We start from the raw sequence: 144,179 nt of genomic DNA, 5'->3' as shown, positions 1-144,179 counted from the left end.
CACCTACCTCCTTCCTTCCCGCCTTCCTCCCTGACGGGAATCAACGGCAGTGATTGATTTTCGTTACGCCCTTTCCAATAACCTGAAGCAGGTCATGCCACCGTATACATTTCACAACCTCAGGCAGCCTTCCCCAGCCTGGAGCCCTGCAGATGCAATGGGCTGCAAGTCCCATCATCTCTCCAACATGGCTGGGAACGACGAGTTGCAGTCCAACACATCTGCAGAGCAGCAACTACAGAGAACAAGGCCAGGCAAGGTTTATCTAAGTTAAGCTGCTCCTGTTGGATAGTTAAAGAGGAACCGTTGGTTCCCAGCTCAGCTATTGCCTCTGCAGGGCCGTCCATCAAGGGTAGGTGTGGTCGGGGCCCGCACCTCAGCAGAGGCCCACAGACAAGAGCCCCACGGAATTGCTCCCCCTCCTCCTATTTATTTATTTATTTATTTATTGCACTTATATACCGCTCCCATAGCCAGGGCTCTCTGGGCGGTTTACAGAAATTCTAAAATTAAGATAAAAATGAGTATACAAAATTTAAAACTCTAAAACACAGAACATACACACATAAAGCATTAAAAACTGTTTTTTTAAAAAAACTAAACATGTGGGTGATTAAGATGTGCCGCCATATGCCTGGGCAAAGAGGAAAGTCTTAACCTGGCGCCGGAAAGATAGCAGTGTTGGTGCCAGGCGAGCCTCGTCAGGGAGATCGTTCCATAGTCTGGGGGCCACCACCGAAAAGGCCCTGTCCCTCGTTGCCACACTCCGAGCCTCTCTTGGAGTAGGCACCCGGAGGAGGACCTTAGATGTTGAACGTAGTGACCGGGTATATTCACGTCGGGAGAGGCGTTCCGTCAGGTATTGTGGTCCCAAGCCATCTAAGGCTTTATAGGTCAAAACCAGCACCTTGAATTGGGCTCGGAAACATACAGGCAGCCAGTGCAAGTGGACCAGAGCAGGTGTTATATGGTCGAACCTTCTGGTTTCCGAAATCAATCTGTCCGCTTCATTTTGCACAAGCTGCAGCTTCCGAACTGTCTTCAAAGTTAGAGTACATTGCAGTAATCTAACTTGGAGGTTACCAGAGCATGGACAACTGAAGCCAGGTTATCCCTGCTCCTCACCACTGTAACCTGCCTGTTCACCCACCTCTCATGCTAGCTCAGAAAATGGCGGTGGTATAAAGGAGGAGCGGCAGAAACCCCGTCCTGCTTTCTCCCTGGCTCTCTGCCGGTCAAGCAAGCAAGTGGCAGCAATGAGGAGAAAGAGGAGGAGGAGAAATAGCAGTTGGTGACAATGGCAGTGAGAAGACAGACTTGCTGAGGCATGGAGGCCCACTGGGGGAATATTCTTGGCAAAGGGCATGGCCTCCTGCTTCAAAGGTTCTGCGCTAAGGGAGGTGATGACCTACCTGTCTAGGGTACCAGCTTGGTCACAAACAGCAAGTAAGAGCCGGCATTTCCTCTGTTTATTTCAGAGAACCTGCAATTCTACATTCTTTGTATTCTGTCCATTTCAATTAACCAACTGGTGTGTTCTGATCCAAAGACAGCCTAACATCCTATTCCGTTTCACCGCACAGCCTCTTAGATGACCATGCTGTAGCCATTGACCTGAGAGTGAGCCCCACTGAACTCAACGGGGATTTGGCTTCTGAGCATCCGTGTACAGGACAGGGCCACTGGCCAAGCTATAGCAATCGTGAGTGATGGCTCACGAGGGGAGTTAGTGGACAGAGATTGGAAGCGTGCAGAGTGATCAATTCCCAGCCAGGAGGCATTCTCAGTAGCGACTCCAGAAGTGCAGATTTCTTTCCCCAAAAGAAAAAAGAAAAAACCAACAATGTGAAATTCCACAATGTTCATATGCAATTCAAGCCAAAGATGAGCCAACGGTGTGCTGCTGCGGCCCAAAAGCCCCACACCATTCTAAACTATTATTAAATCAGAAGTATTCCTAGAGATTTTGGAAATGATAGTCAGTGCTAAGAACACTGACTATCTGTAAACCGCCCAGAGAGCCCTGGCTATGGGAGCGGTATATAAGTTTAATAAATAAATAAATGAATAAACAAACGATATCCTATACCAAAGTAACCTGAATTTTGCCACCCATATAAAATGATGCAGATGAGATATCCACGTTATTTATTTAGGCTGCAATCCTATACCCGTTTGCATGAGTGTAAGCCCCATTGGACTCAATACTTTCATGTAATCATATTTCAAGGATCATAACGCTTTTGTACTAGACAAAGGAAGGAGAGATGACCAGGGCAGGGTTGACCAGGACAGGATCCTCCAGCACCCTCCACCCCTGCGGCCACAAATTACAGAAACCCTGAAGTCTCCCCAGAAACTGTCAACATACTTTCATGTCAAATGTTCTAGAAGCTTGGGGGGGTTAGGGAAAAAAAGGGGGGCAAGAATCCCAGAATGCATTACATTCTGTGTTTTTAATTTATGCCCTTGTACACAATTGTGTCTCACATACACCCACCCACTCATACACACATGCATCTCTTTACTGAGACCCAAGGAGCCTTCTGTGACTTCTTAAAGGCCTGAAAAAAATGGTTTCCCTCCCTAATGTCTCTAGGCTTCCCATTTCTACTCTAGATTGACCAGGGAACACAGCTTGGAGGCCTGCATTGTCTAAGAACTAAAATTAGAAACTACTGTATGTCTGCATAGATTCCCCAAATCCTCTTCTTGCTCAACTCCTGAAAGATTTCTGAACTGATTCCAAAGAGTGAGGGTGGCTTGGCGTGGGTTCGGAGTGAGTCAAGAAGCAGTGGCCAAGCTCAAATTTCCTGTGCGCGCGTGACACTTGGGGGCAGATGACTAACAGCACCGTTCTGCCACTCGCTGGGGGAGGAATCCCTCTCTCGTGTGTGCCCTTCCTCAAGTTTCAGAAGAAACTCCTTGGGAACCAAATGGGACTTGAACTGAGTCACAAGAGTGGCTAGCTTCAGCGGTGAAAGAGTGACTTCTTTGGAGCTCTTCTAGATGTGAGTCATTTGGTCCCAGAACTTCATCCTCTGCACCTATTTTGCAATGAAACAGATGCAAAGGCTGGGCTGGTGCAGAACCTGCTTTGTAATGGCCCCTGGAACCACTCACCCATTAAAACCCATTGGTGCAGCAGAGTAGCTAGGGAATTTTATATCCTGGACCTATCTGTCTTATCAAGACTCTTTCTAGAAAGCCACGTGGATCACTTTAATTGTGAAGCACATAATTAACATTTCTCATCTGTTTTCCCACCACACCCCTGCCTCCCTACTCCATGCTTTACAACTGTTTCTACATTCTGGATATGTTAAGACTCCAACTGTTTGCCATCCCTGATTTCAAAAAGAATCCCCCATGGAACATAAGAAGAGCCCTGCTAGATCAGATTAAGGGTCCATCTAGTCGAGCACTCTGTTCACACAGTGTCCCTGCAGCTGTCAACTGGGAACCCAGGAGCAGGACACCGGTGCAACAGCACCATCCCACCCATGTTCCCCAGCAAGTGGTGTACTCTGCCCATGTGCAGTTTCACATTCTAAAGTCACTTCAACCATGGCACCATCATGATTACAGGAACAGAACGGAGTTAGTTTCTGCTGCCCTGACACTAGTAAACCCATTTAAGGTGCAACCTCGTGCATATTTAGAAGGCAGTCTTACACATGCTGGCTGGGGAATGCCAACAGTTGTAGGGTGTTTTTTTTCTGTCTAAGCACGCATAGGACTAAGTACCCCTTGGTTGGAAACGTGAATCCTTGTAGAAAGGGCTAACACGTTTTGAAAGAAACACAAAGAATTAAATAAGCATCGATAACCATATACAAGTCTGGCTGGCTGGCCCCGGACTATAAAATTTTTTAAAAAAATTAAGAGAAAGGTTGCTGCAGCAACTGGTATCAGTCCCAGTGGGTCCCAGCGTTGACATCAGGCCTGTTCACTGCCCTGATCATCACTCGCTGTTCTCTGGGCGATCATTTCCCCCCTCCTGGTTGTGGGGCCTGGGATCTCGGCCCCAATGTTCAGGCCTAGCCACACAACTGCATTTGTGCCAAATGCTGTAGCTCTCCCAAAAGCGTCAAAGCCACGAGTGGCAACGAATACTTTAAAAACAGAGGTTTATAGTTTGACTTTAGCAAAGAGCCAAAGGCCCGGCAAGCCTCGCTCCACCCCGATTCATTCCCACATGACAGGAGCCATCATGACACACAAATCAGACCGAAGGTTGTTTAACCCCCTCCTTTCCAGTATCAACAGCAATCACTGCTATGGCGGTTCCATCGCTATGCTCGTCTTGCGTACGTTTGATCTTCACCGACTCTGACTTTTACATTTGCACCATTTACCACTTCCCTGTGACACTGTCAGTTTTTTTGGCCACCAGGCAAAGACGTACTTATTTTCCCAGGCACTTTTTGTATTGTATTGTTTTTAGATAATGTTTTTATTGCGTTTCTTTCCATTTATATCATTGTGCTGATTATGGTTTATAGTGATTTGGGGGTGTTTCTCCCCCCCCCCGTTATATTAATTAGGCATTTCTGTATTTGTGCATGTAAGTCACTTCAAGACCGTTTTTTTCAGTGAAGGGCAACACATACATTTTAATAATAATAACAACAACAACTATCAATGAATCTGACAAAGCAGGCTTTGTGCCACAATAAATCTATTAGCTTTCAAGCAACAGAAGTGTTGCAGCTGACTTCTCTATTTATTATGCTGCTGCTGCTACTAATGGTGTTGCTTCTGCTCTTTAAAACAGAGAGACTCAAGACATCAAAGGTACAATCCAATGCTCATTTAGACAGAAAAAAAGCCCTACTACTCCTAGAATTCCCCACCCAACAATGCTGGTTTCAAACTAGCAGTCCTATTTCAAAGGGGCCATTTATGGAAACTTTTTTTCTCATGCTCCAGTCCTCTTGATGTAAACAGAGGTTACTTCAGGGCTCTAGCATCATACTACAGTACAACCGTAGCATTAAGATACTCAGACCTTTGATTCCTGTCAACTACTTTTCAGTGCAAGCGACTGAGTCACATTTGACTTTTTAATCACCTGGCTGTTTCCTCACTCTCTCTCTGACAGGAGCATTTCCTAGTTTCACTGTTTGTTAATACGCTCACCAAGCTCTTTGGAAGAGATTCAGGGAATCACCACTAAATTCACAATAAGTCAGGCACGCCTTAAGGTTTTCAGAGAATCTCCCACGTTCAGAACAGGATAGAATGGGTTTCTTTACTTTAAATCTGGCCGGCGAGATCACATTACGCCAGTCCTTTTACAACTTCACTGGCTGCCAGTCCAGGTCTGGGCCCGATTCAAAGTGCTGGTATTGACATTTAAAGCCCTAAACGGTTTGGGGCCAGGTTATTTGAAGGAACGCCTCCTCCCATATGTACCTGCCCAGACCTTAAGATCATCTACAGGGGCCCTTCTCCTGAGCCCCTGCCAAAGGAAGTGAGGCAGGTGGCTACTAGGAGGAGGGCTTTCTCCGCTGTGGCACCCCGGTTGTGGAATGAGCTCCCCAGAGAGGTCTGCCTGGCGCCTACACTGTACTGCTTTCGTCGCCAGCTGCAGACCTTTTTATTCTCTCAGTATTTTAACACTTAATTGTAACTTAAATTTAAACTTTACTGTTCTAACTCTGTATTTTAATCTTATATCCATTTTGTTGCGTGGTTTTATCCTGGTTGTGCTTTTTATACTGTATTTTGTAATTGTGCTTTTAACCTGTTGGTTGTTTTATTGTGGTTTTAATTTTTGTGAACCGCCCAGAGAGCTTCGGCTATTGGGCGGTATAAAAATGTAATAAATATATAAGTATAAATAAATAAATCAAACGCTGGTTTGAGTCAGTCACTACCTTTCAGCCTGCCCTATCTTGCAGGGCTGTTGTGAGGACAGAATGGGAAGGAACGTGGCTGTCAGTTGGAGCTCTTCGAAGGAAAAGTAAGAATGAGTCTCGCGGCCCCTTAAAGACCAACACGTTTATTACGGCTTAAGGTTTCATGGAGCCAGACCGCTTCATCAAATACGAACATCAGAAGAGCCCTGCTGGATCAGACCAAGGGTCCATCTAGTCCAGCAGTCTGTTTACACAATGGCAAACCAGCGGCCCACGGGGAACCCATAAACATGACCCAAGTAAAACAGCACCCTCCCGTCCAAATGCATGAAGGGGTCTCCTCAGTGGGCAGAAAACGGTGATATACAAATGTAATGATACATACCACATAATCCCCCCATTTTTAAAAAATGCTGAGCACCCTCTTCTAAAATTTACAAATGCAGATAATCACAAAAGACAAAAGCTCAGATTCTCTCATCACACACGCACCCCCCCTTTTTTTTAACAAGGCGAGAGGAATTCTTGACGTTAAACCAGTTTATGTCGATTTCAAGCGTCAACTGGGAGAGCGAGAGCGCGTGATAAGAGTTCTGAAAGAAGTTTGAACTGAAGTTGTGCAGCAGCTTGACAAAGTATGCAAACTTTTACAACTAATCGTAAAATCTAAGCCCCGGGGGAAAAAGCACGGCGGAGACCCGGTGCAATGAGCTCCCATGTGCCTTTCTTTCTTTCTCTCTCCCCCCGCCCCCCCAAAAAAGTGTGTGCAGGGCGGTGATCGTCAAACAAGAGCAGAACCATGAATGTACCTCCTCGTGGCTTTCCGGCTTCCTCTCCCAGTCTGTTCTCCGTGGCTCCTGGAATCCGTCGCTATAAAGGGTCCTCGGGATATATATTTTTCGGTGTGTGTGTGTGTGTGTCTTCTTTAGCAGCACTTTGTGCAATTCCAAACTTTCTCCCTTCTCTTGATCCGGAAGGTTAGCTGGGGAGGCAGCAGACTCTCGGCTGAGGCTGCAACAAGCCTACAGAACGTCGAAGTAAGTCCCACTGAACTCAGTGGGGCTTACTTCTGAGTAGGCAAGGCATACGATCGCGGTCTAATAACCCCCACCCTGCCTGTTTCCGTCGCATCGAGCGCCGCCGTCCACAGCCCGGCTGGGGGGATGATCTGGAGGAGATAAAGTCGAGTCAAGTATCTCCGGAACGCTCAAACTCCCCAACATTCCATTCCCTCCTCCTCTGTCGGGAAGCGAGCCAATCAGCGCGCCGCCGCGGGAGCCGGACCGTCCGGTTCTGGAACGCTCGTGCCTCAGCATTCCATGCTAACCACGCCTCCTCCGTTCGTTTCCCTCCCCTCCCCCCCCCCCCCGCAACCCCAAGAACACGGCGGCCAATCACAGGGCGCAGACGGAGCCTGGTGAGTTTTGCAGGGCGGGTGGAAAAAGAAAAGAAAAGAAGAAGAAAAAAACAATCCACAAAGCTGAATAAAAGCGATGCCATCAATGGCAGAGGAGGCGAAGTGGGGAGGAGCGGGGGAAACTTTAAAAATCTACGTAGGACGGAGATTTCCGTCCACCTGGGGGAAGATATTTGAGAAGTGGGGAAAACATAGAAAGGAGGAAAGCAACGTGAACGCAGTTGGGAGTGTGCAGTAGCAGCCCAAATGAGACTGAAGTTAGAAAGTTAGATACAATTTAACCTAACTCCTGTTCCTTTAGTCCTGCGTTGAGTAGACCCATTGAAATGGATGAGATTTAAGTTAGTCGCAACTAATCTAAATCATTTAGTCCTGTGTTGAGTAGACCCATTGAAATGGATGAGATTTAAGTTAGTCGCAACTAATCTAAATCATTTAGTCCTGTGTTGAGTAGACCCATTGAAATGGATGAGATTTAAGTTAGTCGCAACTAATCTAAATCATTTAGTCCTAAATTGGGTAGACCCATTGAAATGGATGAGCCTTGATGGCTATGTGCTACCTCCAGTATCAGAAGCAGTATGCTTATGTACACCAGCTGCTGGGGAACATGGGTGGGAGGGTGCAGCTGCACTCCAGTCCTGCTTGTGGTTTTCCCCTGGGCAGCTGCTTGGCCACTGGGTGAACTAGATGGACCCTTGTTCTCATCCAGCAGGGCACTTAGGTTAGTCACAGCTAACGTGAATCCATTCAGTGGGTCTACTCTGCATAGGCTGAACATTGGATGCTACTCTAAACCTACATCTTCAAAAGAGCCAGCACAGTGTTGTGGTTAGACTGTGATTGGGCAGTTCAAATGCCCATTCAGTTATGAAGCTTCCACTTCTGAACCTGAGCGTTGGTGGAGAGAAGCGTCTGCCGCGTGGCCTTCCCTACGCATCCTAAGCGAGTCCTCTTTCTTCAGGCATCGTGCCCCATCGAAGAAAGAAAGGCTTCTGTGTATGGAATGGGAGGGGGCGCCATCTTGTTCTTTGCCTCAGGCAGCAAAATGGCTTGGACTGGCCATGACCCAACTTACGAGACCTGTGTGACTGTGGAAGATGATGGCAAAATTGCAAGGACACGGGTTATCCTTGAACCAGGAAGATTCTGAGCATAGATGGAAGGTGGGGAAGTTCTAGTGTCCATTTCTGGGCCCGGTTCCAAAATGACATAAAGGTTTGGTCCCATCTCTGGTATAAGGAGAGCTTCACTCAGTATATCTTGTTGCCTTCACCTTCCCATTTCTTTCAATTCAAGTGAGCAGTGGCGTACTGGATCTAGGGTTTACAGGATTGAAGTGCTGAGATATTTTGATTAGCGGGATGATGACATCATCTGCCACCCACCACCACCACGTCAAACTTCCCTGTTCCTTCCATGCTTAGATGTAACACACGCACACAGGCTTGTAGACATCCTAAAAGCTCTGGGGGAACTGCAAAAAAATAGTAGGGGTGAGTTCATCTGGTTTGCGGCCCTTTTAATGACAAAATTGTAAAGTGTTTTTTAATTGTTAAAAAAAATATTAGGGGGCAGAGAAAATTTAGCCTATCCCTCACTACAGGCTTGCACGCAGACTCACACACAGAGATTAAAACAGCCACTTGCATTTGTGGACTCTATATAGCATGGCTATAATGATGGTCATGATGTGTGCCTGAATTTCAAAGTTTAGCACTGCACCACTTTTAGAGAGACCCAGTCTTGCTAGACTATTGCTTTGTCTTCAGTTTCTTCTCCCTCCTCGTTTTCCTATTCCTATCTTGCTGGAGAAAGAGCAAGTCCTTGAACCTCTTGACTTATCACACTAGATTGTATTCAATACCAGCGTGTTTTAGGCATTTATTGAAAACATATCTGTTTACTTTGGCTTTCTCCTAGCCATGAGCTAGCTTTGAACCAACCTCATCATACTAATTGTGTCTGGGTTTTTTTGCTTGCATTCTTTTTAAACTGCTTTGGGATTTGTTTCAAATGAGAAGTGGTATATAAATATTGCCAGTAATAATAATGATAGATTGGCCCAAAGCATCCTTGGCAAGCAGGGCTGCCTACAACTTCCGTCTGAGTTATCAGAGAGCTCCCGCCAGCCAAAGTAGAAAATCCCTTAGCTAAGGGACCAGTCTTATCAGGATTTGGAGGCTTAAGGCCATCCAATGCAGAGCAGGAGGAGCGGCAAGGTGATCTTTTTGTAAACCACCCAGAGAGCTTTGGCTATGGGGCGGTATGTAAATTTAATAAATAAATAAACCTTCACTTCCCCACTCTGCATTTTCGCTAGATGGCTTTTTTTTTGCCCATCTAGCTGGGATCCATCAGAGGGGGAGGGAAGGAGGCTGGGGATAGCTTATATCCTGGCCTCTCTTCCCTCACTGGAAACCCTCTTTTACTCCTTCTCTGAGCTTGAGTTCCTGACCTCAGAAAGGCAGCTGGCACGGTTCTTTCCACGGCAGCTGTGAGAGGGGGTGGGGTCGCTGTCTAGGGGCCATAGGATTGCTCCCTAAGTGGCCCAATAGTGTTATTCAGCAGTTTCATAGGTAAAGACCAGTGAGCAAACTTTTCCCAGCCAAATCCAGACTGTGTTTAATTTTAGTTCTATTCACGCTCCTTGTGGTACTCCCATTCTTCTAATCTGGAGTTCCAACTTCTTTTGCTACAACTCAGTAGCTCTTCTCTGGAAATTATTGGTCACAACAGATCATAGTATGAAAGACTAGTGCAAATGGAAGTATTTTGAGTTCCAAGATTAGCATTGTTTGCGGCTGAAGAAAGAACAGGTCTTCCACTAATGTAGCCACAGACAGGTGGTTCCTTTCATCTACATGGAAGTAAGCACCCTGCTAAATATGTGGTTCCGGTTAAAACCCTGCTGGTCTGAAAGTATGGAAGCTTCCTTTTAGAGAAGGACCTATATAAGCATCTGCTAGAAGGGGCTGCATGCAACAGATTTTGCTCCAGGATGAAATGACTTGTCTCTGTGCTGATTCCATCAGTACCTACTAATTTATAGGATCCTGTTCCATACTATCACTTAGATCACTGGGAGCGTAGAAACACACATACAAACCTCAAAATATCATAGTTCCATTGGTGAACCCTCTTCGACTAGCTCTAGTTCAGAGCTAAGTTGGGACAGAATCTTTCGGGAATGACTTCTCTTATCTTAGTATGTAATCAGGCTCAATAGAATGCACATGACCTCAAACTGCTAGCACAGGCAAATTATTCCTGATAGACTCCGCTTCTATACAGAACTCTGTCCAGTGTCAGCATATGATAGCAGATTTCGGCACTTTACCAACCTTTCCAGGTCAGACTGCTTTTTCTAACACGATGTAATTGTTATGAAAAATAATGGAATATATGATGGTATATAAAAATAATGGAATATACAAGCTAATCTTAACATGTTGTGCAAAGTAGAGGAAAATATACAAGCCCGATAAGTTCCTTGTTGAGTTCACCACAGGGTTCAGTAGTATTAATGGTTAAAGTGTAGATTTAACAACTAATTAGAAGTAACATATGCAGCGGCTTTCTGTAAACAAATTTGTGTTTTGTGTTTAACAGTTTTGTATCATTGAGATTTGGGGCCTTGCCCTCTTCTTCTTTTAATCTGCTTTTTATGAAGTCCATCACAGGGTTTAATGTAATAGAGGTTAAATTGCAGGTTCACAACTAGTTAGAAGTAATATATGTGGTGGCTTACTATATACAAATCTGTGTGTAACAAATCTGTATCATTAATGATACTTTGGGTGTTGTTCTTTTCTCCATTTTAATGGCATTTGCTTTTGAACTGTTCTAGTTCCTGACGAAGGATTCATTAATCCGAAACCTTGAGCTCTTTGGACATCAGTAAAAGGTTTTTTTTGCAAACCTCACCGGACCAGAGCTTGTCTCCCATCACACCTGTTACTTGGTGCTTTTCCCCCTCCCATTCATACCCTTTTGCTTCATTCACCATGGTTAAAGCCGTGGTTTAAGGTGTCTTCTGAACACAGCCTATGTTTTTGCTGCAGAAGCCAACCATGCATAGCTCTGATTAGCTGGTGACTGTAAAGTCAGAAACCTGGTTTTGAGAGGCATTTCTTGGCTTTTTTGTTGTTGAAAATAAATAAATAAGGCAATGAACAAACTTTCAATTCAGTAAACTTACAAGCAGTACTTAAAAGGTTATTTTAGAAGTTTGGCAGCCTCTCTCAAGAGTGGGGAACAAGCAGCAAGACAGATGGCTGAGTCAGTATTTGATTCACTAGCAAATACATTTGTCAAATTCATTGTGAAGGCAGGAAAAACCAGATTCAGTCTGTGGGATCAAGAAACAGCAAGTTTTGTATTAAAAGTACGTTTCTCTGACCTGCCCCCCTTTTTTTTTGAAAGACAACCCACGATAGCTCTTGTGTATATTTAATGATGACTGATGGACCTGCCTTTAGATTGAAATGTTTCTTTTTTACACTTTAGTGCTCTCTTTGTTACTAATAATATGGTAGCACTCTGTGTGTGTGTGTGTGTGTGTGTGTGTGTGTAAATATATATAATATATTTTAGAGGTAAAGCAACTGTATAATGGCTGCCAATCTATGTTTGATGACCTATAATCCCTGGTACATTCCTCATTGTTGCTTCTAGTTTGTGTAACAGGTTAACTTCTGAATGCTTTTAGCCTACAGTTTATCTGGTGGTTTTTTTTTTTTTTTTGTATAACCTATCTCTGTGTTTGTAGATGTTTTAAGGTCTTTTAATCTGTTCTTATATGGTGCTTGGTTTAAATTCTTGATTTATCGTATTGGTGTTATGTGAGTTTGGATTTTATTCAGATGAAAAAGCAAGCTATAAATACTCGGATAAATGAATGTGTTGGGTTACCTTTCTGCACAACTAATTTATTGCATAATAAATGTGTGTTAGGGGCTTGTTTTTCCTCTTGACTTCTTTCAAGATTGAAGGAAGCCTCATGACTTCCTTAAAGACTGTGAATCTGAAATAATGCATGCTTTTTTGTATGCCTGTGATGCTGGACAGTTATATTCTAACCAAGGTCTCCATATACATCTATAGCCCCACATAAGCAGAGATCTGGTTAGACAATCATATGCTTTAGATTTATGGAGCAATCCTATGCCCTCTAGACATTAGCTGAAGGGCCATTGGATACTGGGGAATCCCTCCTCTGAAGGGGGGTCAGCAATCCCCTTTGCAGCTGACACAGAAAGAATGTCCAAAGTCAGGCTGGTGTCCGAGGTCTGGAACTCCACTTCAGAGATGGGGAAAAGAGGGTAGTAGTATATGGCCCTACTTCCTGTCAAATTTATGCAAATGAGCCATGTGGCTTTGTTTTGGTCACGTGACCAAAACAAACACCACGTGACCGGAAGTGACGTCACTAGCTGTCAAAACAAGCAGCACGTGGCCGGAAGTGACGTCACCAACTGTCAATACAAACAGCACGTGACCGGAACTGACGACACTAGCTGTCAAAACAAAACAGCACATGACCGGAACTGACGTCATCAGCTGTCATAACAAAACACCATGTGCCCAGAAATGCTGGCACTACCTGTCAAAAGAAAGGCCACGTGGCCGGAAGTGACGTTTTTTCTGCGGCGACCGGAAATGATGCTTTTTGCAGGCGACCGGTGGAACATGTCCAGGCATGTCTCCCCACAGCCTCTCAGCGGTTGGCTAAGGAATATCACATGGCCTGCCCCGCAACCAATAGGAAGAGTTTTCAGAACCCCTAAAGGATTCACCAGGGTGTGCAGTGCTTTTCAGACTTTCAACCCGTCGGGAACAGTTGCTGATTTTAAGCAGGAGACAACATGGAAACCCCCAGCACCCCAATGAGGCCTATAGAGGTGTCTACCCCGATGGCACCAGAGAGGCCTAAACCCAGAAAGCGTTATCTCAGCACCAGCTCTGACGATGAACAGTTCCCACCAACAAAGACCCCACAGGAGGAAGATGAGGAGATCTCACAAATATGGCAAAGCTTGTTGGACTCTATCTCGATACCAAACTCTATAATGCAGGTAAAACTTTTTTTTTTTCTGGCATCCTATTTATGTGCAAAAACAACTTGTAAGAGTTACAGAAAATTACATTTTCCCCTTAAATTTCCAGGAGCCAGCAGCAGAGGCTGTAACAGCTGAAGAACCTGAGAAGTGCATCAATACTAGCATCCCGCCGTCACCTATTGAGCTTTGGAATATGGCTTCTGCAAGTAACATTCACATTCAGGTGTGTGTGTTTTCAGTGTTCTGTCTAAAAAGTTTTCCAAATAGATTTAATGTTAATAGTTTTAAAATATCTTTTAGGCTCCTGAAGCATTGGCAAACAATCAGCCGGCGCATCTCACCCTGAAAAATCTTCTTGGACTGTCGATTGATGAAACACAGCACATTTTACCAAGAAAGCGTCGAGGAGCTATGCGTGGAATTGTCAGAGCAACCATTTATGGCATCTTGAAACACTGCCTAAGCCAGTATCTGTATGAGAGCTGTATTGGATGTACAATACAGGCCCCTGGACAGAGCTCTCACGAATGTACAGTATGGACAGAAAATGACATTTCCACAAAACTACGCATTCTTTGTGCAAAACTCTGGTTTCAGCCTGTGTTGCATGTTGTTATCCTCATTGGTTATTCTCTAAATTGTCTTGCTTTGACCTCAGAGAATGTGGACCAGGTCTTAATTCTGACTACAGAGATTAGCAGAGCTATAAATCCTCGAATGTACCTTGAAAAAATTATGAAGACCACCGACCAATCCTTTCTTCAACATGTAGAACGCGTAATCAAAGATCGGCCCTATAAGTCATTTCTTACATCTGTAAATGCTGTTTTTAGAAATTCTGTCTAAATTCCTTCATTGTTAAATTGTTTTGCATCATTGAGAATTAAAAAATAAAGAAAACTTTATTTCTTTATGTAAGCAATAGTTTTATTTTATTTCACACCACAGGTACATAATCCCATCATGGAAGGAACTAAGCCAGGGTGGGGGGCCAGGGAAGGAAATGAACAAGGGCAAATCTAATCACTGCTGCATGGGGCAGAAGGAACTGAGCCATTGTGGAGTCAACATTGGCTTTCACCAGGGGCAAACCTAATCACTGTTGCATGGGGCAGAAGGAACTAAGCCAGTGTGGGGTCAACATTGGCTTTCACCAGAGGCAAATCTAATCACTGTTGCATGGGTCATAAGCAACTAAGCCATTGTGGAGTCATCATAGGTTTCCACCAGGGGCAAATCTAATCACTGTTGTAATGGGGTTGGAAGTCTCAGCCAATGACAGTCTTCAAAATTAGAAGGACAACGCCCGGAGCCAAAAAGTATATAAATAATCAGAGCAATGCAGAAGCCATCTTTGCAGCCCATAGGAATCTGAAGTTCTCCGGCATGTAAATGGTGAGTGATTTTTTCTTTTCCTTCAACTCTCTATTTCTAAAGAAATATTTTTTCGGCTTATTTATCTCTGCTAAATACACAGAATAGCAAATCCTAAATGCATGCTTATTTTAATTTTGATTGTGGTGTAGAAACTCCATCTTTTCAATTGAGGGAGCATGATAAAAAATAGCCCAAGCATATGGCCGTGTGTATGAGAAGGTAGTTACTTTTACTTAAATATAAGGCGTTTTACATTTTAACTATGAACCCTTTAAATTGGAGCTAGGGTAAAATGCTTGTGCCTTGGGTAAGTGGCCACTACTGTAACAATAATAAAAAGTCCCACACTTATGGCTTAAGGTATTTTAATTCATAGACACAGCTGAAATTTCTATACAGGAAAAAACAGCCATTTCAGAGCGTAACATTTAAGAAAAAAAGACAGACATTTTTCTCCCGTACGGTGGGACGGTTTCTCGGCCTTAGCCACATTGAATAATCCATTTTCCTGTGGTAAAGAGAGTAAAGCAGTTTCAGTTAGGATATACAGTACTAATATAGTTTGCCTTTTACCCCATTTCTTCAAAGGAGTCATACCCAGCCGCCATTTTCATTGATCCACTGTGCCTTGGTGTTGTGGATATATTCTGCCATGAACTCTACCATCTGTCTTGTGTTTTCATGAGTCATAAGAATCCCACATGCTTGTAGTTTCTTTAAAAGAGCAAACCCAAACAGAATAATCGATAATAAACATCCAAAATTAATTTTTCCATCAGAAAATTCTTCTTTCATCACAAGATTGAAAATTCTACAGCCGTCCTCCATAGAACGCAGTTCAAGTGTATCCATAAGCGTCAACAGCTCCTTGTTAGCAAAATCGTGATACATAGAGGTAAGTTTCTGTAAAATCAGAGTTGTTCTGTATTGTGATGTTTTAGGTGATGGTTGTCCAGAAGTACAGTTCAAATAGTTTACAAAGAGTTTGTAAACATAATCAAATGATACAGGATCCATTGGCCTTTGAAGCATAGTAAAAAAAAGTCCGACGCTCTTTTGTGTTGTATCTGGTCATATGTGGGCTAGCCCCAACATGTCCTTGAGGAATACCTGAGGAATACCTGTTGTGTATTCAAACTACTTGTGTTTTACAGAGGGTGTTTGTGAAATGTCGCAACAAAAGAAAATCGCTCAACCAGGGCGCCAGAGCCCCATACATGAACCTACCCATACTGAAAATCAAGGTAAAGACAAACATGATTGTTATTTCATTTTTATTTTGAGGGTAGTGTTATCTTGTCATGAAAATATTGTGCAAATGTTGAATGTTTATTTTTTTCAGAACAATCGGATGACCACGCAACCAATGAGAATCTCAAACCTCAAGATTCAAAGACTGAGACAACACATGAGGGGCCCCAAGCATCAAAGGACGACAGACCTGGAGGCCACGGTAAAGCCAAACGAAAACTCAAACACCTCACGGGGAACACTTTAAAGCCATTTAAAAAACGGAAAGTGGGCACTTCTGCTTCTGATAATTTAGATGACGTGTTTGAATGGTACAAGCAATGTACTGAGGAGACTATGTCAGCTTTGAGTGCCCGCTTACTGAGACCCCATACATCAACAAAATATTTGGAAGCAGCCCGGGCTAAAATTTCTAACATGCAAAAGTATTTAGAGGGCCTGAACAAGATGAGACAGCATGGAGCAGGACAGCTGAGGCATCGTTGTCGCACACGCAAAGGATACCCACAAGATCTAGCATTAAAATACAAGTACATATCAAAGCGCGTTAGGAATGCTAAACGCATGAAAGCTGTGGGGAAAAGAAGTCCATCAATGTTAAATTTTTTACAAAAAATCAAAGCTTCAAAGACAGCTCCAACCACCTCCCGCAATGCTGAATCTCCACAAGCAGCACATATGGCTGATTTAGAGTCTGTGGAGCCGTCTATTCTGAGTGCAAGTGATTCTGTACAGGCATCCCCTACAGACCCTGGACTAGGTACCCCAGAACCCCTTGAGGAAAGCCCTCTATCACCCAATGAATTGCCAAGAGTTTATCTGGAGAGGCTGAATAGGTGGGAATGGCATTCACCACGCCTGCCTGTTTCTCGATATGGGGAAACCTTCAGGTTTGCCAACCTGGAACAATTAAACCATCCACTCCTGATACAAGAGGCAATCCGAGAGGCTGTTCAGGGCCTTCTTGATGACCTTAATGTGCGGTTACAGGCTGGGGATCTTGTTCAATTACGTTTAGATGGTGGTGGACTAAATGACTCTCTCTACACTGTGCAGAGGGTCAGAGGGGGCCTGCTTGCTTCGGATCTCATGGACAACCTCGCAAACCTCATGCAGAGCAATGCCGAAATCCACATTCATGGGACTTTGCGCCTAAATGTATTAGTTATCCGTAACAGTGGAGGACGGGGACGTAGAGTTATAAGTACTCTGCTCCACAGCCAGTTAGTGCAGAAAAAAAGGCGGTTTTTAGTGGATCTAAGCAGCACCGATAGCAATTTGTGTTTTGGCGGGGGTCTCTTGGCAGTTATGGCCCCACAAAGACCCACCTTTGGGGAGTTAATAGACGGGGCAAGGCAGCTGTATAGAGAGCTGGGGTTTTCAGAAGACAACAAAATAATGTTGAGTGACGTGGCAGCCTTTGAAAGGCATTTCAAAGTAAATATTGCTGTGGTTCTGCATGGGGCTAAGGGCTGGGAGATATTTAGGACTGGGGATCCGGTACACACTCAAACATTTCATCTATTGCTACATGATGAACATTACTATGGGATTCTAAACATAAAAGCATTTTTCGGTAGTAAAAATTACTGCAGCATTTGTGGGAATGTGTACAGTCATAGTCACAACTGCAAATTTTTCTGCCGTTTATGTTTAGAGGCGCTGTGTGAGCCAGGGCAAGAGATGCGGTGTCCTTCTTGCAGGTTATTCTGTAGGTCCAGAGACTGCTTAGAGAGACACAGTGCTATGGCATCTCTAAAGAAGGTGGACTGTAAATCTAAAATTATGTGTGACACTTGCAATTCTTATGTCCCAAAGAAACACCAGTGCAAGTTGAAATGCTGCAAGCAGTGTGAAAAGCCAGTTTGTGATATAAAGAGTCACCGGTGCTTCATGCCCCCTGTCAACAAATGTGACATTTCTGATAAGTATATTTTTTTTGACTTTGAATGCACACAGGAAACGGGGATACACTCTCCCAACTACATTTTTGCAATGGCCCTCAATGAAACGGATGCATGGGAGTTTAAAGGGGAAGATTGTACTTCTGACTTTGTCAAAAGGTTTATTGATAAAAAGTACAGGAACTGGACTTTTGTGGCCCACAACGCTGGGGGGTATGATAGTTACTTCATAGTTAGGCAGCTCATTGCAGAAAAGATGGACGTGGATCTTGTCACACAAGGCGGCAAACTATTGTGTGTGACGGTGAGGAAGCTTGGAATCCGTTTTATAGACAGCCTGAACTTCTTGCCCATGAAACTGGCGAAATTACCACAGGCCATGGGCTTTGAAGGTTGCAAAGGGCATTTCCCACATTTTTTCAACACCGCTGAAAACTGGGATTATGTGGGGCCTATGCCCAGCATAGATCAGTATGGCGTTGACAGCATGATGCCTGGAGAGAGAGCAGAATTTCTCTCATGGTATAGGGAAAATCAAAGCAACACTTTTAACCTCCAAAAAGAGCTCATGTACTACTGCAAGCAAGATGTTAAAATTCTGAGAAAGGCCTGTATCCTGTACCGAGAAGAAATCATGCAGATGACCGCTGGGGATGGTTCATCTGCAACAGGTCTTGATCCTTTCCAGTACCTTACTCTAGCCAGTGTCTGCATGGCTATGTTTAGACACATGTTTTTAAAAGAAAACAGCATAGCTCTTCTCCCATACGACAACTACAATATGCAGATAAAGCGGTATTCCACACCTTCAATACAGTGGTTGATGTTTGTAGAGCACACGGAGGGTATCGAGATACAACATGCCCTGAAAGGTGGGGAGTTCAAAGAAGGTCCTTATTTCCTTGATGGGTATTCAGAAATTGGTGGGTGTAGAACAGCCTTTGAGTTTAATGACTGCTTTTTCCACGGCTGCTCTGTTTGCTACAATGAGAACGGTCGAAACCCAATGACTGACACAACTTATCGCGAGCTGAACTACCGTACACAAAACAAAGCTGACTATCTCAGAAGGCAGGGGTTCAATGTCAGAACCCTTTGGGAGCACGAGTGGAAGGAGATGTTGGAATCTGATGGGGAACTCAGAGCATTCCTAAGTAAGAAGTGTCTGCCTCAGCCTCTACAGCCTAGAGATTCTCTTTTTGGGGGAAGAACAAACGCCATCTGTCTCTATTATAAGCCAAAGGCTGATGAGCAAATTCATTACTATGACTTCACCAGTCTGTACCCATTTGTTAACAAAACCAAAGAATACCCAATTGGACACCCCAAAATAATCCATAAGGATTTTGGGCTGCTCTCTAGCTATTTTGGCCTTGCTAAAGTTAAAATGCTCCCCCCACGCCGCCTCCTTTTCCCTGTGTTGCCTGTTAGGATGGATGGCAAACTCATGTTCCCATTGTGCCACACGTGTGCCAAGATTAAACAGCAGGAGTGTTGTTCTCACAGAGATGAGGAAAGGGCTATTGAAGGAACGTGGTGTACTGTTGAATTGTTGAAAGCACTGGAGAAGGGTTACAAAGTGTTGAACATTTCAGAAATTTGGCATTTTGAGGAAAAATCTGATCAATTGTTTTCAGATTATATAAAAATGCATCTGCGCCAGAAGCAAGAGGCATCCGGGTACCCCTCTTGGTGTACAGATGAGGAGAAAAAAAGAAAATATGTCAATGATTTCTTTGAGAAAGAAGGTGTGCAATTACGTCCACATGAGATTGCTGTGAACCCTGCAAAGCGTCAAATTGCAAAGCTGTTCCTCAATTCTTTGTGGGGTAAATTTGGCCAACGCACAAACTTAATGAATACTACTATTGTAAGGGATCCTGCTGAGCTTTTGGAGTATGCATTTTCTCCACGCTATGAGGTTTCAAACTTTGAAATTATAGATGAGGACACAGTCAGTGTGTCCTGGAAACATGCAAAAGGTCTCCACACAGTATCGGGAAAGACTAATGTTGTGATAGCCTCTTTTACGACCGCTTATGCACGTTTAGAATTGTATAACTTGTTAGATATGTTGCAAGATAGATGTTTATACCATGACACAGATTCTGTGATATTTGTGAGCCGGAAGGGGGAACAGAATCCTCCACTGGGTGACTTCTTAGGGGACCTGACCAGCGAGATCCCACCAGAACAGTTCATCACAGAGTTTGTGTCGGGTGGTCCTAAAACATATGCTTTTCATTTATCCTCAGGCAAGTTTTGTGTCAAGGTAAAAGGCATTACTCTGAACTTCTCCAACTCAGAAAAGGTCAACTTTGACACATTGAAGGAGCTTGTCTTAGATTATCACACAGATCCGAAAAACATTGTGGTCCAGCAAGGGACCATTGTGAGGAATAAAAAACAGTGGCTAATTGAGTCATGTATCCTTAAAAAAACACTCAGAGTGGTGTATGATAAAAGGGTCCTCACTGGGGACTTTAAAACCCTGCCTTACGGATTTTAATGGATACCAGGTGGCAGCATCCCTTCTCGGCCATTCTGGCAGGGCCAAGCAACTGCGGTAAAAGCTATTTTATTAAAAATTTGCTAGACAATGCACACACCCTGCTCTCGGTGATGCCTGAAAATATAGTATGGTGTTATAGCTGTTGGCAACCATTGTACAAAGAACTGCTGTGTAAATATCCTTTTATTAAGTTTGTGGAAGGAATGCCTGAAAAGCTGGATGATGATGAACTTTTGCCTGTCAATAAACCAAATTTGTTAATTATGGATGATCTTATGGACTCTGCTTCTAACAGCCATGAAATTCAGAAAGCCTTTACGCAGTACGTGCACCACAGGAACTTGAGTATTTTTTTCATTACACAGAATATTTTCTGCAAAGGAAAAAGCAACCGCACCATTAGTCTAAATGCAAAATATATGGTGCTGTTCAAAAACCCGAGGGATAAATTACAGATTGCGACTCTAGCCCGTCAGATGTTCCCGGGAAATACCCGCTATTTCATGGAAGCTTTCTACGATGCCACATTTAAACCCTACGGCTATCTGTTGGTGGATTTAAACGCCGCCACCCCCGAATCTTACCGGTTGAGAACGGGGATTTTCCCACCAGAGTGGCCTGTGGTCTATACTATGAAAAAAGGTACACCTAGTTATAAAAGGAGTGGCCATTAGTGGTATGCCTTCTGTTACCGGCGATCCCTCAAACAGGAAACATGTCTAATCGCGTAAAGAGAAATCTGGCCCTCTTAAAAGTTCTAATTAAGGCCACACCACGCCAGAGGAAAGCTATTATAACCACCGCTTCAGACGATTTTATAGCGGCCCTCTCTGAAATTGCACTCAATACTTTAAAAGGCAACATACCACTGACTTCTCGCCAGGTACGTGTCTTAAGAAAAAGACGTCGCTTTATCAAAAGCCTGGGCAACAAAAGAGTCTCTTTAAAAAAGAAGAGACAATTGGTGAAGCAGTCTGGGGGGTTCATTGCACCGCTGTTAAGTTTTGCCATTCCTCTGATAACTGGCCTTTTAAGTAGCCAATAATGGAGTATACCGAGAAGATGTATTTGGTACCCAGCCGCCAGCTGGAACAATTAAAAGGGGGGCCCCCTAAAGAAGAAAACATCAGATCTGCTACAATCTATGCCTTAGATACTGAGATGCAGGGGGTCCTTCAAAGATCTGACTTAACAGAATATGAGAAGGCTAAACGCTACGATGCTCTGCTTCAAAAATATCTAACGCATGTAAGACAAAAAGAGGCAGAGAAAGAAAAACTAAGCCTGTTTCTGACACAACACCAGCAGACCTCTGAAGAAGAACCAGTGGCTGTAAATACTGACACGATGTTTCAAGAAGTCTTGGACAGCATCCCGGCCAGATCTAAGAACAACGCCAGATTGCTATTAAACAAAATGAAGCAAAACAAAAGTGTTTCTTCATGGGATGACAAAGGAACCTTTGTGTACAAAGGGGTTGCTGTAACCGGTTCCAATATGCTGGATTTGATCAGAGGGGTTACCCAAAATCATCCACTGCCACCCAGGCGCGTCCCTAAAGGTTGGGATGTTTTTCTGCAATCCATGGCTGAGCTAAATGTTCCAACGTCTGTAGTAGGCAATTCTGCCAACAGAGAAGTTTTAGAACACCTAAAAAGCTCCCCAGGAGCTGTACCCTCATCTATTCGGTCGCCGGCAACTCTTCACAAGGCTTCTAAAAAGAAAAGACAATCTAGTCCTCATACCTGGCTCAAGTTATAACACCGTAATGTTTTTGAAGATGTAAAAATAAATGTTTTAATATGTTAAAACCTATTTACTGTCTGTGTCTGTTTAGTGGCTAAGAATAATCACACAAGTAAAAATCTTTTAAACTCAATTTTTATTAGAAAACATAGCTATGAAAAGCAGAACAGGACATACAGCCTTGGGTGGTCTGAAATACGCTTGAACCACGGCCGCGTACATTTTTCTTGTTTTTAATAAATTGTAAAACCATTTGGTCATTCCCTTGTAAATCGTAAGAATACAGTTCTTGGATCTGTTTAAATGTTAGTCCCTTGCATCGTTGCTGTAAGAAGAAGACACAATGATGGCCACAAACAACTGAATCTGGAGCCTGTATTTGTCGGGGCTGAAATGCGATCTCGCGTGCATTTTTGGTTAAAAAATTCATGATGGTTTCAGGAAACAGCGGATGGTCTGGCGGGTGTCCGTAGGAATCAAAAAATTCTCCATTCTTGTCTTCTGTCAAGTAGATGGCTAGCCAATGCTCTCCTGGGAGTTTGTGAGGGTGGGTGTTAACCACCAAACACACAGGACGCTGCTGTAACCGTCGTCTGGGTAGCATGTCACTGGGAAACACCCCATAGAAAGCCGCGCTGGTGTAGTGGTTTGAAGATAGGACACGAGTTAACTGTACACTGTCCATGTTACATATAGTCAAACAGGACATTTCTTCTATGGTTTATCTCTATCACATTGTCAAAAACACCATACACGATCATGGTGATTGTGTCAGCCAGGGCTCTACCAAAGCGAAATTCGGCCCTCAGGTTTCCAGTTTTAATCAAAGAATAGTGGTCTCCGCCTTCTTGGTCGGGTGTCAGATCAAATGCAAAAAGGGTGTAACCTCTAGCATAGTCCTCGCGGTCAATTAAAAGAGCCCTATCTTTCATTTGTTTGCCAGCGGCCTGTACGAGACTCATGTATTCTCTAACACAGTGCCCCTCTTCGAAGGAGGGCTGGAACGGTTTCGTGGGGATCTGTTCTCCATCCAGGTAAAGGGCAGCAAAATTTGTATAAAAATGTTGAAAATTAAATGGGTTTTTATGATAATCGCCGCTGTAAGAATCATTATCCACCATGCCTATAATTACCTGTTTAGGTAATTGCCCCAAAAACAGGTTTTCCTGGTTGGCGACACGACTTCCCCTTGGAATGCTAAACACTTTCATGCTCACACGATCCACAGGATATTTGGCATTAGCTGTCAACAGGGCTTCTGCATGACCCAAACGAACACCAGGTGCAACTCTCACTTTTTTAACAAAAAGCGAGGCTGACAAAATTTGTAGTTTGTAAGGGGTGTTTGCAACGTCTGACATTAAGCAGAATGCATCTTTGCTGCGGGTAAGTTTAATTTTCACATCAACCCCATTTAACAACAGCTTTTCCTGAAAAAACAGGTCGGCGTGGAGGTGTCCCAACAGGTCTATTTTCCGGCTTTGAGCAGTCAGATTTGCTCTTCTAATAAACCCGGTATTGTTGCCATCCAGATCTGCAGATTCAAGTTCCCCCGGTATATCTTTGTAAAAGAGCCCAGCAGAGAATTGTGTTGCTAGGGTATCCTCGCTGTAGTTCAACACAGCTTCAAAATAACCTCTATACGGATATGAATTATTGCTTTGGCTTATTAAACGATCACCAAGTGTCACATCCAGCTGACTAAAGAGGGAGGCTATTGGATAATTCACCAGGCCTACCTCTGCAGCTGCAGCAAGGTTGGTTCCGTCAGGATTGACAATTTTGCAACACACATAGAGTAAGGTGTTATTTAAGTCCATGTAATCTTCACCATTTCCGGCAATGAAGAAATCCAGGGGTGCCGTGTCTGTAAGGGCTGACAAGGGTGGTACCTCAATAAACAAACTTCTCTCAATACTGGTCTGTGTGGGGCCAATGTTGAATAGATCAAGTTCAGATTTAGTGCATTCTTCAGAGCCGCAGTGGATAAAAGCCATGGCGATGTCTTAAAATATATCTCTTTTAGCTGAACTAGACCGCCGCCTCTTTGATGCAGTTTGTCGTTTCTGGCGTTTCTTTCCACGCTGCGCTTTCCTTTTAATGGGTTGGGGCGGACCAACCAGGCTCACCTGTGAGGCTTTTCTTTTTAGAGACCGCCTCCTTTTAATGTACATCAACCCTGTCCCATCTTGTGGAGGTGGGGTGTTCATTCTGTTCAAAACCTCTTGTGTAACATGGCCTACCACATCTTTAGCAATATTACGAGCAGCGGTTTTTGCGTGGGGTTTAATGATATCTAGGCCTCTTCTCAAAAGGGGGATTGCTTTTCGGAATAGGCTCCTGAAAATCCCGCCAAGTCCTGCGCCATACATAACCGGAGAACCATGGTATCCAGGCAGTGCATATCCAGCCTGTGCCTTATAATAATTCCTATAAACGGCTGGATCCCCATAGCTTTTCAAAATAGGCATTTTTAAAAGACAAAAGCTCTCCGGGGGCGAAAGTGCAGCTTCACCGTCACCTTACCAAAACGAAATGGTACGTTTTTGTTCTGATCGTTCTTTATTTCAATGGTGATAGTGTCAATGTGATCCCGGCATACAGGCAGGTAGTGTGGTTTGTCATAACCAAGGGTTACACATTCATTGTTCTTTCCACGCACGGGTACGCAACGCAATAACGGTACATAATAGTCTCCTACTATCTGGTGCTCCACAATGTCTGTGTACACGTATAAGGTGTTAAAACCCCGGGTAATGTCTGCATAAAAAGGGAATTCTTTGACAGCCACGTCAGGATTCAGTCCTAATATTTGGGCCAACTCTGCATCACATTGAAAGGTAAATTTTCCTGCAGGCTGTAGACTAACCTTTCTAGACACAGCGTCGTACTGTAGGGTCACTTTATGACCACCATGTATAAGTTTGTTCATCTTTTCAATCACCTCCGGGATGTCAGCATAATAACCATTGCACAGAACTAAACGATACATACGTTCCTTGTCAGAAATTTCAAATCGTCCAAAGGTAGTTAGAGTCTCCCAGCTGTGTGGATACTGTATTTCAACTAACCCCACTTCCCACGATCCTGGAAGATCCAGAGCTCTTGCTAATTGTATAGTGTATGCCGAACTCTTGTTGTTTGGAAAAGCTGAAGCACAGGCATTGCTGGGCAAGGTAACGTAAAACCCATGATCACCCATACTTCTTCTCTACACTTCTATACAGGTTCACGAAGATCAGAAGCGTTCACCCAACTGTTGAACTTGCTAGGCCAACCTAACCATTTAACTAGGTGACACTTACTTCTGCCCCTTCCTTTTGTTGCTAAGATTTCTTCAATCCTGTATGTCCTATCCGCCTTGGCATTCACTTTCTGTAATTCTTCAGGATAGAAGGTTCCCACCACCGCATCTCCTTCATAATCTTTTAACAGGTATACAGGTCTCTTTGCTTTTTCGATGACTTCATCCACTATAAATAACTCTGTGGTAAAATTCTGTTCATACCCCTTAGCAAAGACTCCCTTGCATTTAGAAATCCGGACGTGATCCCCTTTTTTTAACAAAGGGGTCTCTGCTTTTCTGTTAAAATTGTCTCCATAGACAGTTTTCCAAACTGCAAGTGAGTTAGCCTGATTAACATCCACAGGTCGCGCCCTGATGGTTCTGTGAAAGCTGTGGTTATAACTTTTTAGGAGGCGTGGCAACACATTGATGTAGTTGAAGGTATTATTCGCTGTAAAATACCTCCACATTTTTGTTTTGAAAGTTCTATTAAACCGCTCCACCACGGCCGCTTTGACATCATTATTGGTGACAAAGTGGTGAACACCATGTTCTTTTAACACCTTGCTTACTGAATGATTTAGAAACTCTTTCCCTCTGTCTGTTTGCAGTTTGCCTGGCTTTCTGTCATCTTGACTGAAAAGGTCATTAAAGGCCCTGGACACTTCTTTACCGGTCTTAGTTTTTAAAGCCACAGCCCAAGCATATTTAGACAAAATGTCAATCACTGTTAAAATGTACTTGTAGCCCCTGTTGTATTTAGAAAACTGTCGCATATCCACTAAGTCAGCCTGCCACTGTGCATCCACACCAGACACGATCGTTTTGTTTCTTTTAAAATGGACTCTGCCAGGCCTATGCAGCGTGTAAGCATCCTGGTCTGAAAGCCATGAGATAACCTGTTTTTTAGTCAGCTTTTCACACTGCTTTTTGGCCTCTTGAAATAGAGGAGCCACACCTCCAAAGCTCCCCACCTCTCCAGGTGTATAATATATACTCTTTAGAATTTCTTCATGCTCTGCCATGTTGCTTGTTCAGTAAGATATGGACACACACGTAAAAAGCACAATTTTTTATTGCCAACAGTAAATCTTATCACTCAGGAAAGGGGCAAACGCATGAAACACAGGAAATGTTTACATTCCGGGAACTCTCGATTTGCAGATTCTTAAAACTGTCAGTCAGCGTATCAACCTGTGAAAAAGCGAAAACCATTAATTAATTGGTACCTCTTCTGGGCAATTACCAACACACAAGACATTAAGAAATATCTTACCGGGAGGCTACTCCTGTTCAGCTTTTCCCGGTCCTCCTCTTTCAGTGATCGGTAAGGTGTCCAGGACAAGTTTGGGTAGGCCCTCTCCATTTTCTCAATAGGTCGATTAGACAGTTTCCTAAGTACACCCCCATCCACATCCTCGACGATGTTGGTGAACCCCTCAGGGCTCTCTGAAGTATCCATAGCCTCTGTTTCAGGACCTTGTTCGGTATAATCCATTTGGCCGTCATCCCATGATGCAGTTTCAAGAAAAGAAACCTCTCCTGAAGGGTGTCCAGCTAATGGTAAGCTCTCAGTTACCGGTATCATCTGGTCAGTATTCATATTTCTAGGCTGAAGATTCAAGGGTGCCAGTGGATAAGAAAATCCAGAAGGTCCAACGGATAAGGGTATAGTCATTGTTGCAGCAGAACTATTATTGATAATATTCTGAGACCATGGTGTAATGTTTCTGTCTGCTGGTGGATATGAGAAAGAACGAACAATTCCCTTCTGTCTGGGTTGAATTTTCAAGGGTGCCGGTGGGAAAGAAAACCCCCCAGGTCCTGGCGTGCTCTCAGTTGCGGCATAACTATTTTTTATAACATTCTGAGAATCTGGTGTAAGTTTCATGCCAACCTGAGGATAGGATGAAGATCGCATTATGCCCATCTTTCTGGGGTTAGGCCGCATCGGGGTGCTGGGGGTTTCCATGTTGTCTCCTGCTTAAAATCAGCAACTGTTCCCGACGGGTTGAAAGTCTGAAAAGCACTGCACACCCTGGTGAATCCTTTAGGGGTTCTGAAAACTCTTCCTATTGGTTGCGGGGCAGGCCATGTGATATTCCTTAGCCAACCGCTGAGAGGCTGTGGGGAGACATGCCTGGACATGTTCCACCGGTCGCCTGCAAAAAGCATCATTTCCGGTCGCCGCAGAAAAAAGTCACTTCCGGCCACGTGGCCTTTCTTTTGACAGGTAGTGCCGGCATTTCTGGGCACATGGTGTTTTGTTATGACAGCTGATGACGTCAGTTCCGGTCATGTGCTGTTTTGTTTTGACAGCTAGTGTCGTCAGTTCCGGTCACGTGCTGTTTGTATTGACAGCTGGTGATGTCACTTCCGGTCACGTGCTGCTTGTTTTGACAGCTAGTGACGTCACTTCCGGTCACGTGGTGTTTGTTTTGGTCACGTGACCAAAACAAAGCCACATGGCTCATTTGCATAAATTTGACAGGAAGTAGGGCCATATACTACTGAGGGTATTTCATGGGGAGGGGAGAAGAGTAGAGAGGCTAGGATACGAGCTATCTTGAGGCTTTGCCAGCCTTCAACTTCCCTCCCTCTCTGAAGCAGCATTGCTAGATGGGCCAAAAAGCCCATTTACTAGAAAGCGCAGGGTGAGAGAACAGCAAGGCGAAGATCATGCATGGATTGTTAACCACTCTGAACGACCCAATAACAAACCATGGGTTCTCAAGGTGGCTTAATCAAGAAAAATAAGTCATCCTGCATGGTTGATAACCCTGCAGAAAATGCACTGTGTTCAGACAACACGATAATCCATAGTTTAACAACAAGCCATGGTTCAACAACAAGCCACACTCGGAGTGTGGTTTAGCATGTTGTGCGAACATGTAGCACAATCAAGAGCTGTTAGCCTTGATGTCTATGTGCCACCTCCAGGATCAGAGGCAGCGTGCTCTGCTAGTCGCTAGGAACAACCAGTAGAAGAGTCCAATTGTCCTCATGTCCTGCTTGGGGGCTTCCCTGTGGTTGGCCACTTTGAGAAGCAGGATGATTGATTAAATAGCCCTTTGGTCTGATCCAGCAGACCAAAGGGCTTCTATTCTTAATCCAGTGCATGTTTAATCAGAAGTAATGAGGGCGAACAAATTGAAGCTTAATCCAGATAAGACAGAGGTACTCCTGGTCAGTCGTAAGGCAGATCACGGAATAGGAATTCAGCTTGTGCTGGATGGGGTTACACTCCCCCTGAAGACACAGGTCCGTAGCTTGGGTGTACTTCTGGATTCAGCCCTGAGCCTGGATGCCCAGGTTTTGGCAGTGGCCAGGAGTGCATTTGCACAGTTAAAGCTAGTGTGCCAGCTGCGCCCGTTCCTAGAGATGTCGGACCTGTCCACGGTGACACATGCCTTAGTTACATCCCGATTGGATTACTGTAACGTGCTCTACGTGGGGCTGCCTTTGAAGAGTGTTTGGAAACTCCAGCTGGTTCAAAGAGCTGCAGCCAGATTGTTGACTGGGGCTGGTTACAGGGAGCACACAACTCCCCTGTTAAAACAGCTCCACTGGCTTCCGGTCTGTTTCCAGGCACAATTCAAAGTGCTGGTTATGACCTATAAAGCCCTATATGGCTCAGGTCCAGCTTATTTGAAAGACCGTATTCTCCCTTATGAGCCTGCCTGTGCTTTGAGATCTTCTGGAGAAGCCCTTCTTTCAGTACCACCATCTTCACAGGAGTGCTTAGTGGGAACATGGGAGAGGGCCTTCTCGGTGGCTGCTCCAGTGCTTTGGAACTCTCTTCCCGGGGAAGCTAGGCTGGCTCCCTCCTTGATGGGCTTTCGTAAGCAGGCTAAAACTTTTTTGTTCCAGCAGACCTTTGGAGAATAATCTGGCCCTCCATCTATGTTAATGTCTTATTAGTTTGTTGCGTATTTTAAACGTTTATGGTTTTGTGTCGTCCCCCCATGTATGTTTTAAACTTCGTAAGGCCGCCTTGAAGCCCAGCATTGGGCAAAAGGCGGAATACAAATAATAATAATAATAATAATAATAATAATAATAATAATAATGTCCCACCGTTTTCAATGGGGCTTACTCCCTAGTAAGTGTGTTTAGGAATACAATTTAAATTAAGTTAAATCAGCCTTCCCCCAAACTGAAGCCCTCTAGATGTGTTGACTATAACGCTGATCCTCTGGGGATGCTCGGTTTTGTAGTCCAACACATTTGGAGTGCACCACATCGGTGAAAGCTGTGTTAAGTCATGCTAGATGCAAATAGATTTAGGTTGCACGAACAGCTACTTGGACGAAGAAGCAATGGCAATTGTCTCTTCTAAACTATAAATGTCAGGTTTGCCTCTCATGCTAATTAGGACACACAAGTCCCTTGTAAGGCAGAGAGCAGGAGAAAAATGTCGCAGTAGTCCTTATATTAGCAAAATTGGAGACACATTCTTCTCTCTGGCTTACAAGAGACCTATGTGTTCTAATTAGGTTGCCTGCCAGAACAACCCCATATATTTCTACTTCGAACTAAGCTCCATTGAGTTCAATGGAACTTAATCCCAGCCCCAGGTAACTGTGTGGATTGCAGCCTTAGGCGGGTTACTAGGTCGGTATGCACAATCACTGCAGTCCACCATGGCTTAGGCCAGCCACAGGGGGTTGCGGTTGTGCTACAGCCATTTTGAATATTCAACTGGTGGTGGTCGCAATGGGTTGTTCTGTCATCTGTTGCAGGAGGAACAACTCTCGAATAACCTACGGCCTGTAGGGTTATTGGAAGGTTGTTTCTTTTTTCCAACTATCTATCTGGGTTTGGATGATATGGAAAACCATGGGAATTCCCTGGCTAGGGGTGGAATATTCAAAATGGCTGCTGTCATGTGCTGCAACCCACCGTGGCTTAAATAAGCCATAGTGGGCTCCGGTGATCATATGAATCCCATCACTGTTATCTCTGTCTTGGCCTGTCCCAGCCATTTGCAATATGAGGAAAATAACATTGTCCTGCCTTACAGGATTCTTGTAAGGATTACTGAGACAGGATAAGCCAGAACAGCACAATGTGTGACCTACCAAATGGAATTCCACCTGCCTGCCAGCTATCTGCTGTGGCCTGCCAGTCGTGTGGCAACTCCCTTGCTTTTCCACCGCTAGACAACACGAACAGGAGGTTTACGGACCCCCTCGGCTGGATGTCAGGCATGGCTGGTGGGCTGCATCTGATGGGTCACACATTTGCTCTGAAATGAGGGCTGTATGGGTGCTGATTGTTATTAGTACGGCAATTATTGGAAAGCTGTAATGTAAGCAAATGGCTGCACCATGTTCCATCTTGCAGTTCAGAAAAGCTGTCAAACAGTGGCTGCATTTTATCTAAAAACTGCAGGCTGCTTCTAATTTTTCATAACACGTTGTGATGGGTTGCACCTAGAGAAGGAATGGGAGGTGAGTAAAGCAGCTAACTTAACCCCTTCTGTGGTCCTCACCTCTGCAGCTAAGAGGAAGTCTATTTCCTGACTGCCTCCACTAAAAAGAGCCCTGTACAGCACAATCCTTTACATGTCATCTGAGAAGTAAGTCCTATTGAATTCATTGAGTCTCACTCCCAGGTTAGTGTGTATAGGACTGCAGTTTTAATCTCTGCAATTTACCTACTGACCCAGCCAATTTACTGGACTGTGTTAGTGTGAGAAGGCAATTAGGTGTGAGATGAAAATCAAGGCATCCGATTAAGGTTAAACCAATAACCAATTTAGAATTTACTTCATGAAAGTTTGTGCGAAGCTGTGTTTTAACAGTTATAGTGTTGATATTTCTAGGGAAAAATAATTTTAACAATTAAACTTAACAGCAATTGGGATATGGAAAAATGTATCCATTTAAGCCTAGTCTAGACTGCTTCCGTATTTTAGCCAATATCTAGCAATAAAGCAATTTCAGTTCATCCCAATCCATTAACAGGGCAATGTCTAAGTTTCAGTTCCATATATTTTGTCCCTGGTATCTGAGACTTCTGCAGAAATCGTCTGATTTCTAGATATTTGTCTTTCTAGAATTCCCCAGCAACTCCTTAACATTCCCTCTGCTCTTGCCTGCTTTGTGTATATACTACATAACCTCCAGGTGGCACTGTGGTACAGCAGAATAGAGCAAATACACTAGTGAAAAAGAGCATTTTCTTTTGCTTTCAAAAAAAATACCGTATTTTCATCACTCTAAAAAAGCTTGTTGGAAGTGCTCTTTAAAAACAGAAGTGAAAGTGGAGGGCCATGACATCATCTAAACAACCCATAAACAAGTGTGAATACGGAATAAGTGCACAATAATGCCTCATGTAGAAAAGGTCTTTGATTCAGCCCCACTAGGATGTGAGAAATAGATAAAAACAATCTTGATTAAAACATATAAACAAACCACACCTTGGCATGCAAATACTCCCCTATCTGCCCTCTGAGATCAGGAGAGGGGGGAGTTTAAGTCGATACTTGCCATTATGCCTGCGATTCTGATCTTGGTCGCTATTGGCAGCAGGGGAACAGCGATCAGCTGAGTGGTGGGGGAAAGTGGGTGGAGCTATTTGGATAGTGGGTTGCCCTTATGTAATTGAAAATGACCAGTTCCATTTGGCTTCTTTCTCCTGACAACGAAAGGGCATATGAGTGTGGAGTAATATAGAATTATTTGGCTGGCAGGCAGACTCTAAAAGGTTCTGTGTAACTAGAAAGCTAGCCTACATCACCAGCAATCAAAGACTACGATATCGTGTTACCTATTTTATGCACCTCATTAGTATTGAGGCCTTTCATGATTCATCTTTAAAATTTAAACACTTGACATTGTCACAGTGTCAAAAATCAGGTTTCAAATTTGCAAGCTTGGAAGGAATATTCAACACCGTTTCATTTTCAACAATGTTCTTTTTGATCAGTTGACTTTCCCATGCCCAGAAAACGCAATTTATTGTGCATTTTCTCACTTTGTCTCTCCAGAGGAGAAAAATCTGTGCCTATTCCTCTTTTGAATTCTCATTCTTCGCTAGCTCCTTTCTTATTTAAACAGCAATCTTACATTCAGTGTGTGTTCTTTTATTATACAAGGGAAATCGTGATGAATGATTAGGTATTTCAAACACTAAAACTTAGGTAGATTAGCTACTTCAAATATTAGAACTGAAAAAATATTGCAGAGGACAAGTGTATGATAATAATCAGTTAATTTAAAAAGTTGTAAATGTGTTCACCATGATAGACAGAGTCTTCACAGAGGTACATAAAAGAACTATGTTGAATAAAACTTAACACAGTTTTAGGCCTACGATTAAGAGGCTGCCAGGATATGGCACAGGAAGCTACCTTGTCAGGTCAGAAGATTAGCATACCTAGTCCTGGGTTTCCAACACCTGATACCTGATTCTCTTACATGGGGATGGAAGGCAATGGAGCCTGGACCTTCTACGTGCAGAACATATGCGCTGCCACTGAGTTATGGGACTTCCCTAAAAGTTGTGAACTGGTGACCTGACCCATGGAAAAGACAGGAACACCAGCTAAGGAAGTTTCCTTACCTCATAGGTCAGCACTGATAAGTTGATATCTGCAACCTAACCACCTCTGGAAACTGCCTGTGAAGGTTTGAGGCCTGCAGAGGCAAGGTAATAAAGTCAGGTTTAGAGGCCTTGACTTTTTCTGTTGGGAGGGGGTTATCCCTGAGAGGAGTAATTTCATTTCTCCAGTTAAGGTTTATCTCCTCAAAGTGAGAACTTTAGATAGACCAAAGCCAGACCGGGACCAGAGAAAGACAGAGCATATGGAAAGAGCAGAAAGAAGCAGCTTAGGGTAAAAGAACTTACATTTTTGCCACTCTTATTTCCTTTTAATGCCTTTGTATCACTCATCTTTATTGACTAAATACCTTTAGTTGTAATTTTCTTGTTTTAGTTTACTAGCAAACTTTTGTGTTAAACCACAAGTATCTAGAGTGTTACTAACCCTACGTGAACCCTGCTCAGAAGACATCTAAACTATGGCTTTAACCATGGTGGATAAGGCTTTTTGCCTTATTCACCATGGTTAATGCTGTGGTTTAAGGTGTCTTCTGAACAGGGCGGCTTATAGCCTAAACCCCACATTACTGGGAAGGGGGAGGTAAAAAGAACGAAGGTGGGACTCTTAAGGAGGCAAGCGATCCTTAAGGAGTTGCTCAGAGGATCCAGCACATAGAAGGAACCCTGACACTCCCTATTGGCTGAGATCTTTTTCTGTGGCTCTGCTCTTTATATCCTGTTCACTACTACTTTCTTCCTGTTTGTACATTCTAGGTTGCAATTTAATTTTTGAGTCATCATTTGGCTTGTTAGTTCTGCATGGCTTTGCATTGGATTTCTCAGTTGCCTTGAAGGCCATCATGGTGAGAAGGTGGCATGGAATCTTGTAAACAAACAATTTACCTTCTACAAGCCATATGCTTGTAACCAGGAGACCTGCTCTTGCTGGTGACTAACTGCCCTTTGCCTCCCAACTGAAACCTACATCTGTAGTTCCTTGGGAGGTTTGATGCTCTGCGTTGTCTCTATGGGTCCATGGTTGAACATACTATCAAACAATAACTACTACAACAATAACCAGGGCTCATTTCCACAGCTGAAATCTGGAAAATCAGAGGAGTGGCAAAATGATTTTTCAGATGGGTCTTTCCTAACTTGACCTGTAGTTTGCACTAAAACCTTGTGCATGCAATCCATGTGTGTTCCCACTGAGCTATGGTCCGTCCTCAAAGTGGCATGGCGCCCCTCCAGTTTGGCCATGGAGTGATGGATGCCCCCATCTCGGTAGCTTAGAGTCTCTCTTGTAGTATTCTTGGCCTGCACTGTGGCCTGCCATGTAGGATTTGCTCTGTTAAGTGGAAATAACTGTTCCTGTAAACGCAGCCCGACATCTATTCAAATAAGTTAGGAAATATAGTAAAAAAATTGCCCAGGACAGAACTGCAGTAACTGATGCAAAGAGTATTTCTGTGCCTGTCGTGAAGAAGGGATCTCCTAAATTCTCTTCGCTGGAGAACCAAACCCAATCACTGAACAATGAATCTCTCTTTCCTGTATTTATTCCTCTTGGTGCACAGCAGTGGGCAGATTATAGGAAATGGTTTTCCATTTAACCCCAAGTGGTAAAGAAATGGCTCTGTAGCCCTCCTTGTAAATTTGCATTTACCATCTATTAATGGATAGGTTTAGACTAGCTCCACGCTACTGCAGTTTTATGGAAACACAGGGAAGGAGGGGGAATTGCTGGGGAATTTGTTTTTAATTAAGCAATAAGGCTCAATGGGCTACTCCTGTCATGCAATAAAACCACTCCTAGCGAAGGGTAGGAAGGCATTTGGTTCAGATGAGCTGCTTCAAATCACCCCCAGATTGCGATTAGATGATGACTCCCTGGAGTTAAGATTAGATGGCTCTCCCTAGACTTGTCTTATTGCTTATTACTGAAAGGATTCAGTGCACAGAAGCTAAGTAGCTTTTGGTATTTGAGGGAAATGAAGTTGGCAGCTGAAGCTGTAGAATGACGTGGCTCTCTGTTACAGTTCTTTCGTCACTCGTATTCTTCGCTCTGGCTCAATTTACGCATCGAACAATCCTTATGGGTAGGTGGGTGGGCTTCATGTAACTTTGTGGGTGGAGCCAGGGCCAGAACCTACTATTAGGCAAGGTGAGATGGCCTTAGTCAGGTGGGAATGTTGGGGAAATTGGCAAATTGTCTATTATTTCTGATTACTAATTGTCAAAAGCTAATGTGGTATAGTGCTTCTCCACATTAGCAATTTAATGCATGCTCGTGATTGGCTGCTCACTGAAGTTTGCGGGTCCTTTACACAACTTTGTCAACCTCCGGGACGTCTCCCACCCTATCCCCCAGTAATCTCGCTTTAAAAAAGGTCAGAGATGATGCAGTATTTAAAGTTATTGCTGGTATATCACAGCATCTCTCGAGTGTGAAAAGTTGGCGTTGTGTTATAATTCCATTAAGTTGGTAATGTTTTATTTAACATTATGGAGTGGAACTTTTCAATTCCAAATCACGTGGTTGCTGTTTAAAGGAGCCTAGAAAGACTACAGAAGAAGAAAGGCTGTTAAAGATGTGGATTTTTTCTTTAATGTAGAGATGGTCCTAGTGTTTAGATGTTGGACTAGAACTAGGAAAACCTGGAATCAACTCTAAACGTGGCTATGAACTTGATTAAGTCACTATCAAGGGTGAACTTAATATCTCCCACTCAAACCTACCTTACAGGGTTATTGTGAGAATAAAATACATGTTAAGCCATGCATGACACCTTGAGCTTCCCAGAGGACTTCACTTAATATGAACTTTGTGAGGAAAATGTTGGTCATGTGTTTAACAACTATCCCATGGAATCCCTTTTGGGTACTCCAGTCTGAAGAAGAGAATATGTAATTAAGCAATCAGAACTCCTTCTGGGTTTTACTTAATATCAGATGTGACTTTGTGCTTCTGTCTATTTTTTAATGAATTTTAGTACATCCTTGACAATTAGTTTTAAACAACAAATATGCACGCATTGTCTAGCGAGACGTGAAATGGGCCTCCCAAAATTCTCCATGCTATTCGAAGGAAGTGACGTTGCGAGTACCATTTTACCAAATGTTCTCCTGAGAGAAGAGAAATTGTTCAACAGTTTCTTGGGGGTGGGTTTGTTGAGGCAGGAGCACATCTTTTTTCTCCCATAATTAACTTTTTCCCTTCAATGGCAGCAGCAACTATGTTGGAAACCTGGCCTCCAAAATCTTCTCCTGGGAATTTTTGCCTCAATTCTAGATGTTTTCATCCCTAACTGCCCCCTTTCCTTCATTCCCCTAGTAATTGCTACAATCATGGTGGCTGCATCTGGTGTTGACTAAATCCACCAGTTCAGTTAGGATTGCTAACCCTTGAAATACTCAGCTTGTGCTCCTTGACAGAGTCCAGCACAAAAGCTGTTTATTAATCTGAGATAAAAGAGGAGAAGCTGGGGGAGAGAAACAGCTGAGGTGGGAAGAAACTGGCCATACACCGTATTTTTGGGGAAATGGGTCCCACAGGGGGAAGGATCACTTTCTCACAAGAAAGCAGACACAAAAAGACCACAGTGGCACATCGTCTACACTATGAAGTACTTTGATTTTATTCCCATTGTAAAGTCATGGCATCCCTCCAAGTTATCTGGCGTCCCTCAAAGAATTGTGGGAATTAGCAAGGGCATTGAATATTTTTCTTTTAAGATATATGTTAGCACTCTTCAAATACTTGAAAGGTTGTCACACAGAGGAGGGCCAGGATCTCTTCTCGATCATCTCAGAGTGCAGGACACGGAATAATGGGCTCAAGTTACAGGAAGTCAGATTCCGGCTGGACATCAGGAAAAACTTCCTGACTGTTAGAGCAGTACGACAATGGAACCAGTTACCTAGGGAGGTTGTGGGCTCTCCCACCCTAGAGGCCTTCAAGAGGCAGCTGGACCACCATCTGTCAGGGATGCTTTAGGGTGGATTCCTGCATTGAGCAGGGGGTTGGACTCGATGGCCTTATAGGACCCTTCCAACTCTACTATTCTATGATTCACTTCACAGAATGACAATTTCCAGAGTTCCCTGGGAAGAAGGAATAACTTTTGCGGTTGTGTTCTTTTAATCACTTCCTTACCTGGGAGTAAGTCTCACTGAATTCAGTAGGACATACTTCTGAGTAGAAAAGCATAGGGTTGTGCTGTCAATCAGTTTAACTCTGTGGTACAAATTGATCCATGGTGATAGATTCAGGTGACTTTTTTGTGTGATTAAAATTATTGGGAACATGTTTGGTCTCTGTGGCACAGACACCTCCTTTGAGTACTGTGATTTGAACAAGATTTTATTTTAAATAAAGCGTGCCACCTGTCAACTCTTTTTTGACAGGGCCTCATGCTCTTATAAAGCACAAACAAATCTGGCTAAACGTTTCTGTTTCCTTATTCCCCCCCCTCGATTCGTTGGCAAACCTAAACTAATTGATTTCTAGGCAGTTATGATACCCGGGACTTTTCCATGTAGAGACAGGATTATTGGGGTGACTTGTTAAATTATACGTAAAATTGCTCTGTAATATTATACTAGAATTACTGGATTATTATTTATAAGATTTCTGCAGGTTGCTTTGCGGGTAGGCTATGCCACCTTGTGGCAGGAATGCATCTAGGCACCGAGTGGGCCGCAAGGGGGGAGATTAAGAGGAGACGTGAAAATCAGGACAGCTTCACTACTCTAAAAATTAAACGGAAGCTGATTTTTAGGAAGAATAATAACCTGATGCCAATTTTAGGAATGAGTATTGCACATTATATGAGCGCTGTGAAGCCTCATCTCTATTCCTTGTATCTTATAGCCTTGCCAAAATGTGTTCTTATTCGACCCAGCTATACAAAAGGAGCAATTCTTGTTTCTTGGAACATATTCTGAGTTACACAGAACATATCATTGGATGGAATGAAAAAGAAAATGGAGATTTGCATGTTAGTATCACTACTAGGGATGTACGTAATTTGTTTCCGTCTGTGTTTTGCGGGTTGCCAGGCGTCTTTCGTTCCGTTGCTTGCTCACTGGCAGAATCAGATTTTTTTTTTTTGCGGATGTAGGAGATTTTAGTTTATTTATTTATTATGTTTCTATACTGTCCAACAGTGGAAGCTCCCTGGGTGGTTCAGAACAAATATGCATTAGTGCAAATTAGTGCATTAGCGCTAATGCACATTTGGTTTGTTTTAGGGTTGTATGAGGGTTGTTTAACCCTCAAATAACTCTTGCAACCTGGGTTTGGATGGCACAACAAGCCTGGTCAGGGGCTGCATATTCAAAATGTCAGATGGCACATGCCCCAGCTCCTCATGGGTAAATTAAACCATGATAATCTGTCATATTGTCCAAAGCAGGTCACTAAGAAACTTAATTTCAAAGAATATGCACAATTATTTACAGTAAAGACTAGGGGTGTGCACGGACCCCCCACTCCGCTTCACTTTAAGATCCGCCATTTTCGGATCGGCCCGCTCCGCCCTGCCCCCACTCCGCCTGTGCCCACTCCGCTCCGCTCGGAGCTCCGGATCCGGATTGGAGCTCCGGTCCCCCCCCCATAGGGGGGGGGTTACCGGGCCCTGCTGCCGTTGCCGCATGGGTGACAGCGACAGCGGCAGGGCCCGGTAAACCCCACTTACCTTTCCGGCGGAGCTCCGGATCGAGGCGAAGGATCCGCCTTCACCTCGATCCTCTTCGCCACGCTCCGCCGGCCCCCCAATCCTCTTCGCCTCCGCCTTAAGGGCAGGCGAAGCCCCCCGCTCCGCTACTGCTTCTCCGGTCCGATTAGAAGCAGAGCACATCCCTAGTAAAGACTCTTACACAAATTAATGTTTAAACTGAAACATCTCTTCAAAAAGACAGTTGCGGCTTAACACCACAGTTTACTAGTAAAGTAAAACAAGCAAATTACAACTGAAGATATTTAGTCAATAGAGCTGAGTGATACAAAGGCATTAAAAGGAAATAAGAGTTCCAAAAATGGAATCTCTTTTACCCTAAGCTGCTTCTTTCTGCTCCTCCCATAAGCTCTGGTCTTTCTCTGGCCCTGGTCCAACTTTGGTCTGTCTCCTGGCTGGCGCTCTCATTCTTTTATACCCACTCCCCTGAAAAAGGAAGTAAAGTTCCCACTTTGAGGAAAGGAAACTTAATTGCAGAAATGAAACTATTATTATTATTATTATTATTATTATTATTATTATTATTATTATTATTATTATTATTATTATTATTTTTATAGCACCATCAATGTACATGGTGCTGTACAGAGTAAAACAGTAAATAGCAAGACCCTGCCGCATAGGTTTACATTCTAATAAAATCATAATAAAACAATAAGGAGGGGAAGAGAATGCAAACAGGCACAGTATAAAGTCAGAACAAAACTCCTCCTCCTCAGGGATACCCTCTCCCAACAGAAAACGCCAGGCCTCTAGGACGGAGTTTATTTACCTTGCCTCTGTAGGCCTCAAACCTTCACACCAGCATATTTTATCTTAAAGCTCTTACTGCCAGTAACATAGCCTGTTAGGAAAGGCATTTCAACCTGTTAGAATAGGGGGGAAACGGCGCAAAACACAAGAAACCATCAACCAGCTGGCAGCTGGCGGGGGGGAAAAGGGTGGGTCAGGGAAAGGGGGTATGGCCTTTTAAAAAATAAATAAATATGTGGGTGTACAATGAACTCTTCCCCCTTTTTTGTTTCTCTCTCACACCTTGCTTGCTTTCTTCCAGAAAAAGGAAATGAAATTTTGCTGGTGTGCTTCTCACAGGCTTGGACTGCTGAAGGCTTCCCTTTGCCAACGGCGCTTCCTCCCTCATTATCATAGGGTTGCAATCAAACTCTAATTCCTGGAATAAAATACAGCGGAATCTGTTACTGAGACAATTAAGCCTTCCATCTCCATTATTTAGGATGGCTACTTACCTTTTACTCAATGGGTAACCGTAATGCAAGTGCTCCTATAAAAACCCCTCAAATGGCCGCTGTGGCAGCAAGTAGATTTTCCTTTGAGTAAAATAACCCTCGGTGAGTGAGACATAACGATCATTTACATTAATTAGGCAGCCACCTAATGGGGTGTTCAAGAGTGGCTACATCATTGGAATTCTTCCGTGAGCAGCTCTAGCCACTCAGATGAACCGTTCCAAATCCATAATTTTGAAATAATCCTTTAGACCGCAGACGTGACTAGCGGTGGAGGCAGCGAGCAAACGGAAGGGAAATTTGGTTTTCTACCTCTTTACATCAGGCCTTATCACGTAGACAGGAAGTATATGGTGATTCTGCCATATAACATCTGAATAATTCCTTTCCCCCAAGCCATAATACTATTTAATGAGCTCTGTGCCAGCCTACTTGTGGGTCAGGAGTATCAAGTAGCTGGCTTTGGGTGTCTGCAGAAATGACACGGTATACATGCATTTGTCGCAAAGGCGTCTGGTTTTGAGTTTGTGAATTGTTGGTCTGTTTCAACGCGCTCTTGCAGTGCAGTCCTCTAAATCGGGGGTTTCAGTGCATTTCTATTTCAGAGAAACCCTGAGGGGCTGCCTTTCAGTCATGGGCAGGGCTGCAAGCGAAAACGTCCAGGCAAAGTACCAGTCTAGTTTAGGTTGACTGGGAATGTTTAGCCTGCAGAAGAGAAGATTGAGGGGAGACATGAGAGCACTCTTCAAATACTTGTAAGGTGTCACACAGAGGAGGGCCAGGATCTCTTCTCGATCATCCCAGAGTGCAGGACACGGAATAATGGGCTCAAATTACCGGAAGCCAGATTCCGGCTGGACATCAGGAAAAGCTTCCTGACTGTTAGAGCAGTACGACAATGGAACCAGTTACCTAGGGAGGTTGTGGGCTCTCCCACACTAGAGGCATTCAAGAGGCAGCTGGTCAGCCATCTGCTAGGGATGCTTTAAGGTTGTTTCCTGCAGTAGGCCGGGTGTTGGACCCGATGGCCTTATAGGCCCCTTCCAACTTTACTATTCTATGATTCTGTTTCTTGCTGCCAGTAACTTTGTAAAAATGTAAACAGGCCTTTGGTTTAGTGTGGACATGTGTGAATCTCCGAAAAGGAGAACATGCATAACCTAAAGAGGACAAAACATGTGTCCTGTTTCAGTTCTTTACTATCATTTAAGAAGAGTGTCCCCCCCGCCCCCAGCGTAGATGGTGCAGGTCGAATTCACACGTTACTAAAGTTTAGCAATATACATAACTATTTTGTAAAGAATATATTTTAAGAACAGCTATCAGTGACTGTTAGTAATAAACTGAGTGAGTTGTATATGCATACAACAGATTGTGTGTCCTTCACAGTCCAATGAAACACAGGCCTCACTTTAATTTGTATAGCATCTTCACTAACGATGTCGATTTAAGACATCCATTAAAGGCCCATAATGTTAATTAACTGGACTGTGCCAATAAAGTTCTATTAGCCTCCCCCTATTAAATTAATATGATAGGCATTTAACAGATGTCCTAATTAGATGTTACATCATAGAATGAGGTAAATTAGAATCAAGCCATTGTTCAAGGGGAACTTTGTACTATAGGGAAAAAGAATGCACGTTGGGACGAAAAACAACCTAAACTTCACATGATGAGGAAAATTGACTCCTACCATTCTGGAAAGAGATCTTGGGATCTTAGTAGGCAGGCCACTGAATATAGACCATCTCAAGGTTTTAGGGCAGTAAATATAAGAAACTTAATATTAGCAAATTTCAGACTGGGATAGAAAATGAGTATGGCAAATTTTAATTCCATAAAGTCAATTTAAGGTGCATCCAAAGCTGGACCATGACATTTTGCTGCCCCAAGCAAAGGACAAGATGGCGCCCCTTCTCCCATTTGACTCATAGAACCTGACCAGATTGGCAGTTGGGACTTATAACAACACTGGAAACACAACACCATCACTACCACACCTGAGGGCAGCAGGCTAGTGTAAGGGACATTGGACAGGCTGTGAGATGCCCACAATGCTGTCCTCCAACCAATGACGGTGTAGTAATGTTTGAAGTGCAGGTGCTCATGATGTCAGCCCTGTAGCCACACCCACAAGGAGACACCAAACAGGTCACTGTGTTGATCCATATCCTCAAATCAGATCTAGCAGGGTTTTTTTGTACAGCTAATTGTGGCTTCATTGTTCATTCAAGACCAAGGCACCACAAAATTCTTCAGAATTCAACAGGGAAAAATAAATCGTTGCTGGGGAAATTCATTTTCCGCCCAACTACTGTGAGGTTTGCAGCTGAGCTCAGTGGGTACAGGGAATTCCAAAGGAGTTGGCAGATGACATCAGCGTCCTTGCTAATATGCTGTAGATTTTTTTTAAAAAAATCCTTTGCACTTGGTTGGTCATTTCCTCCAAAATAAAGAGTATTTAGCATGCAGTTAATCTGGCTTCAACTCTTCCCTTTCCCTTTTTAGAATGCAGTGCAGAACAAGTCATTTTTTTTTAAAAAAAAAAGTTATGGCAGAGAGGATTAAGGATGTCGGAGAAATTTGGAAATGAATCAAATAAGTTCAGATTTCTATGAATCCAACCCGTGAAATTATTATGATTAATTATTATTATTATTGCACCATAAATGTACATGGTGCTGTACATAGTAAGATAAAACAGCAACACCCTGCCACATAGGCTTACATTCTAATAAAATCATAATAGAACAATAAGAAAGGGAAGAGAACGCACCAAATAGGCACAGGGGACAATAAAACAGTGTGAAAGTAAGAACAAAGTCAAGTTCTAAAAGCTATAGGAAAAAAGAAAAGTTTTCAATTGAGCTTTAAAAACAGTAATTGAATTCCACAGTGGAGTGGTTTTTCTCAAGTCATGCAGATTCTACAGCCTTCTGGACCATTTTTTTAAAACTTTCTGGAATTTTACACAGATGTAGTGGTAGAAAAATACGCAAAAGAAAGACATGAAAAATACATGTTGCATCTGGAAAGTACATTACTCCTGTAGGTTAAAGCATGAAAATGCAAATTATGAGGGGACTTGCACATTTGTGCAAATGCAGGCAGGCCTTTGATCTGATCCAGCCGGGCTCTATCACCGTTATGTTGAACCTGGAGGCTACGGAGTACAAACAGTAATCAAGCATTTTGCTGATCAAAAATACGGTAAATTTTAGCACCTTGTCTGTCCTTCTATCCCTTTAGGATATACAGGGGCTCAAACCAATTTTAAGGTAGGGAAGCTCTGAAAAACAATGTTTTATGCATAGGCCATTCTTGTTGCAAAGAAATTATGTGCGCAGGCTTGTCCTTATGTATAATCCTATCCCACTGAATGCCCTGTTATTCTTGTTCATTTCAATGTCAATGTGCAGCCTGTACTTTTTTTTATAATTTTGGTACAGTTAATCTTTGAAGCACACATTTACTCTTGAGAATTGAGCATGGAACGAAGGCCACTCCCCCTCCTTTTGCGCACCACGAAGAGAAAACAATGGAAGAAACTTTGCATTACAAAGCTTGGGACCAATGTTGCTAATAAGAGTATCAAAAGAGTTATTTTCCATCTCAGTTTGAAGACAGGCATATGAGTTTACATGGTTCAACAGAGTGCCCTATAAAACACGTGGCAGGTGCTCTAGCCATAGAAGATGGGCTACATTTACATAATCTCTTTTTTTGGTGGTGGGGGGTAGTTGTTGATATATTCAGCAGTAAACACCGGCCCATTAAACTCTGAAAGAGAGCCCTTTTTCAGAAATTGGAGAGGGGGGGGGAATGCAAACAATACCGTTCCTTTCTAGTTTATCATTCAAAATCTCAGAACCATCACAATTATTCATGCAGTTTTGCACACTATCCTAGCACGAAAAACACCACCCCTCCAATTTTAATACAAAGAGATACAAAAAACTGAACACTGTTCTTTTGAATCTCACTCTTAAAAGCGAGAGGAGTGCCTATTCAATGTATAATTTTCAAAGTGTAGTTAAGGAATGCGCTAGAAGCAGGGAGGGATCCTATTCAGCAATATGTGGGAGTGTATGTCTGTGAAAATACAATGTGAAGTGCATTGAAGTTGGATCAGCAGGGAGAACTGAATAATGGGCTCAAGTTACAGGAAGCCAGATTCTGGCGGGACATCAGGAAAAACGTCCTGGGTATTAGAGCAGTACAACAATGGAACCAATGACCTACACTAGAGGCCTTCAAGAGGCAGCTGGACAGCTATCTGTCAGGTATGCTTTAAGGTGGATTCCTGCATTGAGCAGGAATGATCTCGATGGCCTTAAAGGCCCTTTCCAACTCTACTATTCTATGATTCCTCTTCCAGCCCCCTTTCCCCACAAAACTTTCTCAAATTATGATTTTTTTTTTACTTATCAGTGTTCTGTCCTACTTGAAGTAACCCAAACTAGGAGGGGGGAAAGGAAACATCTAAGAATGCATCATCGTTGCATGCATCGTTGCAAACTACAAGAGTAGTTTGGGATATCTTGTTTGTTTTTGTTGACTTCACTTTTGTGCCACAATAAAAATATTTTGCACCTTCCAGGTATTAAGCACGTTGTGCAAATCAAATGGTAAACATGCCAATTAACTCCATTTTAATTCCAAGTTGTAACACAAAATATGACAAGTCAAAGGAAGGGGAATACTTATGCAAGGCACTGTTGTGCTTCTGTACATTCATCAGGTGCCAAGTTTACATTTCCCACACACAATGCAGTCTCTACCGATGCCCACAAGTGCAGGATGGATTGTGGTACCATTTCCCCCCCAATGCTTGAAAAAAATCACCCCAAAACTAGTACAGGAGGGAGAAAGGTAGCAGCTCAGCCTGTTCCTTGCTGTGCTAATTTTCTTCTTGCAGGGAGGTTGTCTTTTGGGGTGACTTAATCTTGACTGGTCAGTTAAGGCCCATTAGCTTTAATGGATCTTAAGCCAATGGGCAATTAAGGCTTGCTCCTAACAGATGAAAACTGCTAAAACTGGTTTGTTGATATGGATCCCCACAACCACCCACATTTTTGGACTCTCTTTGGACATGTGGCTATGGAGACTTTCATGATGAGCACCTGCACTTCAAATTTCACCATTACACCACTGATTATGATTAGGCAAATAAGTGGAGGATGAGGCTATCAATGGCTACTAGTCATGATGGCACTCTGCTTTCCCTAGAATCAGAGGCAACATGCCTCAGAGTAGCACCTGAGTGGCCCCCGTGGAAAACAGGTATTGGACTAAATAGGCCTTCAGCAAGGCTGCTCTTCTGTAAGTCCTAGAACTGTTTTTTTTTCTTCAACTGGTGACCTATCGTTTTGTATTATTACATCTTTTGCTCATTCAGCTTCAGTGATATCACCAGGAGCTAAAGCAAAGGCCTCAGGCAAGTGCATTTCATAGAGCATCCGTTGTGTAATATCCACTCATCTACAGCAGTTACTGAACCCGTTCAGATGACACTGAGGGCTCTGTGGTTAACTTAACCATGCTTCTCTGTGGTTAGCACTAACCACAGGCTGTACACTCGCACATGACACCGTTAACCCTGTCTGGTTCCCGTTTTCCTTAACCACACACTAACCACAAAGCAGTTAGATGAGCACCTGAGTCCTCCAAATGCTCCGCCCCGTATCCCATCAGCTCTTGCGCTAAGAGAGCCGTCAGTTGCGCGATTTAGGCTGTTTAGGCCGCTCTATACCGCTAGCTCTATGATTTCGGCCCCTTAACCACAGCTTCATCGCATAAGACACCTTAAGCCAAAGTCAGTACTGCTAACCCTGCTGCAGAACAGGGTTAGTGAAGCCAACCACAATGTGCTTAGCGGAGGCACCTGGTTAACCCTGCTGCTTAACCAGAGTGGTTAACAATGTCGTCTGAACGCGGCCAGCATATGGCAAAACTGGAGAAAACAGCACTGCCTTTATCCCCTGAAAAAGGACTACAGCTTTGTTAGCAGTGGTGGGAAAGAATACCAATCAAAGCCACCAGTCAACAACACAGAGTTGTCCCTAACTTCCTCATTGACATTATTGGTCCAGTTTGCAGACCATTATTAAGCCAGATATTTTATAAAAAAGACTTCTGTCTTTCTGGGAATTCTGGCTTGTCTCTCCCACAACAAGCCAGTGTCACAAAGTCCTGCTTTCCTATTGTAAAGACTTTTGATTTGTTGCTATCTAGGGAAGTCTATGAAACAGTCACATGAATATGCAATCCGAATATATTTTACTACTGTGAAACTCTTAATCTTAATGGCCCAGAGATATTTTTGAAAAAACTATTAAGAGAAAGACTGACCGACAGTACTCTAGAAAGGAATAATTTTATATAACAAGTTTAACAAAACTGAGATAATTTACAAAGTACCAAAGCGGAAGTTTGAAGTAGACAGGAGCATGCATGTATGCTAGGAGGGACATATTTCAGATAGGTCTCATTTAACACAGCATGGGGGTTTCCTTCTGGTATGCACAACTCTGTTTTAAGTCTCAGTTTCTTATGTGTTGCTATGCGTATTTCCCATCTCTTGGAAAACACACATCACTTTCTGAGTTTCTAGAAGAGTTAAAGATCCATCGTTCCTCTTCCTTTGAACTTCTTGGCCGAACGCTCACTGGCACGGAATTGGATTCTGCTGCCATAGATATAAGAAACGAAGCCATCGACCTCCATGCTGAAGACATTGTTCAGCTTCGGAATAACTGAAAGAGAAGCCAAGAGGGAAAAACGTAGCAGCTGCTTATTAGAGTATATAATGGGTAGGATCCAGATTTAATCAGAGTAATCCTACTGAAATGAGTGGGACTCAAATGTTGGGTGACCATATGAAAAGGAGGACAGGGCTCCTGTATCTTTAACAGTTGTATTGAAAAGGGAATTTCAGCAGGTGTCATTTGTATATATGGGGAGCCTGGGGAAATCTCCTCTTCATCACACCAGTTAAAGCTGCAGGTGCCCTGCCCTCTTTTAAATCTGGTCACTCCAGTATAGATCCTGCAGCTTTAACTGTTGTGATGAAGAGGTAATTTCACCACGTTCTCCATACATACAAATGACAACTGAAATTTCGTTTTCTATGCAACTGTTAAAGATACAGGAGCCCTGTCCTCCTTTTCATATGGTCACCCTACTCAAATGAGTCTTGACTAACTTAATTCCCATGCGTCTCCTTGAAGTATGATTAAATTTGGATCCAACCCACAAAGTCTTGTGAGGAAATATTAGTTATATAGCACCTTCCTTATACATGATGAATGAGAGGATAGCTCTCTGCCTCAAGGAGATTACAATCAAGAAATAAAGCACTACAGAAAACAGGGAGGGAAATAGAGACAGCAGTAAAGAGGCGAAGAATAAGGATTATTTCTATTAGATGTAGTTAGACATAGTTTGCAGTAGGGACTTTATTTATTTTTATGTTATTTATTACATTTTTATACTGCCCAATTGGCAATGCTCTCTGGGCAGTTCACGATTAAAACCATAAAATACAACAGATCAAATCACAAAATAAAGCCTTAAACGTCTAAAAATACCACATGAAACCAAAATAAACCCAGCAGCAGTTACAGGCCAAGGAAAGCCTGTGTGAAAACATTTTCTAATTCCTGAACTGCGCGAGGGAGGGTTCTCCAGATGGTGGGTGCTATTACAGCGAAGGCCCACTTGTAATTATAACAATATGGGACTTCGTTCCAAGTTTTAACACAATTCTTCCAAGTAATATATTTAGGAGCATAGTCTTTTTTTCATTGGAAGGTGCTACGGTCACTGAAACAAAAGCCCACAAAGACTAGGGTTCAATTTCACACAGAGTTCAAAACCCATAAGCATTAGACAGTTGCCGGCCCAGATTGAGAAGACACCTTCAAATCAGCACACATAAGCCAATGTTGGCCACACTGGCCACTGTGACATCAAGAGGAAATAGGACAGGCAATCGCAGGAGTGCAAGGAATGTTCAACAACATTCTCAGTACTGTTGTACTGAGAGGCCATCAGGCAGTATTAAACTTTGGGTTGTATCCAGAGGTTCCCTTTGGGTACAACTCCTTGGTCTATTTTAGGTACTGTGATACCTTGGTCTTCATACTATGCATACCAATGAAAACATCATTTAAATGGCTATTTACTAGTTTCATTAAAAAAAAAAAAGACTCAGCAGCTCTTAACCGGCAGCTATCACTGAAAAAGGAGCCATGATTCATTGGGTAATTCGGCGTGACCCAAGAATGAAACAAGTGAGGGTAAGATGTGTCCCATACATACCTTTCAGCTTGTCTTCTTTTGTGATAATTTTGAAAACGTGTTTCATTTCCTGTAGGATGATGCCTGTGATACCAACGTAGGAGGGACATTTAGATTTTGTCACTATAAAAAACAAAAACCACATCACTGTTAGGGGAAGTTAGGGGATTCAGTTTTAGCCTGAAACATTGCAATGATCTACCCGGCTGGGTAGAACACAATTGCATACTTGCATAGTGGCATCCTGGTTGTGGAACGACATCCCCAGAGAGGTTCACCTGGAGCCCATGTTGTGGTCTTTTCTGTGCCAGCCGAAGGCTTTATTTTTCCAAAGTTTTTAAGGCAGTATCCACCAGTGTCATTCCGCCAGTGCAAATGACATTGGGCTAGCGTAAAACTAGGTTCCAAACGATGCGCAAGGCCAGGAGCCAACTAGAGCTACGGTTGCTCAAGCATAATGAGCAAGTGCTTGTTCAATGGAAAGATTCAGCAGAGATCGGCTAGCGCTATCTGAGTTTGTGGAATGACACTGTTGGATACCGCCCAGTCTTTCAGTTCTAAAAATCAGCAAATATGCATTTTTAGATCTTAGCACCACCTGAATCATCTGTGGCTGTCTGATTAAACCACAGTTTCCCAGTTTAGGTGTTATGAGATATAGTGATTTAATAGGGATAAATGCCAAGTTCTACTTCTAGGAAATAGAAACCAAATACACAGTTACATGATGGGGGATACTTGACTCAGCAATACTACAAACGAGAAAGATCTTGGAATTGTTGTAGATCACAAGCTGAGTATGAGCCAACAGTGCGATATGGCTGCAAGAAAGGCAAATGCTATTTTGGACTACATTAAGTACAGTTTCCAAATCGCGTGAGGTACTGGTTCCTCTCTCTTCGGCCCTGGTTAGGCCTCATCCAGAGTACTGTGTCCAGTTCTGGGCACCACACTTCAAGAAGGATGCAGACAAGCTGGAGCGTGTTCAGAGGAGGGCAACCAGGATGATCAGGGGTCTGGAAACAAAGCCCTATGAAGAGAGACTGAAAGAACTGGGCATGTTTAGCCTGGAGAAGAGAAGATTGAGGGGACACATGATAACACTCTCCAAATACTTAAAAGGTTGTCACACAGAGGAGGGCCAGGATCTCTTCTTGATCATCCCAGAGTGCAGGACATGGAATAACGGGCTGGACATCAGGAAAAACTCCCTGACTGTTAGAGCAGTACGACAATGGAACCAGTTACCTAGGGAGGTTGTGGGCTCTCCCACACTAGAGGCCTTCAAGAGGCAGCTGGACAACCATCTGTTAGGGATACTTTAGAGTGGATTCCTGCATTGAGCAGGGGGTTGGACTCGATGGCCTTATAGGCCCCTTCCAACTCTACTATTCTATGAGTCTATAAGAAAGAGTGATATAAGCTCTAAAGCCAGGTATATGAGGGAGGAGGGGAGGGAGGGAGGCAGGCACCGGGCTTATCAGCCCAAAACAGTTACATTTGAACTGTGACATAGATTGGCTGCATAGGTAATAGGTTAATTCTTTTCATACAAGAACTTAATGCATAGTAGACTAATTATTTTAATACCAGAACTTATGAAAACTACAGATGGGAAATGCCACACTAGAAGAGGCTTTCTCTCTTGTGTGTGATATGTACATGTATCATCTAAAAACAAAGCATACGTTTTTTGTTCGTTTGTCACATGCAAACGAAAAGAAAACGTTTTGCCAATCAATCACTTGGCTGACTGATCAGTGAAAATTCACACAATCAACCAAAATTAAATGAATCAGGCCACACCCTACTTTCAACCTTTGTGACAGGTCAAGTCTAGATAAAAAAAACGTTCATGCATAGGAATGGAGAAGGAATACCTGTAACAAGAGCTCCATGAAAATCAGCCTTTAGCAATTTGGCCTGAATCATCTGTGGCTGTCTGATAAAAACCCAGAAACACACACACATTAAAATTCTTCAACGGATTAAAAAAAATAAATCAAAATTAATATGTCAAGACGACACTGTGAAGAGAATTTAAACGTTTCTGAAGTCGGAGACAGCATTCTGACCTTGGAAGGGGGAATCGGGAGAGCCAACCCTAGATCCCCCCCCCCCCACAAAACAACCAGCACTGAGTGCTGGCTGCCTTTCCAAGGTTGTAAAGGCAACCTTGAAGGAGGAGGAAAGAGGGCATTCCAGTGGGTGGGGAGAGGAGGCCAGGGTATGAGATATCCTGAGCTTCCTCCAGCCTCCTTCCCTCTCCCTCTGACGGTCCTTCCCTCTCCCTCTGATGGTCCCTTGGTAGATGGTCTGAAAAGGCTCTCTAGTGAAAATCAAGGACAGAGGATGAGGAGAAAAAGATCACCTCCGCGGCTCCTCTCGCCTTGCTGGCTTCAGTCCGGTAGGGCATAGAAAACTCAGAAGCCTCCAAGTGGCGATGGCGCAATTGATAGGATTCTCACATCAAGCATCTGTACAGGATTCTACACGTTTATTATTTTAAAGCACAGACACTTCTATTGAACCATGCTTAAGGAGGGCTATCTAGAAGCTGTCAAAGAAGAGCTAATACTCACATTCTCTAAAAATTCTTGTACCAAACTGAGGTTGCAGATCAGGACATTCACATTCTCCCAACATCCCAGCCCTACCCTCTTTAAGCGTTGACCTCCAGGAGAAAGCAATGCTTTCATGGTTTTCTTTTATCCTTATTACTGATCATCATTTATAAAGCACCTAACATTTACTAAGTGCTGTACAGAGATTAAACGCAAGACAGGCTTATTTGATAACTTCTGCATTACCCCCAAAGAACAGGCTTTTTGAGGCAAAGGGAATACTGAGAAAAATCATGTGGGTCAGGTTTCCCATGGCTGTATATTAAAAATAAACCAATCCCTACAAATAAACCTACAATCTGAAGTAGTACAGCCTGGAAAGAGAATTCCCTTTGTGATTATATGTAGTACTTTTATATTGTTGTTTCTTCATAGTGTATCTATTCTGTATGCGAATGGCCTATGGCCTAAGCATTAATAAATTACTACTACTTTGGCTCTAACGGAAGGCTCTCCTCTCACGAGGAATATCCTGACTTTCTGAGGAATGGCCTCTCTCGCCACCGTATTTGCAAAAAGTGATCTGACAATTACTTAAGTTGAATGAACTTACGCCTCCGGCCTGAGTCCATTGCAGAGGTCTCTGATGTACTGTTTCCATAGTTCATGCAATGGTACAAATATCTCATACCTATAGAACAAGTCACAAGATTTTTATTCTCCAGGAGCAGCAATATTTCAAAGCATCTATTAAGCGTATTCTGCTTAGGATAAGAAACATTTTCCCTTCTGATTTAACTGTTTTACAAACAGAATGTTATCGCCAGAGAGATAAAAACACAATAATAAAATCCCAGAGTGATGCATCTCATTGTTTGTATAGGCAATGTTCAGGCTTACACTGAAAGCATTTCTCCAGCCCCCAGGCAAAAGTGAGAGATCCTGACAGAAGTTAAGGGCTTAGTTCGCATGATCAAAACAACCCACTGTGGCTTAAATAAGTCATGGTGGCTTGTTTTAATCCCTGGCATGTGCTGGGCACATTTCCTTAATTACCCGCATGGGTGTGGCTTGTCTTGTTGTCCAAACCCAGGTAAATCTCAAATAACCTAACAACAGGCCATGGGTTATTTGAGGGTTGTTTCTCCCTCAAGCAAGCCACACCACCTGGGTTCAGACAGCACGATAAACCACACCCAGGCAGGCAATTGGGAAATGGCATCTGGCACACACCAGGAATTAAAATCATGTGAACAAGTCCAATGACAAGGTTCACACAACACAACAACCCACACTCTAGGATGAATATGGGTTGAGTACAGGTTGCCACTAAACCATGGATTGTGAACTGCCGGTTGTCCACGTTAACAAACCATGGTTTGTTAGTGTAGCTGGGCTGTTATGCTGTGTGAACACAACCACTGGAAAATTCTAAGATTTTAGTGTGGCTGCTACTGTACAAGCAGCATGTCCCCCCAAAAGTAGCAGCAAAGATGGGACTTTCTGCTCTTTCTGGCTCAGGTCTTAAAATTGGATTTTCCATCAAGTTTAAGGCACCGTTCATTATTGCTATAGCTGGCTTTCAATTTTTACTGGACTTTCAGGCTGTGTGTCTCCTTAGCCTTTTTTATTAGCTGTCTAAATCTAAGGGGAGGAATCATGGCTCAGTGGTATAGCTCTTGTTCTCCCGGAGATTGAACTTCAATCCCGCTAATTAAAGGATTTTTGATAGCAGGGCTGGAGAGCCCTCGGCACGAGAGCCTTGATCAAAGCCAGAAGTCATAATAGATAGGACATCCTGGACAGTACATTCACACCGGTAATCTTGTGTAAATGGCCACTTGGCGGCCACCATTTGCGTAAAAGGACTTTACATAAAATAACGAGCCGCCATTTTCACGCAAGATGGCGGCTCGCTGAGGGTCAGTCAGTTGGGTGCTGCTCGCTGGGTGCCCTCAGACTGCCTGGTGGCTCATCCAGGGGCATGTAAGTAGCGGGGGGTGGGTGTCTGGTGAATGGTGTATGGGGCACGGGTGTCTATCCCTGCTTGAACGACTTCTGTGGAAGTATTACATTCCACAGAGAACCCCCTTTGCACAGAATATTGAAAGCTGAGTTCCCCTGAAAGTAAGTTACACTTTGAGTTATACCATGGGAGGGGCCTTAGCTCAGCGTGACAGAGCAAACGCTTTGCATGCAGAAGGTGCCAGGTTCGATTCCCGGCCTCTCCAGGTAGGGCGAGGAAAAGGATTCCGTCTGAAACCATGGAGAGCTGCTGCCAGTCAGTGTCGACAATACCGGGCTAGATGGACCCATGGTCTGACTCACTATAAGGCAGCTTCCTGTGTCCCTATGAAAAGGATGCAGACCTGTACAAACAACCTAGTCACATTCTAGTACGGGGCATTTTGAATCATTTTTCAAAGCTCTTCAATCCCCGTCCCCGGAAATACAAGAGCAACATACACGTTCCCCCTACAGCATCAGAATTTCCAGAAATTTTAAGACTGTAAACACAAAGACACACAATTGGCTTTAATCGTCCCTGGTTAAAATAAAAAGGAGGGCCAATTAAAATGTCACAAGCGCATTGAGTCGCTACTTCACGACATTTAAGTCGATACTGTCGGATGTTTTTCTCTGCTGGATCAAAACAACTACCTGTAATTGTCACTGGCTAGGATGCGTGGTAGCCAGTTCCAAGCTGCGGTCTGGGCAGAATACTTCTCTGTTCATTGCCTGACACTAAAGACTCATCCTTTCTAACTGCTTTGCTAGCCCTTCACCAGAGCTCTGCACTCCTTGAGACCACTTTTAAGTTATTTTAGACAAAGCAAACGTTATCATTCTTCGAAGCAGGGGCACCTTAGAATAGAAAGAGAACAAGATGCCCTCTAGCGGCCAAGGAGAATTCCAGAATAATTTTAAATGGGTAATCTAGTGTTCGGAATATTCTGAGAAACTATTTTATACAGAGTTGGGCAGGGGCAGGCAGACACCAGCTTTGTAGGATCTACACCTACATCACCATCATCTACTAGAATCCTGAGGTCCGTTAACTGGAGCCAGGTACGAAACAGTGGCCGGGGCTATGACTTCTTAAATACTGTGTGATAACCAGCCTTGTAAATAAACCCACAAAAGTGGTTAGCTTGCAAAACGTTTTTTTTCCTTAGACCGCTGTGAGCTAGCAGAAGAGGGGCGGCAGGCTCAGTCCCTCCCTCCTGGGGCAGGCCGCGATGTTTCTTTGCCGAGGAGGGATGCAACACTCCGTCCCTTTTCCACTACCCTGTGGAGAAGGGATGCCGATGACCTGGAATTGCATGCAATTTCTGGTCATCAACAACTAGGCAAGTTTTTTTTTTTAAAGACAAGGCCACTGTTAACTTCAGGAAGCCAAGGGGCTTGTTCGCACATATGTGTACACTGCCCAATTTCCCTATGCTTGAGGGCAGTTGCATGTGTGAACTGAATAACTGACCTGAGAAGCCCTGCATCGGCAGGAAAACTAGGCATTCTGAAAGTTGTTATTATTATTAACAATATTTATATACCGCTTCCCCTGCAAAACAAATCTTGAAATGGTTTGCAAAGGAGTAAAAACAAACCAAAACAAGAAGACACAAAACAATAACATTATTATAAGGCTGGTTCAAAGTTCTCAGAGGCATTAGAGCCATGATGGATCACCACTCACATCACTTCATATTGTAATTATCGCAATAAGGACACAAGCGTGTGAACCAGTGACAGGGTGGTCAACACAAAACTTTTAAAAATAAGCTCTCTCCTCTTTCGGCTCCATGAACCAGCCCAAAGCAAGAAACCTCTCACATGAGAACAGAAGTCTGAGGGGAGACGTGATAGCACTCTTCAAGTCCTTGGAAGGCTGTCACACAGAGGAGGGCCAGGATCTCTTCTCGATCATCACAGAGTGCAGGATAGGGAATAATGGGCTCAAGTTACAGGAAGCCAGTAACATCAGGACATCAGGAAAAACGTCCTGAGTTTTAGAGAAGTACGACAATGGAACCAATGACCTACTTTGGGCTATCAGAAAAAAACAGTGGAAAGTATTCCAGTTCAAAAATTTCTACAGAAAGCACATCAGAGATGTAAAGGCCAGGAATCCCTCCGCCGCCACAATATTTTTTCCAATCTCTCTCCTGGCCCTTCACAACCCAAACGGGACAAATCCTATTCAATTACCTTTGCTGTTCTGGTTGAATCTCAAAAAGCCGCATGTCTCTCCTCTGCTTGGCAGAGAACCCTTTCTTTTTCTTCTTTTTCTGCCGCTTCCTCTTCTTATGGAAGTGTTCAAGGACGACAGCTTTTCGAGTTAAGTGGTCTTGGATGATTTCATCGCTCTTCTGGGGCATGCTGCGCTTCAGAAATGCTTTTACAAAGGCCTCAGCCTCCTTTGATCCTTGGGGCTGCAAAAATGAGTTTCTAGAGTCACTAATACTAAATCGAGGGTTAGGCAAGAGTCACCAAAATGTCCTCGTTGCCTGTATTTTGGCTGACCTTGGAGACCTTAAAATGCCTGACCTTGGAGACATTGCCCATCATTTCTGACCTGTGTACTTTAGCTATGTACTTTTCCATATTATTCTATTTTTGTTCTGAACATCCATGATTCATTCAGCACTCACACACTCTCACACTAAAAGCCGAACTTCTATTTCCTGAGTGCCAATCCTTCCGTAGCTAAAACAGCACCAAACCACACACAAAAGGGGGATAGGAGTAGGCTTGAGGGAACCCCAAAGTTTGCAGCAGTGCTGAAAATGATTTTGGGTAGAAAAGCAACATACAAATCAAATCAATCTATCAATACGTCTCAATGTGATCAGGAGGGAAACAGCATGCCTTAGGTTTGATTCAGCAGGGTTCTTAGGTCAGGTCTTTTAGGCTCAATCCTATATGCACTTACCTGGGAGTAAACCTCACTGAATTCACAAGCGGACAGGTATAGGATCCTGCTGTTACTACTTTGTTTTAATATATAACCTCTTTCATTCTGTACCTTCTGCTGATAAGTACACACTGAAGAAATGCTTTCAATTCACCTGTATCTATTGCTTTCATATATACTGTTCCAGCAGACAGAAAGTACCTGGATGTTAAGGAGCGTTGCTGTTTGTTGTGGCAGCGGTTTATATAACACATCTGGAAGAGAGAGAGAGATGGGTTTCCATACAAAAGATTGGATGTTGTTTCAAAAAGAGTCCAAGCAAAAAGTTCACAGACTCCAAGTTCAAAAACAAGTGCAATAGGCAATGTTCAAGCTTACACTGAAAGCATTTCTCCAGCCCCCAGGCAAAAATGAGAGATCCTGACAGAAGTTAAGGGCTTAGTTCGCATGATCAAAACAACCCACTATGGCTTTTTTGTTCAAGCAGGCCTTTGGAGAATAATCCAGCCCTCCATCTATGTTAATGTCTTATAATTTTGTTGTGTATTTTTTGATTGTTTATGGTTTTGTTTCCCTCCCCCCCCCCCATGTATATTTTAAACTTTGTAAGGCCGCCTTGAGGCCCAGCATTGGGCAAAAGGCGGGATACAAATAAATATAATAATAATAATAATAATAATAATAATGTTACAAAAGCAGAGTGGACTAAAAATCTAAGCCATTTGCATACGAAATACAGTATACCGCCCCCAGCCTGCACTTTATGCCACATATTTTGATGCCAAATTATGACAACCCCCTCCAACTCGTGAATTTGTATTTGATTGCAGATCTTAAATTATCTGTTTTTCAGCATGGCCAGCTCCTAACAGAAATGTGTGTTTTTTGCACATGAGAACTATTTTTTTTAAAAAAAAAATCCCCCAAAAGAGCAAATCTCATTGCTTGAGCTGACAGCACCCTTTTACACAAATTGCTGTGATTATGGTCCCGGTCATGCGACACAAGACCACTGTCACTAATAAGAGGGAGTTGAACTTCAGGCCTGTGAGCCCTTAAGAGTTTCTCAGATGACGGCATTCCCTTTCCCCAACTGCACCAGTTGCTGGGGACCATGGGTGGGAGGGTGCTTTGCATCGTGTCCTGCTTGTGGGTCCCAGGTCGGCTATTGGGCATTATAGAAATGCAATAAATAAACTGGCCATTGTGTGAACAGAATGCTGGACTAGATGGACTCTTGCTCCAGCACGGCCCTTCTTGTGTTTGTATTGTTTGGTGGTTTTCCAGCTTTTGCACAGGAGAGCTCCTGTTTCGGGTTCCACCCTCTTGTGCCCTTTTCTAGGCTATTCCATTCCATTCTCCTTCCTCCCAGGTTTTCCACTCCCCCCATCCCTCAGATATTCAATGTTCTCTGGTCACTGAATATGTTCAGTCCTCATTGGGTTGTTTCTTTTGGAAGTTCCACAATCTTAAGTTTTGTTTCCCCCCCTAAACTTTATATATATATATATATACTTCTGCGAATTTGGACACCCACCAAAGGCTGCTGATACCTGTGTACAGATGGTCCCATTTGGGCTACATAAGCATGAGCACTCGGAGAATAAGTTCACCTTTAATATATATAGAATTAGGTAGATACAGTTGCAAAATCACAGATTCAGCCACCAAAACCCAACATATATATATATATATAAAGGTTAACCTTCTATTGTATTTAAACAACAACTCTAGTTTTGCAAACTTCCAAGGGCAAGAATAGATAACTGAAAGAAAACAAGGGGTGTTTTTGTGTGTGTGGAGTGGGGCCACTTTGCATCCATTTTCCTCACCCCCCTGGAAGAATCTATGGGTGGGGGTGGGGGGAGTCCACTATCCCTTCCCAAAATATTTTGCTTGTGTCTGAATTCAGATCATCTGATTTCTCTCCCCACTCCCACAAACTTAGTTTGCCTCGGGTCTGCCCTTTGAAGGGATCTACTTTTTTTAACGTTACATTTATAAGATCGACAGACACGAATTAGGAGTCTTTACCCACTCTGCGGTACCCGTAATCAGAGGTGCGTGCGTTGCGTGTGAAAGAGTAGTTAAAGCTAGCCCGCCCTCGGAGTCATTCCGGATTAATCGCGGGGCTTAATAAATTTGCAGTCAAGGAGCTAGTGTGTATTAAAGAGCAAAAACGCAAGTCCACCCCACTTCGCAAATAGGTAAATGGGGGCAGCCTTAATGACTGCGAGGCCAGAACCAGAGTCACTCCGGATTGATTAATCCGGATTGATTAATCCGGAGTAAAAACGGTAAGATCTATGTCCACACGAACAGGTAGGGAGTTAATGGTCCCGAGTAGATCCGAACCCGCTGTAAACACTTACGCTCCATCTTGCCGGCCAAACCCTCCTGCCTGCAGAAGCGGAAAAGATGAAAACACGGCTGGTCGCCGTGGAGCAGCTCACACTCTGCTCCTTCACACGCGGAATGAAACGCGCACGCGCCGCCGCCACTCGTTGATAGGCTCAGAGGGAGAACAGCAGAAGCCGGAAACCCACCAATAAAAACAAAGCGCAGACGTCCGACGCGAAGCATGACCGTAGAGTAAAACGACGCGCAGATGTGTGTTTGGCAGAGACGTCACCGTAGAGGTAAAACGTAATAAAGCTGCACCACATTGCAGGGCTGTCATTAAATTACTCTCAACCACAGCCTCCTTCCCTTTGCTGTACTACGGGGGAAACAATAATCGCTTGTGCATTTGCAGCACATTTGCAGTTTTTAACATTTAGAAATATTCATTTGCATCATACTGAGAAAAAGGCTTTAAAATCTCAAAAAGCCGGAAAGCACAGGTTGCATCCAGCAGCATCAAGAGTTTTCCCACACGAAATAATAACTGAGTGAGAACGAGGGTGAGCTTCTGCCTTTCTCCACCGCACTGTTTCCTATGGACAGCAGCCAATTTTATGACCTACGGCGAGGGGAGGGGGGACAGCGTCAAAAATAACCAGGAAATCTCACCTGTACGCAACAAAACTGTAACTCTTACCTTTTTTTAACGTCATGATAGGCACGCAAGTTAGCGCATGCGTATTCGGTGGAATGAAGGGCATAAGAACTGGCAAGGGAGCGGGAGCGTTTTCTTACAACCTGCGTAATCAATGAGTCTAGAGGGTATCATGTGAAGGAAAGCTACGCTGGCGCCCTCCAGTTTTATGGGACGGCTACTCCCATCATCCCCAGCCATATGATAGGCTCTGTGGTCCAACACAACTGGAGGGCGCCAGATGTGTTGGACTACTCCCATCATCCCCAACCATGTGATAGGACCTGTAGTCCAGCACATCCAGAGGGCGCCAGCTTGGAGAAGGCTTATCTATGGCAGTTTGCAAAGTATTCGTCTAGGAGCTTAAAATCTGAATTGTGACACCGGTAAGACAGAGGGATGAAAATGAAGGGAAGGCTTTGTTTGTATGCTGCAATATTGTGCCCAGAGTGGGTCACAACACCCAGCGATTCCTCCTTTCTTTCTTTGTAAGGAAATGAAGGAATTGTCAGCTGAGGACCCAGCAGAATGGGATCCTTCATCAGAGCTTTAAAAAAGACCCCCGTTGGGGGGGGGGGTGTCTATGTGCTCTTCATGTTTACTTTGAAGGAAGACCCACTGTGTCCAGTGGCGTGTACTCCCAAGCAAGTAGTAGTGTTGTGAAGGGCTGGGTCAAAATTTTATTTAAAAATAAATAAAGGGGCAATTGTGCCTAGGACACAGTGGAGGCTGGGGGGTTTGAGATCAGTAGGGTGATGAATCTGCTCCAGGTTTCAGTCAGAACTCTAAAATTCACAGAAATTCACACCTTGGATGGCTCCGTTACAGTTCTGATTGAAACCCAAAGCGGATTCACTTCCTTACTGACAGCTTCCACTGCTCCCAAACCTACCAGTTCCTTTGTATTGTGTGTGGATGGCAGCGTTTCAGCTACCCAAAGATTCTAACTTGGAAAACAGATTCCGCTATTAGTATATAGAAAGGGGCACAAGTTAAGTAGCTCTTGCTGGAGAAAGAGAAGTTACGTTTCTGTGATGGAGATCAGTGGAATCCCAAGTACGCCCTGCAGAAGATTTTCTGCCTCCTGGAAAAACACACACACACACACACAACATTGTCACAGCCAATTGGATCTCTCTCCTATTAAACCAACTTAACTCTCTGAATTGTCGCCATCATTAAGCAAAGCATAATTTTCATGAATGAAAAATCAAGATAAGTGGCATTGGTCTTTGGAGCTACATGAGCGCTCCTTCATTGGATTTATGTCGTAATTTGTGAAGCATTTAAGGCACTAACAGTCAAATAAGTGTTGGCGATACAGGGCTGTAAATCCAATGATCCAAGCTAAATCGGTGCCCTGGGAGGAGCCAGACTCTTCTAGCAGTTTCACATCTGAGGTAGGATTCATCATTGGATGAAAGATATCCAGGTTTCTTCTTTGTGTGTTTCCTTGAGGTAGGTTTTATAGAACAAGGAGCGAAACGTAGCTATGAGGTTGATGGACGGAATGGTATTGTCACAGTCAAGCATAAGCATCTTGTCTGTCTTTTGTCATTAGTTGTCTCCAAAATGGCTCATCTGATCCATGCAAGAAGGTATTGTTAGGAAGCCTAAGGAATCTAGACGAATCTGAAGTATTTTTATTTTATTTATTTATTACACTTATATACCGCCCCCATAGCCAGGGCTCTCTGGGCGATTTACAGAAATTCTAAAATTAAGATAAAAATGAGTATACAATATTTAAAATTCTAAAACACAGAACATATACACATAAAGCATTAAAAACTGTTAAAAAACTAAACATGTGAGTGATTAAGATGTGCTGCCATATGCCTGGGCAAAGAGGAAAGTCTTAACCTGGCGCCGGAAAGATAGCAGCGTTGGTGCCAGGCGAGCCTCATCAGGGAGATCGTTCCATAGTCTGGGGGCCACCACCGAAAAGGCCCTGTCCCTCGTTGCCACACTCTGAGCCTCTCTCGGAGTAGGCACCCAGAGGAGGACCTTAGATTTTGAACATAGTGACCGGGTATATTCACGTCGGGAGAGGCGTAGATATATTTAACAGAATTTGTTGGTGGCATTCAGATTCCAAATCTTCTCAGTCAACTAGAGACCCCAAGCTGCCCAGGAATTCTTAGCTAAGCCACAGGAGCGGTGGCTTCTCTGCAGTGCAGGCCGTCTGTGACATCAGAGTAGGTCAGCCAATCATATTGCGAGGGCGGGGAGTAAGATCAGAGGTGAAGGAACAGATTGGAATAGTGAAGGGGTGAGAGGGAGAGGAGGGTAAGGCAGCATAGAGAGGAGTTAGTCCTCAAAACAGTCCTGTGAGGTAGGTTAAGAACAGAGCTTTCAACTGAACTAAGGTCACTCAGTGAGATTCATAGCTAAATGGCCCACTGGGTCATCTAATCCAAGTCCATTATTTATTTTATTTTGTTACATTTATATCCCACCTTTTGTCCTCCAAGGAACCCAAGGTGGCTTACATGGTCTTCCTCCCCTTCTCCATGTTATCGTCACGACAACCCTGTGAGGTAGGTTAGGCTGAGAGTCAGTAACTGGCCCAAGTCACCCAGTGGGTTTCCATGGCCGAGTAGAAACCTGATTTCCCAAGTCCCAGTCCAACGCTCTAATCCCCTACGTTGCATTGGCTCTTTATTCAATACATTGCTGTGGATTAAAGAACAGCATTCACATCAAGATGAAAAGCAAGAGAAAGCATCTGCCGTGAACAAAGAACTAGCCACCATTGGGTTTGCAGGCTGATGGAAATGAAAGGTTAAACTAAAGACTTTATGGAAATAATAGGCTTTGTGGACAGGTGGGGAGAGAGAGAGAGAGAGAGAGAGAGAGAGAGAGAGAGAGAGAGAAATACTTTTTGATTGTTCTACTTGTGCAGGGATTATTGTCACACGCAGTGCATGTATGCAGATCAGTAAAAGCTGTGCAATATTGAACAAACCTGCTATGTTGTTGTTCATGAACAGGAAAATCCACAAAAAGATGGACAGCTACAAATCACATTATAATTTTATTGGCACCTCCTCTTCGGGCTCTTTCTTTACATTTGGAAATCAGATGAAATGAAGACACACTTTTTGGCTACTGTAAATGCTGTCCTATGATTGTAAATACTGTTAGCATTCCTGCCTCTCATTGCTTATTTCTCCTTTAATCAATCTAAGTTTTCATGATACTTGAATTATTCTGTAACCAGTGCATTTTTTCACTAGAGGGCAGGGTAAGATAAGAATTTAAAATGAGAGCATCTATTCCATCCGTCCATCCATCCATCCATCCATCCATCCAAATAACTCTGCTCCACCCAAAAGACCATCCCTTGATTAATGAAGACCAGGAACCTTTTTATTACCTGGTTGGTTGGGGGAATGTTGGGTATTGTATTCCAACTCACCTGGAGGGCACCAGGCTGGGGAAGGCTGATGGAGGACATTTCCAACAAAAGAAATCTTACAATCTTTACAATCTTATGTAAACCGCCCAGACAGCTTCGGCTATGGTGTAGTATAGAAATGTAAATAATAAGAATAAGAATAATGGCCAAAGTTAGCAACAATAATAATAATAATGGCCAAAGATAGCAACAAACAATAAAAGTAACAGCATTTTTTAGAAGTCCAAAATGTACACATGTGATACAGGCCTGTCTGATTGCAGACTTTAAGCAGTTCCTTTGAGGATTGTCATTATCCTTCTTGAAGGAGCCACAAACAAGAAACTAAAAAAAAATTAAAAAATTAAAAGTGGTTTACCCTGTACTTTGCCCCCCACAAAAAATGCTCCCAGAGGGGCTGACAAAGAATAATAACAATCTCTTCTTTCAGGCTTACAATCTGAAAGTGACGACACAAAAGGAAAGGAGACTGGGAGGGAGGAGGGAAAAAGCAGAACTGCTTCGTAGTTCCAAAGTTCTTACAGGTGTTCTTTCTGGCAGGGAACAGCAAAACTCCCTGCAACTGTTTCTTCTCTGGCCAATGTACAGGGCTCGGTATGGGCACTATCCAATGCTAGTCCTACTCAGAGTAGACCCATTAAAATGAATGGGTCTTCTGTTACTTTTAACTAACCGAAGTCTTATTCAGTTCAATAGGTCTGCTCTGAGTAGGACTAACATTGGATACTGCCTTTTGTCTCCCCTTTGTCATGATTTTTTTTCCTGAGAAGAAGGGTGTGCAACCTCCCAGTGGCCCCGGATAACAATATAACATGTTGTTTAAAATATAAATATAAAAGTGAGCAAAGCGAGGAAAGTCTAGATAGTTTCCCGGTCAAACCGTGCCTTTTGCCAGACATTATTTTATACTTTTATACTAAAACTCTGGAATGAAATAGCTTTCCACATACATTTTATGTAGGGTAACCATATGAAAAGGAGGACAGGGCTCCTGTATCTTTAACAGTTGCATAGAACAGGGAATTTCAGCAGGTGTCATTTGTCTATATGGAGAACCTGGTGAAATTCCCTCTTCATCACAACAGTTAAAGCTGCAGGAGCTATACTAGAGTGACCAGATTTAAAAGAAGGCAGGACACCTGCAGCTTTAACTGCTGTGATGAAGAGGGAATTTCACCATGTTCTTCATCTATACAAATGCCACCTGCTGAAATTCTGTTTTTAATACATCTGTTAAAGATACAGGAGCCTTGTCCTCCTTTTCATATGGTCACCCTAATTTTATGAAGCCTTTATTTTCTTCCTCAAGTCTGGTAAGGATCCAGCAAACTGTCAGCTAAAGGGTCATTCCTCTTATTAATACAGCCTCAAGAATCGTGACTCCAGACCAGGCCAAGTAGCTACAGATTGTAATAGCTATATTAAAATATCAAAAAAAAAAAAGAAGTGGGTTTTATCTGACAGAGGAAAGAGGCTGATGATATTAGCACTTTACAGTGCAATTCTATACATGTCTAAGTAGTGAAACCCATTGAGTTCAATTGGGTGCACTCCCAGGTAAATGGGTATAGCAATGGCATTGTGGCCCTCCAGATGTTTTGGCCTACAACTCATCATCCCCCATTCTTGGCTATGCTTTCTAGGAATGATGGGAGATGTAGGTCAAAACATCTGGAGAGCCACATGTACTCTGATCCTGGGGTCAAGGATTACAGCTTGGGGGTGGGAGTAAGCTCCATTGAAATTGATGAGTTTTTCTTCTGAGTAGACACATATAGATTGCACCATTAATCAACTTCATTTCTCTGGTCCAAACCAAATCTGACCCAGTGGCCACATCGCGATTGAGAGAGAAGGCGATTGATAAGGTCCATTGGCATTGTCTCATAGCCACCCTACTGGCTTTTGAGTTGTTGGGCAATTCATCCAATAAATTAAATAGTTACCAATCTCAAATAGTTACCAGGATCTCTGAGCCAAATCTTTGGAACCCCAATAGGCTGTTCCCTCCCTCATCTTCTCTTTCATTTGGTTATCGGGCCTCTGGCGTGCAATTCTGAGACAGGATACCATGGTTACATGTTTAAAATTTGGCATGTTTGCGTACAAAATGGCATTACTAACTTTTATGGATGAGCCCACTGCTATTCTCAAGTTACAGTGCAATCTTATACACGCGTACTCAGAAGTAAGCCCCATGGAGTTTAAAAAGTTTGGGAACTTCTTTTTTTAATTGCCTAGTCTTAAAAAGATCTGGGTGGAAAACCGTAGACGTCCCAGTTAGACCTCTCACCCCTGATTTGTGACTTCTGTGTTTATATTATGTTATATAGTGCTAGTCAGATTACCCCCATTGTCCTAGGTGGTCATTTATAGTCTTTCAGCATCTAATTCAGTGGGTTACTTGCAACTGCTGACACTGTTGTGTTTTTGACCTCCCAGTTAGGACACTGTAGTGCAGTGTGGCCTTCAGTCCTTATAGGGCAGCCTCCCAACCTTCCTGCTTCATAGAGGCTTCACTTTGTGATAGATTCTTTGTCTTCCCAAGAGTATTGATATTCAGGCAGCCAAGCAATTTTTCCTTTATTTCCCTTCCTTCAATCCACCCCGCCCCACCCCTGTGTACACCTTCGAGGAAGAACATTCCCTTGTCTTTCAACCTGATTGCAACCCATTTGCTAACACTTCTGACCTAGATTTGCTACAGACATAACAAGAACTGTTTCTATTCCTCCGTCCTCATCCCATGCTCTCTCCCTCTCTCGGCGCCAGGAGCAAATGGTCCCAAATAAAAATATTATTTAATAAAACAATTAGTTCCAGCTGAATTCCCTGGGTAGAAATATGGCCCCATTTGTGGCAAATGGGATGAAGACAGGTTAAAGTCAAGAGAGGAGACTGTGTTGTTGACTCCAAAGGGCATCTAACAAAACGTTTTAAAATTTTAATGTTTCCATAAGGGCACTTTCCTTTCTCCTTTCGTCCTCTTGTCAGTACATTTGCTCAATCATATTACACAATGGAACAAAACTCAGGCAATCTGCTCTACTCTTGCAGCCTAAAAGCTGCGTGCTCGCCCCGAAGTGTACATTCAGACTCCAGAGACAGAACATGGGTGTTTAAACAGTAAAGCCCTTTTAATGTCAGAAACAGCACCCATCTCACTTTACACTTGACCTGGCCAACTTATGACCCAGCAGAAAGATGTGGCAGGCCTTCCGGAACTCACTAAACCTAATTTTGATGTTTGCTTGGGACAGGAAAATGTGTGAGTTCAAGTGCCTGGCAGGCCATCATAATTTCATTATTTATTCAAGGTATTTTTGTACCATGCTTCTATCTTATTTCTAGGGCAGTTTATAAGAAGGAATAATTAAAAAAAACCAACATCTATACACTTAGAATAAACTAAAAAGCCACAAATTCATAAAAGTGTGGTGTAGTGTAGTGGCTAAAGTGTTGGACTGGGAGTCGGGAGATCTGGGTTCTGGAGGCAAAGGCTATCAATGGCTACTAGCCCTGATAGTTGTGCGCTATCTTCAGTATTCGAGGCAATAAGCCTGTGTGTACCACTTGCTGGGGAACATGGGTGGGAGGGTGCTGTTGCACCATGTCCTGCTTGTTCATCCCTGGCCGACAGCTGGTTGGCCACTGTGTGAACAGAGTGCTGGACTAGATGGACCCTTGGTCTGATCCAGCATGGCACTTCTGATGTTCTTATGTTGGACTGGGAGTTGGGAGATCCGGGTTCTAGTCCCCACTTGGCCATGGAAACCCACTGGGTGACTTCGAGCCAGTCACAGACTCCCAAGCCAACCTACCTCACAGGGTTGTTGATATGAGGATAAAATGGAGAGGAGGTTGAGGATTATGTATGATGCCTTGGGTTCCTTAGAAGAAAAAAGGCGGGATACAAACGCAATAATAAAAATAAATATATAAATAAAAGTAGTATAAACCTGCAAGAGCAAAACAGGGCTGGCCCTCCATAAGGCAGAGCAAAGTGGCTGCCACAGGTGGCAGAACTTGTGGGTGTGTGCAAGAAAAGCAGCAGATCCTCCTGGCATTCCTGTCTGTTGGAGGACAGAGTTGTGTATTCCATGTGGCCTGCTCTCAGCCTAAACTAGTGGTCTCTGCCCTCAGATATGAGAGAGGACACTGTCTCATCACCAGTGTTGAATTCAGATTCAGCTGCTAGTCTTGCTAGCTTTTGCATATGGCATTGGGGAGCTTCTTGTCCCTTGCCTCAGCCAGCAAAACACCTTGGGCTGTTCCTAATTAAAAATATGGCTAAGGATGAAATCCTATGGTCCCTGGTAGAGCATCCCAGGGACATAGGATGTTTCTGATTCCCACAATCTGATCGTCCCTTGACGCTGATTCCTCACAGCCACTGTGGAAAGAACTAAGTGACTTCAAATAAGTTTGTGGAGGCCAATAAGGGGACATCATAGTGGGCAGGGAGGAGAGAGGAGAGGCCGGGATCTTCAGAATCATATGGCCTTTCCAGCCCCGGCCCCAGCAGTGCAGCTCCTCTAGATGGGCCCACCGGTCTGCCTAGAAGGGGAAAAATGAGGATGGAGAGGCAAGAATCATCTCCCATAGCTCCTCCTGCCCTGCCGGCAGCAGCCTTGCAAGGCATAGGAATCTTGGAAGCCTCTGAGATTGGAGGCTTTCATTTAGCTGGTGGCAACCCAAATAAGGTCCAACCCGAAAAAGCTGAAAAGACAACAAGCAAGGGGAGAGTGTGTCACAACTGGTACCTGACCACCAAGAAGGTCCTCTCTCTGGCAGACATTGTCTTCACCACAAATGGTGGGGCAACCCGCAGAAGACTCTCAACTGAAGATCTCAGTGTATACATCAGTACATATGGAAGCAGGCCTTCCTTCCCGTTCATGTCTGGTGCATTTGGCTTGATGAATCACCAGCTGCCACAACCTAAACTACACAACACATCCCATCCAATCTGAATGTCCCTGTGAGATTACAGCTGTTTATATTGCCCGGAAAACTGCTTAGATGGCAATGACTTAACAATGACAGTGGACTATAGGTGTTTTCAACTATGGATAATTAGATCAAAAGACAGCTTTGCATGGATATCGTAACAAGTGAATTGGACCATGATGGGTATAGCTGGCATTCTACTAGCAGCTATTTCTGTGGTTGAACTGGCTTGAAAAAAATGTGCCATAGCAATCTAAGGAAGGGCAGCCGGAGGTATGCCTGCTGAATCCATGTAGGATCTGTTCAAGTTATATTTAATATGCATGCATGTGTCTGATCATGGCTGGGACTGCTCACTTCTGCATTGTTCTCCACAGCAAATATAATGCAAGGGTGGGCAGATTTCAGTCTTGCAGAATCTACTAGGTTTATAATTACTAGAACCCAACAATCTGACAACACGAGGTTGGTGTGCCCTTAGAATGAAAGGATTCTTAGCCCAGGAGTTTGTTTTACCAGAACTGAACAGTTATCAGGGACTTGCTTGGGTTTTAACTTCTAAAGCCTTGGCGAAATACTCTTGCTACTACTACTACTACCAATAGTAATTTGTGTAGCAAGATTTTCCCTACCGATAATTGTGACGTTTGCTTTCCTATCTGGACCGAATTACCACCAATTACCCGCTACGTGGGATGCCAGTGTTGCTTTTGTCCCTTGATGTTGTAAGTTCAAGAGCAGCTGAGCCTCTTCCATTGCAAGATGATTTACTTTAATCCCCCTAAGTCATTGGGCTGACCTTATAAACCATTTTAATTATTGAAGCTAAATAGACTGTAGAAAGAGATCCGTTGAAATTATGGTATTTAGTCTCGCAATACTGTGCATTCATTATGGAAAGGAATTATATTCGTCAACTTTGAGGCTATTTGCCATGGAAGAAGATAGCAATTTAATGGAATGCTGTTGGTAAGGAATTAAACTTTGATACAAACTAGACAATGGCTTGCATTGCACATTCTTGGTCAAGACAACATGGAAGTCTTTAAGCCTATGAAAAGGGGACAAAATCTTGAGTTAAAATCTTCCAACCCCTTGTATGTTCCACTTAGGAAGTCCATTTTTCTCAACAACGCAAGACATACGATGTCATTGCCACTCTTCATTAAATGAAAAGAACTTGAACATAGTAAAAAAAAAAAAAAAAAGGCGAGCGTCCGTTGAGCTGATGTTTCATCCAAAGTGTCCCATATTTCACAAATGCATACATACACATTTGCAATTAGCACTTGCAAATGTAGTTAATAATTCGGACCACTTCTGGAATGTTTAAATTAACACATCTGGAAACTGTGTTTGCAAGTTGAACCTGAAGAGGAACATCATAATTTTCACATGTGCTTTGTCCTTTCTTCCAAATACATCAAGTCTGTACTGCTCAGTTAGTGGCCAATCTTAAGGAGGAACTAGACTCTGCGATATACACATGGTTGGCATTGAAAACAGCATGTGAAGTTAACATTCCATAAAGTTTAGTACAAACATACCTGATATTACACTGTAGAGTGCACTCCCATAGCCAAGTAGAGCTCTGGGTTTGAGGAAGGCTTAGACACAGGAGCTGTGAGTGCTGCCTCCCCCATTGAGGTGGGCAACAATCAGCCTCTGTCCTCTTCTTTATTTCCATCTGGAGAGGGTTGGGTGGGTATGTATTCCCACAGGGCATTGCACACAATTATAATGTTCGCTGGCCAGCATTGGAACACTGAGAAGGGGCTCCGGGCAGCTGCCAGACAATGCCGCCTGATGGCGCTGTGTGTGTTGGTAGTCCGTTGTGCTTTGGCATGCTTTTATCTTTGGTCTGCTCAATGAAGGAGAGAGCAACTCCATGTGATGCGGAAGAGCCAAGCTGGAATTGAAGTCCCTGTGTCTGTGGCCTATGGAAGTCGTCAAAGCTCTTTCAGTCTGAATTCTGTTTTGGAGACCATCTGATGGTGGGCAAGGCCGTGTGCAAAAGGGCCGTGGCCAAAATGCCAGCATCTTTTAACTTAAAGCTTCCCGTCAGTAACTAAGCCTTTGCAGAGGCATTTGAACCTTTTTTAAAAAGGGGGAGGGGGTCTGCACACAAGCCAGGGAAGCCTCCATCAATCAGTGGTAGGAGGAAGAGGATGGGGCCATCTGGGGAAATGTGGAGGGCCGGATTGGAAGCCTGAGCAGGCCGGTTTTGGCCCACGGGCCTGAGATTACACACCCCTGTTCTATGGGCACTTCCCCAGTGCTTGTGCCATTTGTTGTGATGCTCAAGACATAGGTGCACCCCACCCCCCCGTCTATTGCTACAAGCACTATTCTCTCCCGTCTACCATTTTCCAAGGGTAGTTAAATCTTTCTTTAGATCCTCCAGCTCTGCAGCATTTGAATTACCCACTTCATTGAACCCCAATTAGGTGGGAATGAACAGTGTAAGTGATTTACCGGTGGGAATCATCTATGGAAGTGCAGCGGTTTATATTGGGGTCGAACGCATCTCGAGAAAATCTAAACATTGCTGAGACACTTTGGGGATTCAATCAAGCCCTTTTGCAAGGAGCACAAAGCATTCCTTTCGACCTTATCAGGCTTTGGGTCTTTTACGGCGAAACGGGATACAATTCAGAGAAGAAAAGGGTGAGATGTTGACTCTGCATGGCTACGGCCCTACTCACTAGGGGAGGAGGAGGAGGAAGGTGGTTGAAGGGACAGGTTGAGCAGTTGAGGAAGGAGATGCTTTGGCTGTACCATCTCCTATTTCAGAGTTTTTAAACAGATAGGCGCCATCTCAATTCCCCATATTATATATTATTTATATTAAATAAATTTAGCATTTATTTAATTAGGCACAAATCTATTGTATTGTTAGGGAAATTCCCCTAACCTGGTAGCAAAGGGACGACTTCACAACTGGTCCAGAAACAGAGACTCTTTATTATCTGTGTGCACAGGAGAGATGCCCCTTACCTCGTACAAACCGACGGCAGAGACTCTCTAACCATCCTCCACATCAGCATACATCTATAACTTCCCAAGTTGCTCTGATGAAGTCATACTTTCCCCTCCTCCCTCCTGTGACTGATCACAAGTCCCATACATGTTCCATAAACAGAAACCCATTCTTACATAAGCAGTGCCATATTTTGGCAGCCTATGACTGGTACAAAATGTTGCATTCTGTTCTTTGATCAGCACCTCAAGGAGAGATAGGAATACTCTGGGTATGCTCTGACCCTTCAGAAATCCCTAGTCAGAGGGCTTTCGATGGTAAATAGATTAAACAATGCATGTAGATTAATAATAGATTAGTAAATAGGTAAATAGATTAAACAAGGCAACCAGGATGATCAGGGGTCTGGAAACAAAGCCCTATGAAGAGAGACTGAAAGAACTGGGCATGTTTAGCCTGGAGAAGAGAAGATTGAGGGGAGACATGATAGCACTTGTCAAATACTTAAAAAGGTTGTCACACAGAGGAGGGCCAGGATCTCTTCTCGATCCTCCCAGAGTGCAGGACACAGAATAACGGGCTCAAGTTAAAGGAAGCCACATTCCAGCTGGACATCAGGAAAAACTTCCTGATTGTTAGAGCAGTACGACAATGGAACCAGTTACCTAGGGAGGTTGTGGGCTCTCCCACACTAGAGGCCTTCAAGAGGCAGCTGGACAACCATCTGTCAGGGATGCTTTAGGGTGGATTCCTGCATTGAGCAGGGGGTTGGGCTCGATGGCCTTGTATTTATTTTTATTTATTTATTTATTTATTTATTTATTTATTTATTTCATTTATATACTGCCCCATAGCCAGAGCTCTCTGGGCAGTTTACAAAAATATTGTGTCTTCAAGAGATAAGTCATCACACTGGATGAATTCTCCACCCTAACTCTGCTATTCTATGATTCTATGTCTCCAAGTCTGTGTTCCAAGAGATCAAGACAGCCTTGGTGTTTTCTGTATCTTGTTGTTTTGAAAGGCACGAAGGTGGGGGCTAGAGGGAAAGTGTCACCTCAAATTGAAGGGCTTCAATAGGGGCATTTTCAGATTTCTCTGTCAGTATGCATGTTGAGACCGAAAAAAGTCCCACAACTCCCAGCATGCCCCAGCCAGCATGGCTGGGACATGCTGGGAATTGCAGGACTTTTCTTCGGTCTCAACATGCATAGGATTGCACCCTTAATATATTTATTTATCATTCTTCATAGCAAACCACAGCTGCCTTTTTTTGTAAACTGCCATGGCTCATTTCCAGAAAGGAGGTAGGGGAATGCAAAAATTATCTAAAATAAATAAATAAAGCAGTTTGCAAATAAAAATACATTTTTTAGGCTTTAGAAAGTATTGTTTTATTAGTGCAGCTAGATAATAAGTACAATGTTCTGTTCGAAGAAATAGAAGATTCAAAGGTCTCCTAAAGAACACCAAAAGGACCCAGAGGTCTGGATGAAAAGGTGCATGTTCCATAGCAGGCAAAACTGAACAATTGATGGTGCCCGATTCACCTCCAAAGGCAGAGAAGTCCATATATATTCAATGAAAAATGGCTAACAAAGTAAACAATAAAAGTGCACCGAAAAAATCCATACACTGATAACCAATAAAGCAACAAATAATAATAAAAAAGCAGTGACAATAAAATATAATACACAGTGCATTCCTGTGCACATCTACTCAGAAGCTATGACATAAGAGGAGTTATGCTGGATGAGACCAAGGCCTTAGCTAGACCTAAGGTTTATCCTGGGATCATCCTGGGGTCGTCCCTGCCTGCTCCTGGCATCCCCTGTCTGTCATTTACATGAACAGATTTGACCCTGGGATGATCCCGGGATAAACCTTAGGTCTAGCTAAGGCCCAAGTCTCCATCTAATCCTGCATTCTGTTTACACCGTGGCCAACCAGCTGTCGACCAGGAACCCACAAGCAGGACACAGGTGCAACGGCACCCTTTTGCCCATGCTCCCCAGCAACTGGTGCATATAAGCTTGCTGCCTCTGCTACTGGGGCTAGTACATAGCTATGAAGACTAGTAGTCCTCCTCCTCCAAGAATTTGTCCAATCCCCATTTAAAGCCATCCAAATTGGTGGCCATCACTATGTCTTGTCATAATGAATTCCGTAGTTTAACTATTTACTGTGTGAAGAAGTCCTTCCTTTGATCTGTCCTGACTCTCCCACCAATCAACTTCATGGGATGACCCAGCGTTCCAATAGTGTGAGAGAGGGAGTTGCGTGAAGACTTCTAATTGGTAGCGGTAGGACCCCTCCATCTGGAAGGACCCTCACTAAAGAGCAAATGCAAAGGGTATGCCATGCCCTTGTGTGTTTGTAAAAATGTCTGCAGTCTACGGAATGCCTGTCAATCAGGGCAGGGCTTTCTGTCGTGTTCCTGCGTGCGTGTCCTCCTTACATAAATGGATCTATAGCCACCACGTTCAAGCATCTCTGCCAGTTATAGCTTGTTTTTTCTTCTTCAAGTGACTGCATGAGCAGAAAGCGGCTGGGAAGGATATAATCTCAGCAGGCCTACTTAAGGGAATGAACGAATTTCAAATACCAAGTTTTATTGTGTTCTCGCTTCCCATGCACAGCTGTCAAACACTGTGCAGTGTCCAGGTAAACAGCTCCAATGTTCCCTTTCATGATTTAATTGGCTTTTCCCATTGTAAGCAACAAATCAGACGGCTGTTTTCTCTCTCCGATGCTGCAAATGCCAGCGGCGGCGGCGGCAACCGCAGCAACAGCAGACGATCACCGAGTCGAGTGAGAGGCACAGTATGAAACACATGGCCTTTTCATGGCTGTGAGCATGAGTGGTGCGCTCTTCCCGGCCTTGCAACGCCGTGGCGAGGTTTTAAATTATCCCTGGGTAATGATCCCTAAAACTTGCTGGAATCGCCCATGCGCGTTTATGACCGTGTTGACAAATCCTTTCTGCAAAACAGAAAACTGCTGGATGTTTCCTGTGCAAAGTTCCGTTCTCTCTGTGCTTTGGACTGTCATGCAAGAAAATGAGAAACCCAATGGGCCCAATAAAACTGTGCTCTTCTTAACACTTAAAAAACCAATTTTGGATGAATGAACTCACGGAGGGTTTTTGATCTGCAGCGCCTGTGAATCGTAGAATCGTAGCCATCTTGGAAGGCTGCAGTTCTATGCATACTTACCTGGGAGTAAGCCCAACTGAACACTGTGAGACTTACATTGGTGTAAAGATGGGTAGGATTCCACTGGTGGGCAGGGTTTCCACTAGGTGGAAAATCGTGGCACCCAAGTCCAGTTCCAGATTGCCAGCTCATGTTTCACACACTCCCAACACAGCTGTACAAAAATCTGATTTATACCAACTCAGATTATTACTCTGTCTTGCTCAATATTGTTTACTCGGACTAGCAGCAGTTCTCCAAGATTTTAGGGCCAAATTACACATTACTGGCTTTTCTGCATGAGGCTGTTAAACCCCTGTATTTACTTTCAGTTTTGTCACAGAACTGAGCTCTGAGCTCTGTACGAAGAGCATTTCCTTCCCAGCTTTTCTGCTACATAACCTCTAGGTGGCACTGAGGTGTAGCAGAATACTGGAAATACACAAGAACTCACCGCTCCTGAAGATGTGCGTTTTCTGGTTGGGGATCTAAGTCAATCATTTTTTGGAGAACTAAAAAGTCTTTTTGAAATCTGAGGAACAAATTCAACAAATCCTCCTCTTTCCCCACCCATAAACAGTGTTAAGTTGTTGTGATCTTCTGTCTCTGACGAAGCAGTTGAGAAACAGGTGGAAGAAGCCGGATGCCTGTAGTTTAGTTATTGTGAACTATTCAGTTATTGCTCTGCTTTTGTAAACCATTTGTGTTCGGTTACGGTTAACAATTTGTTTAGTTTTGTAAACTATTTGTGCTTGATTATTGCAAAACAGTTTGTTTGGTTTTTGTAAGTTATCATTGTGTTCTTACGTTTAATATATAAGTTATAAAATGTTTGTTCACCTATGATAAGTTATATAAAATGTCGGTTGACCACCCCAGTTCCTTTGATATCATTTAATATTTTAGCAGTTGTGTGCTGGTTAGCATTAATTTATTTTGTCAATTCCAACTGCTGCCTTCTGTATTTTTGTCCTGTGAATTAGAAGCCAGCCCCTGCATCCAAGGGGCACTGTGATTTGACGTGGCACTTCAAAGATACTTCTAATCTAGTGGTAGGTCCTGAAAGGCCTTGTGAACTGAAGATGATGCGAAGCACAGAGCCCTTGTAAAGCTCTACACAGAGCGCGACATCTGCTCCTAATGCGCCGTGACAGCCTGCACCTTAATAAGGCGCATGAGATCTTCTGAAGGAGCAACATTGGCCCCAAGGTTCTGTGGGTGAAAACTAGGACAGAAGCACTGTACGTCTCTTTTGCCCTTTGCAAACACAGTCAGTCAAAAAAGGAAGTAACGCTCTCTCAAGTATGTGAGCATGTGTTTAAATCACATCAAAGGAAGCAGCCAAAGTTAAGGGAAGAAAACAATATTGCACAGGCCACGTGGAATTAGACAGAGCCACTTGTGGGCTTCTGCAGGACTGGAGAGACTTGGGTTCAAATCCCCACTCTGACGCAAAAGTGTCCCTTTAAAGTCACTGCCAGATCTACACCAAGCAGGCTATGACACTTTGAAAACATTTTGCCAAATGTATATGGTGTGTCCTGGGCCTCAACAGTTGTCACTACTGTTATAAACTGTTTTAAAGCAGTAGTGTAGATCCTGCCTGGGTCATCTTGGACCATTTGCTCTCTCTCAGCCTGTTCTAGTGGCATCAATGGAGGTTCCTCCCTTTTTTAGCCCCCAAGGAGGGGAAAGAAATTTAGGGAAGAAAGGGGCTGGGTGGGAAAGTTTAAACTCCCCATCCCACACGTGGTGGTCCCAATCCAGATTGGAGCTCTGCACAGCTACTTAGAGGTCAAGAAACAGGTGAGGATTGGCTGCAGGTTATGCGTTTAATAAGGGTGACCCTATGAAAAGGAGGACAGGGCTCCTGTATCTTTAACAGTTGCCTAGAAAAGGGAATTTCAGCAGGGGTCATTTGTGTATATGGAGAACCTGGTGAAATTCCCTCTTCATCACAACAGATAAAGCTGCAGGAGCTATACTAGAGTGACCAGATTTAAAAGAGGGCAGGGCACCTGCAGCTTTAACTGTTGTGATGAAGGCAACATTTCACCAGGTGCTGCATGCATTCAAATGACACCTGCTGAAATTCCCTTTTCTATGCAACTGGTAAAGATACAGGAGCCCAGTCCTCCTTTTCATAGGGTCACCCTAGTTTAATGGAGCATGCAGTTTAGCCCTTGGATACTTGGGAACAACAGAGCAAGCTGTCTTATAGCAGGTCAGACAGAGGGACTGTTCACACAACATGCTAACCCACACTCAGGGGCGTCTGGTGCTCCTCCTTCTCACCACCACTGTTGTCTGGGCCAGAGCAAGAGGCAAAAAAACAAGTACGCTGCAATGGTGAAGAGGAGGTGCAGCTCCAGGGTCTGTGGTCAGTGGGGGCGTGCTGGGCTCTGGGCCGTCGGCAGGTGTCCAACCATGCCTACCCTTGACATAGGTCCTGTGCGCTACCACTGAGGCATGGCTCTTCCTTGCATCCACTCTTTGCACATCAGTTTAGCCCGGCATTCTCAAAGCTAGTTCCTCCAGATATGTTGGGCTTTAATTCCCATCATCTTGACTTCCATGCTAGCTACAGATGATGGGATTTGTAGGCCAACACATCCAGAAAGCTTGGGGCAAGGCTGGTTTAGCTCTTCCAATGCCCCTTTTTATAATATCTAAAGTGTGCCATCTCCACATCACCAGTTGAATTCTGATTTCGTTGTTGATTAAAATAATAAAAAGAAACCTTCCACTGCTTTGGATTCGTGCCCCTCCTCCCTCTCCACTCTTCTAATGTGATTAAAGGCTGTGGCAGGAAGGAGGGGGGAGAAGAAGCACCCCTTGATTATTACATACATTTTCCCAGCACACACACACAAAGCCCTTAATTGATGTCAAACCCTCATGCAGATAATTGATTCTGTGAGTAAAACGCAGAGAGTAAATGTAGAGAGAAAATAGAGAGTCAAGGACAATTTATTCATCTCAAGCCACGTGATTCATTCAGAAGCGGACTGGATCAGTGTTTAACCAGAGCCTGTAATTTAGAAAGACAGGGTTGGATTCGAAGGGGCCAGAGGTCTTGGGAGACACCAAAGTTCCTACAGAGATGGCAACTCTTCCAAAGTTTATCTGGAGCTCCTCCAGAAATGGCAACCAGCTGTTGACCAGGAATCCACAACCCACTGCTTGTGAGTTCCGGTTGGCCACTGGTCAACAGCTCGTTATGAACAGTGCTGGACTAGATGGACCCTTGGTCTGATCCCACAGGGCTGTTCTTATGTTCTTAAGGGTGAGGCAGAATGCGAATATTTCCCCCTACCTAAGCCACTAAGGCTGCTTACCTATACCCACTCAACTGGGAGTAGGTCCATTGAACTAAATGTTCCTTACCTCTGAGTCAACACGTATATGGCTAGCATGGTAAGATGCCCCTGCTCCATGATCTGTCGTTGAACATCCAATTGTCAAGTCATATTTTACTTGACCCGTTCTGTTCATCGCTCTGTAAGTACAACAGCAGGGTTTTCTGCAGTACACGTGTAAAGAGAAGGAGGTGGACACACACCTCCCGGAATTCCCAGGGTTACCTTTTGGGAAGACCGGTTTGCCTGCAGTTCTGTTACCCAGATGTCCCCAACCACCTATTCTAAAAGGCCCCTACAGCTTAGTTACCGGTAGTAAACGCTTTAAGCAAATTTTTGCTGGTCCTTTTGGTATTTTGGTCCTGCCTCTTTTTCCTGGTCCTGCCCACCACTGGAATGCGGTCCCCGGGAGCTAGTTCAAAATGGAATTTGGCCTCTGGGTTGAAAGAGGATTGACAATGAGCACGTCATATCCATCTATTTATTAGTTATTTATTAGTTATGCAACTCTGCACTAGCCTGGTAGCTGTTGATGACTGAATTCCATACAAGTCAGTGGGCTGGTGGAGGTGGAATTCTTGGTCATCGATGGGTACCAGAGTAGTGCAGGGACATTGAGCCTTGGTCCAAGTGCCAAACCCAGCTCTCCAGAGTTCCCCAGAAAGCCACGCCCCCTTCCCTGGCCCCACCCACTCTTGGCTTTCATGCCATTTCCCCCATTCTCAATGGATGAAATGCCTTTCTAAAGCTTGGTTACAGGCAATGAGAGATTGAAGCTAAACTATCCAATGACGTGTTCCATCCCTCTTGGGCACCCAGCGTAGAAACTAAAGAGGGAAGTTCCTGCCTCCACACCGAATAAAGAAATGCCACTCTCTGTTCTTCCTCTCCTATCCCCCAGCTGACTGATAAAACATTTTGCAAACTAGAAACTTTGGAGGCTTTATATACAAGGCTGCCTCCCGGGCCTGCAAACTGTGCATAAATTCCACATACAGGTTATGCCAGTGTTTCCCAAATTGGCATCCTCTAGTTGCATTGGACTGCATCCCCCATCATGCTGGCTAGGGATGATGGGAGTAGGAGTCCAACACAAGCTGCCAGGTTGGGGAAAGCTGGCTTCAACCCACCCCATTGTTCTGTTCCCCACATACACCCTTTTTACTTTCCCCACATATACGTGAAAGTTTGTTACGCGCACTTAGTGAAAGTAAAGTGAATGCACGTGGGATGGGGTGGGTGGGGGAGAAGGTAGGGTGACCCTATGAAAAGGAAGACAGGGCTCCTGTATCTTTAACAGTTGTATTGCAAAGGGAATTTCAGCAGGTGTCATGAAGAACCTGGTGAAATTTCCTCTTCTTCACACCAGTTAAAGCTGCAGGTGCCCTGCCCTCTTTTAAATCTGGTCACTCTGGTATAGCTCCTGCAGCTTTAACTGTTGTGATGAAGAGGGAATTTCACCAGGTTCTCCATATATACAAATGACCCCTGCTGAAATTCCCTTTTCTATGCAACTGTTAAAGAGTCGGGAACCCTGTCCTCCTTTTCATAGGGTCACCCTAGGAGAAGGGCTTCTTTCAACCAAGGCAAAGCCCTATCCCCCATTCCTAACCCTGCTCCCCCTGCCAGGGAGCGCACAAGCTGCCCTAGGTGACTCTGTGTTTGGAGACTCATTCCGTTTCCCAGGGGTCCCTTCTTCCCTAGCCTCTCAGTTCTCCCACGACAAGCCACGATACTGGCGGACAAATCAGAAAGCCAGAAGCCTGAGCGGCCTTCTCAGATCATCTACATCAGATTGCCAGACGCTGAGAATTAGCCACAAAGAGATGAACAACGCCGCTCTCGTGACCTGCTGGCGGACTTTCCTGAGGCGGCTGCTTGGGCCTCTGTTTGAAGCGGGTGCTGCTGAGCTGGAGGGACCGCAGCCTTGAAACAGTTTCCCAGTTCTTGCATTTATTCCTAGGGGAGGGAGAGTTCAGTTTGTAGTGAGAAGCTGTCGGTGTTTTGCCCGTGAGTTGCCTGCGTCTTTTGCAGGAGCCAAATCCCACAATTACCGCCATCTTCAGCTTGCTTTGTTTGTGGATACAATCAAACTGGTCCCCCGTTGAATGGCAGCAACCCCAACGGCTCCTCAATTAAGTGCTCCATTAAGGAATATTAGCGAGGGGGAGAGAAGGAGGGAGGGAGGTGTGTCCTGCCCACAGCTCTCACATCGGTTTCAAGTGCTCCTGAAACGGCACTCTAGGATCTACAGCTCAGTGAGGTCTGGAGTCCCCACCTTACTTTTCAGAAAGGTGCACAATCCATGCTTTCCATATTCCTGTACCAGCAGGGTAAGATCCATTCTTTTTAGTCTCGTGATGCGGTGATCCAAATACGGAGCAAACACGTCTCCCCCCCCCCCGCCCGTCAAAAGGCCAAATGCCAGCGGTGCCAGGTAAACGCCACGGGAAACAGTCCAAGACAATTCGAAGCCAGAGGCAGAAAATCCAAAGGGCGGCCTGCTACGTGGTCAAAAGTTCATAAACTGTGTGATGCTTTCACTAGGGTCCTAAAATATGCTCGAGGCGGTGGCTACCTTGCTTTGCCTGTCCTGGCTAGTGGGGCCTTGAGCCTTCTTGGCCACAGAAGAACTCCAAGGACAGAGATGATTGGATACTTAAAGCTCCCCAGAGGGTAGTCTCTGAAGTGGTGACCCCACTAGAGGTTTCTGTGGAGGAAGAGTCCCAACTGGTATTAGGGCCCCTCCTTTATTTATTTATTTATTTATTTATTTATTTATTTATTTATATAGCACCATCAATGTACATGGTGCTGTACAGAGTAAAACAGTAAATAGTAAGACCCTGCCGCATAGGCTTACATTCTACATCCCTGGTCCTGGAAGATGTAGCTCTACCCTCCAACTTGGACTGAGATGACTCTTGCTTTGAGTCCCTTCCATCCCTGGAGAACCCTCCTTCTTTAAAACACAGGGAGCTGCGCTATACTGAGTCAGACCATTGGTCCATCTAGCCAGTACTATTGGCACTGGCTGGCAGCTGTCTGGGGTTTCTCGCAGGAGCTTTACGTAGCCCTACTTGGAGATGTTGGGGATTGAACCTGACACCTTCTGTATGCAAAGCATGCATTCCACCACTGAGCTCTGGTCCCTTCCCTCCTCTACCCGAAGCCCAGAAAGCATAGGAGCCACAAACACCCTGCCAGAGCACACACATCTGTTTAACAGAATGCAAGGCTTTTCATTTCCATGCAGACGTCCTCCAGGGATTTGGAGCTTCGCTCACAATTCTCTACAACAGGGGCAGGCAGAAAGTAGATCGTGATCGGCTGGCAGATCCCTTGTTGATTTGCAGTAGATCACCAAGGATTTCTGTCTCCCAATGGTATAACAAAAGTAAGTAAAATTGAAAGCCTTTCTCTCTCTTTCCCCCCCAATCTCTTCCATGGCTTTGCTAATTGCTTATCTCTTAGCCTCACTGGCCCTCACCTGTAAAATGGGAGTATTAAGTAGATTTGTAGTTGTACATACAGCTGGTGGGAATGCGGGGGAGGGCCTTCTCGGTGGCTGCTCCAGTGGTCTGGAACTCTCTTACCGGGGAAGCTAGACTGGCTCCCACCCTGATGTGCTTTAGCAGGCAGGCAAAGGCTTTTTTGTTTCGGCAGGCGGTGAATGATCTGCACCTCTGTCTGTGCCAAGGACTTTTAAAATGGTCATTTTAAATGTTTTAATATTTGAATATGTTTAATTTAGTTTTAACTTTTGCATAGCTCTATTTATAGGTTTTAAATGTATACGTTTTAAATTTTGTAATGCCGCTGTGAGGCCCAGCATTGGACAAAAGGTGGGATGAAATAATAATAATAATAATAATAATAATAATAATAATAATAATAATAATAATAAGTGTGTATGGCTCAAAAGGTGCAGTAGGTAATTGGCTCCCCTCCCCACCTCCCCTCCCCTCCCCACTATTTTGCACCTGGCTCTGATTAGCAGATCTTGGGGTTCTTGTAAAAAAAGAAAAAGAAAAAAGGAGAGCAAAGCAAAGCAAAATAGATCTCACAAGCTCCAAATCCACCTACCCCAACTCTACAGGAGTATAGGATGCTTCAGCTGGCTCCAGATCAATGCTCCAAAGCTACATTCCTAGGCCCGATCTACACCAAGCAGGATATAACACGTTAAAAACGTTATGAAAACAGTATATGTAATGTGTCCTGGGCTTGAACAGTTGTCATAACCATTATAAACCGTTATAAGCTGTAGTGTAGATCCTAACCTAGCTTCCTACTGAGTCTTGGGCAGGATCTACACTACTGCTTTATAGTGGTATTGAAGTCCATTGGCAACAGTTGGGGCCCATGGACACATCTACACCAAGCAAGATATAACACTATGAAAGTGCTATGAAAGCGGCATCTGTCAATGGGCCCCAACAGTTGTCAGTGCACTTCAATACTGTTATAAAGCAGTAGTGTAGATCCTACCTCTATATACCGCTTTGAGGTTCATCCCACGTACTCGTTTCCCTCGAATTATCCCCATAGCGTAAAGCTGTCATTGTTATTGTTGTTAGCTAAATCACACTGTGGGCGCCGCCGCTCCTAAGATCCTTTTGCATACCAGGAAAAGGGTTTAAGCCGGGGGGGGGGGGGGAATGTAAAAAAATCATAAAAAAACGGATGACCCAATCTGATTCAAATTTGGTATGCGGAAAGCCCTCCTTAATTTCTATTACTGTGCCAATTTTGATGTCTTTCTCTTTAAAACTTACACAGATGTAAGCATTTGTTTAATTTGCAGTTTAAAAATATCAAACCCTCCTCCTGCGCCCCCAGTGGCCGCTTGGAGAATGACAAAAGATTCGCCCTTAAAGGGGTACAAAATAGGACGCTTCTTTTGGCTAGGAAGCACAATTAAAAGAAGATTGCATGAGAGTGCTTCACAGTCAAAGCAGATTATAAGCTGGAAAACTTCGGAGTCCTTTGCACGCAATTCGCAGTGATTGCACAGTATAACCCTGGTGTGATGAAGCTCTTTCATACCACTTTCATAGTGCTATATCCTGCTTGGTGTAGATCTAGCCATGGATAGCCAGCCTAATCCTGGGGATGTCCGAGGAATGTGAAGACATGGACTTTCACATCTTGGTACAGAAACATTATTTCAAAATCTCTTTTTTATTCAACTGTTATTCAGCAATATACAATACGGTTTATAAACAAATGTCTTACCTTGTTTCCAATCTTTTTTATTATTTAAAAATAAATATTATCGACAGTGAATATTCATTATGATAAGATGTGCCTTTTTTAAAATCAATGTTTTCAAAAGAAATAATTTAATTAAAAAAGAGAGAGGAGGGGCAGGGGGAGAGGAAATAATAATAATAATAATATAATAATAATATAATAATAATAATAATAATTAAAAAAGCCTAACCACAATAATCTACTAAAAATAGTGCTCTTCTTTAGAAGAGCTTCCCCACCACCCGTCTTGACATATCTTCATAAAAGCAACTGTTCAACAGTTCGTGCAAAATTAATTGTCAGAATTTTTCTTTTTTTAAAAAGAAAATTGGAAAAGTAAAAGATAGAAATAATAGCTACCTTGTGTGGAATAGGGCATTTATGCCATAGAATCTTGAAACTAGATGCATTATTTCAGGTGACTGACCTTTGTGTAATGTCCCCAAAAATATGCTTTCCCCCTTCCCCCTGTAGACTGTGTCATGCTTCTTTTCCAGTCTCTGTCTGTCCATCTTTAAGGTACTAGTTCTCATTGAGGGTTCTTTCCTTTTTCCTCCCCCCATTTTGTTTTAAGTCGGTTCCTTTTCATTTGGTTGAGGGTTATTGGATAAAGAAGTCCATCAGTGGTTTAATAATAAGTGTACAAGCTTATGCAACATTAACAGGAATGTACAGAGGAATGGATCTGTAGCGTAAATAGGTTCTGTACCTGGAAATGAAGCAGGGCAGGGGAAAAGGGAGGGGAAAAACAGAGATGAAGAAAAGAGAGGTTTAGTTTTTGCAGCAGTTCAAAAATTGTTCACACAAATATTACACTTTAGAGTAGAATTAGTGGTCACAGAGAATTCTTTGTTGCACTTTGGAGTTAAAATCTTATTTTTAAAACAACAACATGAACCTACCCGAAGTGAACCTACCCATATATTGGTCTCAACATCCAAGGTCCTCCTCCGGGTGCCTACTCCGAGGGAAGCTCGGAAGACAGCAACAAGAGAGAGGGCCTTTTCTGTGGTGGCCCCCCAATTGTGGAACAATCTCCCTGACAAGGCCTGCCTGGTGCTGACATTGATATCTTTTTGGCGCCAGGTCAAGGCTTTTCTTTCCTCCCATGCACTTAGCAATATGTAATTAGCTTGGGTTTGTTTTTGTATGTATTTGTGGTTTAAAATTGTATGTTTTTGTGATTTTAAATATGTGTATATTGTTTTTAAGTGATCTTATCCTATGGAAACCTCCCAGAGAGCCTCGGCTATGGGGTGGTATACAAATGTAATAAATAACAACAACAACAGGAAGATTGCATAATACGACTAGAAACCAAGTCATTTATTTACAGGAACCGAGAGAATGCAAAACGCAGATCAATGTTCTGTGTTCTAATCCAATTGATTATGCAGTGATAGGAAGTTTTATTTTTTACTTAAGCCAAAATTCTGTCAATTGACTGTTTGGTGGAAAGACAGATCTGGGGACATTGAATCCAGTCCCTGCTCACTCCCTGCAACAGATGATTGGTTAGATGTTAACTTTTTAAAAAGAGCAACACATGTGATTGACCTGGGGGATCAGGCATATGGCACTGACATGTGCTTCACCAACCAGATAGGGATATGCACACTGGAACCTGGTACACATCTGGTACACATCTGACCCCTATCTGGATTGGGACATGAAGGCGGCTGGACCATCAGCTTGCATTCTGGAGTGTCCGTAATTAATACCCACTTTAATCTCACATATGGTTTTTTGACAGATGATGGATTTCATCCACCCATTACTCTTAAGGAAAATGAAAGACAGTGTGGCTCTGTTCCAGCATTCCTTGATCAATCGGATGTGAACCAATTTTGCTTTTGGCCACAGGCTGCAAGATTCACCTTGACACTTTTCATTACCAGCTACGGGCACAGAAAGAGACTACATTTGCGGCATGAAATATGCAACCTAAAAAGAGAAATGAGATCATCTATGGAAAAGAAACCCACTAGTAGAGCCCTGAGGACAACTTCACCATGTGCTAAATTTAGTGGGTGTAGTGGGGAGAAGACAGTTCCCCAGTTTCCCTTTCAGGTTCCACTCCTTCCTCTCTTGCTCCCTGCTTCTCTTTCTCCTTTCTTAGACCCATCTGCCTGCCTGGCCTCTCTGTGACATCTGGGCAGCTCAGCCATTCACTGCGAGAGAGTCTCTCACCACCTCTACTACCACAGTTTTTCCTGCTAGTGATCCACATGGGCCTTGCATTTGATTGGTGTATGTTTCTGTGGACATAAAACTAACTTAAGGGCTATGTTTTCCCAGAAGAACGTGCCAAGTTACGATGGCTTCAGAGGGCCCTTCTCTGTATATTGCTGCCATTGGAGAATGGCAGAGAATACAAGGCTTTTTCTGTAATATTGTTTAAATTGTGGAACATGCTCCCTGGGGAAATTTACAGGTCTCCCTTGTATATATTTATTACTTTGCTTATTTATTAATTATATTTTTAATCAGCCCAATAACAAGCATTCCCTGGGTGGATTAGAAAAAGCTAGAAGAATGCGATGCAAACCAAAGAACAGCACAAGACTAAATCTAAAATATATAAAGACAGGATGCTGGACTAGATAGATAGACAGTCCCCATAAGCCATGTTCCCCACGGAGAGTCCCAAAACACAGGCAGCGGTGTTGATCCATGTCCACAAACTAGTCCTAGCAGTTCTCCTCTCGACCAGAACAAGGCACACTAAAATACTTCATACTGGAACAGGGATAGCTCACAGGTATATATTGCTGTTGGGAAAATCCATCCCTCTCCTCCTCTGCTGCTGAGAGGGTTGTAGCAAAGCGCAGAGGAGACAGAGCCATCTGAGTGGTGGTGAGATGACATCAGTATCCCTGCTCATAAAGAAGTGCTGGTACCACCGCCCTATGTGCCCTGGCTACACTACACCAGTGGTTAGCCTATGGAATTTGCTGCCTCTGAACCTGCCTCCAAATAACAGCACAGCAGTAGGAGAGGGCTTTTGCTATCATGTCCTCCTTTGGGGCTTCCCAAGAGACATCTGGTTGGCCACTGGTTTCATCCAGTAGGGCTGTTCTTATTTCCCAAATTGCAGGTCTGGAAAAGACTTTTGTGTGAAATGCAGGCCGTTTGCCAGAGTGGTTGGTGGTGGGTCAGATGGTGGACCAGTGGGGCAGGGAATCTGCTCTGGATTTCTTTCAGAACCAGTCAGAACTCTAAAGGAGCTATCGAAAGTGTTCAACCCTAACCCCCAAATAGGTTCAGCACCTTGGATAGCTCCTTTAAAGTTCTGAATGAAACCCACCCCACTGATATGGGAGTCCCCAACCTACACTGGATCTGACCCAGTAGAAGGCAACTTCACGTCTTTTTCTGTAAGGACCATTTTTAGAATTGCTCATCCACAAATAAGAACAAGTCCTGGTTCATCCCACATTCACAGTTCAGTGTAACTTAAGACAAAAGCCAGCAAAAAAAAAGGGGGAAAAAGTCCATTCTTTCTCCTTTCCTTCCTCTCGCTCTTTCATTTTTTTTTTGAAAAAATGTTTATCAAAACATTTTCTCAATCGATAACACTCAGCTCCGAGTCTGCAGTCCTGCTATTAGATTTCAGCACAATCCAATTTGTGGAGTCCTGAAGTAGATTCCAAGAAGCCACCTTGCAGGAATACTGCTGGGCCTCCTTTCTTCATAGACCATTTTTTTAAAATTTTTTTTTAAAGCTTTGCATAATGCTTTGTTCAGGTTTGCACAACTATGGATTAGCTGTGTGTGTGAAAAAGAGAATTGCACCTGAGCCCTGTTTCTTGTAAAAACATTAATATTAGCCAACGCAATGGTGGATTCCCACCTGCTGCTTCCTTAAAGCAAAGAAATATTACCACTGCTGGGCTTGGACAGAGCCACGCCATTGTCTCTCCATGTACTGATCTGTGATGGCGAGTAACCATTAACTAGGCAGGCCACGTGGAAATGACCAATCAGAAAAGGGTGATGCATGATGTCATGACATAGTATATGGTTCCAGGCTTCAGCTCCCAAGATGCAGTTTGAGACTGTACCTGTGCAAAAACCCGTACACAGAGAACAAGGTCTCCAATGAAAGGAGAACTCTCGTCCGAGTTTACGTGGATGAATTCGTGGCTTTCCAAAGAGATAACGAATTGATGTGGGGCAGGTTCGCTCGTCACTACTGATTACAGGTAAAATACACACTGCTTCCCAGATGATTTGCTGGCAGTGGCGAAATCATACTATCCCATGGAGGACAGGAGGGTAATAACCTTCAGAGCCTCTCCAGCCAATACGACTTGGCGGAAAATGGCTTTTCAATTCCCAGTAAGCACACAACGCACAGTGGGGTATTTTGAAGCGAGGACTTTCCAGGCTGGCGCTGTTATGTAAAGAATATAAAGCAGTGCTTCTGGGCATGTGTAGTGTTAGGCTCAGCATCAGGAGTAGGCATCATAGAGACATCTGCTGAGGCATGACACCCTGCAGGTGTTTCACTATCAATGCCTGGAGATTTGTTGTAATGGTCATCATTGTCCTCCTCCTCCCTGTTAATGCCTGTTCACCCACCCTCTTGGAACATGCAAGCCATTACAAGGGTAATGAGATATACCAGCTCCCTTCACTTGCCTGATGCTCTCCCTCTGGACAGTTGTACAAGATGGGCCCAGAGGAAGAAGCTAAGTGAACAGAAGTGAGACAGAAAAGAATCCATGCAAGGAGGAGGCACCTCGCCCAAGACCCCCACCCCTGGCACCAGGACTGCATACTGTATGTCTCACCACTGATGAATCACGAACAGCCCCCACATATCTCAGGTGAAAAGTCTGAGCATTGTGGAAAGAAATCCACTGAAATAAATGGAATTAGCTGGCTGCAGTCTCAGAACTCATGTTAAGGTTGTTGCAAAGATGCTGAAAATGTCAAGGCGATTACGATGGAGACTCAAGCTGTACATAGTTCAGCAAACAGAACTGATTTCCACATGGTCATCTAAGCTATTCATTAACCATTAGTCACCTTTGAAAGATTGGCCAAACCTGAGTTTTGTTCAGAGCACATTACACTCTGCTTCATGGCAACACGGACGTCACTTGGTGATTGCAACTCTTGATGACGGGCATCTGCACATGTGAACTGACCCACCCATTGAGATACATTCAATTTTGAATGACATGACATGTAATCCAAGTTCTTTCTGTCATGGTATATCTGTGATGCAAATCACTCATAAATGCAAGTCATTATTTGGTTTCATGCCCAAGTCAATATTCATAGGATTTCAGCCTTAAGTATAACTGCATAATGTATATTTCTTTGCAGTACTGCTGCCAGACAATTGTTTTTTGTCCTGTCTGCTCTGCACAAGTGGTTCTCTGTCTGAAGACAGTTCTACATTACAAGTTTGCTTAAATAAGTTTGAAGAAAACCCCAAAACAATTTAAATATGATAGCATCTGGTCCATCCAGTTACTGGCTCACTCAATAGCTACGCTGTTGTGCACGTAGTCAAAATGACTTGAGAAAGTGTTCAAATCTGACCTTCCTGGGGGTCCCAATGCAACCATCTGAGGTTCCCATATGATCATGCTCCCTCGCCCTGGCCCCACCCCTTCCCAGGCTCCACCCACTTCTCCTGGCCCCACCCCTTTCCCCTCGACTATCAATTGAAAGAATTGGGCATGTTTAGCCTTGAGAGGAGAAGACTGAGAGGAGACATGATAGTACTTGAAAAGTTGTCATACAGAGGAGGGCCAGGATCTCTTCTCGATCATCCCAGAGTGCAGGACATGGAATAATGGGCTCAAGTTACAGGAAGCCAGATTCAGGGTGGACATCAGGAAAAACTTCCTGACTCTTAGAACAGTACAACAATGGAACCAGTTACCTAGGGAGGTTGTGGGCTCTCCCACACTAGAGGCCTTCAAGAGGCAGCTGGACAACCATCTGTCAGGGATGCTTTAGGTGGATTCCTGCATTGAGTGTGGGGTTGGAATTGATGGCCTTATAGGCCCCTTCCAACTCTACTATTCTATGATTCTATGTCATGTTTCCAAGCCCTCCTGACAAAATGCAAGACAATAAGGAGGTCTGCCAAGTAATACAGAAAGTTTTATTCAGTAAATAAACATCTCTTTGCACCTCGAGAGAGTTTAAACCCTAAGAACTTTGCTTTAGGTTAACACTTGGCAAAACTAAGCAAGACAACTATTCTTTCAACAAAAAGGGAAGGCTCTTCCCTGGAGTCTCTTTCACTTCAAGGAGGATTTTATTTGAAGACGCCTTTGGCAAGACACTAGCCCACCTGATCTCCTCTCACCTACTTTTAGCTCTGCACGTTTGACCCTACAGCGGACTCTGGGATCAGCCAGCTCTGGTTCCTTCCCCCTCAGAAGATTCCTGAATTCCCAAAGACTGTGGGTTGTTAATGTTTACACTGATAAGGTCAGGTGAAGATTCATCCCAGGTGGGTGAAGAGCCTGGGAAAGAGGCAGCTGGAGGCACCTTCAAGAGGCAGCTGGACAACCACCTGTCAGGTATGCTTCAAGGTGGCTTCCTGCACTGAGCAGGGGGTTGGACTATATGGCCTCATAGGCCCCTTCCAGATCAACAGTTGTTTGGTTCTATATGATACTATGAATTGTTTGGAGCTTTCACAGCTTTTGCATGTTTTTTCCCCATTCTAAAAGCATGAGAAGCCTCTCCTAGGGCTTAGTTACCGGCAGTAAGAGATATAAGCCAAAGTATGTTGGTATTTGGGGTTGTTTCAGCCCTGCCCCTTTTCTCCTTGGCCCCAACCGCTGCTGAAACTGCCCCTGAAAACTTCTCTGGAATGGAATTCAGTTCTGGATTGAAAAGAAGTTCAGTGCCCCTGTTAAAGAACCAGAACTCCCAATGTCCCCTGGTTGGAAGCAACGGCATTCAAAGTGGTTTGGAAAAAGTTTAATTGGGTCCCTTGCCCCTTCCCTCCTGGCATCTCTGCCGTTCACCTTCACCTAGATCTGGAGCATTCTTTTTTTTCTTTTCCACCAGCCTGTTCCCTCTTCTGTTTTGATATCTATGCCCTTAGCAAAGCTTTCTCGTGATGCTGCAGCCTGACCTTCTTCTCTGCTCTTTCACTGCCAAATGACTCCCCTCTTTGACATCCATGCAAGTCTCTTTCCTCCATTTCTCCCTGCCCTGTCTTGTCTGTCTAAGGAAGGATCATACCTAAACCTTCTGGGCAAGGACTGTGTCGCTTTGCTTTTGTACAGCTCCAATGGAACTGCCGGCACCCTCTGAGCGGCGAGGAGCATGCGAAGAAACATGTGGAGCATTTTCTAGGTGCACGCAAGCTTTCCCCAAGCCCAGCTTAGCTTTGCCTATTTTGAGTGGCTGTGGCTTGCCAGGGATCTTTCCCGGCATGGCATTTTATTGAGTGATGAACAAAAATCCACCCCCACCCCCGGGCAAGAACTCACTTCCCCACTCACAAGTGGCAACCCATTTTGGATGATTCAGCTCTTAAAGAGGAACCTAGGAAGGGACGTAGAAGGTTGCCTTATACTGAGTCAGACCCTTGGTCCATCAAGTCTGGTATTGTCGACACTGACTGGCAGTGCCTTTACCGGGTTTCCAGGTTGGATTCTTTCCTTGCCCTAAATAGAGAAGCTAGGGATTGAACCTGCGACCTTCTGCATATAAAGCAGGTGCTCTACCATTGAGCTACTTACTAAGGACATTGCCAGCCAGCAGCAGTTCCTTTTAAAAACAAACTGGTTTGTACCACTGTTACAGGCTGTGGGTCAGCTAGTAATTTTAGGCCCTGGACTTAAAATGGTCTTGGGACTTTTCAGACACACAACCAATGGAGGCTGGTTGCTCTGATCTTGGTGGAGCTGTGAACCCACCCTGGGATTTAGTCAGAACTCTAAAACACCCGTTTCAGGAATAGGGTTCAGCACCAAGGACAGCTCCTTTAACAGTTCTCTCCTCTCCCCAATTGTCATTCCGTGCGTTACAACACACTTCCACATTTATGATATATCAGAGCAAAAAAACAAAAGCAAAAAAAAAATCCCCTCCCAAAGCTGTTTGGCAGCCCTGATTAAAAAATATATACTCTGAGCACGGGCTGTTCCGCATTTTAAACTCACTTAAGTCACAGAGCCATTGTGACTACAGGAATAAAATGGAATTTGCTTCTGCTGTCCTGAAGCTAAACACATTTACATAGGAATAAGCATCATTTTGTTGAAGAAAAGGATAACACATTTTAAAAGTAAGAATAATAAAATGAGCATCTATAACCACATCCGTGCCTGACTGCCTATCCCCTGACTAGAATTAAAAAAGAAGAAGAAAGGAGGTTGTGGACAGATAAAAGGAAGTACTTCTTCACATAGCACATAATTAAACTGTGGAATTCACTACCACAAGATGTAGTGATGACCACCAATTTGGATGGCTTTAAAAGGAGGGTGGTGGATAAATTCCTGGAGGAAAAGGCTATCAATGGCTACTAGTCCTGATGGCCATGTGCTACCTCTGGTATCAGAAGCAGTAAGCCTATCTGCAACAGTTGCTGGGGAACATGGGTGGGAGGGTGCTTTTGCACTCATGTCTTGCTTGTGGGTTCCTGGCTGAACACTGTGTGATCAGAGTGCTGGACTAGATGGACCCTTGGTCTGATCCAGCATGACTCTTATGTTTTTATGATGAGCAGGGTCAGCCCTGGTGGGCTCCATGCAGACCTCAGTGCTGGCATCAGTAGTGGAGCGAGAAATCACAGGGACCCAACGCTGGCACTTTTTGATGATCAGGAATGCTGACACCATCTGCCACTTCACTGAGATATCCCTGTTCCACCTGAGTTTAGCTGCAATCCTTACAGTAGCTGGGAGTGGGGGAGAATGAATTGTCCCAGCAACAATATATCATTGTGAGCTATCTCTATTGTAATGCAAAGTATTCTTGGCTTGGTCTTGAATGGGCAGCTCAGACCCATTATCTTTAGAAAAAAACTGGTCCTGATGGAGATAAAACTGCTGGAATTGGTTTGTTGTCATGGATCAACACAGGCTGCTTGGATATTTGAACTCTCCTTGGGGACATGGCTATGAGGACTTCCTGGCTATCTTGCCTCCTTCGATGGCTAATCAGATGCTTTAGAACCCACCTTGCACAGCACATAAGAGCAACAACCTTCTCTATTGTTTCCCAGCAACTGGTGTATAGAAGCTTGCTGTATACCAGCCTTCGGTGAACCTGGTGTCTGCCAGATACAGTGTATGTGATGTCAGGATTTATTGTTTTGCTGCAATTTATTGTTTTGTCTCCACTTCATGCTTACTTCCTTTAGACTGCTTTTGCCATTTTAATTAATGCCCCCATACTTTGGAGAGATCTTTTTGGAGCTCCTCACTGTCCCTTTTTGTTTACACCCCACCTCCACCAAATTTGGTGCCATCAGCAAACTTAGCCACCTCACTGCTTACCCCTAACTCCAGATCATGTATGAGCAAGTGAAAAAGCACGATTTACAATACTGAACCTTGGGGGACTTCGCGATTTACATCCCTGCATTGTGAGAACGGCTCATTTGTTCTGATTTCTGCTTCCTGTTTAACCTTTACTGATCCATACGACGACCTTATCCTATGACTACATCCAATTGTAATCTTTGCAAAAACCCTTTTATTATCCCCCACATTGCAGGTTGAGACTGAGAGAGTGTGTCTTAGGCCTCATCTACACCAAACAGGATATTGCATTATCAAAGCGGTATATAAAAGGCAGGAGCCACACTATGGCTTTGTAGCAGTATTGAAATGCACTGACAACTGTTGGGGCCCATGAGACATACCATACACCGCTTTCATAGTGCTATATCCTGCTTGGTGTGGCTCTTGCCTTTTATATATTGCTTTCATACTGCTTTCATTGTGTGTTATCTTGCTTGGTGTAGATGAGCCCTTACCTCAGGTCACCTAGTTAGTTCATGGCAGATGTGAGATTCAAAACTGGAGGCTTCCTCTTTTGTAGTTCAATCTGTTATCTACTATCCTGTGCCATCTTTGGTGTGCCGTGGGAGGAAAAGGCATTTGCCATGAATGGAGATCTAGAACCCACTGAGGGATGATGTACATGTGCATGAAACTGCTGGAAAGCAGCACCTGGACAATCCAATGTATTCAGCGCTTATTTAGCACTATGTAATGTGCATCCTTCTTTGTAAACTTTAATGTGCAAACTTCTGTGTAAACTTTGATGCCAGGTGCTACATTCAGTACCTGGCATCACTGGGCAATTGCCAGGGCCCAAGCACCCACCATTGATATCTATCCATATCCCCCCCCCCCCACCCAGGCCAGCTACTCCAACGATGACAGGTGGATGGATTTAGCCACCCTTTCAATGTATACAATATTCATTGGCAAACTTTGTGATCTTGATGGAGACTCTTACAACTGCAATGAACCCAGGCTGTCAGCATCAGCCTGCATAGGAAATAAAAAGCGTGGCCCAGCTCCCCTGTTAAAACAGCTCCACTGACTTCCAGTCTGTTTCCGGGCACAATTCAAAGTGCTGGTTATGACCTATAAAGCCCTATATGGCTCGGGTCCAGGTCATATGAAAGACCGTATTCTCCCTTATGAGCTTGCCTGTGCTTTGAGATCTTCTGGAGAGGCCCTTCTTTCAGTCCCACCATCTTCACAGGTGCACTTGGTGGGAACATGGGAGAGGGCCTTCTCGGTGTCTGCTCCAGTGCTTTGGAACTCTCTCCCCAGGAAAGCTAGCCTGGCTCCCTCCTTGATGGGCTTTTGGAAGCAGGCTAAAACTTCTTTGTTCCAGCAGGCCTTTGGAGAATAATTTGGCCCTTCATCTATGTTAATGACTCATAATTTTGTGTGTGTTTTAAATGTTTTTTTTATTAATGTATGTTCTAAACTTTGTAAGGCCGCCTTGAGGCCCAGTATTGGGCAAAAGGTGGGATACAAATAAATAAATAAATAAATAAATAAATAAATAATACTTGCCTAAGAGTTATGCTACATCAGCTTGAAGCTAACATTTGTGGTTATCTCAAATCAATATCTGAAGATTGAATCTCTTCAGCAGCTTATGGTTGGGTGCAACTCTCCTCTCTACTCATCTTAGGATACTCTTTATTTATTTGTTTTTATTGTTGACATTTATATACTGCCTTACTTGCTAAAAAGCCATCTTCCAAGTCCACTTTTTCTTCCAGTTCTCATTTCCTATCTTCTGTTGCTTGCCTTGTCTGCTGCCTTTTTGGACCCTTCCCTCTTTCCCTATGCCCTCAGGCCTCTTCTGCCCATCTGTCTGGTTAGAACCAATCACAGACAGAGATCCTTCTATTGTTCTGTGACATCAGGGCAGCTTTGCCAATGACTGCCAGAGGGTTCCTTACCATAATGAAACTCTTTAGCACATTACAGTTGTTCAGGCTCATCTCACCAATGTATACAAAACTGAGAGGAAAATACAAGACACGGATTGCATTAAGATGTAATGCCAAGAGGTTGTGGTACCATGTAGATGGAAATTGCTGTAACTTAAGAGCCTGTCGCACCATGGAAATAGAAATGAACTTGTGAAGCTGAGTGCCGAACAGATGGAAAATGAAAGCAGATAAACCGCTCTAAACCCTGGTTTGCCTGTTGTACATTTCAAAATGCAAACCAAGCTATGGGTTCTTAGCAATGGTTATTTTTCCACATGTCAGGGGTCTGGAAACAAAGCCCTATGAAGAGAGACTGAAACAACCGGGCTTGTTTAGCCTGGAGAAGAGAAGACTGAGGGGAGACATGATAGAACTCTTCAAATACTTGAAAGGTTGTCACACAGAGGAGGGCCAGGATCTCTTCTCAATCCTTCCAGAGTGTAGGACACGGAATAACGGGCTCAAGTTACAGGAAGCCAGATTCCGGCTGGACATCAGGAAAAACTTCCTGACTATTACAGCAGTACGACAATGGGAGCTTGTGGCCTCTCCCACACTAGAGGCCTTCAAGAGGCAGCTGGACAACCATCTGTCAGGTATGCTTTAGGGTGGATTCCTGCATTGAGTGGGGGGGTTGGAATTGATGGCCTTATAGGCCCTTTCCAACTCTACTATTCTATGATTCTATGTCATGTTTCCAAGCCCTCCTGACAAAATGCAAGACAATAAGGAGGTCTGCAAAGTAATACAGAAATTTTTATTCAGTAAATAAACATCTCTTTGCACCTCAAGAGAGTTTAAACCCTAAGAACTTTGCTTTAGGCTAACACTTGGCAAAACTAAGCAAGACAATTATTCTTTCAACAAAAAGGAAAGGCTCTTCCCCGGAGTCTCTTTCACTTCAAGGAGGATTTTATTTGAAGATGCCTTTGGCAAGACACTAGCCCACCTGATCTCCTCTCGCCTACTTTAAGATCTGCACGTTTGACCCTACAGCGGACTCTGGGATCAGCCAGCTCTGAAGTTCCTTCCCCCTCAGAAGATTCCTGAATTCCCAAAGACTGTGGGTTGTTAATGTTTACACTGATAAGGTCAGGTGAAGATTCATCCCAGGTGGGTGAAGAGCCTGGGAAATCTTCCTAGGTCTTTTGGTCCATTTTGATTTAGCAGTGGTCACCTGAGATAACTTGCAATGGAGGTGAAGACTTGTAAGAAGCTCAGCTGTGATTGAGAAGCTCAGATATCACAATTATTATTTTAGTTATTAGCACAGGATCCACCCCTCAAGCTTCTTTGGTTTAATCCAAGAAAGCTCAGCTTTTAATAGACCCTCCTCTGAGGAAGGCATTCTTAGTGGTGCTCCGCCCCTAATTATGGAATGATCTTCCCATGAAGGTCCCCCTGGGGCCAACATAGTTATCTTTTTGTCCCCAGGTTAAAACTGCCCTCTTCTCTCAAGCATTTGACAGCATATGATGATTTTTAAGGGTTCCTTCTATATCCTGGGCCTTCTGAGCAACTCTTTAAGGATCTCTGCCTTCTTAAGGGTCCCACCTTCCTTCTTTTATCTTCCCCTTCCCATTAACATGGGGTTTAGGCTGTACACATGGGATGATTGGCACACCAGTGACTTGAGGATTATCACATTTACTAATATGCTAAAATGAGCAAATTACAATAAAAGATATTTAGTCAATAGAGCTGAGTGATGCAAAAGAAAAAAGAAGTTGCAAAAACTCAAGTTCTTTTACTCTAGCTGCACCTAGACTTCTTCAAGCTGCTTCATTCTGGCTCTGGTCTTTTCCTGCTCTTTCCTTTCTTTGAGCTCCCATTTTTTTGCTCAGGGGCTCAAGGATATAGAAGGAACCCTGACACAAGTTTTTGGTGGATTTTTTTTTTAAAAAAATATTGTGTGTGCTGTCTGTTTATATATGTTTTTATGTAAATGGCTTTGCACTTTATATAATGTATTTTGAACGGTTCTTAATTCTTCTGAACCACCCAGAGATGGTGATATAGAAACAGTATAGAAATATAACAAATGAATGAATGAAATGAAAATTGTCAGCAACATTGGTTGATGACCTTTCAGTGAATAGATGCCACTGACTGGAGGTGAAATTGCAGAATATCGGTAGTCTGACTGCAAAGTGGTAGGTCAAGGCTCAATCCTTAGAAACATGCATCTCACGTGTATATATCCTGCTTCTCTTCCAGTATGGAACCCAATGTGTCAAGCATGAAGACCTGCTTAGCTTCAGTGAGACTGCTGCATCATGCGCCTTCAGACTACAGCAGCCAGAATGGTGGCTATAGTCTGAAGGCTTGCCCGCAGACATTTCCTTCAAAAACAGTTGTTGTTCCTGAGCTGATAGCCAACTGCCTCCCAGTTGGGAACAGCCCAGCAATGCAAAAAATAAAACAAACAATTTGTTAAGGGTTGTTGTGACAAATACCTTACTCACACCATTGCGTTTTACCAAAGCCAACCCTACAGAGTAGTTCATTATTGATACACAGAATTGCTTTGTCATTTGCCTGGCCTGCAGGAGTGTGACGGGACAGCATCAGTGTGAACGTCCCACAAGATTCACTCCTCAAATTAAAAAAACCATAATAAATTCATCTTGCTCCTAATACAATGCTGTCAGAGACTTCGAAGTGGAAAAACAAATGCACCATGTCCTTTCAGAAGCTCTCAGAATATCCACTTTCTAGCAGATGCCATTGTTGTGTTTTTCATCTTCTCCAAGAACCACTGCACAAACCTTCTTTGACCTTATGTTGGCTTTGCTGTAGAGAACCTCCTCCCCTAACACACAACTAAAGGCTCCAATCCAATATCTACTTGTCTGGGAGCAATTCCCATTGAATTCAATGGGGCTTACTTCTGGGGAGACATCTATAGGGTTGTGCTGTTTAACACATGCATAGCCTTCCCCAACCTGGTACCCTCCAGATGTTTTGGACTATTTATTTATTTATTTTTATTTATTTATTACATTTTTATACTGCCCAATAGCCGAAGCTCTCTGGGCGGTTCACAAAACTTAAAACCATGAAGAACATAATAAAACAACTCCCAGAGTTCCTGACCATTGATCATGCTAGCGGGGGCTGATGGGAGTTGCAGTCCAAAACATCTGGAGGGTACCAGGTTGAGGAATGCTAACATACAAACTGTGGAGGTCCTTCTTTGCTTCTTTCTCAAGTGTGAAAAGTTCTACCCCAGGGGAAGACAGAAAGTAGATTAGGACCTACTGGGTGATTTGTACTAAATACTTTCTGACTCCCAGCTGAATAAAAGCAGCAGCTACAAAATGATTCCCCACCCCCAATCCCTGCCAATCCTAAATTATACTGCTGTAATGAAGGAAGTTTGGGGAAACTGGGAGTGGATTTTTGAGTTAAAGGACTGTGAGTTCCATCCAATTCTGCTACTCAAAACAAATTCCTGGGCTGAGATTTCTCTCATTTTAAAGGAATGCCTTTTGCATTAGGCTCCAGTTGGTGGATCTTGGGGTTCTGGTTCAAACAAACAAACAAACAAACAAACAAACAAACAAACAGGGAAGCTCCTATAAGTCTGAATCCTGCCCATCAATGATCTGCCATTGCCCCAGCTCCTGTCTTGCTCAGCCTAGGAGATGGAGGTAGGGAGTTTTTGCCACCCTTTTCCTCCTCCTCCAGTCTGTGTCTGACTTGAAGCCAAGATCTCCTCCTGCTTCCCACGCACTGCTAATTATGGGATGGGAAGACCTATGCTCTCAGGGACCCCATTCCAGTAGTGGGTGTGGCCAAATCAAGAAGGGAGGGCCTAAAATATTTTAGTTTAAAGCCCTTACTGCCAGGAACTATGGAGAGGCATGTTAACCTTTTAGAATAGAGTCAAAAAATTGCACAGAAGCTGGGGAATGATTTGTGGTCAAGGGGAAAGGGCATGGCCACCTGGTGAAGCCTTGAGGGCTGGATTTGACCACTACCCCTCTGGCCTGAGATTCTGCACCCTTGACTTCAAGAGAAGTTAGCAGACAATGACTCCCCCTCTCCAGGACAGCCCCTTTACAGGTCTCACCCATCTCCTAGTTCTCAGACCCTCCCAAATAATCTCTGGGACTTCAGGAGCAGAAATGGCAATGAACACAATGAAATGCAAGAGTTACCATCTGCCAAGGGGTCTCACGGCTCCACTACAATTAGTTGCTTGATACGTATTTCGGGAAAAAGAAAGGGAGATGCCAAATTCAGGAGCAAAAGCAGTGGAGGCCACAAAAATACACAGAAGATAACCAATTGCCTAATACATGTTGAGTATTTTAAGTCTTCTTCAGCGGCAATGCTAATTGGATTCTTTGAGACAGAAACCAAAACTGCCTTCCATACCATCTCAAAATAAGTTGCTTGGCTTCTCCTTCAAATAGCTGAATCAGAGTCACCTCTAAGGAAGAGTCAGATTACTCAAATTGTATTAGGTAATGAATTACCTTCCGTGTACTTTTTGAGATCTTCTCCTCTTGCATTCCTATAATATATATAACTATACATGTAATCTGACACCTGGGAACACCACTAAAAGAGCTCTAATCCATGGAAGTGCATGCCACAATAAATCTGTTAGCGAGCAATCCTCTGGCTTTAGACTGAGTCTGGGGCTGAGTTTGAGGGGAGAGGATACTTCAGATTTCTGGATCTGAGGGGTGAAGACAGTGCTCCAACCTCAGACCCAGGAGTTCAAGCTCCCTGCTGCTTCTCTGAGGTACCAAAAGCAACCTCGGAGGGAAGGTAGAGGAATTGTTCTCTTTGGCAGGCAGGGGACTGGGAAGGCTGGCTAATGAGGGATCCTCTGGCCTCCCCAGCTTCCTTCCCCTTCCTGACACCTTTGCTAGATGAGCAAAAAGCCCGTCTAGCTGAAATGCAGAGTGGGAGTAATGCAGAGGCAAATATCACCTCTGCTGCTTCTTCCATTCTGCACTGGATGGTTGTAAGCCATCCAGTGTTGTAAGATTTCAGAAGCTTATGTCCATCCACATGCACCCTTAGGCTTTAAGGCAGGGCTATTGAAACTAAGACTCATGGGCCAAATGTGGCCTGCACTCTGGGGATCCCCAGTTGCTCATATTTGCTTCTTCTGGCTCCATTCCCTTTCCTCTAACCACTGAACATTGGGTGGCTTCCTGGCTTTGGGGTAGTTTTCCTGCTTCTATTCTAAAGTGTTGTTGCACCTGTGTCCTACTTCTGGGTTCCCAGTTGACAGCTGCTTGGCCACTGTGTGAACAGTGCTGGACCAGATGGACCCTTGGTCCACAGCAGGGCTCTTCTTATGTTCTTATTGTCTCTGTTCATAGCAGAGTCTGTGTATTCTAGGCACCCTTGAACTCATGAACTGCATTTTAGGAATTAAGCACTGCCAAATGTAACCCCTGCCCGCCACTAACTTTCCCAATCAAGAAACCCCACTGGCTGTTTCCTCCTGTAGACTCTAATGACATTTTTATACGCTCTGGTCTAGGAATTAATCAACATCCCATTAGGAAAAAAAAGCTTGTTCCCTCACTTGACCTTACCGAGATCCAAGGGAGTCCTTATTAGGCCTGGCTTTTAAAATGCTAGTGATGCGCTTGTAAGAAGAAGTTCCTTTTGTATGTTTATTACCTTGTGACATTTAAGAACCTTACTCTGATTTTCATTGATGCTGAATACCCTTTCTGCTCTTGTATGCCTTAGTGTAAGTAACAGCAGAGCTGCTGGGTCCTAGGTCTGTTTTATATCATGAAATTGCCCTGCACCCTTTCGTGTTTTAATTGGCAAAGTTAGGGAACTAAAATTCCATTGCATTGGCTGCCTGAACCCAATTCAAGCTTCTGGTTTTAACCTACAAAGCCTTACATGTCTTGGGACCGCAATACCTGATGGAGTGCCTCTTCCAGCTTGAACGTACCCATACACTATGCTCAACATCTAAGGTTCTCCTCTGGGTGACTACTCCAAGGGAGGATCAGAAGACATCATCAAAGGAGAGGGCCTTCTCAGTGGTGGACCCCCAAGTGTGAAATGATCTCCCTGATGAGGCTCCCTAGGCACCAACATTGCTATCTTTTCAGCACCAGGTTAAAGGGAAGCTGCCTTATACTGAATCACATCATCCATCAATCTAGCTTAGTACTGTCAACACTGACCAGCAGTGACTTTCAAGGTTTTCAGGTGGGATTCTCCCTCTCTGCTGTCCTTCCAATGGCAGGCAAAGACCACTTTATTCAAGATAGATTTTGGCCTGCAAGTGGGTTGGGTGCCATTTTAATTCTGTAACTTTTTACATTTTTATTGTATTTAAATGTGCTTTATTGTTTTAATCTATTTGCAATTGCTTTTGCAAGCTGCCTTGAGTGCCAATGTTTTGGTAGAAAGGTGCAGTATAAATAAAATCCATCCATCAAATAAATAAATAATTCTCAGAGGCTGCCTTTAAACCTTAAGCCTAAAAACGCCCCTTAGCAATGAAAGGGGCAGGACAAATGATTTTTATCTTCACATGATAGATTCGGCAGACAGACAACAATAGGCCAAAAGCTGTACAATATGTTCCATTTGAACTTGAGCGCAAGGGTTGAAGGAGTTGAGCATGTTTAGCCTGGACAGCTATCTTCAAATATTTGAAGGGCTGTCATACAGATAACAGAGCAAATTTGTTCTCCCTTGCTCCATAGGTCAGCGCCTGAAACAATAAATTCAAATGGCAAGGCAGAGGAGTTCTACTCAACATCAGGAAGAACTTACTGACCATAGAGCTGTTTGTCAATGGAACAGACCACCTTGGAAGATGATGGACTTCTCTTTGTTAGAGCACAATCCTACTGGTTGGATGCTTTTTAGGCCTAATCTGCAACAAGCAGGATATAGGGTTAGTGCACGATGTGCCTTCAGAAGATATCCTGGGCCCCATTATATTACACTAGATCTTAATATTCTATCCATTGTACCTTCCAAGTTGATTCACTCATGGCCTAAAATAGCTTTTCTATCATTGGTTGTGACATTTTCTGCCCAATAATTAACCCAGACTTTGAAAGACTTGTTAACAAGGTGTTCCCTATCCACAGACATGTAAAATCAGCAGAGATATGGAACTGTGTGATAGATTAGATAAGACTAGATTATCTGGACAGGGGATCTCACCCTAACAGATATATCTGACATGCTCTTTTAGCTGCAAATGTTTATGCCCATCTGTTAGCATGGCACTGTGCCCATTACAATTTGATTTGGCTGTTTCATTAGGGCATATGCACTAGGTAACCTAGAGGCAGCCCACATAAGGCTACATATATCAACTAGGCAGGGAGATGTATATTGTTGTTGTTATTATTATTTTACTAGCCCACTGAATGCTCATGTTAGCCCACACTTACTAGGTGCCATTAAGATCCACAAAGTCTTCCAGTACATGCATTATAGAATAAGTCAACATTGTCTTAGGGCATCCTACAATACTTTTTAAAGTCCTCCTTGATAGCTTGGGTTTTGGTGTGTTTTTGCCTCTAATTTCAGAGGGTGGCCAACAATTTGGTTCTAGAGAGCTACAAAGGAACGTAGGGCCCTGCTTCTCCTTTTGATCATGGCTTGCCTTTCAATACTTAGTATCAAGTGCAGGTTTTCATCTGCCATGAGCACTTCTGGATGGAATGTTTTTCACGGGTGATCAGGCTTGAATCTCCATGCTTGAAATCTACAAGCCACACAATCCAAATGGAAGAGCTGGATCTAGCAGGATCAGTGCAGGTGGCATCGGACAAAATGCTCACGGCAGCCCCAAACTCTTACATTAGTTGGTATTTCTACATAACAACATAAGAAGAGTCCTGCTGGATCAGACCAAGAATCCATTTAGTTCGGGGGTGGGGGGAAGGGCATTTTGCCTATAACGGCTGCATGTAGCAATGGGACAGGGGCTACACATGCATGCACACACATGTCTGGATGTGCATGCATGCACACGTGCACACACACACACACATGCTCATTCATCCCCACATGCCCTCTTCTCCAGCACAATTTTGGCATGGGAGAGAAAATTCAGGAGCACCAGTGATGTGGGCACCTACAGTAGGCTGCATAGGCCTCCTCCAAGGACAGAGGGTAACCAAATGGATCAAATCCAACAGTGTCCTATAAAATACTTGGGGTAGCCCACCGCCCATCCCTTTCCTGCCAACTGCCCTCTCCCAGGGAGTGGTTTGCTTCCTTCCCGAGAAAGCCATGTAATGAGAAACTGTTGCCTCCTCAAGTTAGCAGATACTTTTTGCTTTTCCATCCTTGTGTGCTATTGCAACAAACACTCAGAAAGTCTGAACCCTGTTGATGGGATCTGGAGGACAAAAAGATACAAATAGGATGTTTTCCCATGGAGGACGGGGCAGTTTCACACCATATGTGACTTGACGCCCTTCTACTGCAGTCCGCTCAGCTGTCAGAAACAACAGCGCATACCAGGCTTAATGCAGCCAGACATGGCCTCTTGCTCTATATTTATGAGGGGGAAGTGGTGACTGAGACATGAATTGAGCCTGGCTAAATGTTGTTGTGACAGTTTATGACAATGTATGGCTACAGCCCTCTAAGCATTGAGTGCCAGATGCTGCTCCATTAAGCATTTCCCCAGGACCAGGCTTGAACTTTGAGAAAATGCTGAAACTCCTGTACTATGAAATGGCTTTCATAGTTGGGTCTATGAAAACAACAACAACAGCGGTAAGAATACATTATAGCTTTGCTTCCATTTTCCTACCAATCCTAAAACAACACTATAGAAAAAGTCAGTATTACTATTCCCATATCACAGATATGGCTGAGAGTAAGAGAGAACTAATTTGCCCAAGGCCACTGTGTGAGTTTTCATAGTCAGAGGCTTTCTATCTCAGAGCTTCGCAGTCTTGCTAGCAATTCCATCATACCAGCTTTCATGTGGATGATCAATAGACAAGATATATTTGATAGTTACAGTTCTCAATTTTCATCTTCAAAGCACATAAACCAGAGGTGCCATTCCTATTTTGTTATTGTGTACATAGCTGTTTACAAAGGCTGTAAACACTCCCACTATCTGCCGTAAAGACATAAACTTTCTCATGCACACATTACCTTTCCCACAATTGTGGATTTTCCAGCAAACTTCTTAATCACACATGCCAAGGTTGTCATTTCAAGAATGGGGGTTAAAGCAAAACCTATGATATCACAGGAAGTGCCTAGCCAATCACAAAAGGATCCCTATAGGTTGGCTATGCAAGACTTGATCATGTGGTCCTCCAGAACTTTCTGCGGTAAGATCAGTTCAGACTTCTCACAAGAGCTATTTGTCCATACCGTGCTTGCCCAGCGGGGGTGGGGGGAGAGAAAGAGGAAGAGAGAGGAAACAAAAAGGGGTGACTGTCCAGTTTTTACTCTGGCCACACCCACTGCTTCTGGCCACACCCACCATGGCCCTTGACAGATTACTCAACAGCCCTCAACAGAAAACGCTTTTGCCTACCTCTGACTTAGATAATGCTTTCCCATTGCTAATGCCTGCAGTGAGATAGAGTCCTATACACATAATTCCATTTCAGAACAACCCTTTAGAGCCTTTATGTCAGCTTATATAAGAAAACATTTCACTTCCTACAGATTGCAGGGGACTACTAATATTACCGCATAGCACTCTATTGTGCTTTGGAATTTTGAAAACGCTTCCTATCAATGACCCTTGTAATCGTTTCAAACAACCTTGCAAGATGGGCATATAATATCACCAACGTAATGTAGATTACAGAGCAAGAATTGCTGCTCACAATTTCAGTCACTATTCTCTGGCTCGTCAGCATATAGATGTATAGTCTCTAGGACAAAGTAAGGGCTTTGGAACCGCACTACTCACGACATAAGTACATAATTGAAGGAGAAACGCTCCGAAATACATCGGAAATCTTAGAACAACGTCAAACAGTGGAGAAAAGCTTGTTCCGCCAAAGCAGAGAATACTTATATACACACCACCAAAAATAAACGTGCAAGGGCAAAATGCTAAATCGTTACTTTCCACCTTTTGTTAGAATATTTTCCAGCTATATGAGGCTGAATTCAAACTTTGCACAACCCCAAACATGCAATCTAAGAAGGAATATATATATACACACACACACACACACACACACACACACACACACACACACACACACACAGAGATTTCTTCTCCATTGGAGGGTGTTTGTGATGATAGTCACCAAAAGAGGGATTTTAAACATGATGAAGGATCAGTAGAAATGGAGGGGGGGGGGGGAGAGGAACAAATTAAGGCTGTAAACCTATGCATCTTTAGACAGAAACAACTCCTATAATTACCAGCATTTCCTAGCCAGCATTGGGAGCTATAGGACCCCTCCACCATCTAAACATGCACAGAGGTGCACCCTAAACAAAACTGCCAAAGTGGCATCCATGTGTGCCCCTCCCCGCCCCCAATCAAGCTGCAGAGCAGCCCATTTCACCAGCATAGCTGCTAAACCCGAACAAGCGTCTGGAACAGGCCTGTAGCTAAACATTTGGGCTGGGGTTTGCCAAAAATGTAGCAGTCAAGTTCACATGGCTTGCAGGCCTTTTAAAATAAAAAATTGTAAAGCGTTTTTAAATTATGGTTTGTAAAAACCAGGGGGGGGGAAAGATTTTTTTTTTTGGGGGAAGCCCCCCCATGCCTCCCCTGCTATAGGAAGAGGCTCCGCGTTGGCCTTTGCCGCCCCCCCCATCCCGCCCGGCTGCAGCACCACGGGCAGCTCCCTGCGCTTCCCGCCGCGTCCCGACGGGTGTCGCTGCGCCTCCACCTACCGGATCCGTGCTGCTGGCGCAGGATGGTGGCTTTGCCGGGGGAAGGCGAGGCCGACGATGCCGCGGCCGCCGCGGCCGCCACCGTTGTGGTGCTGGAGGACGAGGCCGACGAGGCGGCTGGGACAGAGGCTGCCGAAGAGGACGAGGAGGAGGAGGAGGAAGAAGAAGCGGCGGCGGCGGCTTCGCCCTGCGCCGGCAGGAGGCGCTTGCTTCCCAGGCCGGGCTCAGCGGTGGCTCGCCCGGGCGGGCTGCTCCGGCGGGGCCCGCTGCTCTGGATGTGCGAGACGGCTTCGGCCGCCTGCACGTCGGGCGGCGAGAAGCGCGCCAGGACGCGCAGCAGGGCTTGGGCCTTGTGCTCCTGCGTGTCTTCGTCGCTGTAGTCCGACACCCGGCACTCGTAGACGCCCTCGTCCTGCCGCCGCACCCCCGACAGCCGCAGCCGGTGCGAGATGTCGTTGCCCTGGACGCGCACCGTCTGCGAAGAGAGAGCCGGAGGCAGGGAAGAAGTGGGGATGGGGGAAAGAAAAGGCGCCTTTAGCCATCCGGGGCTGCACTTTCAGGGCGGCCCAAGATGGGGCGATTGCACCGCGAGGGTGGATCTATTCCAGGTGGAGACCTGGTGGCCCCTATTTCGGTGGGAGTGGTGAACCCTTCCCGGGTTTCATTCAAGACTCCAAAGGAGTGATCTAAAGTGATGGATCCGATCCCCCCAATGGGTTCAGCACCTCGGATAGCTCATTTTAGCGAAACCCAGGGTGGCTTCTGCACCCCACTGCAACACGTGCCACCAGCCTCCACTGTTGAGGCTGCAAACCTCGTGGGTACTTCCTGAGAGTAAGTCCCATCAGAACAGGGTGGGAATTACTCCTGAGTAGGCATGTGTAGGAGCGGTTCATGGTCCCAGGAAGGCTGAAATACATGGAGAGCAACTGTGCTCACTTCCAATGGAGGCAGGCATGCAGTAACCACCTTTCTCTCCCACCCCCACCCCCAGCAGAATGGAGAGCACTTGCACCCCAGGACTCTTGAGTATACAAACAACTTCAAGGATATAGCAGCCCCCCCCCTTTCATTGACTATAGCACATTTCCAGCCAATGTGTGAAAGGATGCCACTGTAAACAGATTGCTGGACTAGATGGACCTTAGTCTGATCCTACATGGCTCTTCTTACATTCTTATGCTGTTTTCATGCACATACATACACAACACACACACACACACACACACACACACACACACACACACTGCTTTGGACATAAAAACTAGAATCCCAGGAAGGAACAATCCAGTGTAGATTGTAAAATGTGTCAAGGTTGCATGCATGTTTATCTATTTGTGTGTACAGATAGTGGGAAGTCTCACAGTTATGTTGATTTCCCAGCAAGAAAATAAAAGCAAAACATGCACAAGTTCTTGAGACACAATGATCTACAGAAGGGCTTGATGCTAACTCCTACATAGCATTGCCTTCTTTGTAGGAATTTCAAACTTTGAACCAGAACCGTGTGTGTGTGCTTGCGTGTGAGTCCATGCATGCACGATTCCTTGATTTCAAGTTCTCCAATCACTGTCTAATTGCACATATGTATACACTGTCCAGATTACACATGATTGCAGATACACCCACATACATGCTGTACCCCCTGATTGCTGAATTGAGACGCCTAGCATTCTTCCATCCAGCAAGACACTAGCTATTGTTCCAAAATAGATACTCTTGCGCTATAGACAACCCAACACTTTGCACAGCAAACACGACTGCTTCATGTACACTGTTGTTACGCCAATAGATATGCCAAGGCACCAATATCCAAGCCTTCATGCATTCCTACCAAACTACCAGCCATTCAGACCAGTGCTAGTATGGCTTAGATGGCACTAAACCACATTAGTCCATCTCTTGCATTCTGTATACATTCCCCCACCCACCCCCGATTTAACTGCCATGGATGTTGGTGAACACAATCCTTTGCATGTTTGCTTAGAAGTAAGCCACTCCCACTACATTTGGTGGGGTTTACTCAGAAGTAATTGTGTGCAGTATTGCAGTCAGAGTCTTATCTACGCAGGACAGACCCCCCCTCTTATTTTGTTTAAGCAAAGGGGGTTATTTCCTTAGACATCTATGCTTTGTGATTTGACCCATTTGATGGTTATAGCAATAGTAATTCAGCGTGCAGAAGCAGTGTGTAGTATAGAAAGCCAGTGAGTTGGCCAGATATACAGTTGTTCTTAAGAAATAATCATACATGGGCCAATGGCCTCTGAAATGCCAACCCTAAATACAGACCATCAACCCCATCTGCTTCCCAGTTAACCTGAAGTGCTGGTGTGGATTGCTTCCATCTATCCTGTCTAAAAGGCAATGATTTGTTTCAGGGGGATCAGCAGCTAAGTCGCTTGATGTTAAATTGTTAATGCAGTCAGAGGAAAAACACAAATGCAAACAAGCGTATTTTGAATGTCAAGGTCACAGCGTCTCCCACTGTGGTAAGATGCATTCAGATTATGTTTTTATTTTCCCAGGTGGTTATACCTTCTTTCCTGGCCTCATCCCTTTTCCTAGCACACGGATAGTTTGGGTCCGTCCCCCCTCCCAGGTTTTCTGCATTTCCCTACTATTCTGAAGTGTGGAAATGCTTCTTAGTTACTGGCAATAGGGGCTTTAAGCTAAAATATTCTGGCCTTTTTGGCCCTGCCTTTTTGGGTCTGGTCACTAGTGGAATGCAACTCCTAAGAATTTCTTCAAATTGGGATTTGGTTCTTGGGTATCCTGACCAAGAGCATATTTTAGGGTCTTAGGCAGAAGTCCTTCACATCACCCACTACTTGATCCTTAAACACACACACACACACACACACACACACACACACACACACACTGTTGATGCCAGGGATTGAATCTGGCACCTTCTGCATTCAAAACAGGTGTGCTATCACTGGGCCATGTGGTGAACAGTGGTTGAGTCTGTAGTTGGCCTGGGGAAGTGGCTCCATGGGAGAGTACCTGCTTTGTATGCAGAAGGTCCCAGGTTCGATCCCCAGCATCTCCAGGTAGGGCTAGGAAAAATCCCTGCCTGAAACCATGAAGAGCTGCTGCCAGTCAGTGTCGACAATACTGGGTTAGATGGACTCATGGTCTGACTCAGTAGGAGGCAAATTCCTATGGTCTTTCTTCTGCCCTCCCAAACAAACCACAGGAAATAAATCCGCTGAGCCATCTCCTACTGTGAAACCAATGGGAAGAGACACCTCTCTCTCATCCATATGCTGTGTTTCTGGACACATTCCCACAATAGCTTGATCCCAATGATTGTTTCTTTTCTTTTCTTCTGAGATGGCAATGAAGTTAAAGTTACCCAACATGATTTCCAAAGCTCCCTGCTCGTTACAAATTGTTGCCGGCAATCAGATCCCTGGCAGGTTTAATGGAGTGATGCAATTAGGCACTCTCAACAAGTGACTTGTGATGAAAATGCCCCTCGGCAGATCAAAGATTAAATCCAACTGATCACACATTACTTTGGCCACAAGGATAAAGTAGCAGGGCAAGAACAGAGGCCACAAGGCAATCAATCATGCAATGCATTCACAATACAAGCATCCTTCCAGCTCTTCTTTCGAGTCCCTTCCATTCTGCAGAGCAGCAGGGTAAGTCCCTCATGCAAAACTCAACTTCCATGTGATCCTTGCCATCCTATGATTAGTACAATTGAAAACAGGGTACAGATATTCCATGAGTGGAGATTAGCAGAATTTTTGCCCCCAGGACCTTTCAGACCAGGAATGGGCAGAAGGTACTGTAGGTCTCCAGATGTTTGGGACTTCAACTCCCAGCATTCCTGACCATTGACCCCACTGGCAGGGGCTTCTGGGAGTTCAAGTTCAAAACATCTGGATATCTACCTTCTGTCTACCCCTTTTCTGGACACTGCTTCTCTGTCATGCTAGAGCTTGAACTGATCTTTTGCACATTCAATCCAGTTTGATTGCACAAGTGTCTACTATATGATTTGCTCAAAGAGCAAATCTCTTCAGAAACCTTATCAGCCGCACTAGATGTATATCCCTAAAATTCAAGTCTCCCATCTTCACTTCAAAGTAAATATCTGCTCAGTTTTGGACCAGGTGCATAACGTAAACCAGGAGAGGAACTTCAGAGGATTGGTGGCTCAGATGTCAGTGAGGTGGTGAATCCACACAGTTTCAATCAGAGCCAGTCAGAAGGATCTATCCAAGGTGCTGAACCCAATGGGATACCTCCTTTAGAATTCTAACTGGTTCTGACTGAAACCCAGAGTGAATTCAGCATCCCACTGACATAGAAACCACTGGACTCCACTTAATTTGGAGCTGCAACGAACGCAATTGCAGTCCTGAGCCAGTTTTCAACATCAGAGATCATTGCTTGAATATGCACTGTAATGCATTAGATAAGGGTACTCTTGAGCACGTGCAGGGTATCTTTTCTTGAACGGACCACTGACACTCCTCTCACATATGACAGGTTACAGATCGGGACTTCCAAGAGAAAATGAACGGCTTCTCAAGGAGCTTCAATCCTGCCTTCTCGCTCTATATAAATTAGACACTGTGTTCATCTGTACTTTGATGTTAGCGCCCAGTTCCTAGACCAATGCCTTGAAAAACCAAATGATTCCTTGGCTCTAGCCTAAACTGAATCAATTTTTCCTTTTGGTGGTGCTCTTTCCCTCTGTCTTCAAAATCCAATCTATCTTCCTCCCAGAAGTTAAATATTCCAATGCTGCTAGTCATTGCTTCTGGCTGTTTCTGTCTCTCCCTCCCCCTTGCCCCCCATGAATACTTCCAAGCACTGGGTCACTCATCCGAAATCAAATGCTGGCCACTAATTCCATTTCCAACTTCCCTTAATTAAATGCATCTCTCTGCTGCAGTCAACAGCCATCCACTAATCCTGACCATCACTCCTTCCAGCAATAATGCATTTAAAATGTAGCGTCTGTCCGAAACCGACCCCAACGTGCTGTTCTAATCCTGCCCTCATCCCCTTGCAGAAATACACGCATCCCAGCAGTGTCCAGGCACCCACCCTGTCTCCAAGATAAACGCAGCCTTCCACCGTCCTCCCCAGTCCAAAACACCAGCAGCAGCAACCACAATCCAGAGCCTCTATATTCCATCTTTTACAAAGCACCCCAGAAGTCTCAGTCTGCACACATCACATCTTTTTGAGAGGTGGGGGGGGGGGAAGGGAGGGAAAGAGATATGTCAGGTTCCCCAAAGTTGAAAAACACTTCATTGCCATGAGCGATTCCAAACCTCTTCCAAAAATAGATGCAACATTGGCAAATATATTTCTCGCCCTTTCCTTTATTTTTCCATTCTGAAATGCAGCCTATGACATCTTCTTCTGAAATGCAGCCCCAAATAATCTGCACTGTTCTCAGATCTGGCACTTTGATCTCAGATATTCTTAAACACGTCTGCACACACACACACAGACACACACACGTGCACACACACACATGTAAGATCTCCTAATGCTCTCTGTGTTCTTGTATTTTTATTCCTTTTCTTTTCCAGAAATGAAGGCATTTAATACTAGGATTGCAAGATGGTTGTTGTTTTAAGGACTAACTCTTATTTTTAAAAAAGGGGTTGCTTTCTGGAAATATTTATCCAGGGAGACTCAAATGTTCCATACCAGCTCACCAGAAAATAGCTAATGAAGAAACCAATAACATGTAGGTTGCTTCAAATCAGCAGCAATTATTCCGTTACGATCTAGTTGAAACAAACTTAAAACTCATTTGAATTTGTTGTGGATCTCTTTGGCATCCCTAAAACACACACACACACACACTCAGAGACACATGAGCATACACACACATAGCAGGAGGAAAAGAAAAGACATTCCCTCATTTTGCTACAGGAGAAATCAGTTTTTGAAGATTCCTCTGATGTATGGATATATGTACACAGAAAATTTAATATTGGTTTTACACCAATTTAGGTGTCATGGCACCACCACCTCCAAGAATTTTGAGGATTGTAGTTTGGCAAAGGTGCTGAGAATTCTTTGTTAAAATTCCCCTCTCCAAAATATAGATGCCTGGGTTCTTTGGGGCGTAGGGATGACAAGTAAGCTTTAAATCTAAAGGAAGTGGTATGGTTTCTCCTGGACTGTGCCACTTTAGGCTGTAGGTGGGAGATTGCACGAAAAATGCTTCCTTCACATAGACAAATAGAAAATTGAAGTGGACCTTTCTTTCCTATGTGGGCCATGAAGCCCCCACCCCTCAGGAAGGAATATTTTTCCCCCTGAAGAAAGGAGCCATTTTCATTCAGACCTCTGGGCAATGTCCACCTGTGTTATTCCATTAGTGCAAATGTCTTTGCACAAGTGGAAGTTAGGTTCTGAACTATCTGCAAGAGGAGACTCCAACTGAAGCTGTGTTTGCGTAACTGCAGTTGTGAAAGTGGTTGTGCATTCTGCTTGTGCAACCTTTTGTGTAATGGTTTGCACAACCTGCGTAAGCATAATGGGCAACCACTTGTGCAACGGAAAGATTCAGCAGAGCTCTGCTAGGGCTCTTTGAGTTTGCAGAATGACATCATTGGATACTGCCCCAAGGATCCTTATCTGCATCCAGAAATGGTACAGTCTAGGAAGCCCTTTACTTCTCCATTCTCCTGAAACACCCACACCCTAGGGTTACTCAGGCACAGGGGTGGACAGCCTTTGCCCTTAGGTTTGCATGTGGCCTTGGGCCTAATTTCATGTGGCTTTTGGCGTAATTCCAAAAGCTCTCTGCAAGCAATCAGTTCAGGTCTTTGGCAAGAGTGATCTGTCCCTCTCCCTGCAGCTCAGTGGGCAGAGAGGAAGAGGGAGGGAGAAAGAGAAGGGTGCCCCACTCAGTTTTGGCTGTTGTCCCACCCACCATCATGCAGCCCTCAGGGGGGAAAAAGGGGTCCTCTAGCCCTGCTCTTGTGGGGTTAAAATGACAAGGGCTATGATGAGATTAAAAAGGATCCAAGGGATTGCTGTATACAGAGACAGGGCAAAGCCTCATCTAGCCTAGCACTGTAGGGTCTTGATGGGCAGCTATTCTCCAAGGGCTCAGGGTGGAATGAAGTCCTTCCCAAATTCACCGCTTGAGATCCTTTAACTGGAGGTGGAACTTGGACCTTCTACATCGGGGTGCTGAACCTCAAGCCCATGTGCCAAACCTGGCTCTCCAGGGTTCAGCAGGTGGCCACACCCACTTTCTCTGGTCTCCCAGTTTTTCCCCCATCCAGAAAGGTTGAAATACGACTCCTAAGGCTCAGTTTCCAGCAGTGAGAGCTTTTAAGCCACAATAGGTTGGCATTTTTGACCCCGCCCCTTTCCCCTTTGGTCCCACCCACGGCTGCAAGAGTTTCAACACTCTTGTTCTACATGCAATGGATGAGCCTGATGCCCAGAGAAAGAAAGAATGCATTTGGACACAACACTTACGCTGATCTTGGTTGCATCCTTATTTGTTACCTGAAAAGGAAAAGAGGGGAAAAATTAAACAGGGATTTCCAAAGCAAAGGAACAATGTCCGTCCGTCCGTCCGTCTGTCCCTCCCTCCCTCTCTCTCTCTCTCTCTCTCTCTCTCTCTCTCTCTCTCACACACACACACACACACACACACACACACACACACACATTAAGTGGATGGATCTCTTCCTCTGAACAGTTTTAGCTTGAACAAGGTTAATCTCAGACCACCTTGCCTTGATTGAGGATACATTCAATTGGTCCTTAACTCTTTGGGTGGGTTGTTGGGTGAAATACAATTGGCCTCAGTAGGTGGCTGAAACACAGTTATTACATTCTGCTACCAGATAGCATCAGTCAAGGGCAAGAATGGCTTCAAGTAAGTTAGCTGATTATATTGTGAGGCATTACAGTTCCAAAGGGAACCTGCACATATGAAATAGCAATGACAGACACTAGGAAAGAATTGGCCTGAAAGATTTGGATTTTGACATATCGGTCTGTTATGCCGTCTTATTTATTTGTTTAGATTTGTGCTCTATTCTGATCAGGGCAGCTTATGATGCAATATTAAAAACAACGTCCAACGGCAAACACACCAAAATTAAGCTAAAACAGCGACTTTGCAAAAGGCAGCATCCCAAATTCAATGGAGAAAACAAAAGCTAAAAAGCCTGGGAAAATTTAAAAGGGAAGATGTCAGAGTGGGCACCAGGCAAGCCTCTCCAGTAGAGACAGCATTCCAAAGCAGGGATGGGGACAACTACTGAAAAGGCCCTCTTCCTGGTAAGCCACCTACCACACCTCAAACACCATGGGAATTCAGATTAGGACTCGTGATGAGATTCTCAAATGTGCCATCTTGAGAAAATCACGTAGGGATCTTTATGCCCAATAGAGGCTGCTGGCTCCAATTTTGGTGGGGCTGTGAATCCATTCTGGGTTTCGGTCAGAACCAGCCAGAATTCTAAAGGAGCTATTTGAGGTGCTTAACCCGATCCCCAGTTAGCTCCTTGGATAGCCCCCTTAGAGTTCTGGCTGGTTCTGACTGAAACCCAGAATGGATTCACAGCCCCACCAAGTTTGGAGCCATCAGCCTCCGCTGCTTGCATTATCTTGAGAAAGTCACCTAGTCAGGCCTTTCTCCACAACAGCTTTCCCCTCTCTACTAAAGGGATTGTAGAGGGCTTTCATAGAGAGACTACAAGAGGCCATTATAGAGACCGCAAGAGGCCAATTAAAGCCCATATAAAGCATACTGGCTTTAAACCTTTGCAGATACCATGCGACGTGCATAGTCATGGCGTAAGGCACTAAGCTTCAATGGGGCTTTTCAGGATACATTACTTGTGGCTCAGAGCAAGAGTTGTGCACAAATAGCCACTCAAAACTCTCTATCCTATTTGTAGGCAGAGAAATTTTACCAAATGTATCCAAAGTGCGATTAGCAGGAGTAGTATCACATCTTTCTTTCTTTCAAGTAGTGGAAACAGAAGCAGTAATGCCCCAGACCTCCCCACCGCACGTGTGTGTTAGAAAGGGGGGAGGAATGGTAGCTGCCACAAATAAAATAAGCTGGAGAATATTCAGTGATTCCCCCCCCCCCACGATGTAACCTTTTTCTAGAAGACAAAGGTCAGACATTTTATCAGAAAAAATGTCTTGAGAAATTTCAGTTCAGCTTTATAATACCCTTATCTACGATACCTAGCATGGGCGCAATCCAATCCAGGGCTTTCAAGAGAACATTTTAGCACAAAAGCTAATTCAGAGTGAGAGCACTGGCCTCAGTTTACGTCATCATGAAACCAATCAGATTTTGCTATGCAGCAAAGACACTGACAGCAAGCAAAGCCAGTTCAGAGTGAGTGTGGCTTGTTAACCACCCTCGAGTTGGCTTGTTCAAGAAAAATAAGCCGTACTGCATGGTTAACAAGCCTCCCTGTGGAAAATGTGCTGCGTTCAGATAACACAATAACCCATGGTACAACAGCAACCCACGGTTCAACAACAACCCACACTGAACCACAGAGTAGGGGTTAGTGTGTTGTGGGAATCCAGTCACTACGAAACTTTTTCTTACAGGCCCTGCACCAACATGGCACACAATGTGCATTCAGTACAACAGCTTACGGCTCCTTCTATTGCTGATGTTCAGTTAGTACATGCTATTGTTTATGTTGCCAAAATGGCACCACCCATGCACAAGAAGAAACTCCAAATGAGGACTGGGCATGCGCATTGACTGTGGAATGGCTGATTGAGATTTAGGGGGTGGGGGCAGAGGAATGGAAATCCAGGATGGAAAACCAGGGGATGGAGTGGAGTGTCTGCAACCTTAAGTTGCAGGTCCCAGTTGTTATATATTAAAGTCCATTTCCAGCAATCCAACACACTACTATGACCAAGGAACAAAGCTCAGCATAGGGCTATGCAGATGAGGAGCTGGGACTATGCAGAAGGTAGCAGGCTTGCTTCTCAGTGGCTCCCATTACATTTTGTAGGAGAGCATAAACAAGTTGCAATGATCTGAGACACAGAGTAAACCATCTCCTTAATTTAGTTGCTGGGGTCACTGGGAGCAGGGTTAGCCGACATGCCAGTGGTATACCACTTTCATTTATCCCATCTAAGTGAAAAGCTATCATTTATTCCTACAGGCAGTGCACCTGAAATTCAGGTGTGTGTCAAACCTGCCCACTACCCTTACACCAGATGGCCTGACCCTAAATGGTTTGGGTCCAGGCTACCTGCGGGATCGCCTTCTCCCGTACAATCCGCCCCGCACACTCAGGTCCTCTGGGAAGAATTTACTCCAGCCAACAAAAACAAGGCTGACAATAATTACCCAGAGGACCTTTTCTTCTGCCGCTCCCAGTTCGTGGAATGGCTTGCTGGGAGAGATTCGTCAACTTAACAGTCTTCCAGAATTTAAGAAAGCCATAAAGACTGATCTCTTCCGGCAGGCCTACCCAGTTGACTTTTAAGATGCCTTTTTAATAATGTGCTGCTTTTAATGCTGTATTAGTTTTAAATGTTTTAATTAGTTATATGTATTTTATTGTGTTTGAATTTGTGCTCTACCCCGCCTCGACCCAGAGGGAGAGGCGGGTAACAAATAAATATATTATTATTATTATTATTATTATTATTATTATTATTATTTGAAAGGATCAATATGCGGGGCCTGCAATATGTCTCTCTTCAGAGACTTCTTGCACCTCCTTCCATAGGGCTCCCTCCTGAATACAGGTCTCCCCTCCATTTTGCTTCTTCCCATTCACTAGCAGAAGCTGTTTCGTTTTGCCGTTCTGTGGGCTGCAGAGAATCAGTGAATGGGCGTTTGAAACGGATCCTGGTCTTCCAATCCCAAGGCTTTAACAAGGCTTAGAAAAGATCCCCTGAAGACTTAACCTGCTCCCCTTCCCCTACATTTTAATTATCGCATGCCAGAGGGCAGATAAATCATTCGACTGTGGAGTTATCCTACAGTGTCTCCAGGGGGAGGAAAGATGTACAGGTCCCACCCCACAAGAGTAGGATTGGAAGAAAGAGGTTGGGAAAGAAGGAAAGAAGGAAGGAAAGAGCTAACGGTCAGCATGAATCATTGACAGAGTAAAGTTCATTCTGTCAACCTGTCCCTAGATTTATTTATTCGGCTGTCAGAAAGAGAAGAAGGGAATACTTGCCTGACAGTGATGCAGTATCAAGGTATTCACTGGCCTTACTCGTTGAGATTACAAAGAGGATAAGGGCCATTTCACACATCACATGGTGGCAAACCTGGGCATATTTAGCAGAAAGCCTCTTAGCCACCCCTGGCTTTCTCATAAGTGCACCTGTATGATACACATGTTTCTAGACAGGTGATGGTCAGATCTGCATGCTACATCTTTCGGAGGACATGCATGTGTTGTGCTGTAGAGTGACCATATGAAAAGGAGGACCGGGCTCCTGTATTTTTAACAGATGTATTGAAAGGGGGATTTCAGCAGGTGTCATTTGTATGCATACAGCACCTGGTGACATTCCCTCTTCGTCACAACAGTTCAAGCTGCAGGAGCTATACCAGAGTGACCAGAATCAAAAGAGGGCAGGGCTCCTGCATCTTTAGCAGCTGTGGTGAAGAGGGAATTCCACCAGGTGCTGCATGCATACAAATGACACCTGCTGAAATCCTCCTTTCAATAGTCTGTTAAAGATACAGAAGCCCTCTCCTCCCTTTCCTATGGCCACCCTATGTGTTGGAACCAGGACCTGCCTTCCATGAGTGGAAGGCCTCCATTCACACAAGGTTCCTTCACTTGATTCCTCCCAGCCAACACACACCACTGCCAACACACACCCCATTCAGCAGGTTCTCATCACTGTCTGTGCAAGGTTACACAATCAAACAAGCCACCGTGGCTTAAATAATAGGTCATTATTATTATTATTATTATTATTATTTATTTATTTATATAGCACCATCAATGTACATGGTGCTGGTGCCCAGAGGGTTGTTTCCTCCTCAAACAAGCCATGCTGGCCAAGTTTGGACAAAATGACAAGCAATGTCTGGGAGATACTTAAGAAAATGTTGCCTGGTGCACACTGGGAATAATAATAATAAAAGCCACTATGGCTTGTTTAAACCATGGTGGCTTGTTTTGCTTGTGCAAACTGGGTCTATGTGTGGCATTTACAAGGGGTGTGCCATGGGAAGAAAGGGTGGGGAAGTCCACTTGCACCAGCATTGTTGACCCAATGTAAATCTGGATTCAACTTGGTGTGTGAAATGGCCCCTCACAATATCTATCCATTACCAGTATTTTAGAAGAATCCTTTATGCTCGTATTTACTTGTCCAAAGGTTCATCTATGTTTCAGTTTTGAGTTGTTTTATTTAATTGTTTCTATGCTTTTACCATAAATCACTTCATGCACTCATTGAATGGAGGGGATGACTCAGAAATACATTAAATACAGGAATAATAGTTCGGGCTACCCTGTTTCTCCAACCATCAGGAATTGCAGGATGTGGCTTTAGTCATTATTGGCAAATACTATGGGTTTGATCACCAAGGAAATAGGAAAATCAGGAGTATTACTATTATTACCTCCACTCTTACTAGAATGACTACTACTACTAGCAATAACAATGACAACAATTTACAAGGGCTGCAATAGCCAATCAATAACTCGATGAAAAACGTTTGGAGTGAGTAAAAATTGCTCCCTGATTAACAGATTTGCGGTTTAAACATTATTTTCAATACAAGTAATAAAAATTACAGATGGCAAAGGCTGTTATAGAAGAGCTATTCCCTCCCATGTGTAAACGACGGAGCATGCCTCTTTTAAGACGATGCCTTCTGCAAGGCAGTCAAACCATATTACACCACCTGCATTAGTGTAATGGCTGCTTCATTTGGTTTGGGGCCCAATTAAAGGTGCTGGTATTGACTTTTGCAGACCTTAATAGTTACTTAAAGGGTCATCTATGTCCATATGAACCTGCCAGGGCATTAAGATCAATTACAGAATCCCTGCTTGTATGACTGTCCAGGAAGGGAAGTTTGGCTGGAGGGCATGAGGGACAGGGACTTTTCTGGATGGCCCCACATTTATGGAAAGTTTTCCTCGTTTTTCTTTTTTCTTTTAAGAGGGGTCATCAAAAATATGTGTGTGTGTTTTGTTTTGTTTTAAAATAATAATCAGTCTGCTCTTAATTGAAAGAGTAAATTACATTTGTATTTGTTGTTCATGGCCCTGTTTTTAGATTTTGGCTTGCTGAAATAGAATGAAATGTTTTTGTTTTTATTGCTTTCTTGCCTATCTTGTTTTGATGACATTAATTTTAATATTGATATATGTTTTAAATTGATTTTACTATATATTGAATGCTGCCTTATGGGGGGAGAAATCACATTTTGAAACGTGTCTAATAATGTCCTGAAAACAAATGAAAAATAAGCTATGCATGCTGCATCTAAAAACAACCGCAATATACTTTCCTCTTTAGAACCATTGATTACATTTGCTTCCTCCTAAGCAAATGAAATCAATTAATTCCCATACAATTAATGAAGTAAAATGAATGTAATTAAGGGAAGGGCCAGTTCTTTGCATTTTTATCTCATCCTCCCTCCAAAGACTCTGAGCAGCTTAAATAGACCTTCTCACATTTGATCCTCAGAACAACCCTGTAAGGTAGGACCAAAAGAGTGTGATTGGCCCAAAGTAAGTTTCACAGCTAAGTGGGTCTTCCCAGGCCCAGTTGACTACATCACACTGGTTCAATTCATCCTATTCCCCCCTATTCTTGCTGCATTTTCTGATTCAGATTGACCTCCTTCCTACCTGTGACTCTGAGAGTTTATATAAACATAAAAAGGCAAAGGTAGCATAGAGGGAGGAGGGTGGGTGGGTGGATAAGCAGAGCTGAGACTTTGTGGCCCAGCAGCATTTAGCTCCATTGCATCATGCACTAACTTATGTTCCAAGCATCCATCTTGAAGTTGGGAATGAAGAGGAAATCCACCAACAAGTACCATACATGAGTGCACATAACCTATTATGACCCATATCCATCATTTCCTCTGACCCAGCCTCACCAGCCAGATTGGCTACCAGCCATCACTACCTCCCACTAAGAATAAATTAGCAATTGGGGGCGGCCGGCCCCCAAATAACACTGACCGAAAGCCTTATACATATTCACCAATGGAGGCTGCTTGCATTTTACTTTGCACGTGCGTATGTGGAGGGAGGGCCTTTCTCCTAACCTTAACTGTATCACAAAATACCCTAAATTATATCTCTCATGTTGCTAGTAACCAATTTTGACTCGCCCATTAAACCAACTCAAGCAGCCCACGTGCCAAGTGGAGTGGTCTAGAAGAGTTCTGGGTTAGTTTCATTGCCGACTCATCTCACCTTTCTTTCCCTCCAATTGTGGGTTGTTTCAGACAACCAAGGTGGTGAAATCATGGTCGAAATGCGAGGCTGTGGGTCATCCCTTCCCGGAAATCCTCTGAAATGGGGAATGATGAGCCTGGAAGGTGGCGAGCTGCAAACTCGCCATTTAAAGCCAGTTCACACATGCACATCTGTCACTTGATGCCTCATTGTTTGAAGACTCACAGCTGAATGCGTGCATCTGCTGACAAGCATTGTGCACTGAGAGGACAGTATGCGAGTTCTGTCCTTACTTTGCATTGCTCATTCAGACATGCATGTCACCCCTCGATGCTGAAGGCACTGCGTACCAATATATGCTTGCGAACTGACCACAGATCCATCATATTTCTGAACATTTGCGCAAATGGCCCTCTGTGCCAAACAAAGTGCACCCCCTAGTGGGCTTAGTACCTTGCTTGTTTGTCTGAATACACCCTGTACGTGTGGACAAGAAGGCAGACAGAAATAACCCTGGAAATACAGCTTTCTCCATACATGTTGCGCGACCGCTTTCTTTTTTCTTTTAAATCTGCTTTTCTGTTCCTCCTGAACTCGCATTCTGTATCACATCATGTTAATTAATGGGTTTGTGAATCATTGCATTTATTACCTTGCTTCTGCTGCCAGGGTTGCTGATGGCTAATTCGTGGGCAAGCTCTCGTGCTGGTTCTTTAAGATACCACCACTGGATTTCCAAGGAGTAAGAGGTGGATCCGCTGGCCCGGAAAGCACAAGGCATCTCAATATCATCTCCCTCCCTAACAGTCACATCTTTAGGAACTTCTGTAAATGTAGCTGAAGACAAAAAAAAAATTAAAATAAAATAAAATAAAGTAAATGATAAGGAAAGGAGAGGGTAGCAAAAGGGAGAGATTTTTTAAAAAGACATGACTGGGCTGTTTTGCTACAAATGGCATGGCAAAAACATTGCAGGCTGTTGGGAGTTTCTCAGCTTCCCTGAGCTATCAGACACATCATGGAAACTACACACATTCCATAGAGCTGAAAAATCACAGGAAACCTGAAGGCCATCTAGCCGAGCCCCGCTGTACACAAATGCCCTGAACAGATTCAATCATCATCATCATCATCCAAATTGTGGTGTATCACAGCAGGCACAAATACACTTTGCCTGCCATTTCTCCCTGTGAAGGAGGGATTGGGTCACCCTCCCCCCCCCGAGACCCCCCCTTGTGATTACTGCAGTCTGGGCACCCATCCATATCAGACAAGTGGCAATGGTGAGCACAAAAGTTTGCAGGATATTTCCCCTCCCCAAAGCAAAGCCTGCAAGGAGAGACAGACCCCCCCCCCGTCCTAGGAACGTCCACGTTTTGCACACGTTTCGACAGCTGTGCTTTGGTCGACATGGGATCGTACCGCCCCACCGTTTCCGACATCCCTGTTGCTTTGGATTTTCCCTCTCTGCAGCAGAGTGAAGGCATCCCTCAATCCTGCAGCCCCGGCTAGGTATGCTTTGCATGCACCCTTTCACTTCGGCATCTTTCTCAGACCCCTGCATTTGCAACAGAGTGAGCTCACTTGCCTTTTCTGAAACAAGCAACCCACAGAAGACCTCAACAGTGGAGCATTTCAGGCAGATCACACGCGCACACACACACACTTAATGGTTCATAGCAATTTGACTTTCCATTTGGCATTCCAAAAACAGACTGGTTAATACACATATGGCACAGATTTTGGGAGAGAGAGGAAGAAGAAATATCCTCCCATTGTAATGGACTTGAGGATTCACCCTCTCAGCCACTTAAAAAATGACACTTGCTACTGACTTGTCAACTAGCCGCCTTATTTTGCTACAGAAAAACAGCAGCAGCACACAGCCTAAAGAACATTGGAAGTTTGTGACTTACCGTGTACCATGAACAGCAAGGGGGCATTGAGCATCAGGTAACAAAGGGCACCGAACAGCCCTCGATTTTCCATCTCATATATGTAGGCTTTGGAGTGCAGGGCAAGGAGAGAATTTTTTTTAAAAATGAAATAAAATTGGAGGGGCGGTCACAGCCACCAGGCTAAGACATCTTCAGTCCCATGGCAATGAAAAAAACACAGACAGAGGAATTGGATAGACCGGTCCAGGGCTAGGATAAATAAAATGAAGAATACTTTTCATCAATGCCACCTACAGCCACCAAACTCAGTTGGGTTTTTTCTCTCCCCCTTCTCTTCTCGGTTTGGAAGCACGTATAAAAAATCCACAGCCAGTTGGTCCAAAGGAATTGCTGTTGTGACGTGGGAAGAATTGATCCTGAGAACTGAATCGTCAATCTGCCACTGTGATTATTATTATTATTGTTGGTAGAATTATTATTTTTGTTCTCTCCCCCCTGCTTGCTCCTCTAACAACTCTGCGGCAACCACAGTTCAACTTCCTTGTGTGGAATGGGATTCTTTCGAGTCCAAAAACAAGGAAGAAATCCAAGGTTTCCTTCGGAGACCCATCTGGACTCAGATCTTCAAGGGAGAGCCAAGGTAGCCAAGAGAGGGCGATTCTCCCCCCCCCTTTTCTCTGAAGCGGTTATTTCCACCAGATTTTCCCTTTTCTTCCTCTCTTCCTTTGCTCAGCCACAGCCAGGACTCAAATCTTCCCTTCTCCTCTTCCTCCTCCTGCTCCTCCTCCTGCTGGGTGGATGCACCGTCCAAATCAGCCAGAGAAACTGGAGGGTTGGACCAACCTCTCCCCCTCTCTCTTTCCCTCTCTTTTACCCCCTCTCAGATCAACACACTGCTCAACCTATAAGAAGAAATTTCAGCATCTGACGTTCCGGCGTAAGGCATTGGTGAGGCCAGTCCAAAAAGAGAGCGAGAGCGAGAGGGAGAAGGCTGGAGAAAAAGAGAGAGTGAAAATTAAGTTGTATTCCCCTGAGATCCAATGGTTGGGTTTCAAAGCTACACACACACACACACACACACAGAGCGAGCGAGCGAGCAAGCAACACGCCAGCCTCCTAAGCAAAGTCATCCAAACACGGGGAGAAACGGTGCCAGGAGTATTTGAATACGTTTGTTTGTCTACTTGTAATTGACTAGAGGGCGGGGGGGGGGGTGGGTACAGGACAAGCAAGGCAAGGAGCGATGAGATGGGAGAAGCGAGCAAAGTGCCTTCTGGGAGGGTAAAAAGTGCAGATTCCCTCGTTCAGCTCATCTCCAAACCGGAGATGGGGGCGGGGATGGAGCTGTTCCCCCCATCGTTTTTCAAATCCAAAACCTCTCGTGCGCGCGCCTGTGTTTAATAAAGGGAAATGGACTCACAGCCTACAGGCGCTGCCCGCATCATCAGTTGGTACCCCTACTCCCCCCGCTAAGTTTCCAGTCAGGGAGGACGACCCCAAGCCAAGAACTGCATTCGAATCCTCCCACCCCCTCCCCCATTTACATTCTGGCCGCGAAAACGACAAGCCCCCACGCGTCTGGGTTTCGCCTTAGACTGCGCAGCAGAATCAGATCGGTACCTCCCCACTCACACGACTCTCAAACACACACACACACACACACACACACACACACACACCGTAAAACCTCACTTTTCAATCCCTTACCTGGTTTTTTTTTTTTCAAGCCATCTCTTACTAGGAGATCAACCAAGATGAGAAAATATTTTTGTTCTTTTTTTAAAGAAAGAAAGAAAAACGAACCACGGTCGAAAAGATGTGTGGTTTTTTGTGGGGGTGGGGTGGGGAGGCAGGAGGAAGAAGATAACGATCAAGGGAGATCCGTGTTTGTGTTTTAATATAGTAATGATAACAACCCCCCCTTCAAATTCCCGGCAAGAATCCTCAGGGATCGAGACGAGAGAGAGGGGGGGAGAGAGGGAGGGAGAGAGAGGCGTCCCTCTTGTGGGGGGAGAGAGGGAGAGAGAGAGAGAGAGAGAGAGAGAGAGAGAGATTTCCCCCGGCTAAAAGTCCGCAATGGAAAGAAAGCATCAAGAAGTGATGGAGAGCGAGCGAGCGAGCGAGCAGGTGCGTGGACTGGATGTTAGGAAGACGTGGTGGGGAGGGAGGCGCGGGGAGGGGAAGAGAGGAGGCTGGGGAAAGACTAGTTGATTCAGAGCAAGATCGGTTTCCGGTTTGGGATGAGGGGCTGCTGGTGTGTGTGTGTGTTTTCCCATCCTCCATACATGGAGGTTGGGAGGCGGAGATTTTTTATTTTTATTTTTTAAAAAAGGGAGCTGAATGCCTTCTTCCTGAATTGATCAAGAGCATAGGAGGGGGCCTGGGGGAGGACATGACTCCCCTTCGCCTGGACAAGTAACTCGTCCCCCCCATCCCGAAGCATTCACTGCTCCCTCCATAGCTGGGACCCCCCGTGGTTACTTGAACCGAAAGGCATTGTTCTCATACAAATTCAAAGTGAAGCACAGACTGGAAAAACTCCAGCAAGGCTGCAGCCCTGCAGCGCCACATCCTTGGATGTGATGTCCATCGGAATCAATTGGGCTTCCTTACTCCAGGGGAAAGGAGGAGACGTTTAGGATTATTGGTGGGTGGATGTGAAACTGACCGCTACTACGGTTCCAGAAATATAACAGGTTGGCCAAAGCTAAGTCTCCTGTACCCACCCACCCCACCGTCCCCAGAAATGTAGTTTGCCCTACTGTGCCCCTCCCAAGTTTGTGTGAACTCTTGAAGGAAGTTGTCCCCCTTTCCTCTCTGAGGAAGGATGAGGACAGATTTGTATTGTACTTAATGAGGACTAGAAACATTCTGCATTTGTGGGGTCTTCAAAGAGCTTTACCTACAATCCCAGGTCCAAGATGGTGCTAGGTTACTGTTTATTTCTATGTCGTGTTATTATTTTAATTTATTTCTATGCTGCCTTTCAGCTAAACTGGCTCCCAAGGCAGTTTACAAAGGTTAATACAAATCTTCATACAGTTCAGTTCAATGCAATTTATGCATCTGAAGCGACACTATCAAAGTAATGTATTTAAAACCACAGTCCTACCTGATCAGCATCTAGCTTGACAGACTGGTCATGGCCTAGTTTTTTTAATTCCTCCAACTGGACTGTTAGCAAGCTATAGAGAGTCACAGTTTGCCCCAGGGCTCTATCTCAGTCATTCTTTCTAGGTCTGGTGTTGACACTTGATGGGCACTGAGCTTAGGATGGCCACTTCCACATTGCCCAAAAGAAGAAGACAGCAATTTGCATAACATTTGCATACGCTAATCCATATGTATAGGTACATATCATTTAGAGAGAAATACAATAATCTTCCTGTTGTAAGGAAGACTGACCAGGTCACCTGTGTGGCTGTGTAATCTCTTATCCAGGTGCTCACTGTTGATAGGTATGTTCTCTCTGTATATATGGTTCTTTATCTTTTAACTGGAGAGCCCTTTGAACACAGGATGCTTTCAAATAGAGGACTGTCTCCTCACAGCTCTTCAAATGGAGTACAACACCACCTGGACCCCATCATAACATTCAGTGAACAAGGCAGTGTGATTGCAGTAAAAGTCTCAGCTGGAAACACCCCAAGTTAATCCTATTTTTTTCTTCTCAAGGCAGTAGATTGCAAATCATGCTGCAGGGAACTCCGGAGTTTCTTAGAAACCCATAAGAGGTGGCAGGCCCATTGTTATGGGGATGGTGACTGGGTTAGCACTGAGGTGCTTCACTGAAGTATTTGGGCTGTGCCACTTACAGGTGGCAGGTTTTAAATTTGCGGGGTGGAGATTGATGAATTTCCCTGGGGTTTGTTTCATTTCCTGCTGTGGCTCCCAACTTGATCTACATCGAGTCAGGCCAGTTTACGGATTTTCCTGGACTTTTGTGCAATTTTGGGTGGTGGTGGTGAAGGTTCTGCAATTTGCGCAAATTTCCGAGCAATTTGCACAAATTAAGACTGAATTTGTGCAAAGTATTGCCTTCAAACAGAGGATGCATGGCCACTCTAGAGGGTGCAACAAATTACCACAATCTCTCGTCTTCTCCTCCTTCAACAGATACGGTACCTTGTGATTGTTGATACACAGAAGGGTGCAGAGATCTTGTATAAATCTGCAGTTCCGGCATTACACCGCGCACATGAGTAAACCGCTGTCAGAGGAGACTGAGCCGACAGCCCAAGGTGGAAACGCCTCCGAGTGCCCAGGGAGTCTGAAAAGAAATAGCCATGTTGGTGCAACAGCCGGATCTGTGTGGGAGTTTTCATTAACTTCAGAAATGGACGGCTGCTTCGTATGGAGGAAACACACACTTGATAGCTTTTCGTCTGGCAGTTCCCCTATGGCCCATCATGTCATGTTCAGTATCTAGGTTGTTGCTACCCAAAGCACGTAGTGGCATACAGCCTATATTTCACTGGCCTTGGGGGCAGGTAAATTAAAACATGGGAGGGTTTGTGCTTGCTGTTGTTGTTGATGATGTGATTCCCAAAGCTTTTAATAAAGTGCAGGGGGAACTCTGCTACATTTTATTTGGAGTTAGTTGTGTGTTGGTCACTATGATTTTGCAAGTCGCTGAAATGGAGATGGGATGTTTTAGAAAGAAGGGTTGGGAAAGGGTAGATGAAGTACGTTTTAACTCTGCAAAGAGTCCTAGCTGGGGATTTCTCTCCTCCTTTTTTAGATGGAAGTTTGCACGCTGTGTTGCTGCAATTGCTTTAATGTACTGCTTGCTTAAGTCACGCAAAAAGTGAAGGCAGCCATTAAGGAGGTTTGCACAATTCATTTCTCTTGCTTTTGTGATCAGGATTTACCCAGTTCGTACCTTCTGGACCAAACACGGACTCGGATGCAACCCGTGGTACATTTCTGAGCTTGCAATGTGATTTGCCCACCCTCAAAAATGCACTTGACAACATTTGAAAAACGAGCATGCAAAACATTATCCCTTTTGGAAAATGGGCATAAACGTGCTTTAACCAAAGGAAGAAGAATGCATGCATTTCAAAAAATGCACAGAATTGATGCCTGTGTTTGGGAACACACACACAAAATATGCACAGATGTTCATGCAAAAAGGAAAAAAGAAGATGCTCGCAATCGGATATGGACTCAAGTTGGAATGAGCTTCAAGGTGGAATTTGATGAATTTCAGCCAGCTCAAATTTTGCTGATCCTCTTAGTAGCCATGCAGGCCAGAATTTCCCCAAACTATACTTGCTGTCATACTTTTATGAGGCCGACTTGAAAGTAATGTGCAAGCTTTCGTGTTCTGCAGAATGATTCATCAGGTAAGATGGTAAATGAAACAACAGGCAATGCATCACCAAGAAAGAGGACAAAAGTGGACACTGATTTCCTAAAAGTGTATAGTGACATGTCTAGCCCTATTCCCCACGTTTTAGAAGAAAGTCTTTCACGTATTCAATCAGAATCAGACTCTGAGGTAGAGGAGTCGGCCCCAGACACAGGGCAGCCTGTACCAGTGGGGGACAGAGCTCTCAAGCTTTCTCCTCCAGCTAGTCATAGAATTATAGAACAGCAGAGTTGGAAGGGGCCTACAAAGCCATCGAGTCCAACCCCCTGCTCAATGCAGGAATCCACCCTAAAGCATCCCTGACAGATGGTTGTCCAGCTGCCTCTTGAATGCCTCTAGTGTGGGAGAGCCCACAACCTCCTTAGGTAACTGGTTCCATTGTCGTTCTGCTCTAACAGTCAGGAAGTTTTTCCTGATGTCCAGCTGGAATCTGGCTTCCTTTAACTTGAGCCCGTTATTCCGTGTCCTGCACTCTGGGAGGATCGAGAAGAGATCCTGGCCCTCCTCTGTGTGACAACCTTTTAAGTATTTGAAGAGTGCTATCATGTCTCCCCTCAATCTTCTCTTCTCCAGGCTAAACATGCCCAGTTCTTTCAGTCTCTCTGCATAGGGCTTTGTTTCCAGACCCCTGATCCTCCTGGTTGCCCTCCTCTGAACACACTCCAGCTTGTCTGCATCCTTCTTGAATTGTGGAGCCCAGAACTGGACACAATACTCTAGATGAGGCCTAACCAGGGCCGAATAGAGAGGAACCAGTACCTCACGCGATTTGGAAGCTATACTTCTATTAATGCAGCCCAAAATAGCATTTGCCTTTCTTGCAGCCATATCACACTGTTGGCTCATATTCAGTCCTGATCTCTCTCCAGAGCTTATCTCGTCAAGGGCAAGTCATACAGAGGCAGTGGGAAGCCAACGTTCTTCTAAAGGAGAGGCCACCAACAAGCTAACTGCTCCTAGGGTCCGGCGCAGGCTAAAACGCACGGAGCAACAACAACAAAAAAGGCGTGAAGAAATCAACCAAGCTCACATTGCACCAACAACAGCCTCTCTGAAGTAACGCACTTTAGGAAAAAGCTTCCTGTTCTTGATAGGACAATTGTCTCGTTTAGTTTGCATAGCAAGTTTCCAAGAAGCTAGACTCTCTTCAGGGCAGGATCTACACTACTGCTTTAAAGCGCTTTAAAGCGCTTTATAACAGTTTTGACAACTGTTGGGGCCCAGGAGACACTGCATATACAGTTTTTGAAACGTTTTAAAAGTGCTTTGAAGCCGTAGTGTAGATCCCCCCTCGTGGGAAGAGATGTTTATTGTTTAACAAAAGCTTTGTAGATTACTTTGCAAGCCTCGTCATTTGTCTCCCATCGAAAGCAGGGGTTTCCCAAGAAACACGACACATAGGCTAATCTGTAGGTATGCCTGTATGCAAATATGGAAACTGTTGCTGTCATTTTGAGAGCCAGTGTGGTGTAGTGGTTAGAGTGTTGGACTGAGAGTTCAAGGGATTCGGGTTCTAGTCCCCACTCTGCCATGGAAGCTCATTGGGTGACTTTGGGCCAGCCTACAGGGTCGTTGGATCGGGGCTGTTGTTGTGAGGATAAAATGGAGAGGAGGTGGATTATGTACGCCACCTTGGGTTCCTTGGAGGAAAAAAGGTGGGATATAAATGCAATAAATAAATAGCTAGAAATACAATACATCTCAGCATAGTGGGGGAAGACTGTGTCCAGGTGACCCATGTGATTCCTCTGTTTGCGGTTCTTCAGGTGCAAACTCTTGATGAGCAACTTCAAGTTCTCTGTTCTCCTTTCATCTGGTTCTTTATCTTTAAACTGGACATGGACCAGACAGCCTTTCAAATAGAGGCCTGTCCTCTGTAAAGTAGGACACTCAGCCACCCCATCGTTCTGTGTCCCATTGAAGCCATCCCATTCTTCTTTTAAAAAAATTAATTAGAAACGTGGATTTGATCCAAGCTCTCTGGCAATCTCCCATCCTCTTTTTGGGGTATTAACAGCCCAGCTAAGCAATAAGCTGCAGGCCAGAAGTGTGTGTACGGTTATTGTTGTTGTTGTTGTTGGGCCAAAGATATTATCGTCATTACCCAAGTTATTATAGGAACTTGCCTGCAGTTATTTGCTTCTTAATACTTCCTGTATCACCGAAGGGAAACATATTGACTAGCAGCTATGTAAAAAAATAAAATAAAATAACCCTTCAAGCGTGCCGCAGCACAGCTACTTAAGAGCATCTTCATAAATATCAGAGCCTGGCTGTCAAGCAAGAAAACGCTGAGGTACAGGTCTGTGGCCAAGAATTTGGCTTCATGGTTTGAAAAGGTGAGAAGTTCCTGTCTTCGAGCAGAGGTCAGCTGATGAAGGGACGCTTTTGGGTTATGGGATTTTCGGAGCCAAAAGCTCTCCTTGGAAATCAGAGTTGGGCAGAATTCGGGGGGGGGGGGGAACTGAGGGTGTGTGTGATTTTGACTGGGGGAGGGAAAGCAAAACTTTGTAAGGTTTTTTTTTGAGGGGGGAGGAGAAGAAGCTTATAATTGTGGTGGCAGTATTAGCAGTGGATATTTTTTGTTTACTATCCCCTCCCCCCTGTCTGAGGGGGCAATGGAGCTCCTTTCTCAGCTAGCGGCCATTTTCTTTTCCCCAGAATGAGCTGGATGTGGCATCATTGCAAGGCATGCTGGGGGAAAAATGGTGGTGGATACAAAAGAAATGGCTTATGGAATTTCTAAATCCTAAATCCATGCAGAAGATCCTAGTCCCAATCCTTGGCTTCTCCAGGGAGAGCAAGGAAAGACAGCTTCATATGGTTTAAACTTAGTGTTTTTTTTATTTTTATTTTTATTTTTATTTATTGTTTCATTTATATCCTGCCTTTTTTCTTCCAAGGAACACAAGGCAGTGTACATAATTCTCCTCCTCTCCATTTTATCCTCGCAACAACAACCCTATGAGATGGGTTAGGCTGAGAGTCTGTGACTGGCCCAATGTCACCCAGTGGGTTTTCATGGCTGAGTGGGGATTAGAACCCAGATCTCCCGACTCCCAGTCCAGCACTTTAGCCCCTACACCACACTGTTCCAGAATATGGCAGACCAGCTTTTGTCCAATGCTGACAGGACTGGACAGAGTATATTATACCAACATAAAATGATCTTCATAGGCTATCAGTTAGTTTCCAGGCCAGATTCAATATGTCAGTGTTAATCTTTAGAGTTCTACCTAGCCAGGGTCTAGGATGTTTGAGAGATCATGATGATTACTATTTACATTTCTGTGCCACCCAATTTTCAGATCTCTCTGGGCGATTCACAAAAGACTAAAACCTTCAAAATACTATATAAAATATAGTATCAAAACTATTTACATACCCAAACAATTAAAAACAAGCAACAACAGGACCAGTTAAATCCTTATTATATGGTGTCAAATGCCTGAGAGTAGAGAAAAGTCTTAAGCTGATGCCAAAAGGGTGACATATGAAACCAAAAATCCTTGGGAGGAGCTACAATTGGTAATGACGTTTACAGCCCTAAACGGCTTGGAACCTTGATACTTGAGGGAGCGCCTCTCCCTATATCTGCCTGCCTGAGACCTGAGATCTGTTGGAGGAGCCCTTCTCTGCATCCCACCAATGCGAGACATTCACTATGGTGGAGCGTGGGAGAGGGCCTTCTCTGTTGTGGCACCCCAACTGTGGAATGCCCTCCCCTGGAAGCCTGACTGGCACCAGCACTGGCTTCATTTCTGTGCCAGGTTAAGACATGGCTTTTTAACAAAGCCTTGGATGGCTAAATCCACCAGCCTATACACTGTCTTGTTTTAATGTGATTTTACTGCTTTAAAATTTCATACTGGTTTTAATATATGAATGGCTTTAACTTGTTTTTAATTACATATTTACTGTTCTATTTTATATGTATGATTTTATCTGTACACCTCCCTGAGATCCTCGTGAGATAGGGTGGGATATAAATGTTTTAATAAAATAAATAATTTGTCGAGGATTCAGAATTCTTTGATGATTTTGGCCTTGGGCCGAAAGGAATTCAAGACCTTTGAAACAGAGGGTACCGTCAAATAGAGGGCTGTCTTCTGTACACAGGTTACGATAATCTGGTGGAGTCTCTCAGAATAGAGGACCACCTTTTCAGAAAAGAAGAGGGCCACCCTCCCCTGCGAAAGCTCTACCAACATGTCAGGTGTTGCTAACTTTCTTCTAGCACTGTGACCTTCATGGAAGGGTTTCTGCTTCAGTGTAGCTCGCAACAATAGACTGGCAACTGTCAGTTTAGTTCTTTTTAAAATGTCAGTGGTTTAACATGAAATTGGGAGGTTTTATTGCCTTTCCCCCTCCCTTAACCCACCCCTCCTGTGGGATTTCAGTTCCAATCAAACCCAAACCAACGTGATGGGATATTTGTATCCCCATAAGAAGTTTGCTAAAGGTCACGAATGCAGGAAGTTCAAAGGGTCAACATGGTTTTTTCCCCAATATAAATGGTTTTTATTTTTATTTCCTCCCTATTATCCATTTGCAAGCAATAGACAACGTCGTCCCAGGCGGAGTGGTGGTGGTAGTGAGGCTGATAAGAGAAGCACGAGAGTTCTCGCAAATGGATTGGCTATGTTTTTGATGCAATGTGGTTAAAAGTTTATCCTGATATGTTTTTACCCTTGTTTTATATGCAAGATATTCAGAATGACTTACAAAAGATAATACAATAGAACAACAACAACAACTTCTAAAAGACGTTCAGCTTCATCCCACGTACCTGCTTCCCTCGGATTATCCCCACAGCGCTAAGCTTTCACGGTTGTTGTTTTTGCTACCGGGTGACAGTGATCCTTTGCATACCAGGAAGTGAGTTTAAGGGGGGAAATGTAAAAAATCATTAAAAAATCAATGGATGACCCAATTCAATTCAAATTTGGTATGCTTAAAGCTCTCCCTAATATCTGGCCGGATCTACACTACTGCTTTAAAGCGCTTTATAACAGTTTTGAAAATGGTATCTGGAGTGTGTCCTGCGACCCAACAGTTGTCAAAACTGTTATAAAGCACATTAAAGCAGTAGTGTAGATCCTGCCTCTATTACTGTGCCAATTTTGGTGTCTTTATCTTTACAGCTTACACAGATGTAAGCAATTGTTTAAAATCCTGCTCCTGCGCCCCAGCGGCGGCTCGGAAGATATGCTCAAAATGTAGGGGCTAAATACGGCGAATCTTTTTGCTTTATTGCACAATTAAGGCAGGATGCATGGGAGTACTTCACAATCAAAGCAGATTATAAGGTGGAAAACTTCTGAATTCTTTGCATGCGATTTGCAGTGATTGCACAGTATAACGCTGGTGTGATAAAGCTCGTTGTCCTGTGTCTGGGGTCCCCAAAAGCACCTGAGCCCCCCCAAAAGGCTTCCAAAGTAGCTTATGATCAATCAGTAAAACAAGACAGTCTCTGCCTGCATGCTCACCATACTTACCATCTAAAAAGAGATGGGCCAGATCTACACCAACCAGGCTATGACACTTTGAAAACATTTTGAGACCTGTGTATGGCATGTGTCCTGGGCCTCAACAGTTGTCACTACTGTTATAAACTGTCTTAAAGCAGTAGTGTAGATCCTGCCATGGCACATAAGGCAAAAGGAATGGGAAAGAGGGAAAAAAAATTCAGCAGGGCTGGTGGAATGGTACCACTTCCCCTCTTATCTTCCCCTCTCTGCTGTGGCACCCCAGCTGTGGAATGAGCTCCCTAAGGAGGTTCGCTTGGCACCTACATTATATGCTTTTAGATGCCAGGTGAAGACCTTTTTATTCTCCCAACATTTTAACAATCTATAAATTTTAAATAACATGGTTTTAAATTTGTAATTTTGCATTGCTGCTGTTTTTATCTGCTTGAGCTTTTATATTGTATTTTATATTATGGTTTTATACTGTTGTTTTATACTTTGAATGGTTTTAATTTTTGTGAACCGCCCAGAGAGCTCCGGCTATTGGGCAGTATAGAAATGTAATAAATAAATAAATAAATAAATAAATTATCACCTGGGTACGGGAAGTCCAACTGAAGTAGGCTCTGATGTCCCCTTTCCCTGCTCCTGTTTTCCCCAGTAGACCTTCGGTGTGCTCTAGCGGATCTATTCTTCTTATGTCATTATCATATTAAGGACTGATGTGGTGCAGGGGTGGGGAACTGTTCTGGCCACCAGCGCTAGATTGCCTCATCAACCCTCCCCAGGGGCTTCATGACATACCCTGTTACCTATGTCCCATACCTAGACAGCAGAAGCCCCCTACAGGCTTGACATGGAACATAGGTAACAGGCCTCTCCCTCCCAAAGCCCTGCCCCTTCTCCCAAAGCCCTGTCCCTCACATAGGGAAGTCTGTCGCAGAGGAAATCCGCCCCTTTTGGGGCCCAACGGATTCAGCATGATGCCCCCAACTCAGCTTGTATTCGCGAGCTTGGTGTAAAAAGCAAATTGCGCAAATTGTAGCTGCCATTTGAGCAAATTGCTTTACAACAACAACAACAACAACAACAACAACAATAATAATAATAATAATAGGAAATCTGCAAGCTGACCTGACTCAATATAGATCAGGCCAACTTGCAGGAAAGGGAGCTGAAGTCCAGAGGGCTGATCTAACAAAACCTCAGAGAGCTTCACCCACCCTGCACGGATTCCTCTGACATCCCTACCCTGCAGGGCCAGCCCTACCATTAGGCAGAGTGAAGCAGTTGCCTCTGGCAGCAGATGCTTGGAGGCAGCAGCAAGGTATTAGAGGAAAGACCTGTGTGCTGTGTGACCTGGGCCGGATCTACACCACTGCTTTAAAGCGCTTTATAATACTTTTGAAAACGGTATATGGAGTGTGTCCTGGGCCCCAACAGTTGTCAAAACTGTTATAAAGTGCTTTAAAGCACTTCAAAGCAGTCGTGTAGATCCTGCCCTGCTGTATGCTGCCTAAGTTAGCCAGCTGCCTTCAGGTGGAGGGGAGGATGCTGTCCCATCCCCAGTGTTGGAGGACGATTCATTTGGCTTTTCCACATGGAATGGGAAGGGGCGCCATCTTGTCCTTTGCCTCAGGCAGCAACAAGTCTTGGGCCTCCTCTGTTACCCAGACCTCATCAGACTCTTTACTCAATGCTTCTCTGGGCACAGACTGTCTTTCCCTGTTCAGTCCCAGAGAAAAGCAGCCTTTTTCTAGAGCTGAACACTTGGTGGGCTCAGGGAGAAGGCTCAGGGTTTGGGAGAGAAGCTGCTGGGATGGAGGTTCCCCAGCTATGGAGTACTGGATTGAGTGCTCCCACACTAGAGGCCTTCAAGAGGCAGCTGGACAAGCATCTGTCGGGGATGCTTTAGGGTGGATTCCTGCATTGAGCAGGGGGGTGGACTCGATGGCCTTGTAGGCCCCTTCCAACTCTGCTATTCTATGAGTCTATGATTCTATAGGACTGATCGTACAGTCATAGAATCATAGAATAGTTGAGCTGGAAGGGGCCGTTAAGGCCATCGAGTCCAACCCCTCGCTCAATGCAAGAATCCACCTTAAAGCATCCCTGATGCCTCTTGAATGCCTTTAATGTGGGAGAGCCCACAACCTCCCTAGGTCATTGGTTCCATTGTTGTACTGCTCTAACAGTCAAGAAGTTTTTCCTGATGTCCAGCTGGAATCTGGCTTCCTGTAACTTGAGCCCATGATTCCATGTCCTGCACTCTGGGAGGATCAAGGAGAGACTTGGGGGTGGAGGGGGAGGAGGGAGGGAAGAGACTCGGGGGAGAATGCAGTTCCAAAAACCAATTCAGCTATGAAACTCAGTGGGTAACCTTGGGCCAGTCATGAGTTTCACCCTAGCCTATTTCATAAGGTTGTTATGACAATAAAATGAGGAGAAGGGGAAGAGAGAGAGAGAGGGAGAGAGAGAGATGCTGCTTTGAGCTGCTTAGAGGAAAGGTACGATATACATGTAACCATACAATAAATTAAAATAGACGTACTATTAATAGCATCTTATATCATATGAGCTCTCCCTTTACTTTCAGCAGAAATGGAATTCCCCCTGTCGAGATCCAAATAGATTTCTTCTTTCTTTCTTTTTCTTGTTTCAATGAAATTGGCAAAGGCCTACAGTTCCTGTCTCTTTTTGTGAGACACATTTCTGTCTTGATTGAATGAATGTGTAAACAATGCATAATTAACTTAAGGAATATATTGCATTGCAACGACCCTTGGCTTGGATGTCTCTTTAAAATAATTTATTCATTCTAAATGCAAAGTTCTAATCAACAATGCAATAGACCAGTAAGTAAATGGCTCCCCCCTTTTGTGTGTGTGCAAAATATATAATATTGGATGGTACGATTGAACCGAATTATTTCTCAGAACAGTCATATCAACAATGAACAATCAATAGGTTTTCAAACACAACAATATCAGTACATGTCTGGCAATCAATCATATCGAAAAGTTATATCTGGCTGTTTACAGTTGTATCTGGCAGTCCTGGGAAAATTCCATTTTGATTACAGGAAATCTTCCTCAGATAGAAATAACCCATAACAGTTTATAACTCTGGATGATTTGCAAAGACTGATAATGTTGGGAAGCAATTTAACTTTCCTTAATGACTGAATAATCAACCTTCTTTTTGTTTTGTATCTTTAAAAGAATTTGACAAATTCAAAGAAGACAGTCCAATCAACAGCTTTTCATCCTGGGGTTAGATCCAGGATCCAGGAGGAATTTCTACACTTGTGAAAGGTCCCTCTGCCTGTTTTGGCGGGAATTTCCCCTCACTCCAACACTAAAGCTCACCTCATTCAGCGGGGTCTCCTGACACTCTGGCCATTGCTAGATGTGGCATTAGCGCGGTGTGAGGCCCGGTCTCCCTCCTGTGCATCCAGGGGATTCCGGGGTCAGGCCGGGCTAACACCTCCCTTAACCCGGGATAAGTGTATTCGCTTATGGCCTGGTTTTTCCGCAGCCCCGGCCTGAGGCTGGGGCTGTGGAAAGTCTAGCAACTTCCGTGGCTTTTTCCGGCTGCTCGCTTACAGCGAGTAGCCAGGAGAAGCCACGGACTGGGCACAGCACCCCATAGCTGGGGGGGGGGAATCATGGGGGGGCATGGAGGGGGCATCAGACATGATGGACGGGGACAGGGCATGGTGGACGGGGGTGGGAGAAGAAGAACGGGGATGGGGGACAGGTCATGGCGGACGGGAGGAGAAGAAGAACGGGGACGGGGGACAGGGCATGGTGGACGGTGGGAGGACGGGCAAGCGAGTGGGCAGGGGGGGCATCACACATCGTGGGGGGAAATCAGGGGGAGCAGGGAACCCTTTTTTTTAAAAAAAGCACTTGCCTTTCCGGCGGTGCGCTCCTGCGCACATGGCCCTTTAAATGGCAGAAAAGCGGAGCACGCGATGGGGCTTTCCCTTGCCCCGTCGCGTGTTGACGTGTGGAAATGGGCGACGGTGCGCACTAGCTGTAGCGCGCCATCGCCCCTCCTCCCAGACAGATTTTCTGGTAGGTCTAGCAAGGCCCTTGGTGTAGTGTTTTCAGGGGGCATCCAGACTCAGAGCACTTTAACACTTGCTTAGCTCCAACAATGTATTTATTTATAATATACACTCTGCCTTTCATCAGATAGTCAAATGGTCCCAGGATGGGTCACCATACCCAAAATATCATTATGAAACTAATAAAACCAATGAAAAAGTCACAGCAACAGGTCAGATCAACAATTTCACATACACCACTCATCATCTATCTTGCTGTAACACGTAGGACGCATACAGCAGGTCACACAGGATCATTTAAAACCACAGTTTAAATGTGCTCACTAACCAGTTGCTGCAAAAGGGCGAGTGGCTGAACCATGGCCTAGCATGTCATCTGAACAGGCCCATATAGGTTAAGTCAATCCATACAAGTGGGCAATTAATAATTTGCATCAAGATTGACATGTTTTTTTAAGTCAACCTTTCCACGCCCCCACCCTTCAGCCCAAACGTCTCTTACAAAGTTGGCTGAACAACAAACCCGAGTATTGATCTCTCTACATTCCCTGTGATCCAGTTGTCAAGAGATGAAGATGTTTTTCTTGTCCAAAAGCATCCCTCTTATTGGGTCTGTTTCCAGAGATAAGCCTGCTAATCCTGTCTAACTTCACGGTGGCAAGTTTTCCTCCTTTTGAGCCACCGGTGCATTGACATTATCCTGATGATACTCAGTGGTAGATCCTGCAGTGACCGCGGTTTGGTCTTTCGGGGTCAAGACAAGAGGAGGAAACCAGAAAGCAGTTGGCAAAGACACCGACGGCTGAGATAACCAGAATTAACCCAGTGGTTGTGATATTATTCAGCAGGTGAGCGCGACATGTAGAAATCGAAAGAGGAGAATTATCAGAGGTTTCTGACTGTGCAAAATGAGTGTTTGCGTTGTAGCTGTGGAGATCTCAACTTCTTCACCGGCAACATTTTACTTCTATGAATTTGCACAGAAGCCCAATATGGAAAGCATGAATTGAATATGATTGTAAGAGTATCGTTTGAATGAGATGGCAAAATCAGGGAGGAGTTTGTGAAAGCTTAGGTTCCTCTAGATCAGTGCTTCCCAAACTTTTTCAGGTAACTGCTCCCTTGGTTCCACAAACTCCCTTGGTTCCCCTACCCTACCCTACCCTACCCTACCCTACCGTATAAAAATCATTATTCAGAATAGCGGTTTTCAACAACCCACTAAGGAAGATAATAACAATAAATTTCAGAACAGTAACAATTAATTGAATATTTATTCAAAATCCAATTACATTCTTTTAGTTTATTCAATTAAACATAATTGATGAACTTGATCCCGTGATATCATCTTTTCAAAGTCTGATAGTTATTTAGCAAGAATATTAGATATCACATTTAGTAACCAGGGTAGAGTGCCTCACAATTCTTTAAATTCTTAATGTGATGGATGGGCTTGGTGAAGTGATACCAGTTTCCCAATGTCTGGTTTAAAGTCACTTAACATGGGTCTTCAATCTGGAGTCAATTTCTTTGCTTGGAGAGAAGTAGGCAGACCACACTAAAAGCACATTCCACCAAATATGATGTTGGAAATGCAACCAGGAGCTTCTGAACCACTCTCCATAGTGCAGGATAGCAATTAGAAATTTCCTTCTGTAACCAAAACTCCTGGTATGGAAAAGACCACCTCAAGCACCCCCCTGCCTCCCCCTTGCCTCTTAGCGCCCCCTGCCTCCCCCTTGCCTCTTAACACCCCCTATACAATCCCACCGCCCCTAAGGGGGCAGTACTGCCCACTTTGGGAACCACTGCTCTAGATTGTGTGTCTCAAACAGTGCACATTAAAGCTGCTGGGATCAGGTTATTTGAAGGACTGTCTGCACCTATTTTAATGTGACTGAGTGTTAAGATTAGCATCTGAAGTCCTGCTGTCTGGTCAGTTGGTGAGAGCTGTTGGGACTCTTCTTAAACAGTATTTATACATGTGTGGATCCTTTCTCTATATGGCTTGGGACCAAACTGCCTTCTCCCATAAAAAATGTCCCTGGGTTTTAAGACCTTCTAGAGAGGTGCTTCTTGGAAGACACCACCTTGAGTGCAGCCCTGCCGCCCCCTTGCCTCTTAACGCCCCCCTATACAATCCCACCGCCCCCTTTGGGAACTACTGATCTAGACCAGCATTCTGTTCTCACAGTGGCCAACCAGCCATCAGCCAGGGATGAACAAGCGGGACATGATGCAACAGCACCCTCCCGCCCATGTTCCCCAGCAACTGGTGCACACAGGTTTATTGCCTTGAATACTGGAGATAGCACATAACCATCAGGGCTAGTAGCCATTGATAGCCTTGTCCTCCAGGAATTTATCCAACCCTCTTTTAAAGCCATCCAAATTGGTAGCCATCACTACATCTTGTAGTGAATTACATAGTTTAACTATGTGCTGTGTGAAGAAGTACTTCCTTTTATTTGTCCTGAATCTCCCACTAATCAGCTTCCTGGGATGACCCCAGGTTCTAGTAATTTCAGAGAGAGAGAGAGAGAGAGAGAGAGAGAGAGAGATGTCTGTATTTCCACATTCTCCACACCATGCATAGTTTTGTACACCTCTATCATGTCTCCCCTTAGCCTCCTTTTATCGGAGATATTCCTGAAACTCTGCCAAGAAAGGAAGCCCTATTAAAGACTTCAGAAGGATCTGGCTAGACGTGTATAACTGGTTCAATCGACCGCACAGCAAACACAAGAAGTGAGTTTGTCTGATGTATTTCTGTTACACCTCTCCTCTTGAAGGAAGAACCCCCATGTGGATGTGGTCAAGAGGCAACCAGATTATAGTTTTGCTATAGAAAAATAATATTGACCTGGATTGCATGATCAAAACAGTCCATGGATCTCATGATCAAAACAAGCCAAAAGAGAATGAAGTCATTCAAGCCTATGAAACTTGCTCCTGGTTTCTCTCCTTTAAATGATCTGCTCAACATTTTTACATTTCTTTTGTGTTAGCATTTTGATTTCTCTTGTATCTTTTTGGCTCCCCACCTCTTGTCCAAAGTCCCTCCGGCTTCTCAGTGTATTTTCTTGCATTGGCCTTGATACCCAGCAATGAGAGTTCAGTATTTTTGGCTGCTCATTTTTGACCTTTTCTTAAACAACAGTTGATGATTTTCCAGACTCCTTCACTAATGGTCAAGGTTCAGCAAGGGCCAAGATGTTCATCTAATTTCACATGAGCTGGAGGACTCCAGTCCTTACATATCAAATAGCTGGATCCCTTCAACAAGAATAAACTTACAGAAAACCTAAAGCAAAGCAAAACAAAGCATGAGCATGTCACCGGGTTAAAATATCCGAATATCAATTGAGACACATTGAGTGCCAAGGTTTTTTTTCCTCCAATGCCCCACAAAAAGACAGTAAGTCGCCTTTAGTAGAACATTTCATCAGTCGCCTAATGTGATGCGTTTAGGGAAATGCATAATTAGCAATGATAGCCTTGGAAAATGTATCCTTATTTATAAAATTGGACTCATCAAAATTAAGAACTGGAGCAAATGGCTTGTACATCATTCTTCCTATGAAGCCAGCTCATCGCCGCCCTTCTCCTTGTGAATTTGGTACTGTAATTGAGGAGTTTTAGTATATTACTGATAATATATAAAAGCACATTACGTGAGTGAATGTTTTTCAATGTAATGAGCCCACTGTTAATTATACAAAGGCCTTCTTGCAAATCTAGGATACCATCTGTCCGCAAGCCATCATTTTGATAGCATTATGCCTCCATGCTCTGCATCTGTACAGTGCTCTTACACTAGAGGAGCTAAGTAAAGAGAAAGTGCCAGCATGAGGTAATGAATAAATGAAGAATTACTAAAGGCTGTCCGAACAGATTACTCACCATCTTATTTTCTGAACAGCGAGTCCGAAGGGCAATCTTTTTTCTACATCTGTGTAGCTGTTTGCTCAATTCACATAGATTGTTGTTAATGTTCTTATTGCACATTTCATAGGCTAGTTACAGGGGCCATGGCGAGGTCTGATCCCCTGGTGTTCTGGCTCCATGTCTTTTCTCCAGCGTCCTGAGTGTCCAATTGGTGCCAACAGATGGTTCCCCCCCTGCGTTATTTATTTCATCTCATTTCTATACTGCCCAATAGCCGAAGCTGTCTGGGTGGTTCACAACAATTAAAACAATTTAAACCACAAAATACATAAGAAAATACAACACAAAATGCAAAAGTTTAAAAGTACAAACCAAACTAAAAGCTACCAGCAAAGCAGAGATTGGAAGTACAATAATGGATTTAGAACAACAGAGCTAAAAGACTAAAATGCCTGGGAAAATAAGGAGGTCTTTACCTGGCGTTGGAAAGAGCACAAGGTAGGTACCAGGCGAGCCTCTCTGGGAAACTCATTTCATAACTGGGGTGCCGCAATAGAAAAGGCCCTGTTCTTGGTAGCCGCCCGCTACAATTGCCATTCAGGGGTGGTTTTCAGGGGGGAACCCTTTTGTTTGAACTTCCAACCTGCAAAATACACCCTGGATGGTGATTAAACTTAGGGAAAACCCCCACACATGTGGAGAATGTGGAGGGAGAGACATTTTTATCCCTCTCTCAAAATACTAGAAACCGGGGTCATTCCATGAGGCTGATTAGTGGGAGATTCAGGACAAATAAAAGAAAGTACTTCTTCACACCGTACATAGTTAAATTCTCGAATTCACTAACACAAGACGTAGTGCTGGCTACCAATTTGGATGGCTTTAAAAGGAGGCTGGATACTTTCCCGGAGGAGAAGGCTATCAATGGCTACTAGCCCTGATGGCTAAGTGCAACCTCCAGTATCTGAGGCAGTAAGCCTGTGTGCACCAGTTGCTGGGGAACATGGGTGGGAGGGTGGTGTTGCACCATGTCCTGCTTTGCTGGTCCCTGGTCGACAGCTGGTTGGCCACTTTCTGAACAGATTGCTGGTCTAGATGGACCCTTGTCTGATCCAGCAGGGCAGTTCTTATGGAAGCTTGCCCTCCCCTAAGCTTAATTGCATGGAGAGGGATGCAGGTGGGAAGGGGTGGTGATGGAAGGACTCGTGATCAAATTTACCAGCCACACTTTTGTGTGTAGTTTTCCCACACCTCTTCGCTGCCACTTGTCCTTGAAGAGGAACTACTGGTTTAGACTGATCTGGTGTGTGTGTGTGTGTGCGTGTGCAAATTAATTCAATGATTGATTTTCTTTGGTGTGATTTGGATGGGAAATTAATTGGCTGGATTTGCCTTATGTGAAACGTAAAGAAATCCTGCTATTTCTTAATTTGCTGTATAGAAAAACATAGCATATGTCCATTTTATGCAGATTTGTGTGCTTTGGGCTCAAATGTTTTAAGCACTAGCAATGCCCTATCAGTAGAAGACTAGATTGGGAGCATGAACAGAAAGCCCATGTTTTCTACTTCCTGGAGCTGATTGTCAGTTCACATGACCACAACTAGGGTCTTAGAGACCAACTTAGAGGAATAGGCTGATACAAAACTAGCATGGGCTTCTGGCTTAAGTTAATACTGCCTGCTGCCACCTTAACACTTTGTGGACATTAATGGTTTTAGCGACATTTTTTACCCCATCATTTTCCATTGGTTAGGACAAAAAAAAAAGCAGCATCCCAATTGCAAAAATCAGTAGATTTCTTCGGGCATGTCTCATGCTCTTATTCATTTTAAAAATTATTTTCCAGAAATCTCTTTTGTTGGATCAGTTTTTGTTGCAAGTTTTAACCCAAGAGTTTGGCTGGGACAAAGAAGTATCCCCCGACCAATAATTCAGAGGGTTTTTTTGGTGTGTGTGTAGGGGGGAATGTGTCCCCTCTGACACCTTTTGAATATAGAAAGAAAAGTGTAAATGGTGACTGGCTGAAAACTGGAGATATGGTTTACTACTATGCAGGTGGTAGTGAAAAGTGCACATGGAGTGGTCCAATCGGGACATGTTCTTGAGAAGAAGTGTGAAATAAGCTCCGAGAAATAGGGTTGCAGTGTTTAGTTGATCAATCCAGTTGATTAATTCAACACATCTTTTGATCTCTTAGAAAGATTCCCTGATTAATCAGGCAACAAATTTCCGATGGAAGCTGAATTTTGGGAAGCAAACAGTGGTGGGAAAGTTTTCACCCTCCCTTCCAAGTGCACAGTGAGCCCAGTCCAAATCAGGCCTCTAGAGCAAAGAGGAAAGACAGTATGCAAGGAACCTTAGATGTTCGCTGTTGGTTTTAAAATACCTGTGTATCTCTCTCTCTCTCTCTGGCCTTAGTTAGACCAGGCTATATCCTGGGGTGAACCCCGGGATTGTCCCTGTGCGTCCACATGATGCACAGGGGATCCTGGGATCAGGAAAGGATCATCCCTACCTTGCCCTGGGATATAGCCTTCCCCTTTGGGCCCGCTTTTTCCATGGTCCTGGGCTGAGCCCGAGACGGCGGAATGTCTGGCTTGTTTCCGTGACTTGACCCCGCTCCGTGAGATTATTTGCATGGAGCCAGGAGCTCCATTTGCATGGAGCCAGGAGCCAGGGGCGCAGCACTCCTCAGGAGTTCTGCACCCATCGGGGTTAGGGTGGGGGGAGTGGGGAAATGAAATGACATTTTTAAAAGCACCTACCTTCAGTGTATGAGCGTTTGTGCGCTCCTCTCCCTTTAAAAATAATTTTAAAATGGCGGGCGCAACGTCTCTCTCCCTGAGGTTGTTGCGCCTTACGTGTAAATGGGGGCGAGATCTCGTGTTAATCGCAACGCGAAATCTCCCCTCCTCTCCCCCGGAACAAAAGGTAGGTCTAGTTAAGGCCTCCCTCTCCCTCTCCCTCTCCCTCTCCCTCTCCCTCTCCCTCTCCCTCTCCCTCTCCCTCTCCCTCTCTCCCTCTCTCTCTCTCTCTGGGACTCAGACACAGAGATGAGGGCTAGAGTCAATCCCAGAGCCAACGCCCAACACAAACTTACATAAACTCGAGTCTCTCCCCCCCCCCCCTCGGACATCCTTGCAGAACCTTGTCCCAGAAACTTCAGGCAACCAAGCCAAGAGCGGAACTGCAGACAAACAATCTGTTGCACAAAGCCCGAACTTTTCAAGGCAGGCAAACAGCTGACGAGAGAGCTCAGGCAAACAAAGGCCAGCCTGGGAACTGACATCGGCAACAGAACTGCCAAGGAGGCATGGACTTCCGAGGCACAGCATGCCCTAGACTTTCCAAGAGGTTTGCTTAACAGTCCCTGCAGCCCATCAGGCTGCAATTGGTCAACAAGCCAGAGCTGAGGCTCAGGCTGAGACACCAGCACAAACTGGGACTGAAAAATCCAGGCTGGTGAATCAGTTCTGCTGACAATCTCTTCAAAAACTAAATGAAGGAAAGCAATGGCGGTAGTGGTACAGCTGATGGGACTCATCGTAAGATGGGCTGGTGTCAAGGGTAGGTATGGTTGGGCACTTGTCATGGGCCCTTGTCTCAGCAGGGGCTGAGAGAAGAGTCCCCTTGAGTTGCTCCTGGCAACCTGCTTGTTCACCTGCCTCTTGCTCTGGCCCAAACAACCATGGTGGTGAGAAGGAGAAGCAATAGATTATTATTATTATTATTATTATTTATTTATTTATTTATTTATTTATTTATATAGCACCATCAATGTACATGGTGCTGTACAGAGTAGAACAGTAAATAGCAAGACCCTGCCGCATAGGCTTACAGTCTAATAAAATCATAATAAAACAATAAGGAGGGGAAGAGAATGCAAACAGGCACAGGGTAGGGTAAACAGGCACTGGGTAGGGTAAAACTAACAGTATAAAGTCAGAACAAAAGTCAGAATAGATGGCACAGCTTACTTGCTCCCTGGCTTTCTGCCTGTCAAGCAAACAAGTGGATGAGGAGCAACAGCAACTGGTGTCAATGGTGATGAGAAGGTAGATTTATTGAGGGTGGGGACCACTGAGGATACCTTGACCAAGGGCCTTCAAAAACCTGGAGCTGGCACTGATCTTAGGGTTGCGGCCATATGTAACTGCTCAAATTGAAGACAAATGAATTAGGGAATATACCCTTCTGTCCCTAGTTTTGCTTGGGCAGCTATACCTCTTATCCATAACTCATGTCTTTTCCTCCTCTAGCTAAAATGTATGAAGATAGAAGATGCAATGATCTATCTATCTATCTATCTATCTATCTATCTATCTATCTATCTATCTATCTATCTATCTATCATCTATCTATCTATCTATCATCTATCTATCTATCTATCTATCTATCTATCTATCTATCTATATCTATCTATCTCAACAGCAGCAACAACCTTTTAGTTTAACATGTTGTGTTATGGGCTTTCCGTGTTCACATAAGCTCTAAAATGAAGGAAATTCCAACTGATATGGGTCATGGCCTTAACAGAAGTGTAATTTCAACAGTAAGATTCTGTGGCTAGTTCCAGCTTTGGCTCTGCCTCAGAGCTGGATGGCTGTCAGTGACACAGTGGTGATTCTAAGCAGGGTCAGCCTTATGGGTGGGTAGTGGGGTGGTCACCTGGGGCACCAAACTGAGCTCGGTGTTTTGTCATTTTAATGCCCTGTCTGCAGTAAGCTAGATGGTCAAAAGCAAGTGTCTCTCTCCCCAGGTTCTACAGGTTGTTTGGGGGTACTAACTACAAAAAAACGGGCTCCCTTCAATTAG

At 44.2% G+C, this 144,179-nt stretch overlaps 4 protein-coding genes across 4 annotated transcripts in view; all 4 read right to left on the bottom strand.

The window, feature by feature from the left end:
• Positions 1-6,972, bottom strand: part of PLEKHF1 (pleckstrin homology and FYVE domain containing 1) — an 18,037-nt gene extending 11,065 nt beyond the window's left edge. Inside the window, exon 1 of the mRNA XM_063140949.1 lies at positions 6,674-6,972. The gene's annotated coding sequence lies outside the window, so the exon portion shown is untranslated. The remainder of the gene's footprint in view (positions 1-6,673) is intronic.
• A 15,847-nt stretch (positions 6,973-22,819) lies between these two features.
• LOC134408914 (uncharacterized protein F54H12.2-like) lies at positions 22,820-24,130 on the bottom strand. Its single transcript, XM_063141426.1, has one exon. The coding sequence runs from the start codon at positions 24,128-24,130 to the stop codon at positions 22,820-22,822; it is 1,311 nt and encodes a 436-aa protein (XP_062997496.1).
• A 22,192-nt stretch (positions 24,131-46,322) lies between these two features.
• POP4 (POP4 homolog, ribonuclease P/MRP subunit) lies at positions 46,323-58,187 on the bottom strand. The gene is made up of 7 exons (XM_063141343.1): positions 58,111-58,187; positions 55,940-55,992; positions 55,033-55,256; positions 51,437-51,514; positions 50,140-50,201; positions 48,281-48,382; positions 46,323-46,713 (listed from the first exon to the last, which is right to left on the bottom strand). Exons 1-7 carry the CDS (start codon positions 58,115-58,117, stop codon positions 46,577-46,579), a joined length of 663 nt encoding a protein of 220 aa, XP_062997413.1. The 5' UTR covers positions 58,118-58,187; the 3' UTR covers positions 46,323-46,576.
• A 24,072-nt stretch (positions 58,188-82,259) lies between these two features.
• VSTM2B (V-set and transmembrane domain containing 2B) lies at positions 82,260-120,681 on the bottom strand. The gene is made up of 5 exons (XM_063141342.1): positions 120,575-120,681; positions 119,311-119,495; positions 111,733-111,762; positions 104,251-104,725; positions 82,260-82,644 (listed from the first exon to the last, which is right to left on the bottom strand). Exons 1-5 carry the CDS (start codon positions 120,645-120,647, stop codon positions 82,556-82,558), a joined length of 852 nt encoding a protein of 283 aa, XP_062997412.1. The 5' UTR covers positions 120,648-120,681; the 3' UTR covers positions 82,260-82,555.
• Positions 120,682-144,179: the final 23,498 nt, after the last annotated feature.

This window comes from Elgaria multicarinata, chromosome 14, assembly GCF_023053635.1.
Source record: "Elgaria multicarinata webbii isolate HBS135686 ecotype San Diego chromosome 14, rElgMul1.1.pri, whole genome shotgun sequence".
Lineage (NCBI taxonomy): Eukaryota > Metazoa > Chordata > Lepidosauria > Squamata > Anguidae > Elgaria > Elgaria multicarinata.
The sequence above is the reverse complement of the archived record's forward strand: the minus strand, read 5'-3'. Positions and strand labels throughout refer to the sequence as shown.

Bases quoted from the DNA above. Each gene is read 5' to 3' on its own strand.
- LOC134408914 (XM_063141426.1), bottom strand. From the start codon at position 24,130: ATGGCTTTTATCCACTGCGGCTCTGAAGAATGCACTAAATCTGAACTT.
- POP4 (XM_063141343.1), bottom strand. The intron at 51,515-55,032 runs GTAATTGAATAG...CTTGTTCTATAG, and splicing joins ATTCAACCAGAACAGCAAAG to GTATGAGATATTTGTACCAT. The intron at 50,202-51,436 runs GTAAGTTCATTC...GGTTTTTATCAG, and splicing joins AATGGACTCAGGCCGGAGGC to ACAGCCACAGATGATTCAGG.
- VSTM2B (XM_063141342.1), bottom strand. From the start codon at position 120,647: ATGGAAAATCGAGGGCTGTTCGGTGCCCTTTGTTACCTGATGCTCAAT. The intron at 119,496-120,574 runs GTAAGTCACAAA...TTTTGTCTTCAG, and splicing joins CTTGCTGTTCATGGTACACG to CTACATTTACAGAAGTTCCT. The intron at 111,763-119,310 runs GTAATAAATGCA...TTTCCTTTTCAG, and splicing joins ACCCTGGCAGCAGAAGCAAG to GTAACAAATAAGGATGCAAC.